Below are 144179 nucleotides of genomic sequence, written 5' to 3'. Positions count from 1 at the left end.
CTAACCTACTAGTCAGAACATCTGCTCCCTGGTGGTCAGTGCACATCATAGCGAGTGGTTGTGTGGCCTTAGCATATCATTAGCATATTATGCTTTGATTGTTTGAAGAGATGACAGGAGAACCTGACACTTAGCATATTAGGCTTTTATTATATAGGGTATCTATACGATGGGTGTGTAGATGATTTAATTTTTCAATTTGTACTAATATAATCAATCTTTATTGAGTACCTGCCAGGAGGAAAGGAAATATGTTAGTTCCCAGAGATGTTAAGATCATGGTAGAGAGTAAGAAATAGCTACACATTTACATATATTGTCAAGGTGGAAAAAGAGGAAAATACCTCATGTTTTAGCAAACGGGGTGGATGAAGGGCCTGGGGCCGCAGGAAACCTTGCTTCATTCTAACTTTTATTCGTATTTGTTGTTTCCAAGCACATGATAGCCTCTAAGTTGCTCACGGGAGTAAAACTGGACATTAAAAAAACAGCCATGGGTGTAATTGGTTTCATAAACTAACGCGTCTTCAGTTTTAAATGCTAACTTGTCCATGGGAAGTGACAATCAGCCCCATGTGAAGGAGTCTGACTCAGAGAGCCCGTTAAATGTCACTGTACAGTTTTATTTTCAAGGTAATTGTTTACCTGAGTTGCCAAAAGCAACATCTCTTTCTAAGGCAGTTTCACAAAACTCCACATTCTTAGCATGTTTATTTCTGTCACAGACATTCAGCAGTGATAAGTATTTTCAGGTTCGCTATGACTTGGTTGTTGTTAGTGGTTTTAATCTATAAAATTTCCCTGGAACTTTTTCTGCCCGGGACCCTGGCAGTCACTGTGGAGACAGGCCTGGCTGCAGGAGCACCTGTCCACTTGGGACAAAGGCCACGTGTACTTAGATGTGCATTAAGAATAGGAACTTGTCTGGAAAACAAACTGTTCAGGCTGAGAAGATAGCCACCGGGAAGACGAGAGCGTCACCAAAGCGTCATATAATTGTTTCTAAAGCATGTCCTCTGAATGCACAGGTTCTGGGATCCAGCTCAAAGGGCATGGAGGGGGATTAAAAAGCGATAAGACCATTAATACAAACCAAAAACGGGACTGCACTGTTGGGGAATGCAACAGGTGTTCTACGTATTGTTAAAATAGGTCATAAAGACAAGTGTCACATGATTTCACTCAGCTGTGGAATCTAATGAACCAGATACACTGATAATCAAAAATAGACCCAGAGACACAGAAACATGAATAGACTGTTGAACCTCAGAGGGTGTGTGGGAAGAGATCAGCCAATGAACTTGTCTGCATATATGCACAACCCATGGACATAGACTAGAGGATTGGTGCATGAAAATTCATGCACTGGAGGGGGCCTCTCAGCCCAGCCTGCCCCCTCTCATAGTCTGAAATCCCTCAGGGGCAGGAATTGACCCAGGGATCAGGGGAAGGCGACACCTCCATCACACCTCTGCTGCTGCCACCACCGCAGCATAAGCCTCAGCTGGCCCTGGTTAATTGAGCCTTGGGTGGCCCTGGGCGGCTGGGAGGCTGAGAGGACTGGGGGACTCGGGTGGCAGGTGCGCTGAGGGTGCAGGGACTGAGGAAACTGGGCATGGCCATTTGTGGCTGGAGGTGCTGCCATCTTTGAGGGTGGGGCATCATTAGCATATTCCTTATTGGCTATGGGAGCCGCCATCTTTATGACAGTGTGAGGGTCAATTAGCATATTCCCTCCTTATTAGATAGGAGAGGGCCTGGGAATTGGATGGGAGCAGGCTGGAAGGGGTACCTGGGGGGAAAGGAGGACATGTAATACGTTCAACAATAAAGATTTAAATAATAAAAATTAATTAAGATTTCTAATTGCCTTAAACTCTGGTGTGTAGCTTTGGACGTAATCCTCCTCGCAGGGACTTGGTTCTTGGTCTCTTTTAGGAAAGTTTGGGTGGGACCAGCTCTTGCTAGTCTAAAGGTCAAGAGCAGAAGAGGGGTAGTAAGAGGGACCCTGTGGACTCAGACTGTGCCTATGTGCCTCACTCATCTGGACTTAGGACTCAAGGGCTTCTTTTTCTTCAGCTCCATTGACACATGACTGATTTCTTTATTGATTGATTGATTTTAAATATATTTTTATTGATTTCAGGGAAGAAGGGAGAGGAAGAGATAGAAACATCAATGATAAGAGAGAATCATCAACTGGCTGCCTCCTGCACACACCACACTGGGGATTAAGCCCACAACCTGGGCATATGCCCTGACCGGGAATCAACCACGACCTCCTGGTTCATAGGTCAATGCTCAACCACTGAGCAACACCAGCCGAGCAGTGCACAACTGATTTATAAAGACAGACACAAAATTAGAAAATTCTTGTGACTGGTGCTTGCCATGGTTGTTGTGAGCCAGGCAATCATATATTTGTAAATTATATTATGCTTTAATAATTAAATAGAAAATTATTATAACTTTTAAATTAAATAGGTAAACTATAGAGAATAAATCAAGGCAGTGCCTGAGCTCTGAGGTGCAAAGTAGTCAAGGTGGGTAGATTCTGAGATCATTTTTGTTTGGATCTCAGAATAAATTTAAAAAAGTTACTAAAGAATGCGGAGTCTTTCAACAAAAATTGTATATTCTTACTACTTTTTAATCATTTTCTCTTTTCTCTCTGCTCCAGTACTTATTTTTATTTGTATTCACCCTCTGTCACCCCCTTTCTCACCCCTGCCCAGATCTATATGAAAAAAAAAAAAGACAATGCTTTGTGGAACTTCCCATTTTATTAAAATACAAATCAAAACTCTCATTACACTATGCAACCAACAGCATAATTCGATGAGTATTCTTTTCATAAAATCACACTTAAAACTTAATTATAAAATTCCGAGTACTAATGGGGCCATGCTAGTTTCCATAAGGACTGAGTTATGAAAGGCCACGTTTCACAGTAATAAATCGTTCTTTCTCCTCTGGCTCCTGAGGGGCAGCCTTGAGGCAACAGCACCACCTCCACCCGGATCCGTGTCTCTGCTCTCTGTGGGGATGCCCAGTGACGAGGGCGGGTTTCCCAGCAACAGAAGTGTCTCTATGTGGCTTCATATTTCAACACTGTCTTTTACAAAATATATATTTTTGTTGATTTTAGAGAGGAAAGGTGAGAGAAAAGGAGAGAGAAACATCAATGATGAGAGAGACCCATTGATCCGCTGCCTCCTGCACACCCCACACTGGGGATCAAGCCCACAACCCGGGCATGTTCCCTGAGCAGGAATTGAACCGTGACCTCCTGGTTCATAGGTTGATGCTCAACCACTGAGCCACACCAGCTGGGCCAATACTATCTTTTCTTATTCTCGTAATGAGAAGGGAGAAAGGAAGGGAGAGAGGAAGAAGAAAGGAAGAAATGAAAGGAGGGGAAGAAAGAAAAAATTCTCATTGAGAAAAGATATCTTAACAGCCGTAAAATGTTTCATTGAGATATGAATTTAAAAAGGTCTTTGGAATTCAATGCAAGAATAAATGGTAGCACCACCTTTATCCTTCCCCACCCATCCATCCTGACTTCCTGGAATCCATGGTGCCTCCCATGCATGATTTGACCAACTAATTGGGTAGAAAAAGGCACCAATTAAGTAGTCAAAAGGGAACCATTTCCACATAAGAGACCAAAGCATTCAATACAATACATTATTGCTCGCTTGCATGAAAAAAAAAAAAATAGAATAGAAATCTACCCCAGGCTTGTTCAGTCTTAATATGAAAGATACTCCCCCAAAAGGAATTTTATCTTAGATGTAAGGAACTCTACACCAGTGCAAGAGATCTGATTTTGGATCTAATTTATCCAGTGAGAACCATTGACTCTTGCCTGGCCAGCATGGGTTAGTGGCTGAGAGCCGGCCTAGACCCAAGAAGTCACAGTTCAATTCCCAGTCATGCCCAGGTTGTGGGCTCCATCCCCAGTGTGGGGCGTGCAGGAGGCAGCCGATCCATGATTCTCTCTCATCATTGATGTCTCTCTCTCTCTCTCCCTATCCCTTCCCCTGTTAAATCTATAAAAATCTACATTTTTAAAAAAGAACCCGAGACTCTTCTGCCAAGCATATCACCTCCTCTGTGTTTAAGACATGCGTGATGAAGACACATATTGGGTTAAATGACACTTGAGATTCTATTCTTTCTAACATTTTATAATTTGTGGAGTCTTTTGTATGTTTTATATGTAGGTATATGTATATGATATATTTTACTTTTAATTACAATTAAAAGTACATAACGTACTGTTCTATTTTATCCATTACATGTGCCATTCAGTAGGGTTACTATGCAAATTGCTCACATCTTGAAAAACTAACCTTGTGTGACCATCAGTCAGTAGCTCATTCCCTCCTTTCCTTAAGCCCCTCGTCACCGCCACTCTGGATCCTGTTTCTATGAATTATCTAGTTGTGACTCATTATTTACTTATTATTATTTTTAAAAAATATATTTTATTGATCTTTTACAGAGAGGAACAGAGAGGGATAGAGAGTTAGAAACATCGATGAGGGAGAAACATTGATCAGCTGCCTCTTGCACACCCCCCACTGGGGATGTGCCCGTAACCAAGGTACATGCCCTTAACCGGAATCAAACCTGGGACCTTTCAGTCTGCAGGCCAACGCTCTATCCACTGAGCCAAACCAGTTTCAGCTTGTGACTCATTTATTACTCTTAGCCTAGTGTTCTCAAGGTTCACCCTCATTGTAATAGATGACAGATTTCCTTTGGTTTCAGTGCTGAGTCATGTTCCACTTTATGTAAGTCCCTCGTGCTGTCTTTCCTTGGTTTGTATGGCGATGGGCATTGGGTCGCTGCCTTTGCCTCCTGGCTCCTGGGAGTCAGGCCGCTCTGAGCCTGGTGTGCAAACACTTCCTGTGCCGGCTCTCGGCTCCGTTGAGTGTACACCTAGAGGCGGGGTTGCTGGATCGTCAGGTAATTCCATTTGTAATTTTTTGAGAAACTCCCATACTTTTTTTCATAGAGGTTCAAACATTTCGTACATTGTTTATTTTAAATCTGCTGCATCACATGAATTACAGCATAGGGCATGATTTTATCATTTCCTCAGAGAATGATCTCCATCGCCCAATTATATAATTTTTAATAATTTTTTACAGAAACAATATGCCTGTGTCGTGGACAAACGTAGATCCACACAGTTGTAAATAATCTATTCTTAACACGCTTGAAAATGAAATGACCTTGAAGACAAGCAATAGTATTATAGGTTTGGGCAGGGTGCTCTCAGTAAGTTTGGAAATATTACTCGAATTCCACCTCTGAGTCCTGCACGCCCCTTAATCCTCAGCTCCAGGAAACCTGTGAAAGGTAATGAGTTGAGAATTATGTCTATTTTGCTTATCATTACATCCCTATGAGCTCCTGCCCAAGACTTAGGAGGTGCCTAATAAATATGTATTGAAGACTTAATAAGATTCTATATATACAAGCAGTGCTTCCCACCTTCTCTGCCATTTCAGATAAACCATGCGTATTCTAACTTAATAAAAATCCTAGAGGCCCAGTGCATGAAATTCGTGGGGGGAGGGAGGTCCTTCAGCCCAGCCTGCACCCTTTCCAGTCTGGGACCCCTTAGGGGATGTCTGACTACCAGTTTGTGCCCACACTTTTAACAGATGCCAGCTCCATTGTTGTTTCTCTCTTTTCAAGCTAAACCCATTGGAATCAGTGGGTATTCAAAGTGTGTATACATTTTGGGGGGACACCCTGTATATCTCTAGTCAGCAGTGAAAGGAACCAATGGTGGGTTTTTTTCTCCAAAAACATAACCAGGATTTCTAGCACTACTTCTTGGAAAAACACAATACATCGCTATTGATTTCAAATACTGCTTTTATTGTATTTAAAGTGGCATGATAAAAATAAATAAATAGAGTGGCATGATACAAAACTTATTTGCTTCCCTGTTATAGTGCCAGTATTATACAGAATTAATCATTGTAGTTTTATGAAATGATTTAAGACAATTTCTGCTTCTTTTCATTTAATTTTAAATTACTCTATTGAAATATGAATAAATGTCCAGTATCACAATTCAACTCTATAGAAGCATATAAAGTGGAAAACTATAGACTGGTATACTTGAAGAGTACTCTCTATATTTCCCCCCCATAGAATGTTTTCTAATGTGCATTCTATTTTATCCAAAAATCATATTGGTACACTGGTGTGCATTATTTTCATTAGCTATTTCATGGTATATTTTTACCACCTTTTTTCTCCACACGAATGCAAAGGAAAAACATTCTTTTAATCAAACATAGTTTTTTTAAATGTTAAAACATTAAGTAGTCAGTGCTTTCGAATCTGACCTTAATCTCCATCACATTCTGTGATGTGGAAAAAGTCTGCTTGTGTCTGTTGTGAAACCCGTGACGTCATTTCCTTCTGTCTCCCGGGCCTTCTCCTCCCCTCCGACTATTCCTAAGAAGATGGACGGCTCCTCAGAGATTCATCTTCAATCTCTTTCTTGGCTTCCTTCCGTGGGAGTCATCCAGGCCGAGACATTGGCACTTTTATAATATAAGCACCCACCTCTCTAAAACCTCCTCTCTCAAAACCACCTCTGCTGCCCTAGGCGTCACATCACTTTTACCAAAGTCCATTCCACCTTTTGCTGCCCGGGCGGCCATCGTCTGAGCAGAAAAAGCTGAAAAAACTGAAAATCTGTGTGACTCTTTGCTCATTTATAAGCAGTAAACTATTATCCTAAAGTAAACTAGGCTTCGTGTTCAATATTTTTGTTTTATGGGATATATAATCATACTAGTGTTTTACAGCCATTTAGTACTTTCCCACATGGACATTAATGCTAATTTTGCTTTAAAAATTGATTTATAAGTCAATGTCTATTTGTTATAATTACCTTTGATCATTGTACTGTAGTCTGTCCTTGCCCTTTATACATTTCATTTCAATAACTGAACTCTTCAGATCCTCTTACTATTTTCTTCTCTCTTAGAATAATTTGTGGGTATATCTCCATAATTTAATTCCTGAAAGAAATTCATTATTATCATTACTATTTTCCCTTTAATGAACCTACATTGCCCTATAAATAATGCTGAAACTCCAATAACTGTGCTGTTACCTTTCTCCTCTCATTAAGAGTATAGCTTGCTTTTTGAAGGGAGTACATGGACTTGATGCCAGTGACCACCATGGATAATAACAAATTCTAAGCGTTCAAACGGAATCGCCTCCAGAGTTTCTGTCATTCCACTTACCTGCCCACCAGTTGCTTCTTTTTGGCTGGAATTAAGGACAGAATGGCAATTTCTCCTGTCCTTCTCTCCAGCCGCTCAGAGATTAAACTGACAGTCAGGCCAGCCCGGTGTTTGCCAACCCCAGCTTTTAATAGAATGAGTTTTGTGGAAGGTCAGGAAATCACATCCTACATTTTTACATTAGCAACAGCCCCTTACTCTCTGGGTGTCTGCTCCGTTTGCTGTAGAATGAGGAAGTAATACTTATTTTGCTAGCCCATTTTACCTATTTCAAGGACTAAGTAAACCAAAGTGTGTTGACAAGCTTTTAAAATATTTTTTTAAATCCTCTATAAATGACCTGTGGATTTTGTTTTATGTATTCATTTTGAAAACGGTTTTGCTTGTTTGGGCCACGAATCCTTCAAGATCAGATCTCTCTTCCTTTCTTGCACCATGTGGAACGCACCTCCGAGGCAGGACAGCAAACAAGTAACTGGCTTTAGCATCTGTCATACAATTAGCACACATGAGACCAATGATAGATAGATGATGCACCCATACACAGAATTCATAGGAGCGATTCATTTGGGATCCAGTGGCCCCTGTATTTGACAGGAACAGTAGCCATCTCTAAGGATGCTCACCTTCGAACCCAGGGCCTGGGGCCTCGGCAGGTCACGAGGCAAAAGGGCAGCCAGTGTTATCCGTGTCACTGAGTAGCTGAGCTTACAAAGGGAGGATTGCCTGGGTTGGCCAGGAGGACCTGTGTAATCACAGGGGCGCTGAGAGGGAAGAAGGGGGACAAAGGGATGGTGTCTGAGTGGGGAGCTGTGAAGCTGCTGCCGGGGCTGGGCTGAGGAGCTGGAGGGAGGAAGGAGGCTGAGCCAGAGGGTGGAGGGGGCACAGGGCTGGAAGGTGTCGGGACCTGACGCTCCCAGAACCACGAGGAGATACAGCCCAGGGGACCCTTTCAGACTGTCTGTGTTCAGCCAGGCCCGGCTCTGGGCAGCTTAGGCTTCCGCAGTCATGGACAGGGACACCCCTGTGTCCATTCGTGTTGTTAGAGCCAGGCCAGCCCGGCCTGTTTCTGAATGGAAGCACTGCGGCCTGGTGCATGGATTCCGGGCCACGCGGGGGCGGCCACAGGTGTCTCTCATGGTGTGTTCTCCGGGGAGAGGTGTGTGTGTGTGTGTGTGTGTGTGTGATCTGTCTTTCCCAGGGCAGTCACTGAGGCTGTCTCCTTGCCCAGCTCCTGCTAATTGAGAGGAGGCATGTTGCTCAGTGGACATGGCTACCTGTTCAAAAGTTGAATAGTCAGAGTAGGGAAATTCAAGACTTCTGTGCATTTCCATTAGGTTAATCTTTAGAGCATATTCCTTATGATTATCACTACTAATAAAACAGGGCCTATAAGAATAAGTTATATTAAATCATACAATTTTAAATTAACATAAAAATAAATATTTACATCACACCATTGCATGCATATGCACAAGTACACACACACAACAACAATGATAAATTGAGGATAAATCTTCAGGTGAAACATGAGGCAATGAGATAATGTTTACTCTCATGTGGCCATCACTCAGGGTGAGCTAAAACATAGATTGAGGTCTCAGCCCTGCTGCTAAGTAGGTTTGAAATGAGGTGTGAAATGAGGATAATTCTTTTTCTACACATTTTCAGTTATTTTTTATGATATTTGTAAATTGCCTCAAATTTATTTGGTATGTAACAGAACATACATAAAATAGACACTTTATGTCACTCACTCAACATTAAAGAACATACATTCCATAACCAATAATAATTTTATAGTTAAATAATAAAGTTTTTTTTTGCTTTTTTTTTTTTTTTAATAATGGAATGAGTCTTAAACACACACACACACACACACACACACACACACACACACTTTAAATGTGGTTTTGTTTCAAGCGACATTGGGCTTCATAGCTCTAGAATAAAATTCATCCAAATAAAATATATTCTTACAATCACTGGCCATTAAAGTTTAAAGTTCAATTTTGGTAATCTACTTGGTAAACATAAAATAGGCTGTTAATTCAGTTGATTTTTTTCTCAGGAAAAAATAGAAATAACATTGCCCAGCTCTGACAGCCCTGGCAGATATTTCAATAGGAAACAGCCTTTCTATACAGTGGAATGAAATACTAATATTGCTTTTGTATCCCTAGAGCAATAAATATGACTCAGAGGCCTTTGGCCTAAACTCATGCTGAGATTACTTCATTGTTCAAAAGCAACGTTTTGCTTAACTACCATGATTACTGGGGGGTTGTTATTCAAATGAGAAATGCATTTTAAAAAATAGAAGGTAATTGATAGTTGGTGCATAATTTTGCGTTGTTTCATGCCACTTCCAATTTTAGTATGTGAAAATTGTTCCTCTTATCTGTGGCTCTCTGGATTTTTGAGTAGATGATATGCATAGTATTATAGTCCAGTTTTAGAAAATATCACTGCGTTTTTGTTTGTGGTGCTTTACAGTTCAGAAAGAAGTAAAAGCAAACTAGAGTTCACAAACAACACAGAACACAGGAGGCCTGGGTCTTTCACTTATGCATTGGATTCAAATAGCCAAAGTTCTGATTAAACAGTAATACATAACAATGGCACCTGCTTTCATTTGTGCATTTGCTCTAAAGACCTATGCGGAGCCAGGCACTCTGTACCATGCTAGCACAGCTCTGACATGCTCCCTCAGACGTGTAGCCTGCAGCAGGCCAGGAGAGCACTCACATTGAACGAGTGAGTGTTAAAGGGGCAAATGGCACCCAATGCAAATGCAATAAAGTGATCACCAGAGATCATCTCAGCTTCAGAAAGTGTCCCTCTAGGGGAGATACAGATGCATCTTGCAGATAAATGTGGTGCATGTTGGGATTTCTAAGTTGCACATTATATATGTATGTGTTTCTCTCTGGATATAATGGTCATTCTAAGAGGCGAAACATGCAATTATGTGCTTAGTCTGTGTGAGAATGGACATTTGCTTACATGTGAAGGCACTTAAATCACATTATAATCAGATTTGCACAGAATATGAGGTGAATGATGGCAGTGGTGGTCAAAAGAGGTAGGTTTATTTAAATAAAACTGGCTAAGGATAATTGCTAATTTTTTTAAATATATTTTATTGATTTTTTACAGAGAGGAAAGGAGAGAGAGAGCTAGAAACGTTGATGAGAGAGAAACATCAACCAGCTGCCTCTTGCACACCCCCTACCGGGGATGTGCCCGCAACCAAGGTATATGCCCTTGGCTGGAATCGAACCCGGGACCTTTCAGTCCACAGACCAATGCTCTACCACTGAGCCAAACCGGTTTCGGCAAAAAAAAAAAATGCTAATTTTTATGTTTTATAAATGTATTATTACATACTTTCTGTAAAAGTTTTGAAATTTTTCTCCTTTTGATTGAATTTCTTAGAGAAAACATATGGAAGTAAACATATCCTATCTAATAAAGGATTGATATGCAAATTGACCATCATTTCAACACACAAGATGGCTGCTCCCATGTTGACACAAGATGGCTGCCGCAAGATGACCAGCAGGGGAGGGCAGTTGGGGGTGACCCAGCCTACAGAGGAAGGCAGTTAGGGATGACCAGGCCAGCAGAGGAGGGAAGTTGGGGGCAACTGGATCTGCAGGGAAGCCCTGTTGGGGAGGGGACCCAGGCCTATAGGGGAGAGCAATTAGGGGGGACCAAGCTTAAAGGGGAGTGAAGTTAGGGGTGACTAGGTCTGCAGGGGAGGGAAGTTAGGGGCAATCAGGAAAGCAGGCAGGTGAACAGTTGGGAGCCAGCAGTCCTGGATTGTGAGAGGGATGTCCAACTGCCCATGTAGGCCCGATCCCCTAAACAGGCAATCGAACATCCCTCGAGGGGTCCAGATTGGAGAGGGTGCAGGCTGGGATGAGGGACACACACCCCACTGCATGAATTTCGTGCACTGGGCCTCTAGTAAATACATAAATCTGAGTTTAATTCTAATATTAACTTCTTAATATGGAAATAATTTCACCATAAGCCCTTTTATTATTTGAAGAAGAATTAATTATCTGATGCCATTTGCATGAGGTGTCTAAAACATATTCACAATTGCTTACACCCACAGGTCATTACTGCCTTTTTCCCCAGAGGGAAACTTACAAATAGTGCAGAATCAAACAATTATAATGTTTAATTAAATGTGGTGAATAGTATGCTAAACAGAGTCTACGGGCCTCAATTGCTGCATGACAGAATGATCTCATGTGCTTTCTCAGTGGTTTAGGAGTTTCATATCTAGAACATTTACCAGGAAAGATTAACATTTGCCCATCTAAAGATGAGGTAATGGAGGAATGATGTTTGCAAGAACCCACGAATAAGGAGCAGCATGCATTCTACAGAAAGGGCCATAGGTTCCATATGGCTTATAGGAAGGTCAGGTGAGGAGGATCAGAGAGGACACGGGGTGACAACAGCTAACCTCTCCCGAGAGCCAGTGCCAGCTCTCCTCCACCCCTTCCTTAGGGATAACCTGAGGTTCTCCCAGAACAACCTGAGAGGTGGTTCAATACATACAACATGCTCAACCATACATGAAGCCGGTCACACCACAGCACTGAAAGCAGGTTGCTGTCTTTTCTTAGCTGTGCAACTTTGGAGAGATTGTAAGTAACTGCCGAGATCTCAGGTACAGGGTTAAGGGAAGCAGAAGAAGGCAGGTGTGTGGTGGACCTTAGACCATGAAAAACCTTGTCATCAGTAGAAGGGATTGTACAGTCACATCAGAGCATGGAGGGCCCCACCCGTAGCTCACTGTGAGGCACTTTCTATCTCCCCCCGACACATACACACAACTTTTCCTGCTTCCACGTCCCCTACACTGTCTGTGCTCTCTCCTCAGCCCCTTCAGGCTCTGCCCACCTCCCGTCTGCAGACCTCACCTGTGTAAACCACAACCTTTATTTTAAAATGTGTTTTTATTGACTTCAGAGAGGAAGGGAGATGGAGAGAGAGAGAGACAATCATGGATCCGCTGCCTGCTGCAAGCCCAACACTGGGGATGGCACTCACAGCCTGGCCATGTGCCCTGACCGGGAATTGAACTTGACCTCCTGGTTCATAGGTGGATGCTCACCACTGAGCCACGCTGGACAGGCAGCACACCCCTTCTTTCACTCAGCACATGTAGAACCTTTACAGTGTCTTCCCTGACATCAGCTACACTCCCTTCGTCACGATTATAAAAATGTCCTAAATGGTACATGCTTCTGCTTTGGTGCTTTTCTCATTATTTTACATTTTTGTTTTCATATCTGCCTCCTCTATGGGACTGAGCCTCTTGAAACTGGAAATATAACTTAAATTTATTTCCTGAGCACTCAGCAAGATGGTTGGCACACACAATGATTCAATAAATACTCACGGAAGGAACCCATGAATTACTATTGGCCATATAGATTTATTTTACTTTGTGAGTCTAGTTCTAACACATCCCATTATTGTACCAATCTGTCAGGAGCTTCAAGATTTCTGAGGAGAAAAATGGGATCTTACTTCCTAACTTTTAAATGTTATTCTGCTTTAAGCACACCAGTGGGCACAGTGATGAAACTGTTCTCTGACACTAATACCGAATCCCTTTAGCATCAATGAAAGCAAATTGTGTTTCTCTTGGAAGCTGAATTCTTGAAAGTTGCTGCTGGGGATGCTTTCTGTTGTGTAATAAGCACTTTATCAATCCTTGTTTTTGAAAAGCGATGTGTCCCTTAGACTATTGAAGTGGATTTATTGTTCGTATCTGCAGTGTGTGTGTGCTGTAAAGAGTTTAACTGAGGATTGAGATGATGGAATAAAAACATCATTATTTAGGGTCGTGCTCAATATATTTACTTGGAAGGAATTCCAATATACCTTGTTGGCTGTAATTTCTATCTGCTCACAATAGTATTAAAAGGGTTATGAACCCAGTTCTACTAAGGGGCATGGGTATTCCCCCCACATCACCAATCAGGTCTCTGACACCAACTGAGTGTCCTACAATTTAACTCAGTTCTGACAGTATCTACGGGAGATGGCATCAGATTCCACTGGTTAGGGTTCTGCTGGATGGGGTGTCTCCGAGAAGAAGGGCACTCACATGCATCTCTGCTCCCTTCACTCCCCAAACCTGGAGAACCCTGAACACCCCATGATTTCCCTCTTGAAGTGCTCACACTCTTTTTCCCTCCCGTTCACTTCTTCTCAGGTTCCTGGATTGTTTTGGAAAACTTAAACCCTGTGATTCTCTCAGAAGGCTAATGCTGTTCCACAGGTTCAGCAGATAAACACGTACATCACACTTTCATGAGCAGATGAGTGACCGAGCAGGGAATGGCAGGAGGGGAAAGAACAGTCACGTTTCTCAGGTGGTGATCCTTGGTCTTGAAGAGGCATTTGTATTTGCATTTTATAAATGCACCTTCCCCACAACCCTAAGAAATAGGAGACATGGGTATTGTTATCTCTGGTTCACTTATCTAGAAAGTGGGGATTGATATCCTGTAGATGTCCATTGTGTGCTTCAATGACATGAGCATATACATTGTTTGGGAGATATCCTGCAAGAGAGGAAGTGCCTGCTACATGTTGCTATTGTTAGTGTATTTCCCATTCCAAGGCAATAGCTTAAGGCTGAGAAATGTTTATTAATTTGTCCATGTTAATGGAGGTTAAAACCAGAATTCAAATTAATGCCTCTGGCTCCATACAAAACAAATGCATTGTGTTTCTCCAAAAGGCGTGGTGTGTGTGTGTGTGTGTGTGTGTGTGTGTGTGTGTGCTTGCATGTAAGCATGGTTTTAAGGCTTTTGGAAACACCTCCTTTTACAATCAAATCCACTAATGATTTCAGTGGGCAGAACTGCCATGTGATGGGGGAGAGGAGGGTGGCTGGCCACATCCATATCTGATCAGGGCAACGCAGAGGAGACTGGGTCCTGGAGGAATTGATTTCCCTGGTCAAGGTTAATTGGAATGAAAATAACTTAGTGGGGACTGCATTTCAATAAGTAAATATCAGAATTTGACTTTTAATTAAAGCACCAGCTCAATATAAACTATGATATTATGCTTTCCCCAAAAAGGACAGGCTCTTTCACAGAGTACAGACAGTATGAATCATTGAAGTCCAGGGATACAGAGTCGGGAACAAATATAATTATCTGGCCAGCCACAGTTGCTCAGTGGTTGAGGGTCAACCTATGAACCATGAGGACAGGGTTTGATTCCTGGTCAGGGCACACGCCTGGTTGCCGGCTCGATCCCCAGTGTGGGGTGTGCAGGAGGCAGCGGGTCCATGATTCTCTCTCATCATTGACATTTCTATCTCTCCCTCTTCATTCCTTTCTGAAATCAATAAGAATATATTTTTAAAAATTACAAAAATATATAGTTATCTATGTTAGAGAGGCAGGAATGAAGCATGATTTTAATAGGATGTAATGAAGAGCAGATAAAAGGCTTATAATGCTCTTTCTTTGTGAGAATTTATTTTTGCTCATCAACTGTAACTGCATTTTCATATGAAAAAAAAGTGTGTTTATATCCTTTTAATTTTTTAAAAATGATCTCAATATACTCATACATTGTAATGTGCCCGATGGAAATGTACTCATTTAAAAGGAAATTGCTAATCCTGTCATTTCTACAGCAAATATAAAGCTCGCTGGGGAGTGAGTTTTGGCAGCAGCAGAATGGGACATTTTTCAGTTAGTTCTTTTGCCTCGTCTTTAACGTTGACTATCAGAAAACATGTCGGTCTTAGACAAGGGAAGACAGAGCGTGTGGAGGAGCTGATGAATGAGTGCCTCCAATTCCGGTGAGAAATATGTTAGTCAGCATTACTGCACGGTATGAAGTTTCTCTCCGTGCAACCTTCAAAAGTGGGCGTAAGAAAAAGGAATCCTATTGTGATATTAGTATTAGAATAATCAATTGCTGGATCCTGTTGATAGACTAGAGTTAATATCAGTACTGTAGGCAAACCCCAATCCTATATAATAAAAGCCTAATATGCAAATCACCCAAACTGTGGAAGGACCAGTGGAACCAGTCCCCATGACAAGCACTGATCACCAGGGGGCAGATTCTCAGCTCAACAAAGGAGCTGCCTCCAGCCCACAGGCCCCAGGTCAGCCAAGGTGGGTTCAAGTGAGGGGGCCCTGATTGCCCCACTGGTCACCCCAGAGGGAGGAGACTGATGGTGGCAGTGGGAAGGGGGGGCCAGTGAGCGGGCAGCGCCAGGCTGGCCACGGCAGGTGTGAGTGGGGGGCCGGTCACCCCACCAGGTGCCCCACAGATCAGCCCTGATCACAGGCCAGGCCTAAGGATCCTACCCGTGCACGAATTCTGTGCACCAGGCCTCTAGGGTGCTGATAAAAACAAAACAATGGAAAAAAACACATGTGATCTAAAAAGACTGCCTACAGAAGAGAGAACACAGGTAGGCTTTTGCAAATACTTTCCATAATGCTAGAAATCCAGAAACCTGTTCTCTTCCCTAGAATTCAGGAAAAATGAAAAGTAAAACACTGCTGACGTGCTATATTGTCCTTTGTCAGATTTTTTTAAGTAAATATCTCTAGCATAAGGAGCACAGAGAACATGTAGTTACTGTTTCTGCCTATGCCAGCAAATAAATTCTTCCATCATCATGATACAATGTTATTTATAAATCCCTTCATTTTATAATTCACTAATATTAAAAAATCCAATCTGTCTGTCTGTGATAACCTAAGAGAAATCTGATAGACTAGGAGACATAGGAGTTGATATACTAATTGCTGAGAGTTATTGAATTTGCTCTGTGTTATGGTATATTAGAGGCCCGATGCACGGAATCCCTGCAAGGAGCTTGGCCCTCGAAGCCCAGCTGCCTCTCAGCCCTGGCTGCCTCTCGGCCACGCCCACTGGCCTTCTGCCATCCAGTGTAATTAGCATATTGGCCCTGTATTAGATAGGATTGGGCTGTTTGTGAGCATTATGTGATGTTTTTGTTTGAAAAAGGGCTTCAGTCCCTGTCATTTGAGACATTCAATGATTGAGAGGTAAAGATAAACTTTCCTATAAAATGCTATACATATGTGGTTAATTAAATGTAAATCATAAAAATAAATCATACAATCGATTCACCAAAATCAGTGAGTACATTTTATAAAGTTATTTTAATCAGTATCACTAGATATTTGCTAAAACTGTGGATCATTTATCAAATTTTCTCAGCTTTATACATTGAGCAATTTCAGACAACATTTTTGTGCAGATGTCTTGACAAAGTTCTATTTTTAATTTTTGTTAAGACTGCTGATGTTGTCAAGGTGGTTCATCCTCCAAAAATGGGTGAATGTCACAGCAGTTAGCAGTCGGCAATATAAGTCAAGAACACTGAGGCTGTTTGTTTTTTAATCGCATTCAGAATATTTAATTTCCCTTTATTTGATGATAATTTTGAGTGTAAAAGAATAATGCAAAATGATGTCAATTTGAAATAGCCACCCACACACCTTATGGAATTAAAATACTGTGTGGGCTTGAAATTATGAGTATGTTCTGTAAGCATGATCTCTAAAACATCTTTTTTTCTAAAAAAAAGAAAAAAAAAAGAAATGAAATTATAAAATGACAGCTGTTTAAACCAAATGACTTGATATTTTACGTCAGGAACTTCCTATCAGTAGTCTCTGACTCTTGGTTTATAGTGGTAACCAGCACATTTGGATTTCAAGAACATAAAGTCTCAGGGTAGTAAAATATAGTAACACCAAATTTCAGAATGAGGAGAGAACAGAAAGTCCATTGCAAGCTATTTGTGTGTGTTTTTAGCATTGCATTGAGGAATTTTTCAAAGTGCATATGTTTGTTGTATATGCTCTCTCCCGATTTACACAGTGCTTCCCCAGCATATGGACCTGAGCGGAGATATAGGTTAAACATTGTCAGGATGCTCTGAGAGCGAGCGTCAGTAAATGAGCAGACTTAGCTCTGTACGAATGGGAATTAAAGCATGCTTTACGATGTCACATAACTGATTGGCACTTAACACATGACTGAAACCAGTTTTGGAGGGAGAAGGGGGACATATGTAATAATTCCAACAATAAATATTTTTTAAAGAATTAAAAAAAGAAAAGAAAATCTTGCCATTTGCAACAACATATATATGCGATCTTGAGGGCTTTATGCTAAGTGGAAAAAATTAGACTGAGAAAGACAAATACCGGGTGATCTCACTTGTACATGGAATTGAACACAACCCCCAACCAGACTCACAGGTACAGGGAACAGGTGGGTGGCTGCCCGGGGTGTCTGGCGTGGGGAGGGAGTTTTGAAATGCGTGAAGGTGGTCAAACTATAAAATAGGTCAGAGATAGAATATATACGTATTGGCTACTGTTAATATATTGTATTGCATATTTAAAAGTTCCTAAGGTCTCCTGACTGGCATGGGTCAGTGTTAACCTGTGAACCAGGAGGTCAGGGTTCAATTTCTGGTTAGGACACATGCCCGGATTATGGCCTCGATCTCCATGTGTGGAGTGTAGGAGGCAGCCCATCAATGATTCTCTCTCGTCACTGATGTTTCTCTCTCTCCCCCTCCCTTCTTCTCTGAAATCAATAAAAATATATTTTTTAAAAGTGTGAACTTTTAAACACAGTCAATAAAAAAAGAAGCTGAGAAGAAAATTACAGTTAAAATCTGGAGGGTTTTAATTAAAAAGGAACTAAAATGTTGCCTAAAGCGCACTAAAGATTTTCAGTCTAGAAAATACATTTTAATTGTCTATACATGTTTAAGTTATTTTTTAAATATAGATTAATCATGCATATTAACTTAAAATACCTTTTAATTTCAAATGTATTATATCCAGAAGTTACAATATCCATACTTAATTTTAAATTTTGCATGAGCATTCTTTTAATAGAATTGTGATATATCAGTAGAGGGATTATTGGGGGATTTGCTGATGATGTAGGCACTTTGGAATGTGAGTTTCTTTTGTGACTAAAATTCTCCCGAGGCCTAGCTAGAAAAAGCATGTGTCTGGAGCTATTGGTGAGCTACCTGTGAACTCAACCAGGAGTTCAACCAGCAGGCAGGCCAGCCAACCGCCCATGTCCCCTCCCCCACCCATGCACGAATTCATGCACTAATACACGCACGTGCACACACACACACACACACACTGAGTGGCCAGATTATTATGTGTTCAGAGATCATCATAATCTGGCCTCTCAGTGTATACTAATGGTTACATCTAGAATGATTCAGAGACACTAGTGTATATACATATACAAAAACTGTGCACCAAACAAAATGTGGTTTGATCTCACCTCAAAAATACGTTTTTCAGCCTTCCAATAAACTGCATGTATTACAGAGCAATTCACCATGAAGTCCTGACAGAGCCGCCCTGGCTAGCCATTGTAATAGAGAACAGCAATTGTTATTCATAATGACGACTCTAAAGAGATTGCCCTAGCAAATTTTATTAGAATACTCTGTTTTCTAAGTCAGTGAAGTATGTAACATGGTTAAAATTAATGAGTTTTTAAATTTTTAAAAATATTGAAACCTCACTAAACTAGAACACGTAAGTCCCTAATGATGGCAGGTAAATTACTTCTTGGTAGGTTATATGTCCTGAATTGTGTAACAGCAATTAGATTATATATAAAACTAGAGGCCCAGTGCACGAAATTTGTGCACAGGGGGTGAGGGGGGGTTGGTGTCCCTCAGCCCAGCCTGCACCCTCTCCAATCTGGGACTCCTCGAGGGATGTCCAACTGCCTGACCTGGGATCGGGCCTAAACGGGCAGTCGGACATCCCTCTCACAATCCAGGACTGCTGGCTCCCAACTGTTTGCCTACCTGCCTTCCTGATTGCCCCTAACCGCTTCTGCCTGCCAGCCTGATTGCCCCCTAACCACTCCCACGTCAGTCTAATCGGTGCCTAACTGCTCCCCTGCCAGCCTGGTTGCCCCCAACTTCCCTCTTCTGCTGGCCTGGTCACTTTTCCCATCTCCCTAGCTTTTTCCTTCTTTATTCATTTTTTTTTCTTCTCCATTATCTCTGACATTAAGGCATGTTACAAACTACATAGACCCTTACCTATACTCATGCCTGCTTGTTCTTTTACCAATAGATACACATATTCGTATTTTTTACACAAAACCAGATCCAATTTGTATTCTTCTTTGGTTTGTCCACTGCATTTCTTACACAATAAAACAACTAGTCAATCCTACCCAATAAATGAGTATAGGTACACTTCGTTATTTTATTGGATGCAAAGTCTGTGGAATATGTAGCAACTTATGTAACCATTTCTTTATTGATGATAATTTTCTTGAGGTAAAAAATGTTTCTTTTTTTATTTCTGTTTCTTTAACTGTGAAGTTACACAGTGCAGCATTAAGTATTCTCATGAATATCCTTTTAATCTATTTAGAGAATCCCAGGCTAGCTCAACAGTTATATGCAGTTTTTATGTTAATGGATGTTGCCAGATTGCTTTCCAAAAGAACTATAAAACAGAGGAATGTAATAATAGTTCATCTCTTCTCTTGACTTATAATAATATATCTTCACTTTATTTCTTTTGGTAAATGAGGTAGATAGTATCCAATTACATTAATTTCTTTGGCAACATATCAGAAATGTAGCTTTGGCTCTTAAATCAGCAGTGTTCTGGCAACTCTCCCAATGCTACTTATTAGAATTGAAAAGTAAGGAGATAAAAAAGATACAAACCCAGTACCGAATAAACAGATTGTATTGGTCAGTAGGTAACCTTCCATTTTTTCAAAACTTGTTAAAGAACTGCATAGCACAAACTGTTTAATTCTCTTCTTAGGGCTGACCCCAAGCAACAGTGTGAGATGTCTCACTGGCCCTTCTTACATTTACATTAAATTCCACATTTCTGCATTTTCACCATCGATTCAAGGCACACATCCTGGAGAGAAAATAAACTGGGTTTCTGTTTGGCCAGGCCTGACCGCTGTCCATTTGGGGACGTTGCCAGAGCCTCAGAGTCATTCAGGCCTGAAGGCACATGGATGGTGTCCGCTTATTCCCGTTCCTTCAGAGGCGAAATGACCGGAGGGAGGGGGTGTGTCATCGTTTTCCCAGGTTTCCAGGCTGCTTCTGCTGGACGCATCTTACCGTGGCTTCTCGCACATTGTGGATTGTGGCGGTGTCTGCCCACATCTAGGCCTGTATCTTCCTGTTTTTATGTCTCTATAATTAAGATGTTGTGTAATCGGTGGCTTCTTACAGTTCACTGGCAGTGTGGGTTTTTAATAGTGGAGATAAAAAAAGGGTCAACCTTATAACTGATGAGATATTAGTTATTTATAAAGTACAGTCTTTGTTTGGAACTTCCTTCCCCATCCCACCCCTCCTCCATTTAAACTCAGCAGAAATGTCCTGGCCTGTTTTGCTCAGTGGATAGAGCATCAGCCTGTGGAATGAAGGGTCCAGGAGTCAATTCCGATCAAGGGCACGGACCTCAGTGGCAGGCTCCTCCCAGCCCGGCCATGGTGGGGGCTCCTGCAGGAGGCAGCCATTTGATATGTTTCTCTCACATCGATGTTTCTGTCTCACTCTCTTTCTAAAGATCAATGAAAAATATCCTCAGTGAGGATTAAAAAATAATAATAAAAGTAAACTCAGCAGAATTGAAATACAGAAGTAGAAATATGGAGGGTAGATCTGCTCGTAGGTATTAGTTAATAATTACCTTAAAAAGTGACCATCTCTTTTCAAATCACACAGTAACAAACCCAGAAGCTGACGAGGCTAATCATGCTTATTCAGCGTGTATCCCATGACTGGCATGGACTGCTGTTCCTCGTATCTGAATCTCTTCTCCAGACTCTCCACACTGGTTAGGTTCATTTGTGATGTTTACTTAAACATACCAACATCAAACGAGTTATAGAAACCCATATGCTTACAGCTCTGGTGTAAACACAAAACAAACAGAAATAGAAAACAAATGGAGATACAGCAGACAAAACATCAAATGTGCGATCTTCATTTACACAACAGGTGAAAGTGCTTGGCAGAAACCAGGCCCCCTCTCAGCCAAGGTGTGTGTGAGCACCTCATCTCACCAAACGGAGAAGGGGTTCCCGGGGGAAAGGAGGGGTTCACGGAGTAAGTTTGTTGGGAGAAGCTGGTCCTGGAAAAGATGTTGGGGCCGTGGTGGGCAAACCGTGGCTCTCGAGCCACATGCTGCTCTTTGGCCCCTTGAGTGTGGCTCTCCCACAAAACACCACGGCCTGGGCGGGTCTATGTTGAAAAGGCGTTAGAAGAAGTTTAAGTTTAAACAATGTGGCTCTCCAAAGAAATGTCCATCTTTGTCCTGTTGGTATTTGGCTCTGTGGACTCATGAGTTTGCCGACCACTGTGCTGCGGTGTCCATGTAGCATCAGGTGCTGCTCAGCACTCAAGGGCACGGAAGCCCGTGATGAGTCTGCGTGGGGAGGCCCCGTGGCCGTTCGCCCAGCTCAGGGAGCAGGTGTCTGACCTCCAGCGCAAGGAAGAGAGAGGGAGGAGCCTGCTTTGTAATCTGGGGGTGGGGGTGGGGGAGTGCATACAGCCTTGCTAGCTCCTGATTGGTCTTTTCAAATTATTCTGCCTTAGCAACTTCCTTGGGATTGGTTTACATGCCTCCCTGCCTTGTGATTGGTTGTTAGCAAGCTGCTTGTGTTAGCAAAATCCATACAGTTTAAAGTTCATGCCTCTGGCGGGTGCCCTGCCTTCCCGCTCAGTTGGGGTGCTTGAATAACTCTACCTCGTTGGGTCCCATGTTTTAGTTCCTCTCCCCCTGGGGTCCCCGTGCCTGACACCCTAGCTTCCCCGGTTCCTCAGGATCATCAGCATGCACGTGGCAAAGGTAGACTGCTCTACCAGAACTGACTTTTTTCAGAGAACGGACAGACATTTCCCTGACGCTTATTTTTATGGCATTTGTGCCATAAGGCATGTGATGCATAAATTCGCCAGCACTTTCCATGTGGGTGACACTGTTCCATGGGACACGTCATGGGACTGGGGTCCTGGTTCATGAGCCATAACGTGAGCTTTTCCATGTAGATAAATATCTGGACATTTTTCCAGAAGTATCTTTAGAGAAAAATATTGCAAAAAAACCCACTACCACCCCTCCCCCCAACACCTTAGAGGATTAGGAGGTCCACACACAAGAAAGATTGTCTCTCTCATAATACCTGTCTCTCTTTCTCTTCCTTCAAAGAGTAACATCAGCACAGCTGGTGCGGCTCAGTGGTTGAGCTGGGATTTAGGAACCAGGAGGTCAAGGTTTGAGTCCCATCAGGACACAGGCCCAGGTTGCAGGCTCCATCCCTGGCAGGGGGCGTGCAGGAGGCTGCAGATCCATGCTTCTCTCATCTCTGATGTTTTTGGTGTTTTTTTTTTTTTTTTTTTTTTTTTTCTCTCTCTCTCTCTCTCTCCCTCTCCCTTCCTCTCTGAAATCAATACAAATATGTTTTTTAAAAGGAGACAAATCGAATCGGCAGATCGGTTTGAGGACCATATTAAGGTTTGCAGAGTCGCTGCTGTGCGCAGTCTTGTATAAGGGACCCTGTGGATGGCACATCTTGGAATCTTGGCTCCCACGTGGAAGAGATAAATTCTATCCAAGTGCAGTTTGCTCTGAGCGGCACGCATGGGAAGGTGCAGACTCTGCTTTTAGCCTTTAAGTCCTTCAGGAGAAAGCCTCCAGCAAACCCTGAGGCCCCCTCCCAGGTGGATCTCTCTGGCGCCAGCCCTGTGTTCGCACCTGGGGGCGCACCCGCTCCCGGAGGACGGAGACCTGCAGACCAGCGGGTGAGGGGGCAGCGCCCAGGGCCGGGGCTGTGGTCTCAGCCCCGGAACAGCAGGCGAGGACCAGACCCCGTTCCCTTCCCCTCCGGGGGGCGGCCCCGAGCTCCGTTCCCCTCCGGGGGGCGGCCCCGAGCTCCGTTCCCCTCCGGGGGGCGGCCCCGAGCTCCGTTCCCCTCCGGGGGGCGGCCCCGAGCTCCGTTCCCCTCCGGGGGGCGGCCCCGAGCTCCGTTCCCCTCCGGAAGGCGGCCCCGAGCTCCGTTCCCCTCCGGGAGGCGGCTGAGCTCCCGCCGGGCCCGCAGGTCGCCGGGCGCCGCCGAGCCCTCTCCGTCCGCGGCGGGAGGAGAGCGGGGCCCGCACCGCAGCCCCGCGGCCCCTCCGCTCCCTCCGCTCCGGCGGCCCAGGGGCACCGGTTCTGGGGAAGGTGGGTGCGGGCGCCCCTGGGTCGCGGAGCCCACAAACCAGGGCCGCGTCCTCACCTCCACCCGCCGGCATCGCCAAGACCCCTTCCCAGTCCCCATCCGCGGAGCCTGGTGCCTGCGCCGCGGACCGGGTGGCGGGAGGGGGGGGGGCGTTTTCTCTCCGCGAGATTCCGGACAGGACCCAGCCTCCCACTGAAAAAATACAGAAAGGCATTAAAACAGACACACAAACCAGCCCTAACGCCAGGAAGGCCGCGGGGGGAGCCGCCGGAGAGGGGGGGCCCGGCGCCGGATTGTTCATCTATTTCCCCCATCGCCGCCCCGACTGCGGCCCGACCTCCCTCTGCGTGTCCCCGCCCCACGGGGGACCCCCTCCCGTCTGTGCAAGTCCCTGCCCCACCGGGGGTCCCCCTCCCGTCTGTGCAAGTCCCTGCCCCACCGGGGGTCCCCCTCTGGGCGGCCCGGCCCCTCCCCGGAGGCCGGGGGGACCCTCTGCGCCCCGCGCTCCTCCCGCGTCTGCCCGGCGCGGGGAGTGGAGACCTGGGGGGGAGGGGGAGGATGCCGGGGGGCGGGGGGCGAGAGGTCGGGGGGGGGGGGGCGGGGCGGGGAGGCCGGGGAGGCCGGGGAGGCGGGGGGGGGGCGCGGGGAGGCCAGGGAGGGGGGCGGGAAGGCCGGGGGGGGGGGAGGAGCCCGGGGGGGCGGGAAGCCCGGGGGGACGGGGAGGCCGGGCGGGGGGGGGGGGGGGGACGGGGAGGCGGGGGGGGGGGGGGCGGGGAGGCCGGGGCGGGGAGGCAGGGGAGATGGGGGCGTGACGGACGCCTCCGCCTCCGCTCCGGCCCGGCTCCTGCCATTGGCTCCTGGTCCGGGCTCCGCGCCCATAACCGCCTCCCGCCCGCCGCTCCCGGGAAGCCGCGGCGGAGCGCGGGGCGGCCGGGCGCGCAGGGCCCCGGAGCAGGAGCCGGTCCCGAGGAGGCGCGGGGCGCGGGCAGGCGGTGCCCCTCCCGGCGCCTCCCGGTCCTGCTGACTGAGGCTCCGGCTGCAGCTGCGGCTCCGGTTTGGCCGAGGCTCAGGCTCCGGCTCCGGCTGTGGCTGCGGCTCCGGCCCCGGCCCCGGCCGGCTCAGTGCGCCCGGCGGCGGCCGCCCATGGAGTGCTACTACATCGTCATCAGCTCCACGCGGCTCAGCAACGGGCACTTTCGCAACATCAAGGGGGTCTTCCGGGGCCCGCTGAGCAGGACGGGGGGCCGGACTCTGGTGAGGCTTTGGTGTTCTCCCCCCTTTCTCTCTCTCTCTCTCTCTCTCTCTCTCTCTCTCTCTCTCTCTCTCTCTCTCCCCCCCCTTTCTCCCTCCCTCCTTTCTCTCCCTCCCGCCCTCCGGCCCAAAGGGCAGGTGCCCGGTGGGTCCCGGGAGGCTGTGAAGGCGATCCCACCGGCTCCTAACTCGTGGTGTGTGTCCGCGCGCGGTGGGGACTGGGGTGGGATTAGGGAGAATTGGGGTGGAATTGGGGAGAATTGGGGTGGAATTGGGATGGAATTGGGGGAAATTAGGGGTGGAATTGTGTGCGATTGCAGGCGCCAGAAGCGGGCAGCCGGGACCGGGCTGGGCTGACCCCAGCTGGCTGCGCTCCGGACCGCATAGCGCTGAGCTGAGATGACCCGTGTCTCCTGATCGGAAGCAAACTGCGTCCGCATGACTCCTTTTAAGGAAGAAAAATAAAAAAAAATAAAAAATCAAACCCCGCAGCGTGTTTGCGCTTGGGAAGCTTAGGGGACTGAGCCTGCGGGGTCCCTGATGGAGGCCGGCGGGCGCCGGTGGCCTGGATGGAGCGGGCGGAGTGCCGGATGGGCTGTGGATGGAGCTGGCCAGGGTGCTGAACGGTCTCAGGATTTCGGATGCGGGCGGCAGGGAGCAAACTTCTCCGGAGAGTAGTTTTGCTCACCCCGCAGCGACTTTCAGCTATTGGCTCCCAGGAAGGGGCTGGAGACCAGGTGAGAGGGCTGGAGGGGGTGGAGATTGGGGGTGGGGGGGGCGGAGACCAGGTGAAGGAGCTGGAGACCAGGTGAGGAGGCCTGAGACCAGGGGAGGGGGCTGGAGACCAGGGGAGGGGGCTGGAGGGGGTGGAGATTGGGGGGGGGGGGGCGGAGACCAGGTGAGGAGGCTGGAGACCAGGGGAGGAGGCCTGAGACCAGGGGAGGGGGCTGGAGACCAGGGGAGGAGGCCGGGAACCAGGTGAGTGCTGGCAGGTGCTGCCCTCAGAGCTCCTAGGAAGCCAGCTGGATGGATAGGACCCTGCAGGCTCAGGAGGTCCTCTCTGGACCATGGAGCCCCATCCTTCCCCTCCTGGCAGGGAGGTCACTCCTGATTGGTGGTGGAGATGCTGAGCATTGGGATGGTGCAGTGTGATGATCCAGGTTACTCTTTCTTCCCAAACCCTCTTAGCAACACAGCCTTAGGCAGAACGACTCCCAGGTGTTGGATCTCCTCGGAAGTATGCACTTCATTCATTCCACAACAAATAGAAATAAAAATAAAGTAGCCGGAAGGCTCCTTAGGCAGTGGAGCCAGAAGGTGGGCAGATGCAAATGTGAGATACCTGAGTCTAGGACCATGACATTAGCAAGCAGCACCCCCCCCCCTGTTGTTTTTGTTTGTTTGTTTGTTTTGTTTTGTTTAACAAAGTGATTACCTAGCCTCAGTTAGGAGAGCAGTAGTTTATGGACAAATTCCGTTAGTTTTTTTTCAGCAAACGGCGGCTCACGAGTCCCTTGAGTGTGGCCCTTAGGCCAGCTTAGGAGTACCCTTATTAAGTTAATAACAATGTACCTACTAATATAGTTTAAATTTAAAATATTCGGCTCTCCAGAGAAATTTCAGTCGTTGTACCGTTGATATTTGGCTCTGTGGACTAAGGAGTTTGCCGACCACTGGGTTAGTCCAAATGCAAGTACAGTGTTGTTCATCTACTTTTCTTTGTGTGTCTGAGAAAAATGATTCTGCACATTAGATGTGCTGTGATGTGTTTTCAAAAAAAAAAAGTTCTCATTGGAAGTTTTAAGAGAATTTTGACGCAGCTTTTTCTTTTCTTTTTCCCATGAGTCTCTGGGGCCACTTCTCTCAGCTCATTTAAGAATCAAAGAGGCAGGGCAGTTTGTTGTTTTTTATTACGGTTCTGGATCAGGTTGTTGGTGGTGGTTTTTGAACAAAAGAAAGTAAAATACCTTCTGTGGCTTTCCTTAGAGCAAAGACTAGGGAATCGCTATGGTTACTCTAGTTCGATTTAGCCACGTAAGTAAATTGTTTTTGGAAGGGAAACCTTCATTTTAAAGAAAGTATGTTCTGGCTTCTAAAACTCAAGTTTCACTTATGGGAAAAGGCAAACCTATTGAACAAGATCTCATTTTGTTGGTGCTTAAACCTCAAGTAGACAAATTTTTACTTGGAAACACCTCAGCTTGTTCATAGTATGATAATCTTGATGTGTGAATCAACCTTGGGTTTCTAACAAGGATTGGCCTTGCTTTTGCTGATTTGTTTGTGAGTTTGAAATCTGTTAGTTCTGTATCACTCATGTTAGCCGGGAAGTGGTTAAATGCTAGACTTTCCAGTGTAACTTTGAACTTTTGTGACATAAATAAGTCAAGATATAAACACATGTCACAAGCAACAAACAAACAAAAGGTTTAGAAATAGCTGCTACCATATTTCTTCTCGTTACAGTGAAAGGACTTAAAGGGACTTTATAGCCAGTCCCTCCAGGTTATGTCCGTAAACTGCTCCAGTCTCTATGTCCTGTGTGAGAGTTACGTGGACAGAAGTGATATAGGTTTTAATGTATGGTCCAACTATATTTGACATTTTAGGTTTATGCCTATTTTAAAGTATAACAGAAGAGGTGCTAATATAGTCACAGGTGCATGTGTGTTAAAGAGCATTTGTACTTTACACACCTTCATTGCCAACATTTACAGTTGCCTAAGGTGTGTTACTTACAGCTCATAGCATGACTTTCTGTAAGGGAAAACTTACTATAAGCTCTAACCAGAAAATGGAACCTAACTTCTCAGAATTAATGACCTTGTAAGAAACACAAATACTAACTCAAAAATGTGTATGTGCTACGTTTTGAACATTTTCAAGTAAGAATTTATGATTATCATGTTTTTAATCCCAGTTTCAAAGAATAATATTTATGGGATCATTTTCACTTTTTTTTGTCTATTTGATGTTGATATATTTTTAATTTTCCCTTTAAAAATGATCATATTCTTACATTTCAAAATGTGCACTAACTTACAAGGATTTTTAACAATATCTCCAGTGGTCCTGTGTGTGTGTGTGTGTGTGTGTGTGTATGTGTGTGTGTGTGTGTGTGCATGTGTGCAGGAAAAGTACAAATTACATCCCAAAACCATTTAGAGAAAATATATTTTGATTTTTGCAAAGAATTTGCAGTTATTTTCAATCACTGGATAACTAATGGATATTCTGAACATTTAAAAAATTCACAATTAAATAAGATGACTTTACAATCTTCAAACAAAATAATTGAATTGGGGTAAGTTAGCCCGTAACTGTTAATGCAGTGATATTTTCTGCGTTAGAAGTTAACTTAGAGAACAAAATTGCTTATAGAATAAAACTTGGGTTTCAGTGTCATTGGTGAATTGTTTGTGGTCTGAAATCCAGAATGGAATCCTGCCACTCATATTGAGCACGTCACCCAAACGTACAGTTTGTTCCATAGGTCACAGTTTGCCATGCACACATCAGATTTGGAAAGGTTTGTACGTATTAAGTCTGTTGTCAATCTTGAACCTATTCCTGAGCTTTTAAATCTGTTTCTGTTGACAATTTTAACTGAAAACATACAAATTCTATTTGGCACTGTCTTCAAAGCAAGCAGAAAGGTCCCGATACCGGTCATGAATTGTGGTATAAATAGCATCCAATCTGTGATACAGTTTTAACTCCATGGAATAAGAAATAAGCAACTATTTTGTTAGTGTTCCAGAATATCATGAATGAATTACATGGTTTAACTGCTCACCTGCCTGCCTTCTTGATTGCCCCTAACCGCTTTTACCTGCCAGCCTGATCACCCCTTAACCACTCCCCTGACAGCCTGATTGATGCCTAACTGTTCCCCTGCCAGGCCAATTGCCCTAATTGCCTTCCCCTGCTGGCCTGGTTGCTATTAATACAACTGCCTTCACCTACAGGCCTGTAACCCCCAATAGTCCTCCCAGTCTGATCACCCATAACTGCCCTCCCCTGCCAGCCTTATTGCCTCTAAGTGTTCTCCCCTGCTGGTCTGGTTCCCCCCCTACCACTGCCCTCCCCTGTAGGCCTGATGGCCCCCAGCTGTCCTCCCCTGCAGGCTTGATCACCCCCAACTGCCCTTCCCTGCAGGCTTGATCACCCCCAACTGCCCTTCCTTGCAGGCCTGGTCCCTCCTAACTGCCCTCCTCTGCTGGCCATCTTGTGGCAGCCATCTTGTGTGTTGGAGTGATGGTCAATTTGCATATTACTCTTTTATTAGATAGAATAGTCCTCAAGTGTATATTTCTATGACACATGCTTTGTATAGTGCACAGTGTGCCCGCCACCCAAAGTCAGACCACCTTCCATCACCCTTTAGCCACCTCCTACCCCCTTCCCTCGGACACAAACCACTATCCCAGGCCCCGCAGGCTGTGTGTGTGTGGCATCACACATGAAGTGGTGTGTGCTGCTCACATTCATTTTCTACGTGTTGGAAAGGACGCACATACTTTGACATATCCACAGGTGTTCTTGTCACTCAGAATATTTCCATATGCATTTATTTTGAAAAGTCTGAAAAAACCCTGGGGCTTCCCTGTGGGAATACGGGAACTCCCGAAAGGAGGTGGGTCTTTGGAACAGGCTGCATGGCCTTTGGTTTTGGTTATCGTTAGCGAACTCGGCGTTGTGGTTCATGCAATTCCCTCACGCTTCTGTGTCTCCTCGGGGATGTAATTTGGAAGGTTTCTCTACTCACTGACTCTCTGGTAAGTGGTACATTGCAGACTGTATGTTAAATTTACCAACTGCTGAATCAGTGCGGATGAGGAAGTGTCATTGTTAGGTTAATATCTCAAGGGGTGAGGATGGGTCAGTGGTCGGCAAAGTCATTAGTCCACAGAGCCAAATACCAACAGGTCAACGATGGGCATTTCTTTGGAGAGCCAAATTTTTTAAACTTAAACTTCTTCTAATGCCACTTCTTCAAAATAGACTCGTCCAGGCCGTGGTATTTTGTGGAAAAGCCACACTCAAGGGACCAAAGAGCTGCATGTGGCTCGAGAGACGCAGTTTGCTGCTCATGGGGCTAAAGAGTCACACACCTGCTGTCTCCATTAGCTGGGCAGGCAATGGAAGGGGGACAGCCTCAGCGTCGTCAGCGTGTATGTGGTTGTCACTTTCATTCCCTTGTCTGATCTTTTTTTTTTTTTTAATTTGGATCTTTATTGATGAAAGTGTTACAGATGGCCCTTGTATCCCAATTAACCCCCCTCTTTCCACTCTTCCCTGCCCTAGGCCTTCACCCCACTATTGTCTGTGTCCCTGGGTGATGCATACAAGTTCTTTAGTCTCTTCCCATTCCCCCTTCCACCCCACCAGAGATTCCACGTTTTGTTCCATGCTTCCCTGTCTCTGGATCTATTTTGTTCATCGGTTTACTTTGTTCATTAGATTCCACACAGAAGGGAGATCACGGGACACTTGTCTTTCTCTGCCTGGCTTATTTCACTCAGCACAATGCTCTCCAGGCCCCTCCATGCTGACTCAAAGGGTCAGGGTTCCTTCTTTGTTCACAGCTGCATCGTATTCCGCGGTGTGGATGTCCCACAGCTTTTTATCCCCTCGTGTGCTGAGGGGCACTGCGCCGTTTCCACATCTTAGCAATGGTGAATTGTGCCGCTGTGCACATAATCTTTCTGATTGTCCGACCGTGATGGTGTGAGGGCTTACCAACAAGCATTTAAACCCTGGCAGAGCACAGCCCAGGAGAGGTGAATAGCAGGACTGTAAGGAGAACCAGGACCAAGTATTGACAAATCCCCCGAAGTAGAAATTCCCAGGACCCAAGCTTTAATCAATTCGGTAACTCAAATGGGTTATAATCAGATTCACGTTTCCCTTTCTCAGTCAGCCAGCTGTAGTATGGATGATGTGCAGGTGGGTTTCCGACAATTAGGAGTTGTTTATGTAACTAGGTGGGTCGACAGCCGCTTCCTGGCGCTTCCTGCGGACAGAGTGAGCGTGGCCAGGCTGTGTGGCAGGAGGCAGGTGAACTTGGGCCTGAATTAGGCCTCTGCTGTGCTGTTGGTATTTGGCTCTGTTGACTAATGAGTTCTCAAACCACTGGTCTATATCATTAAGGAAAAAAAAGGTTGACTATGATGACAATATTTGTTGAAACAATAATAGCTAAACACAAAATAAAGCATGTTAAATTTTTGAAATCTATGATTGCCACAAGTGATAGGACAGAAAAGTAGCTGTCCAATATCTGAGGCTCAACTTCCCAGTTTTATTGAAACTTGGTGAAAATTTTTCCATAGACATTGGGATTAGATTTCTTAGGGAAACGTGCAGATTGAATAAAATAATGTAAACTGCTCTATTTGTGTTACTGATTACTGTGACATTATGGATGCAACAAGAAAGATGCAGTTTTTATGGGTCAATGCTTAGAGGAATTGATAATATGATACATGCTGCATGATTAGTATGGTATTAGTATGATAAAAACTCAAAAGGCTTTTTTGCAGCTATAATGATGTTACTAAAACTTCAGATGTAGCATATTACTTAATGCTGTCCCTGAGAGAGACCTTTAAGACCCTTTACAGAAACACATATCATACCTCAGTAAAGAGTTAGTGGAATAAATAAGTTATCAAAACCATATTATGTTTTTATAGTGCATGGCGAATGTCAATGGTAAGATGCTGAGTGACATCTTGTGGGGAAGTTACATTAAAATAATTTTATTAAATAAAATTATAACATTTTGCTAGGGACCAAAATGTAAGTGAATGTTCTGATTTTAAATAAAAGGCATTACCTAGAGGCACTTATAGAACAGCGTCAAGAAATCAATATTTATTTGGACAGTCAGCCCGGCGGTGATTATTCCATACGTCTGGCTGTTTCCAGTCTGACAAACACGTCAGGCTTTCCTCGCGTTGATTGATAAGAGCCGTTGAAATGGTGCCGGCCAATTGATCCCTTTTAAATCGTCAGTAGAGTTTTTGGCCCCCATTTTATTCAGTTGTTGATTAAAAATAATGTAACAATGGGAGCACAACAATGTTAATGTGCTTCAGAATGATTAAATGGGTACTTTTTATATTATGCATATTTAACCGCAATAAAAAAAATAGTCCTACAAGCATGTTCTATACATTTACAGTGTTGCTGTAAACACAGCTCCTCTGTCCTGTGAAAGTTTCTCATCTCACTTTGGTGCACATGTGACCTTAACTACCTTATTCCACTTTTTCCATGAACATGTACAAGCATGTCTGCCTGGGAGGGGGGAGTGTGTCTGGGGGGAGGGGACGGTCGTGCATCTGTGTGGAGCGCGCGGTGTGTCTGATCTTTCCTCAGAGGCCCTCGGTGAACAGGGAAGGCTGCGTGTATGTGCCATGTGGACTCCTGACTGTCTGGAGAAGACACTCTGTCATGTTGGAGAGTTCTGAGTTACTCATCACGTAGGTGGCAGGTTGTAACTAAGACAACGTGGCTCCTCTGTTCTAGTGACTCGGTCACTGCAGATTCCTTCCTTTAGGGGCCCCCCATGGGACCTCACTTTGCTGTCCCTCGTGGCTTGGCATTGACTTCTGCGCAGTGCTGTCCTTTATCGCCAGGGAGCAGAGCGGTGGGTTAATTACTGATAAGTAAGGCCCATAATTAAGTTATGAAGCGTGAACAGACTGCTGCTTGGGGAGGGCAGTGGGGGGTGGCGAGTCACTGTTTCCCTGGCACCAAGTGACACGTGTGAGACGGTCAGGCACCGAGTGACACGTGTGAGACGGTCAGCAGTTCAATCCGGTCAGAGCGCATGCTCAGGCAGTGGTTCCATTCCAGTCGGGACTCATTGCATATGGGAGGCAGCTGATCTATGTCTTCCTTCCTCCCTCACTCCTCCCTCCCTGTACCTACCCCCTGGAGTTTGGATCCCTTTCCCTCTTTAAAATCGGTAAAAATATATTTTAAAAACTTAAAAAGACAACTTATTTTACTTGAAAATTCAGAAAATGAAAGATTAACAGACCATGAGGATATCGTAACATCGGATACTTGGAGGGCAGAGTGATTTTTCAGTGTTTTGCTTATAACCTCCTGGTCTGGGCTGCTGTGACTACGTTGTGTCATGCAGTGCATCCTGAGTCGGCTGTCGCCACACTGTGGATAGAGTCAGAGTGTTCACTTAACCTCTACGTCCTGTTCTAAGTTCTATCCAGAACCACTGAGAGAATTTTAAAATCACTCCCTGATCGAAGTGAAAACCCACCATTGCATCCTACACTCGATGAGCTTGGAAAACAGTTTTACCTTCGCTGTACAAGGAAGACGCACATTTTATCGTAACTATTTCTGCATCGAATTACCCAGAAGTCATATCCCTCCGGTGTGCACACAGTCTCAGTCAGTCAGAGCGACTACCCTCAGCCCCAGCCTCTCTGTCCAGTTCTCGAGAGGCCGTATTTTAAACAAGTTCACAGTGTGACATAGGCAGCTGGCGTGCCTTCAGATGCTTCGGTAGAATGTCATTATAACACCCAAAATGGCCCTTTGGGTAACGGAACTGTTGGATGTGTAAACAAGAAGATGAATAGCAGCAGGAAAAAAATGACATCCAAAGACATGCGTACATGTGTTAGATCACATCTGCAAAGAAGACCGAAAACTCATTCGCAATCAGTGTCTTCTTTGTGGGTAAAACAATAGGATCTCAATAACATCTCTACCTGTAATGTATCCTAAAGTCTAATTTAGCCCCAATGACATACTGTGGAGAAGAACACACGTTTTTTTGTTTGTTTGTTTGTTTTAATATATTTTATTGATTTTTTACAGAGAGAAAGGGAGAGGGATAGAGAGTTAGAAACATTGATGAGAAAGAAACATCTACCAGCTGCCTCCTGCACACCCCCACCAGGGATGTGCCTGCAACCAAGGTACATGCCCTTGACCGGAATCGAGCTTGGGACCTTTCAGTCCACAGACCGACGCTATAGCCACTGAGCCACACCAGTTTCAGAAGAACACAAGTTTTAAGATGGTGCTGAATACTAGCAACTGAGCCTGGTGTAAGGCCAGTGGCAGAGGAGGCTAAATAAGGAATTCATTAGTTATGCTCTGTTTACCATTTATTTGTCACCGCCAATGATTAAGATGATCTGTCTTGACTAGTCTCATTAGTACAAGAAAGGGAATCATAATGGCAGAGAAATCAATCAGTATATCAAAATTTCACATTTGTACTTTTTTCAAGAAGAATAAATGTGTCCTGTATTGTTATCTAGAATGAAATGAATTTATATTTTATTTTAATTACATGTCTTTCTAATTTGCTTTCGAGAAGCTGTTTTATTATGCACAAATATTTTATTACTTAAGCTTTACATGTTTTACAGAAAACTTTCAAGTTGGTGTCCCGTTCTTCCCTAGCCTAATTGTATTACTTCCAGAGATTTCCCCTTGATGTCAGTTGCATCTACAATGTGCCCACATAAACCAGTGTAATAATTATATGAGCTAGGCATTCTGTTGGATATTATTAAACATGTAAGCAAATATGTAAGTTTTATTTGTATGAAGAAGGGGAAATATGCTCTTGAAATCATTTGTCTTAAGTTTTGTTACTTCAAAATGTCCCCTGATTACTAAGATCCTTTAAACTGCGTAAGTAACTAAGAGGGATGAAAAAATGAGCTTCCACTGAAACCGGTTTGGCTCAATGGATAGAGTGTCGGCTTGGGGACTGAAGGATCCCGGGTTCGATTCCGGTCACGGGCATGTACCTTGGTTGTGGGTATATCCCCAGTAGGGGGTGTGCAAGAGGCAGCTGATTGATGACTCTCTGTCATCGATGTTTCTAACTATCTCCCTTCCTCTCTGTACAAAATCAATAAAATATATTTTGATTTTTAAAAAGAAAAATGAGCTTCCATTTTCTACACCATTGAAATGGAAACCTGTTGATGTTAATCATAGTGGCTATAAAATAATACCAGATTAGCCAGAGGTCCGATGTTAGATACAATACGTTCAGAGAATGCATTTCTAATCTGTTTATTGGTAGCAAAGGCATGTTAGTATGTAGACGCTGCCTATTGGACTGAATGCCACGTTCCTACACTGAATGTGCATGTTGTTTTAGGCACGGGAGGAAGTCGTCTGAGGAAGGGGGTATTGTGTAATCACCCTTTCCAGTTTACTGAGTATTTGTGATGCCCCTGGGTGCTGTGGGTATGAGAGCCCGGTGCTTTGAGTGTTGACTCATGAGCCAAGAGGTCGCTGGTTCGATTCCTGGTTAGGATTGGGGGCTCCATCCCCAGAGGCCGCTGGTTGATGTTTCTATCTCTTCCTCTCCCTCTCTTTAAAAAACAAAACAAAAAACAAAAACAAAAACAATAGAAACATATTTCAAAAAATAAATGATCTCTTAAGGGAACGGTGAATAAAAATTAATCACAGAGCCGAAACTGGTTTGGCTCAGTGGATAGAGCATCAGCCTGCTGACTGAAGGGTCCCAGGTTCGATTCCAGTCAAGGGCATGTACCTTGGTTTCGGGCACATCCCCAATAGGGGGTGTGTAGGAGGCAGCTGATCGATGTTTCTCTCTCATCAATGTTTCTAACTATCCCTCCCCCTCTCTGTAAAAAAATCAATAAAATATATATTTTTAAAAAATTAGTCACAGAATGGGAATAAGCCATGCCTTTGACTTGAAGTGAGTGTATTACAATACTGTGTTTTCAAGCCATCTCTGGCCAAAATAATGCCTGGAAGGCAGTGTGGGAGGTCAGGACCCCATTTCGTCCTGTTTGAGTCACTCCTCTGTTGGCGAGCAGTTCTTTCTGTCTCTGACAGTAACTGCCAGGCTCTGCCCTGCAGCTGGCCCGTGAGCTCATGTTGAGAGTAAGACATAGGGGGGTGGGGGGGTGCTGGCTGGTCTGTCCGTCCCTCAGGGAGGCTCTGCTTTCCGGGATGTACAGTCCTTCACAGCGACAGGAACCAGAGGCAACCTGGTTCAGAGTATGAGTGCTCAGGTCCATAGGCCGTGACCATCCGAGGTCATCAGCCATGAGGTCATGGTCCAAGGACTCCCCCGTCTCCATGGGAACCGGGGAGATACCTGTCTCCCCTCGCACACACATTCCGAGAGCCTGTTGGTGCTCTTTCCTCCTCACTTCCTCAGAGAACATCGCACAGAAATGCAAGAAGGTCTAACACAATGCTCAGCGTGCGTCGTGGTGACACGTTTAAACAACAAAGTTACCCATCACGTCTCCATTTATCAAAGAGCTGCTTTAGATGCTCTCCTACACAAAAGAAATATTAAAGTGAAATTGGAAATACAGAAAGCCCCCAGGTTCAGCCTACTCATTTATCATTTGTAATGGAGGCTGTGCAGCTGATGACCCATTCATCATCTTGAAAATCTGGTTTTGGCGAATCAGGCTGCCGAATCCTGAGGATCGGGGATTCGAGGTGGGGTCTGAGATGAGAAGAAAGTGCTTCAGAGTCGTGCAGTGGGAAAGGACGTTTTTGTAAATTACCACGAGCTCATGAAGTACTTATAAAAGCACTAGATATCCAATACATAAATGAAATAGCTATTTAAAATAAAATTTAAAACTACTGATGATTAAAATTGATGAAAGAGAAGTATTCGATGGTATTTCTGACAGATTAGACAAAGAATATGTGATACAGTGTTAAGGAAATCTGTTTTTAATCTATTAAAACTTTCCTAATAACTGTCTGTTGAATTAAAGCATATTCAGATTTGGTGTAACTTTAGTTAACTCTTAAACACATAGTGCTACGTTATACGTTAATATGTTGTTTATAGATTTTATGAAATATTAGCAGACATTCTACATGTGCCCTGACCGGGAATCGAACCCGTGTGTGTGTGTGTGTGTGTGTGTGTGTGTGTGCGCTCGCGCGCACCTCAGTGGGCACTGTTCAAAGCAGTTTTTCTGTTTCACCTGTCCTTTGTCTATTTTTTTCAGTACCCTTTTCTGTTTTCAATTTATCTAATGCTTCCAGTTATGAAGGCATTTTAATAATCAAAGTCTGTATTTCCCACCTCTTTCCAAATTAAATCCTTAAATTATTTAGGCTATTGGGCCAGAAGGAAACAGGGTACATAAAAAATGGGGTTTATCTCCGAGGGTATTACTTTTCTAGAAGTTACTGTCCCTCAGGTCAGAGTCCCTGCCTTCCAATGTATGCTGTTGCTTTCGGAATGCAATGGCATTTTAACAGAACATGAGACGTTTGGAAGCTGTTTTGTGCGGCTGTAGCCCTGTCCTATCCATAGCTTCTGAACTAATATCAGTGTCCTCACCTGCAGGTTATTTCGGTGTGTCCTGTTTCATTTTAATTGCAGTGGATGGCTTTTACCACGAAAATCTACATTTGGAATGAGGAGCATTTTTCACTTAGGAGACCGATTTTAATCTACTGTAGGTGGTTCTCCTGGAACTCGTGGTAATTATGTGGTAAATGAGGAGAAGAAAAGATGGGAGTTATTGCATAAACTGTTTTCTCAGCTTCGCAAGACGTTTCAGGAGAAGGGTTCGAGGAGGGACTGAACGGAAAGATGTGGAATGCTTGCAGTGACCACAGGTGCTCCTGAGGGGGGGGGGGGCGGCGCTCAGGAGGACATTTTTAAAAAATATATATATTTTATTGATTTTTTACAGAGAGGAAGGGAGGGGGATAGAGAGCTAGAAACATCGATGAGAGAGAGAAACATCGATCTGCTGCCTCCTGCACACCTCCCATTGGGGATGTGCCCGCAACCAAGGTACGTGCCCTTGACCGGAATCGAACCTGGGACTCTTCAGTCCACAGGCCCATGCTCTATCCACTGAGCCAAACCGGTTTCGGCAAGGAGGACATTTTTAATAAAGTCTGAATACTGAGATTCAAAACATTTCCATACTGGCTGAATAAAGATGGTTTATTTTGGTAGCTAGTTAGCATTCTATTACCGAATATTTAAGAAAAGGAATAATACAGTATCATCTCTTGAAATGAGCTTGGTCAAGCTTGTACCGTGCAGGATGGTAACAGACTTACATTGTGTGCGTGCCCACCCAGCAGTCACATCTCATAACACTCTGCAGGCACCCTCCATTCCTCTGTTTTTGGAAGATAACGGATTTATTTACTGGATGTCAGCATTGCTGTGCTCACCAATAATAGGCCTTTTCGTCTGAACTATTTAATAGGATCGTTAAAAAGCTGTGACCATATTTCTTGGGGACATAGCGAGCTTGCAGCCGAACCCTAAAAGCAGGAATCCTGCCCATTTTCTGACCTGGTGCTCGCCCAGAGCTTAGAACCTTACTCCTCCCGCTCCTGTGTGAATTTGGTGCTGGACCCTGGGAGCCAGGGACAGGTGCCTGCTCGCCCCCACCTCCAGCGATGCATGGTGCCCGGCCCTGAGGCTAGTGCGGTGGGAGAGAGCCTGGGAGGACCACCCTTGTCTGAGCAGGAGGAGAAATGACCATGAGGGGCCGTCAGCAGCATGGAGACGCCTCCTGTGCTGTCCGTGCTCATCAGTAAGCAGGGCACATGCTTGTTAAAACTCAGACACGCACTTAGAATGAGTGCATTTCATTACATGTACATGATGCCTCACATGTTCATCTTTAGAAAGAAAGCGCGTGGCTTCATTGTGGTGTAGGAAATACACGTGCACATGGGGATGGCCGCATGTGATCATTTCTGAAAGAGATTCCCAACTGAAGGGACTGTCAGCACCATGGGAGCTTCCAGCGTGGGGCTCGTCCTACGTGTGTCACACTTTCTAGATTGTGGCTGCAGCCCATAGTCTGAGAATATCCTCCCTCATCATCGAGATGAGCTCTGTATGGGAGGGTTTCTGTGTCTGCTGATTGCCTAGCGCCATGGTCGGCAAACTCATTAGTCAGCAGAGCCAAATACCAACAGGACGATGATTGAAATTTCTTTTGAGAGCCAAATTTTTTAAACTTAGACTTCTAACGCCATTTCTTCAACATAGACTTGCCCAGGCCGTGTATTTTGTGGAAGAGCCACACTCAAGGGGCCAAAGCACCACATGTGGCTCCGGAGCCGCAGTTTGCCAACCACGGGGCTAGGACCAGACATCAAATATTCTGCATGAATGTATAATAAGTAGGTCTTTTACGCCAGCAGACCTGCCAGGCATTGGCAAAATACATCAGTCACCGTTCTCTCCGAGTGCCCTTAGAATCTGAGGTGCCATCTCTCTTAACTGTTAACGTCTGCCTGTCTTCTGAACACTCCCGCACACGCAAATGCACACACCCCGCCCCCTCTCATATATCTCTTGCTTACACCCCCTTCCGATGCCAAAGGGCCTCAGACAACCTACAAATTTAAGTGTTATGGGGCATGCTGGTTTCTTCTTGATACTGAGATTCGTTATATAATTCCATTCTTGGTGTTACTTTTCTCACTCCTGTGTTCTATAATATTAAATTGTTTTCATGGGCTTTCTAACTTCATTACTTACTAAGAGAGACAGTATTTCCTTTTACTTGTCTTAGTGTTTTTGTTTCATTTTGCCTTAAATATATTTTTATTGATTTCAGAGAGAAAGGGAGAGGAGAGAGACAAACTTCAATGATGAAAGAGAATCATTGAGCAGCTGCCTCCTGCACGCCCCCCACTGGGGATGGAGCCCACAACCCATGCATGTGCCCTGACAGGGAATTAAACCGTGACCTCCTGGTTCCTAGGTCGATGTTTAACTACCGGGCCATACCAGCTGGGCTCAATTTCTTTTTTAACCTTATAATATTTGAAAATTTCCGGAAGAGTGTTTAGAAAGCCACTTGTAGAAAATCTATCTAATAGGCTTTATTAATTTTCCAAACTTTTTGGGGGAAGAAATTTGAACTACATGAGTAATGGAGTGAACATTCACATAACTTAGATTCTCCAGTCTGTAACCTTTGCTTTGTTTCTCCTTACGTTTGTATGTGTGTCTGTATGTGCAGAGACAGAATCTTTGGAGAAATACTTGAGACATCATATTTCACCTCTGTATTCTCAGCAGTGCTCTCACAGAAGACAGGCAGGCACCCAGATAACTATAAAGCAACATGCTCAAGATATGTCACCACGTGTGTCAGTGCCTGTAGACGCCCCACACATATCACCACATGTGTCAGTGCCTATAGACATGCATATGTTTGCAATGGTTCAAAACTGTGCTTTGAATGAGCACATGCCCAGGTGCAGGCCCAATCCCCAGAGCGCGGTGTGCAGGAGGCAGCCAATCAGTATTAAATTTTTCTCATCATTAATGTTTCTATCTATCTCTCTTTCTCTCTGAAATACCTGTCATCTATCTATTTATCTATCATCTATCTGTATCTATATCTATCTATCTATCTGTCTGTCTGTCTGTCTGTCTGTCTATCATCTATATCTATCATCGTCTACCTAAAAGAAAGCACATACAGATGGAAAGTTGACCTGGAGATACTGAGTAACATGTCTGTGTTCCTGTGCCATGACAGGTTCCTATACTCAGCAGCTTAAAGCAGTCAGCTGGCGCTCGTGGGTGGGACACCAGCCGGCTCGGCTGCATTCTCTGCTCAGGTCCCCGCACAGGGCACCGCCAGGCTCCACGCTCCTGGGCTCTCCTGCAGGACCAGTGGGTGCCCTGTCCTCGGTCCCACAGGCTGCTGGCTGCATTCCGCCTGCACCTCACCTTGCAGGACTCAGGCCCTGTCCTTGTGACCCTCAGCCAGGGGCCCGCTGCTCCTGCCGACCCTAAGCCAGGGGCCCGCTGCTCCTGCGCTGCCTGTGTTTCCCCATGGGGCAGTCTCTGTCTCCATTCAGAAAAAGGCACATCCTGTTCTTTCTTATCCTTTGGGGGTTAGTGACTCCCTGTCTGCCACCTTTCTCTCTCTCTCTCTCTCTCTCTCTCTCTCTCTCTCTCTCTCTCTCTCTCTCTCTCTCTCTCCCCCTCCCTCCCTCCTCCCTCTCTCCCTCTCTCCCTGGCTTTCTTTTCTGCTTCCTGTTGCACCAATAGGGGCTCATGTGCTTACCCATCAGGCAATCCAGGATGGTCTTGGTGTTCTAAGATCCACTGGTTAGTATATGTAGTTACACCTGCAAAGTCTGTTTTGCCATAACACCTAAAACGTAAGCCTGGGCGTACCACCTGAGTTGGAGATGACTGAGGCCAGAATTCTCCCTCCCACAGTCACTTTCCAAAGGAGGTTTGTACGTGACACAGAATGTTCAGTTTCTCGTTTCCTTTACCGATAATAAACAGGCGTAGAGCAATTTCAGTGAATAGAGGAGTATAATCAATGTATGTGTACATTTTATTTATTGCAAATCTTAATATTTATATCACTAATTGATATTTTCCAGAAGTCTTTTAAATTAATATAAAACATGTTTCTTACAGAAATTAGGCCAACAGATTCATTCCAAGGCATACACAAAAATACTGAGGAGCACGCAAAATCCAAAATTACAATATTGTCATCTACCACACCAGATTCAAATACCTGTCCCCTCCTTTTTTACCAATCAAATTCAATGAAAAGTACAAATGTCAAAATGAACACTTCTTCAATACCTAAGATGAAAAATTATAACCATACACTACTAATTTTAGTTTTGTTGCAAAACAATGAAAAACTGTGGTAAAATGATTGTGTGGTGTAATGTTGTATTGCAGCAGTTGTATGAATGTGTTTTCATGATCAGCTGAAATTCAACATTTTCAAATTGTATGGTGTTGTGTCCCGCAGATTAGCATAAAACTTAATTTGTGCTAATTGGCCTGAGGCAAAGGAGAGAAATTAACTCGACACATCGATTTTGCATTTAGAGTGGTCTTGCAATGTGGTGTGCTGGGGTAGTGTATTACTGATTCTCTTTACGTCTGTATCAGAATTTACTTCTCTGGGTATTTTGTCTGGAAGAAAGGCCTTGTTTTCAAAGGGCCTTGCTTGGAAAGTCGAATTGCAAGAAGCAGGCCATCCAGAAAGTGGTTCTAGGAGATGCATGGAACTTAGACTTTGTCAGCTGTGTTTATGTTTTGGTTTTGATCCTAAGGATGATGCATTTAACTTTCAAAAGTTTATTACACTGAAGGTCTAGGAAGGCAGCTAACCCAAAGTAAAATCTTTTGTGAAATGTGCTTACCTTAAAATGCATAGTTTGAGGGAGGGAATCTAAGAGTCTGGCTATAATTTGAATTATAGCACTGTGTATTATATTTTCTTTTAAATTTTTTCCCATTGATTTTAGAGAGAGGAAGGAAGAGGGATAGAGAGACAGAAACATTGATGAGAGAGAAACATTGACTGTCTGCCTCCTGCATGCCCCCCTACTGGGGTTCGAGCTCACAACCGGGGCCTGTTCCCTGAACGGGGATTGAACCATGACCTCCTAGTTCATGGGTTGATGCTCTAACACGGAGACACACCAGCAGGGTTGTATACTATATTTCCAAGAAATGCGCCTCTTGAGTGTATCTCATTAATTTATTTTATATTATTCACCAACTAGAGGCCCAGTGCATGAAAACTCATGCAAGAGTAGGCCTTCCTTCCCCAGACTGTCAGCACCAGCTTCCCTCTGGCACCTGAGGCCCAGGCTTCCCTCCTCCAGCCGCCTGCAAGCACCCGGGACCCGGGCTGGCTTCCTTCAGCCCCAGCTTCATCAGGAAGGACATGGGAAAACATTGGTCTAATTAGCATATCACCCTTTTATTATTATAGATTAGTATCCTCAGTTGTTGAAGTGAAAGGTCACCTCAAGATTGAGATCTATAGTACTGAGGTTAACATTATTATTTTTTTAACATTATTTCTTTAACTCAGTGAACATTCAGCATTTGTGAACTCCAGTGACTAATTAATTATTTTTTAGGTCTCTAGTCAATTAGCCAGTGTAAGATTTCATGTTAGGGAAAGCTTGTCCCCCCACATCATGTGATAGAATGATTTATCTCATCCCCACATGATATGTTAGAGTGACTTATCTCATGACCTAAGTCATGTGACAGAATGAGTTATCTCATCCCTACATCATATGGTAAAGTGACTTATCTCATGACCCACAGCATGTGATAGAATGACTTATTTCACCCCCCCACATCATGTGATAGAATGACTTATCTCATCCTCCACATCATGTGATAGAATGATTTATCTCACCACCCATGTCATCTGATAGAATGACTTGTCTCATCTGAGATTGTGTCTGATGGTCTTGGGTGCAGGCACTGTCCTGGTACACAGGGAGCAGGAAGCTGTGGAGGAGCATTCCCTGCCTGGAGGGTTGCCTCGGGCAGAGCACCCGTGGACATTCCTGCAGGAAGTAGAGGAAGAGAAGCCACTTAGGGCTGAGATAAAAATGTAGTAAACTCAACAGTTCACTTGAGCTGGATCGCTTCTTCATTTGGTTTTAAAATGGAAGGGAAGCCAGTTAGCAGATCCACATAAATTTCAGCATTTTCATAAGTGCTACTACTAGTATGGTGATACATAAGTTAAGTCACATATCAGAGAATTCTTGTGAGGAATAGATGAAATATTTTTAATGTGAAAATTCTTTGCTGAAACCGGATTCAGCTGTGATGAGGCCTGTAGGAATGGATATTGTTGGGGAAAACAGCTGGTTTTCTCGGCCTGGACGGTGTGGCCAGACTCTGCTCCCCGATGGATCGATTCCTTTTGTGCATGGAACTCATTAGCTGCAGCCTGTGAGTCGCCTTCATGAGCTGACAATCCATTAAGGATTACTGGGGGTGTCTCTTCCTTCATTATTGCTTCTGTACGGCTTTATGCTTTGCTACCTGCACAATAGATTGCCAAAGAAAAACGAGTACAGGGAAACTTTATTTCCCACCACCGGGAGGGAAATAAATGGCTTTATTGGGTAAAACGGAATCTCTGCCACTACCTCCAAGGACGGGCTGCAAAGAAAATAGCTTAAAAGGACTGTATTGAACCACCTCAGAGAAATCGGTAGTAGAATGGTTGAACTCTCCTCTAAAATCAATGGTTTTACTTTGACATATTACTTAAAACAACATAAACGTCTTACCTGCTGATGACAGGTTGTAGTTTTATTCAGATCTGAGATGTTATGTGTAAATGCTAATGAGACAAGTTTAGTATTAACTGCCACTATCTTAAACATGTTTGTTATAAGTGTGAAGACTTAATATATTTGTATTATTGTTTATGGATATTCCCTTCATTTCTTTATATTGTATTGTTGCATCTCAGATCAATGGTTTAAAGATAAAAATGTAGTAAACATTACATTGTCGAATTTTAAGATTTTCAGTCCCTTATTATTTTTTGTTTTATTACTGATTTTAGAAAGAGGAAGAGAGAGAGAGAGAAATATCAATGAGAGAGAATCATGGGTGGGCTGCCTCCTGCACACCCTCCCACTGGGAATCAAACCTGCAACCTGGGCATGTGCCTTGATTGGGAATCGAACAATGACCTCCTCGTTCATAGGTTGATGCTCAACCCACTGCACCCCACCAGCAGGGCCTCAATAAATAATAATTCTATTAGGTAAATTATCCTATGGTTTTTCTTTAATATGGCAAAGACGAGTTCACTTCCTCTGTCATGTTGTCGTTGCTCACACCGTGTGTGTCATCTCTGCCTTCGCCGATATCTCACTGGCCGATATCTCACCTCGTAGCTGTCCTGTGCTCCAGATAACATCCTGTTCTCGTCAGCTGGGTGCATGTGGGATGATTTTCCTCGGTAACCTTTCGTCGGCTGCCAGGAGGTCTTAGCATGATTGTCTCCTCCTCGCAGGGTTAGCTGTTCCATACAGCGTGAGTCTGGCCAGAGGTAGCCGAACCCGGGCAGATGGCGCTCAAGGTTTTCTCTGATAAGGAAGCAGCTTCCTCTGCAGATGGGCTGTGCTTTGTGAGCTTGTACAGGATGCTGGTTAGTCCCTTAAAGGTAGAAAAATCACTGATGTGTGAGAATGAGGAGCCTGCATTTCTATGCGAATTCTGCATTTTCTGAAAGCGTGGGTACATCCCATGGATAGGGAACTGGGTTTGTGTGAAGGAATAGGTTATGGCTACAAACTGTGCCATTGGTCACTTGTGAGAAAATGGGAATGGTAAAACTAAACCTATTCTGTGGCAGGATGAGTGAGACTGCGTCCTGTTTTACTGGGACCTTTGCTCATGGCCTGTAAAGTCCGCAGCCCATGTATCGATACGTGGGAAGTCCGTTATTTCTTTCTTTAGGGACTGTTGTGTATTTGCATGACAAGGTAAATGGCTAGTGCATAAGTTGCTGGAAGTTGTTGAGGGTCAGTACCTTGCTGTGTCTAATTTATTCGGCATTTGTTATCTTTGAAGACTTGTGGAGATTCAGGTCAGGAGAGCAGGTATGGCAATAGTGAATGTTGAAAGTTGTCAATATGTTGTAATCTTTTAGGAAAGGAAAATAAATATTGTGATTCAAAGTTGTTGTTTTTTAAAGGAATTATTACAAGGACTGAAGCCCACTACTTTGTGGGTAAGGTATAATTGTAAAATTCAGTACAGGAGAGATTGTCGGGGACTTAGTGAACTGGGATGTACTTAATGGTTAAGGGTTTCTGCTATTACCCGATACAAAACAGTTCTGAAAATAGAGAGTAGTGGTGGTTTTATAACATTGTGAATGTAATTAATACCCCGGAACAGTACATGTAAAAACAGCTAACATGGTATATTTTAATGTCATCCATACTTTACCACAATAACAAATATACCAAATATACCACAATAACAGATATACCAAATGTGAAGACACCTTTATAAATATACATCCAATAAGCATAAATCTAATAAATGTAAAATATCCTATATAATAAACGGGTAATATGCAAATCGACCGGACAGCGGAACGACCGGTCGCTATGATGTGCACTGACCACCAGGGGGCAGACACTCAACACAGGAGCTGCCCCCAGCCCGCAGGCCCCAATCAGGTTCCTTCCCCCGGCCGGCCAACACCGATCACCCAATGGTGAATGGGGAGCTGGGGGTGGGTGGCAGGGTTGGGGCTGACTACCAGCAGCTGGGAAGAAAGCCCTGAACCAGGCCAGGCCTAAGGACTCTATCCGTGCATGAATTCCGTGTGCCATGCCTCTAGTTTTAATGTAATAGGACGAATCATGTGCTTACCCTTCTCTGTCCAGGATGCTGTGCAGGGCTTGTAGGTAAAGATCATGTGCTGATGGGATAGAACTGTGTCTGTCTGTCTATCTTGCTATTTCTCAGTCTCCCCCACAGTAAATTCAAAACGTGTTTTGATATCTGGTATATGTTTTTTTTTTTAAAAATGATTTTTAAGAAACTAAATTCCTGCCAAGCAGACTTTCTCCTAACTCACCAGCAAAACTCAGGCTGGAAGCTAGGATTACTTTGCTTTCTCATTTATTTCAGTATTTCAATTTTTTGACATAATGCCATGCTTTGAATTTTCTTAAATACATAATGCTTCAAAACTGTTTTTAATGCTTCCTTGCCTAGGGGTATAAAACTGTTTTTGTTCTCTGGGAAAAACTCATTTTAATGGATAACGCATCATGAAAAGTTAAATAATGATCCTTCTTGTGCTAAAAGGAACATTTTAAAAAGTTAACGGTAAAATGCACGTAGTGTAGTGGTATCTTTTATCCTGTTTTCAGAAATCTCACCTTGCAGGGCACTACATACCTACCTGTTCTAAGGAAAAAGGAGAAATGGCGTGTAGACCAAAGTGTACAGCTGATGCCGTTAACACGGTCCTCATTTTTATGACCCAGATCCAGACCTTTATCCCACCCAGTACCAGCACATGCGTGGCGTCGGCTGGTTCTGTCGCTAAGGATTACGGCATCACCTGAGCCGGTGTCCCCGGGGCACCGGGGAACGGCCCCCACGGGAGGGCCTTCCTGTCCGCTGTGACCACCGCTGCTTCATCCATGATATCCTGGGAGGTCCGGGCAGCTCTCACTTCAGATCCTCACGCCCTGACCCAGACTCCAGTGTGACGCCCCAGTCATGGCATCCAGGTGCCTGTGTTCACAGGACATTCCGCTGAGGGTTTGCCCGGTGACATGAACACAGACTCGGAATTGGCGGTGGCACTCACGTGTCAGTCCTGCCCTGAAGGCTGTCCCTGGACATGCCTCCAGCCTCTGAGCCGCTCCTCTCATGGAGAGCAGGTCCGGTTCTAAGTTAAAGGTGGTGTGTGACAGTGCGTATTAATGTGACTTCCTCGAAAAGGCCATCGAACTATATGCCTACCACAGGTGTTATGTTCAACTCAAGGTGTCTTTGTTAGAAAAACGGGACACAAATATATTTTAGGAGGCAAAGCTGACAAGTAGCAGTTGTTCAATACGTCGTCTCATACCCATTGACTGGTGTGTGTGTGTCTGTGTATGTGAGTGCGTGGTGTGTGTACATGTGAGTGTGTGTGGTGTGTATGTGTATATGTCTGTGTGTATGAGTGTTGTGTGTGTATGTGTATATGTGTTTGTGTATGTGAGAAAGGTATGTGTATCTGTGTGTGTATATATTAGTGTGCATGCATGTATATGTGTGTACATGTGTGTATGTGTGTGTGCGTGTGTGAATCCAGGGCCCAGCACTTAATGGCAGCGAGACCTCCTACACCCTGACCCAGCCGGCATCTGTAGGGGACCCTAACTCGCCCTGCTGGGTGAGGTGCCCCCTTAGGACCCGCACCCGTGCCGAATGCATTCCGGTCCCACCTGGTCCCAGGAGAGTGAGTTCACAGACATGGATTCACTGCCAGCTGCCCTGCGGTTGGTGTGGCCGCCTCGTGAGCACAGGCATGACGTATGGAGAGAACTCAGAGCATCAGGTGGAGCAGCGTGGCTCCTGCCGGGTGCTGGGTGCCACCTGGGTTACACACACACACACACACACAGGCACACACGCTCTGCGGCAGCCTCGGGGCTTGTGAGTGAGACCACAGATGCTTTCCATGGCTGCTAGTCGAGGTGAGCTTTACAACCTCTAAGAAAGCGGAGGATGCTGGGACATAGATCTGCCTTTTTATTGATTTTCCCATGTGTGTTTAATTATTCAGCGAAGGACCCATTTAACAAGCCATCTATTTTTAACCAATTAGGCTCTCATTAAAGATTTACCAACGCCATCCAAATAATAGAATGTGCTGTGGCTCTTGGCCAGCGAGTACCCATCCTGAGGCTGTGTCCTATTGTGGACATAAAAACCCCAAGTGAGTGTGCTGGGGATAAATAATGGAGTATACACATACCTGTCTCCTTATATTTACCTAAAGGGGTGAACTGTTTACTCACTGAGGGATTGTAAAAATGTGTGCCTTTCTGACGTTCATGTTAATATTCATAAATGAAAATGTTCCAATGGGAGCAGAAGTCTTTGGATGTGATATAACATGTCTTTTAAAAAGCATGATCATAAAAGATTAATAGAGAAAGTACAATAATAATTCACTGTGGAATCAGAACATGTATATTATTTCTGCTTCTCTGGCAGATGTGTTTACTATTGTAAAATGTAGGCTTCTTATTTCCTCACAGTATTATATTTCTTTTGTTGCCAGTGGAAAATCCAGGTTTAAAATAATTTATTAGAATAAGGTATCCTCAACTATTTTTTTAAAAGGTCATAGAATTTATGAGTTGGAGGGTCTTTGGAAACCATATATTATTTATACTTATACATACATATTAGATATAAATAAGTGAGTGCCCATAATAGCTTTTCCAAAGTAATCTAATGTTAATGATATGACAGCTACCTTTCACATCTTTTGTCTCTTAGTCCAGGGGTATTCCTATTTATACCGTGTTTATAACCCCATGCTCATAATTTATCCGTGGGTTATGTTGCACTCACATGCTGTTTTCTCTGAAACCTGGTTTCACAATAATTATTCATACAATCAGGATTTGCTACAATAGACTCCTGTTACTTATATTCCCAGGAGGAAAACTCAACTCGAATTGCTTCATATTGACTTCCAGTGGGTTTGTGCCTTAGCTCTGACATATGTTTAATTTTAAATATACTTTAAAAAAAAACACAATAGTTTCCATCTATGCCTTTTTCCTTCTTTTTAAAATGATTTTATTGATTTCAGAAAGGAAGGGAGAGGGAGAAAGACAGAGATGGAAACATCCATGATGAGAGAGGAACATTGACCGGCTGCCTCCTGCATGCCCCATGCTGGGGGGTCGAGCCCACAACCTGAGCATGTGTCCTGACCAGGAGTCAAACCAAAACCTCCTGGTTCATAAATCGATGCTCACCCACTGAGCCACAGTGGCCGGGCTTATTACTAGACGTGACAGAAATTGCAAAGCTATGGTAGAGCCTGAGGTTTGTTGACTGAGCAGCTCAGGCCTGTCACGTATGACCCCAGTGTGTCTGTCGTGGTTGGCACCATGGTCTGCTGGTGGTAAGATGTTTGGAGAAGTTCAGTGTGTCACATTCAGACCCAATAATGCCCACAGATAAATTGAAAGATAGATGTTCTTATGACTTCCTAAGAAAAGATGAGAATGTCTTTGTAGAAGCCATTCAGCGGGCTGGGGGTCAGATCTGGTAGATTGGAGTGGGCTCGCGTTCAGTTCTCACCCCTGCCAGGAGCCAGGAGGGTGAGCGGAACCCAGGTACCCACCATTGGGCCTGGACAGAGGTTCACTCTCCATGAAACACATGACCATGGGCATGTGGGTGACCCCTGGACACAGCTGGGAAGAGGAGTGGGCGATCATTGAGCAAACAGCTGTGTCCGCTCCTCAGTGCTCACCACAGGGTTGTGTTTGTCATCAGCAATCTGCATGGCACCGAGGTCAGACAAAGCAGCAGCATCGGCGTTGGCATGCAGTCTTCAAACACCGTTCTGGGCGGCCCTGCCACATGCCTGGGCCTCTCCCCTTCGCTGGAACGGCTGGCATAGAACAGAGCAGGCCCTGCTGTGCTCTCCGGAGTGCTGGCTGGGAGGCAGGAGTTCGGATCACGATGCTAATGCCACCTTCCTCAGAGAGGAAGTGATGGCTGAATCAGGCACCAGAGGCCCGATGGGAACTAGTCCAGAGGAGACCAAAGCTATGCCGATTCCCTGGTCCCAAGTCAACCGGAACGTGTCCTGGAAGCCATGTGACTGCGGCCTGATCACCCTGCAGAGCCACCCCCTGAGCAGACCGAGCAGAGCGATGGAGACAGGAAATGGAGAATGAGAAGCAGAGGCCATGACTCTTCCAGGGACCCCTGTTTACATCTGAGTGGACAGCTGTACAGGCAGACTTTTAAAAAATATATATCTTACTGATTATTCACAGGGAGGAAGGGAGAAGGATAGAGAGTTAGAAACATCGATGAGAGAGAAGCATCCATCAGCCGCCTCCCGCACAACTCCCACTGGGGATGCGCCCACAACCAAAGTACATGCCCTTGACCGGAATCGAACCTGGGGCCCTTCAGTCCGCAGGCTGACGCTCTATCCACTGAGCCACACTGGTCAAGGCACATACTTTTTAAAAAGGAACTTTTTGGAGTAATGTGGCTCTTCCCCTTCTCAGCCACTTCTCAGCTTGTTGGTACCTAACGCTCTGTGGATGCTGGTGACTCTCCGGGGTCTCGGGCGAAGGTCACACCGTGCGCTGCCAAGGCCCCTCTTCCTCCTGCGGTTCCCACGTGCCCACGTGCCTGCCAGGTGACACGGCGGCGTGGAGTGACAGCTTACTTGTCCTTCTCTGTTCACAGAGAATTTGCCGCAGAAGCCATTTTCATGGGAGAAGTCTGTTCGCTGTGGGAGTCTGAGTGTCACATGTATATTTTCCTAGAACATAACCGCCCTGGATAAGACGTCAGTGTTTTGTTTGCTGTGGGAAGCTGGCTGGTGGGAGTGGGAGGTGAGCATGTTAATGTCTGATTTCAGCAAACAAACAGCCACGGACGATGCGTTCCTGAACACCGTTACATAAAATATTTACATTAGGGCACACACGCAGCACAGAGGAAAGTCGCCGGAATTAAATCTCGTTGCGTGAGATGTATTGACAGAAGGATCGTGTGCAAGTAGAGCCGTGTTATGTCGGATGCGTGGCTCAATCTGGAGAGATCACGGAACGCCCAGGAGGTAAGGGAGGAACATCGGCACATTAAAGAATACCTCTTCTTTGTGAAGAGAAGCTCACTCTACAGCAGTGTGTGAGGAAATCATACGTCTAAGTGGCAAAGGGCTGTATACAATGCATTTGGAAAAAGGGCCTTTTCTGATGCCTGTCAGACACTGAGCAACGTGCCCACGTAGTTCCTTCACTGCGGCTGGCATTGGAGGAAGCTCTCACATGGAGGGGAGGCATTTACTTGCCGGAAGGATCATCTTGAGGTGGAGATTTTTTTAAGAAACGGCAAATGCAGGGGAAGCTCTGAAAACCCAGTGGGTGTTTCCCTTCTGCAGGAGAAATCTGCATTTACTATGAAGAAAACCTCCATTTGCGAGGGCGGCTCCTCTTCTGGACGGGAAGAGGGCTTAAATGTCTAGAAACGCTCATCAGCGGAGAAGAATTGGGCTTAACCCAGTGGCTTAGTGTCAGCCTATGAACCAGGAGATTTTGGTTCAATTCCTGGTCAGGGCACCGGTCCTGGTTGTGGGCTGGATTCCTAGTAGGGGGTGTGAAGGAGGCAGCTGATCCATGATTCTCTCTAATGGTGGATATTTCTTTCCCTCTCTTCCTTTCCTTTCCTCTCTAAAATCATAACAAACATTTTTAAAACTAAAGTAAATCAGCATACCTCCCATAACTGGTTCTCATTCCCCCACAGAATCTCTACCCTCCCCTGGAGGTGGTATTTAAGGTGATGGGAGTGTGCTGGAGGTATACCTGTGGATAAATTTCTGTGTGTGTGTTTTCCTGTTAATCTGCCTTTTATTACGCCTGGGTTAAGAAAAATTATATTTCCGCCATAACCGGTTTGGCTCAGTGGATAGAGAATCGGCCTGCGGACTGAAGGGTCCCAGGTTCAATTCCGGTCAAGGGCAGGTACCTTGGTTATGGGCGCATCCCTAGAAATTACATTTCCTCTCCTACAGATCAAATAGTTATTTTGTAGCTCAATATTATCCAAAAATGATTAAAAATGAAACTTTTCTATAAAGAAATTAAAACAGGTATACTTTGATTAAAAATGCTTTTTTATTTTCCATAGATTATAAAAGTTTATGGCATAAAAAAAAAACTTCATTTTACTCGGATGATAAAAGTTAATTTAGCCGAAACCAGTTTGGCTCTGTGGATAGAGCGTTGGCCTGTGGACTGAAGGGCCCCAGGTTCAATTCAGGTCAAGGGCATGTACCATGGTTGTGGGTATATCCCCAGTAGGAGGTGTGCAGGAGACAGTTGATGGATGTTTCTGTCTCATCGATGTTTCTAACTCTATCCCTCTCCCTTCCTCTCTGTAAAAAATCAATAATATATATTTTTTAAAAAGTTAATTTAGGCATGATATATTGACAAACACTGATACTAACTTTTGTGTAGGAAGATGAGTTTCATTAGTTTATTGACACACCAGTAATACACCTCCCAACATTAAGCTTAGTATTTTCATGTGAAATTCTGAAATTCCTGACAAGCTATAATGAGGATTCATCTATAAGTAAGCTGTTTACACCTTCCCATAACTGGCCCTCCGTTCGCTTTGCTCTGTTAAATGGACACTTGGATCGCTATGGAAACCGCCTCCATCCGTGTAAGGGGCAGCACTCTGCAGTGCATCGCAAAATGCAAGATTAGCAATAATGCGGAGTGTGACCCAGCCCAGGGTTGGCTTGTAAAGGTCTAGAAATCGCCAATGGTCAAAACAGAATTACTTGCTTTGCTTTTTCCCCCCCAACGATTTTTAGTGACAGATTGGAGGGATGGAAGGGTAGATAGATAGAGTCTCGTATTCAGCAAAGACTTACCATAGGCACGCTTTTGAAAATGAACATAAGCCATTGCTTAGTATCGATGCCAATATTTCTGGTCGGGGCTGAGTTCCTTGTGCACAAAATTGAAAAATGAATTCGTGGACAAAAACGCTTAGTGGACATGATGTTTACTGAGAGAGAGGGGGACTCCCTGCAGCAGGGAGAGCAGGCAGGGGGCGTCGTCATGTTGCTGGCTGTGTCTCAGGTGTTAACACCCTTGCCACCCCTTGGCTCATCCTGGGCCCCAGGAGAGGGTCTGGTCCCAGGGGGCCCCAAGGCAGGAGCATCCAGAGCTCCCACCCCATGTAGCAGCCGGTGTCCCCAGCATCTGAGCTCGTTACAGTCCATTAGTCCACACGTGGAGTCCCGTGGCCGGAAGACACGTGGGTGCAGGGAGGGGAGGCGGCCCAGGAAGGCCACGAGCCCAGTGGCCAAGAGGAGAGGAGACAGTGCACTGCTTTGTCTAGGGGTAGATATGTGCTTTGCTGGCTCCTGATTGGTTCTTTCAAAGAATTCTACCTAAGCAACATCCTTGGGATTGCTTATCTGCAAGCTGCCTGTCTTAGCAACATCCATCCATTTTCAAGCTCAGGGCTCCCTCCTCGCCCTTCTTCCCCGCCCTGCTCCACTTGGTGGTGGTTCCCCCGTTCTAATCCCCGTCCCATCCCTGTGGTCCCTCCCTGACTGCCTAGCTTCCTTCTGTGTCCTCAGTATTAGAAACTCACAGCATCCTTTGTAATGCTGGTCATGTGAGGATCAACATAGCTTTTGGCCATTGTGTGATGTCCCTCAGGATTTTATGTTTATGCTTCTGGTTTTAGCTCTACTTTTCCTCTTTCCCAAAATCACTGAAAGGCATGGACAGTAAATTTACGCTAAGCTGTGGACCAGGAAGGACTGTTAGGATATTTCCCTGAGCTGCTGGTAGTGAGAGAAATACGTCAATAAAACTGCATAAATTCTTAAAAGATGGAACCAGAAATGACTTAGGTGTACACGCACTAACATGTATAAGTGAGGTCTACGGGACATGTACACGGAACGTGCCATGTGCATTAATTTGAGTTTTACATGGAGAGCAAATCGTAGTGGCTGCAACTTAAAAGAGTGTGTATGAGTCCGAAATCATGGTACTTCCCCCAGAAAGCAGAGGAGGGCATAGGATATGCGGGGGTTAGATACTCACGGAAACCAGGCGACTCATCCAAGGATTCCCAGTGCATGCTGCACAGAGGCCAGAGGGAAAAACAAAAACAGGAAGATGGAGTTAAGAAAACTTACTGGGAAACAGCACAAGTCCATATATATGTGTATATCCTAGAGGCCTGATGCATGACATTCATGCAAGAATAGGCCTTCCTTACCCTGGCTTCACTCCTAGCTTCTTGTGGGAGCACCACTCCAGTAGCTCCCTCCAATGCCCCCTTCCCCTCATACAGGCTTAACACCACACTGTGCCTGCATATGCAAAGTAACCTCCATCCCTGTTGGGTTAGTTTGCATACTCACTCTGATTGGCTGTGGGCATAGCAGAGTGATGGTTAATTTGCATATTTCTCTTTTATTAGGTAAGATACACCACACACACACGCACACACACACACGCACACACACACACGTACACTGATGCTGAAATTGGTCAGTATGTGATTCAATAAGCTCTTCCTAAATACAAACCCCGTACAGATCCTACAAATATGAATAGGGAATAATTCCACTCATAGTGGGGCCTTGGGAAAAATGTATTAAAAGAACAATGGCGTTTGTATAAAATGTGTTCATATAACATAATGGCAGACATAGAGTGGAATTCATAATTTAGATCCCGTGGCATTACTAACATTGAGGAATTATATGGAACTAGAAAATTGTTTCCTTGGTAATTTCCAATCTTATCTGTAACTGAAATAGTACAGAAAAACATAACATTTTCTTTGCATTTTCTTAAAAGGAACTTTTTCTTTTTTAGAACATATGTTAGCATTTCAGCCAGGGTCTTGGTAAAAACGCCCTGGCATTTCTGCTTTGTCTGAATAGAACTTGACTGCCACCTCGCACATCTCAAGCATCATAAAATAGTGCATTAACCTTTCCAAAGGAGTGCGGCATGACACAGAAGATGTATTTTCCAGGGGAATGTAACATTCATTAAGTAAATAATAGAAGCAGTATGAAAGAATTGTCTCAGTGCTAAAATTTAATCAAAGCCATTAAAGTCAAAGGTGTTAATATATTGCTAGACATACTAGTCATTAAATATCATTGGACTTTCCCTTCAGGAATGAAATAGACTCCTACTTTAGGTATTCATCTGAATTTTTATTATGTCTCATAATTTTTGGACTAATCCATGGTGCTGAATTTATTCTAAGTGCTTGTGCATAAGATACTGTTTTATATTCTTCTTCTGTAGTGTGTATAGTTGATAAATTATTTCTAATCACTATTTGATACTACTTTATAGATGGACTATAATAATATACCCTCGGAAATATTTTAAACATAAATAGAAATGATTTCATATACCATAACATTAATCATTATCAGGGGGGGAAAAACCTTCATGCAATGCTTTATGACTTCATAATGGATATTTGAAAACCACATGCTGTCTATATAATTACACTGAAGATTTTTACTTATAGCCAAATATGATGAGAAGAGTTATCAGTTTATGGTCATCTACAATGTGTCATAGCTCACACTAGATGCTTTATATTCACAATCTCATTTGGTCTTGTTATTATCGGCATTTGCAAATGAAACTCAGAAAATAACCTGCCTGAGAGCATGAAGGTAGTAAATGGAAAACACATCTGTGGACTGAGAACATTTAAAAAATAATGTGGGTTGGTCATCAGCTGTGGATAACTCATGCTGTGACATGAAGAATGAATAGTACACTGTGGTCAGCCTCCCCCTGCCACATGTGTGCTGGCTGAGGAACACATTTGAATGGAATGCTAAAAAGAAATGCTGAGTAGTTGCTGCCTTTATTAAAGAGATGAAATTAGGAAGTATTTAAATACACTCTTCTCATGGACAGGAAGCACATGACACATGAAGTCACCAGAATGAAAGTCAGCGAACGTTTCTAATTCCGAGTGTGAGCCGGCATCTGTGATAGGCTGTGAACACTGTGGGGGGGCATACGGCCCGAAGGCTGACCCCCTCGGCCCTGCAGCCTGTGGGTGGGTCTGTGACAGTGACGGGGACAGAGGTCACTAAGGGGTGCGATGGTCGGTGCAGGACAGCGTCTGTGCCTGTGAGATGAGCTCCCAGGTGCTGGCAGGGTGTCCCCTCGGCGTCCAGCATGGAGGCACTGAGCTCCTGCTTAGCTCACTGAGGAACACTAGGAAAGAACCCCAATGTGTTCATCTCCTTGTGAACCCCTTTGTCCCTCTGGTAGGGCATTATTTTATGGAATGACTAGAGGCCCAGTACATGAAATCCGTGCAAGGGGCTCAGCCCTCACGGCCCTGGCTTTGTCCAGAAGGTCGTTCGGGTGTCCGGTCTAATTAGCATATTACGCTTTTATTATTATAGACAGGACCTCAGCGTCGCGGGGAATACAGATGGATGAGTTTATGTCAACCAGGAAGTTGTCTGTAAAAACAGGACATTCAACATGGAATGAATCCATGGTTGCAAATTACCACGTGGGTTCCATTTTCCTCTGTGTGTCTGAAGGACCCATGATTTCTAGGACCCCACCTTCGGCAGGTACCCCAAAGAACTCTCACATAACATGTGAAGTTCAAAAACGGATGTACTTGGAAAGTCATTTTTTTTTGTGAAAAAATGTAGCAAACACAATGTCTAGAGCAGGGTAGTAGAAGTTAAAAAGAAGTGGAAGCAGCACTTTAAAAAAATTACTGTGGGCAAGAGAGCTGACTTTGTTTTAATTTTATGTGTGTCTTGTAGACATAACATAAAGAGACCTGGAGAGAGAACATGAAACGATTATTAATTAAAATTCAGTTAACTTGTGTTATCAAAGCATTCCATTTATTTATCTTTAATTTGGATAAATTTTAAATGTTTACACTAATTAACATTTGCCAATAAATATGTCTAAAGTTCTACCCATTATTATTCAATTTGATTGATGTATAGACAATAAGTATTTTGATCCAGTAAACTTATTATTGTGCAAAGGTCAAAGCTTGATATTTTATTTTAGCTAACACAATTGACATGAAATATAGATGCATGAACAGAAAATGAAGGTGTTTATATCACTTAAATGAGATGAATATCATCCTTGATTATATATGCTGTTAAACAGTATAATCCATTGTACACTCAGAGAGAATTCTCTCACCAAAAATGAATCACCGTTTCCTCTGTGCGATAGTTACATGCTGATTTGAAAGGCCTGGACACTGCGCACATTCGCTATTAACTGCCTTATTGTGTGACTCCCACGTGGCCTGTTGTGTGAGTGTTCCTTCTACCCGAACTGCCCAAAAGGAAATACCGCAGCGGACCCCTTCGTCGAGGTCCGGAACGTCAGTCTTCTTGCTCACCTGCTTACCGGAGGGCACGTGTCCGCCTGCGTGTCCCCGGTCCGTTAGTCCCGCTGCCCGGATGCTCACCTCTGAGCGGAGGGAGCCTCGGTCACGGCTTCTCTGGCACCAGGGCCGCTGCCTCTGTAGTGTCCTCACTCAGGGAGCTGAATGGGAGGTGGAGGCAGTTCTCCTCTGAGACGTGCCATTTGCTTTTCTTCTGTATCGAAGCCAACATCGTTTAGCCTCAGTTTCTCCCGGCTCCTCTCGCCCTGCGCTGTGTCGGTGCTGTGATCAGGGACCGCAGCAGGCGGCAGGTAGGTGCCTGGGTGCGGTCACTTCTTTCCGATCAGGCCCGGCGTCCGTGCTGAGAGCCGGGGTGGCTGGCCATGCCCAGTGGCTCCCTGAGGTCCGCAGCGAGGGCCGGGGGAGGGGTGCCGAGTGCCAGCCCTGCAGCTTCCTGTGCTGACAGCGCGCCTCCTGCTTCGGCACACAGTCTCCTGGCCCATCTGCTGCGGAGGGCAGGGCTCTGCATGCAGAGTAGCTCCGGGCCAGAGAGTTTGCTTCCCGCACACACCAGTTCTGTGCCCTGACAGAGGGCCTGCAGGGAGGCACCTGCTCTTTGGTTGGTTATGGCAAGGGAAGCATTTCCCTATCAGAGACTTCCTGTTTTTGTTTGTAAATGTAAAAATTCTGTAATACCGTATTTTCCAACATTTAAGACGACTTTTGAAACGAAAAAAAAGCCTGCTCAGACTGGCCAGAGTGAGAGGCGGTCTATTAAAAAAAGAACTGGTGTTGCCTCGGAAGTGGGGGGTAGTCTTATACAGCGAATATAGGCCTAAACCTATGTTCTAACTGTAAAATTAGGGTGTGGTCTTATACGCCGGAAAATACGGTACTTCATGGGTTACATTCTACTTCAATCTTTGTGTTTCTCTGGCATTGATGTTTCTCTCTGTCTTTCCCTCTCTCTCAACTCTCCCTAAAAATCAGTGGGGAAATATCCTCGGGTGAGGATTAACAACAACAGCAGAAAGGAATGTTTATTATGTGCAGCATTAGGTGACATCACTAAGTTGCTGTGAGCGATAACAGGACAATAAATACTCATCTGTTAGAACCTAGAAAACACAGGAACTGAACACAAAGAACAGAAACAGACTTCGGTGCAGGGGACACTTCGCCTTTGCCATGGGCGGGCGTCGGGGGAGACGGTGGGGAGGGTGAGAGGGTTAAGAAGTACAGATGGTCCCGGGATGTGAGCACAGTTCAGGGAACATCGCCAGTAACATCCTGACAAGGACACGTGGTGCCCGATGGATCTGAGATGTTACAGGAAGACCTGTTAGTGAGTTATATGATGTTGGATCGCTGGGCTAAAGCCTGACACATCTAATATCATATGCCGACTACAGCTGAAAAATAAAAAGCTATTTTAAACAAAACAAAACAAAAAAAATAGCCCAAACCAGTTTGGCTCAGTAGATAGAGCGTTGGTCTGCGGACTGAAAGGTCCCAGCTTCGATTCTGGTCAAGGGCATGTACCTTGGTTTCGGGCACATCCCCAGAGGGGGGTTTGCAGGAAGCAGCTGGTCGATGTTTTTCTCTCATCGGCGTTTCTAACTCTCTATTTCTCTCCTTTCCTCTCTGTGGAAAATCAATAAAATATATTTTTAAAAAATAAAACAAAAATAATAAAAAGAAACAGCGCTGTTGGCATAAATGCAAAGTCCTAATTTGCATATCCTTTCGAGAGAAGTAACCTTTCTTTTTGATCGCGTGTATAGCTGTACCACAGGTATGTTTGTGGGCTCGTGGTAATCACTGGGATAATAAGCCTAAGGAGAAAAGCTGTTCTCTTTGTGAGTCTGCATTGTGCCACCTGTGCCATTTCAATTACCATAATTTTGAACACATTTCACGGCTTAGACCCTAAAGTCACACCCTCGCTTCCTCGGGCTCCGCTCCCGGCTCTGTATTCTCGCCGCAGTGCCTGACAACCGCCTTGGCGCCGTGGGCATGGGAAAGGGGTGCCGGAGGCTGAACAAAAGCCGCGGCCACGCTGCTGATGCCCGTCGGCGGCAAAGAGAACACAGCGTCCTGTGTGCTGCTCGGCACTTCGGTAAAATAGCACCATGCACAGTACAGCTACCGACTTCCTCAGCTTTATTTTGTGATGGGTTTGTTGTTGTTTTTTCTCCACATTGAGTTTAATTGCCTCTGACCCTGTTTGGTAACTAACTGATCGATAGGGTTATAACATTTATTGATCAGAATAGACGCAGTGGCCCAGAGTGTAGTCAGAGCTCTCAGCTTCCGAGGGGGCCGAATCTCAGGCTGAGCAGTAAACACCCCAATTCCTCCTCGATGACCTAGGGCCATGGTTGGCAAATTGCGGCTCGAAAGCCACATGTGGCTCTTTGGCCCCTTGAGTGTGGCTCTTCCACAAAATACCACGACCTGGGCGAGTCTATTTTGAAGAAGTGGCTTTAGAGGAAGTTTAAGTTTAAAACATTTGGCTCTCAAAAGAAATTTCAATCGTTGTCCTGTTGGTATTTGGCTCTGTTGATTGAGGAGTTTGCCGACCACTGCAGTAGGACATTTGTTATAATTTGAAGAGTGGAACAGGAAACAACAAAAATAAATCAGTCTATTCTGAAATTATATTGAATTTTTATAAGAAAAATGTTCTCCAGAAGTTGCCCTACTTACTCTTTTATTCTTGCCACGCCATGCATTTCAGACTGAGTATTTGTAAAAGTGGAAAGAGAACAAAATATAAACACACACAAAAAGGCTTAGGTAAGCAGAATGAATTTGCTGATCTCTCCACAGCGTGAATAAACAACCTGTCTCCTCCTGTTTGGGATTTACATGCTTTTCTTGAAGGAAATTATAGAACTTCAAAACATTTTAAAGATTCTCTTTACCGTGTAGTTTTGTTTTGGTTTTCTTTTACTTGATTGACTATATTTTAAATATTACAAATCCTAAAATATAATACTATGTAGCATTATTCAGGAAAAGTTATAATTGGGAATTTTAAAGGAAAGCATTTTAATGAGTCCTTTTAAACACTACTGTGCAGAAATTTGAAATCAATTTTTGCATATTGGTACATATTTCAGAGGATTAAATGTCATGAATGTAAATATTAAGCTTCAGTTAAATATGTCAGTTTAATTTGCCTTAGTGTTGTGACATAGGACTGAAAAATAACATATTTGGAAGAGCAAATAAGATAATGTGAAAGTATTCTGATGATACAACAGATTGATCACTAATAGCATCCTATCTAATAAAAGAGTAATATGCAGATTGACCATCACTCCAACACAGAAGATGGCTGCCTCCATGCGGTCAAAGATGGCTGCCACAAGATGGCCAGCAGGGGAGGGCAATGGGAGGGACCTAGGCCTGAAGGGTAGAGCAGTTGGGAGGGACCAGGCTTGCAGGGGAGGGCAGTTAGAGGTGACCAGGCCTGGAGGGAAGGGCAGTTAGGGGCAAACAGGCTGGCAGGGGGGCAGTTAGGCATCAATCAGGCTGGCAGGGGAGTGGTTAGGGGGTGATCAGGCTGGCAGGCAGAAGCAGTTAGGGGCAATCAGGAAGGCAGGCCGGCGAGCAGTCAGGAGCCAGCAGTCCAGGTTTGGAGAGAGTGCAGGCTGCACTGAGGGAAATATCCCTGTGCATGAATTTTGTGCACTGGGCCTCTAGTTTATATATAATTGATACACAAAATGCTAACTAATAGTACTTATTCACAAGTCACTATTTTAAGTGTTTTATATGAGATAACTGCTTAATCTCTCCAATAACCCTATAAAGTAGGTACTATACCTCAGTTTTACAGGTTAGGAGACAAGGGCTAAAGGAGATTAACTGATTCTCTAAGGCTTCCTGTAAATAAAATGCTGGGATTCCAAGCAGACTCTGCTTTTGTGTCCATAAACTTGACCACAGAGTTGCAACTAATTATTTTAACCTAACCTAATGGTTTATGAAGAACACCTTTAAGTAATGCTGTCATTCACTTAAAGTGATTGTGAAAATTAAAAACGGTTTGATACTCATTCACGTGTCTCTTACATTTTGACATTAAACAGTGACATGATATGATATAGTACTAAAATAGAATATATCTACATTTTATGGACCACAAACTAAGTGTTTATATTTGCAACTTTCAAAATAGAATTTATGTAAAATAAATTACAAATTTCACAAAGTTACAAACGTGCATTTATTATTTAGCATCTAAGCTTTCATATTGATGCTTGTTTGTGCTGCATCTATACAAAAAGTACAGTACATATAACATATAAGATATAAATTATACACACTGAGTGGTCAGATTATTATTATCTCTGAACACATAATAATCTGCCCACTCAGTGCATATCCTATATAATAAAAGGCTGATATGAAAACTGTCCCCTCCACCATGAGTTTGACCAGCAGGCAGGCTTGCCAACCGCCCATGTCCCCTCCCCCTGGCCAGGCTGGCAGGACCCCACCCATGCATGAATTCATGCACTGGACTTCCAATATATATATTAATATATATATATATGATGTATACATACACACACACACATACATACATACACACACACACACACACACACACACACAGTGGCTATCAGAGCCGTTAGAGAAGTGAAGGATGTTTTGCGTTCTGAGGCCTTGTGGGAGACATGTTCTGGAGACGTTAAATTAGCTCCCTGCTTTGGCATGCTTCACTGAAGGTGTGTGTGAAGGTCAGGAGACAAAGCTGGCCTGTGGTTTCTCCAAACGTGAAGGGGGCACCAAGCCGTGATGCACGGAGCACGCTCAGTTGGGATATTTTTTTCAGTCTGTCTCGTTAGCATTTTGCAAATGTCGTAAGGCTTTATGATAAAAAGTTGCTGCTTCCCCCAATTCTGTGGTCTCTCTCTTTGAATGCCAGGGAACGTTTGTAAATCAAATTGTGCTCAGCCAGAGAGCACTTAGCCCAGCAGCGGGAGGCTGTGGTGAAGGGTGGAGGTGAGGTGCCTGCGTGGGTTAGCTTGGTGGGCAGAGAGCGGATATAACAGCAGGGCACGTGTCCCAGCAACACTGGGAGCACAGTTTGCTCCTAAGTAGATTCAGGTACATATTTTTATTTTTTAAACTTGTTTTTATTGATGTCAGAGAGGAAGGGAGAGATATAGAAACATCAATGATGAGAGACAATCATTGATCAGCCACCCTCTGCACGCCCCGCACTGAGAACGGAGCCTGCCACCTGGGCCTGTGCCCTGACCTCCTGGTTCGTAGGTGGACGCTCAGCCCCTGAGCTATGTGGCCGGGCTTCAGGTACATGTTTTTAAATGTAAATGAAGAATCCATCTCCAGTCCTTTGAATCCTTATGTGCTCATCACTGTGCCAGAGGCTTGGAAGACAAGAAGGAAATGATAAAACAAAACAAAACAAAACAAAAACAAGCTCTCGATGCTTTGCACGTCGCCAGAAATGTGCAAAAATGTTGGGAATTCTGTTTCTCGGCGTCACGGCGGAAGGCAGTTACGGAGAGAATGTACAATTTGAAATTTCTCTGGAGAGCCACATTTTTTAAACTTAAACTTCTTCTAATGCCACTTCTTCCGAATAGACTCGCCCAGGCCATGGTATTTTGTGGAAGAGCCACACTCAAGGGGCCAAAGAGCCGCATGTGGCTCTCGAGCCGCAGTTTGCCAACTACGGTTCTTGGCTGGTCCCATTACCTTCTGCCATCCGGTCCTCCCATCCCTTACCCTCTGCATCATGTCTCCTTCCTGCCTCATGCCTCTCCGGTTCTGTTTCGTTCATCAGTTTAGTTTGTTCATTAAATCCCACATGTGAGTGAGAGCTTATGGTGTTTGTCTTTCTCTGGCTGGCATGTTTCACTTATCGCAATAGTCTCCGGGCGCTGGAACAATAAACACTGCATGCAGTTAGTATGAGAAGTGGGATGTAGGATGCACCAAGAAGTCAGAGTACAGGGTCTCAATCCAGAGAAAAAAGGCCGATGGGAGTAACACTCCTGGCAATCACAGCAACAATGCTTGCTGGTGTGTAGTTGGCAAGTCACTTCCCATAACTGAAGATCTTTATGAAGCAAAACGTGGCAAAATGAAGAACTGTGTGTTACTCTCACGGGAAACACGTCTTCTCTTAATGTCACCCTGTGACTTCCCGCTCGCTCACTCCTGCCAGTCCCTCTCACATCCATCTCCGCAGCCAAAGCGACCACGTGTTAGGACCCATCATCCCCTGTCCTAACACGGCCACGTTCTAACGGTCACTTCCCTTTCTCTTCCTGGGTCTCCTGCCCGGAGAGTGTCACTCGCCGGCTCATGCCTGCCCCTCGGAGAGAGGGCCTTGTTCAGGGCTCTGCGTCTGCACCCTGGAAACACATCATCGGCGCCCAATTATTTTTAAAGGGCTCACATCGCTGAACCCGAGGTGTAAAGCTCAATTAAATGCAGGCGACTTTTGTTAAAAATCAAAACAACTTTTGAGTAAATGCACACATAACAGCCATGTGATTTTCCTTTTCATCTGTTAGGTCTGGGCACTGAGTGTATCCCCCTAACACGGTCATTACCCCTCCTTCGTCAAGGTTCCGTGAGTGTGCGTTGAGGGCTCATGCCCCACGGCCACGGGCCCGTGGAGGTGGGTGATTCGGATTAAAGACTCCTCGAACTCACCAAAGGCCAGGTTAGCGTTTGCCTTTTGTGACTCATTTTCCCGTTAGGAACCTACAGCTTGCATTGTCCCGAGCCATGAACCGTCAGACATGCTCTTCAGGGACATTAGGTCCTGCCTTTTGGGTTCACACTGGACGTCAGTGCCTGGCCAGCGCCTGAGCCGCACACACACCTGCTGGACAGCGTGTGTGGCACCTGGTGAGCACGGGCCACGTGGGCTGGGCATGGGAGCCACGTGGGCTGGCCGTGGGAACCATGTGGGCCAGCCGTGGGAGCCACGTGGGCGCAGTCACGGCTCCTCACTCCCATGAGGAGGCCCACAGCGCAGCTCACTGAGCCACAGCCCCAGCGCCCTCAGCCCTGTCACTTCTATAAACAGCCCTGTGCACGCTCACAGCACAGGCTGATGCTGCTGTTCCTCATACCACATCTTCCTCTTGACATTTGTCAATGCAAATATGACAGTTGAATCAATGCCATCGTTTAAAAAAAAAAAACGATGTGTGTGTAATTATGCTGTTTCCAATTGCTGAGTTGTAGAATTCACATAATTTATTATGGTCACTTTTCATCGGACTGCCCCAAGGATGTTTCAAAGCTGAGGACACATTGGTAAAGTTTTTATTTAGGAAAAATAAAACTAGCAAAAAAGATATGATCTTTCCCTGGCTGGTGTGGCTAAGTGGATAGAGTCAGCTGGTGGACTGAAGGTTTCTGGGTTCGATTACAGTTAAGGGCACATGCCCGTGTTGAGGGCTCAATCTCCAGCGTGGGGGCCGTAGGAGGCAGCCAATCAATGATTCTCTCTCATCATTGAAATTTCTATTTCTCTCCCTCTCCCTTCCTCTCTGAAATCAATACAAATATATATATATATTTTTAAAAATATGGTCTTGCCTTAAGAAAATACCTTAAATTGCATGTTGAAAGTTAGTGGTTTTCAGTCATTTCAGAATTGTCTTAACATATATGTAACCATATAGTTTTGTGAATACCATTGCTTTCTGGAAATGTTTGCAGAGAATTCCAAAACGCTTGGGAGTTAGCTGACATGTTCTCTCAGCTCAGGAGCATGGGCAGACTCTGCTGGTGGAACAGGGTGCAGGGTCAGCGAACACATGAGGCTGGCGTCGGAGCTGGCACTGGAGGATGGCCAGTACTCTTAACGGGACCGCCCCCCATGAGGACGAGACAAAGCGTTCCCACCACGGGTCTCGCTGCAGGTCTTTGTGAGCGTGCCTGGTTCACACAGTTATACACCCATCGCATTCCCTACTGGGCTTCACTTAGAAAAATCAATAGACCACGTTGTTTACCTACAGCTGCAAAGCAAAACCCTTCCTCTAGAAATGAAATGCCAGCACGTTTGTAACGTAAAGAACAGTGAGCCATGCTTTCATGGATATTTATATATATATATATATATATATATATATATATATATATACCTCTATATGTCATATATATATATATATATATATATATATATATAGTCACTGAAAGAGGATTTAATGTTTATACTTGCTTATTAGTTTGTTAAGCTTGCTTTACTTGAAACCAACATTGATAACTAAACCAAATAATCTATTGGTTAATCATTGTTGTTATACTTAAATATCAAGTCATCTTTTGGTGATAAGATGGCCCATCAGAGGTATTGGATCTTTGTAGGTAATAGATGTAACATCCTGTGGCCTTTATATAGGATCATTCCATCGCTTAGATCACATGTGTCAAACACAAGGCCCGCGGGCCAAATCCGTCCCGCCAGGCCTTGCAATGTGGCCCGCACCGCGCTGTCATCACTGCATTCCGCTGCGTTTCCATCACAATGACAGTTTATGACTGTTCAGTAAACCATTCGGCCCACGATTTAGGCTGGATTTTAGATTTTGGCCCCTTCTCTGATTGAGTTCGACACCCCTAGCTTAGATGATCCTTCTGAGGTTCCAGAACCAAACATAAACAACCATACAGATAGCTAAAAGGTTTCTGAGATTATTTTTTATTAGGAAACCTATACTAGTAAATATTGATGAACAGGCTAATCGAAGCTCCCATTTTAAAGTGATTCCTTAAAGTTGTATGTGAGTGCTTGAGAAATATTGAGTTTATCCAGCAAAATGCATTGCACGCGCACACACACACACACACTCACACACACACACACAATCAAAGACCCAGACCAGGTAGTATTCTATGCTAGAGGCCCAGTGCATGCATTCATGCACTGGTGGGGTCCCTCAGCCTGGCCTGCACCCTCTCACAATCCGGGACCCGTCGGGGGATGTCGGAGTGGCGGTTTCAGCCCAATCCCTGGCAGCCGACATCCCCCGAGGGATGTAGTAATGCACGAAGTGGCAGGCAGCCGGGAGGAGCCCAAACCCGTGAGCAGGCACACCACTCCTGCTCACCCCGACCCCGCTGCCCCTGCCACCACTGCCGCGTGGAAGCACTCCACTGAGGCGGGAGAGGCTTGTGCTGCCACAGCGGTGCTGCCCGCGGTGAGCCCAGCATCTGATGCTGGTTGGTCAGCTGAGTGGCGCTCCCGCTGTGGGAGTGCACTGACCACCAGGGGGCAATTCCTGTGTTGAGTGTCTGCCTACTGGTGGTCAGTGCATGCCATCGCAACCGGTCAACTGGTCGTTTGGTCGTAAGGTTGTTCAGTCACTTAGGCTTTTATAGATAGCTAATAAAAGCCTAATATGCTAAGTATTCGACCGTTCAGTCAGTATGACGTGCACTGATCATCAGGGGCAGATGCTCCAACCAGTAGGTTAGCTCAGTGGTTGGCAAACTGTGGCTCTTGAACCACTGGGTTAGCTTGCTGCTAGGGTCCAGCCAATCAGGACTGGGCTGGTCGGGCCAGACATGCCCTAGAGCTCTCCCACAGTCCCTCCCCGGTCCCAATCGTGCACTGGTGGAGTCCCTAGGCTATGTCTGCACCCACTCACAATCAGGGCCCATGGGGGGATGGCAGAGAGCCAGCGTAAGCCTGATCCCCACAGGCCAGGCGTCTTCAAACTACAGCCCACGGGCCACATGCGGCCCGCAGAGGAGTCTGATCTGGCTCGCCAGGTTTTTTGGGCAGTGAGCGCAGCCGAGGTGTTACAGTAGGAATTAGTAGTTCATATAGTCCGGCCCTCCAGCTCTCTGAGGGACCGTGATCTGGCCCCCACTTTAAAAAGTTTGAGGACGCCTGCCACAGGCCAAGTCGAGAGACCTCACTGGTGCACGAATCCATGCACTGGGCCTCTAGTGGCAAATAAAAGTGAGAAAAATATAAAATTATTACATGATGCTACTCCTTTTATTTCTCTTCATGATTATCTTTATTGGCTAGCAAAATGAAAAGAAATTCTATTTCTCACTTCTGCCTGTAGCTCAATTTACTGTTACTTTTTTCAATTGAGCATATGAATGGGGCCACAACAGCTCATCACAGAGCCCGCCTACAACTGGCCTTAGACGTTGTTTCCAATAAAAGATTCCCCCCCCCCCCCCCCCCCCCCGACTCTCCTCCTCCTCTCTGTTCCTGTTCTCTGACTCTCAGAACGTATTGTTTGCGTTGATCACCGTGTCCCCATCCCAGCAAGCTTCCCGCCGGTCCCTCCAGCTCATGCTCGGATATATATGGCTGCCTTTTCCCCGAAGTGTGACTTCGAATTTGTGTTCAAAATGTATTTTAAATATATAAGGTGGCTTCTATTTTAATACAAAATAGGCGCTTCTTTATTCAATCTTAAGTACCTTTCAAAATAGAACAATCAGGGAAATGAAAGATAATGTGTTTCTAGGGAATATTTTGGAAAAAGCAGTAGAAGTCTTACAATGCACAGAGTAACCATTATAAAATGAAGTGCACATTTTGTTATCTTTATATCCCTCCCTTTAGGACAAAAGAGGAGATAAAACGTTGTCTAAAAGCCCGTCAATGCAATGACCTGTTTCTCTGCCTTCCCATCTTCTGTTTTTCCTCTTCTGTTCACTCTCCCTGTGATTTTGGGGTTGCTCTCTGCCTGGGAACCCTCTTCCAGGGTCAGCTCCTCCAGCTTTTCCTGTAAGTCCGTAAGCTCAAGCCTAAACGTTAGCGTCTCTCTCCCTCGGACAAGGACCCACTCCCACCACCTGGTGGTGGCAGCACATCTTGGCTCTGGGCCAGTGATTTCTCCAGGGACAGCACCACCACGGCCCCTCTGTGTGCGCTCGGAGTTGCCCACGAGCTGCAGGGTGGCTCCTGCGTTTCTGAAACAGCAGCTTCCTCCTCGGCGCTGCTGGATGCCCGGATCCCTCATTCTCAGCCCGGCCACATGGCTGGGAGGGTGAGCATTGACCTATAACCAGGAGATCAGGGTTTGATTCCCAGGAGGGCACAGGCCCGGGTTGTGGGCTCCATCCCCAGTGTGGGGTGTGCAGGAGGCAGCCGATCCCTGATTCTCTCTCATCATTGATATTTCTCTCTCCTCTCTCTTCCTCTCTGCAATCTCTATATAAAAGGAGTCGTTTTAAAACAATCACCTTTTGTGGGTAGAATAAGGTTTCGCCTGTTTTGCAATGTTGCCAGAACTGGAGCATCATTTTTCCAGTTCTCTTTTAAAGTGTTGCTTTCTACTGAGGTTTTTTATCATAAAATCCTAAGTCTCTAATTTTGGCTATTAGAGACTTAGGATTACAAAGGTTCCCAAAGACATACAAATGAGCGTTAAACATCACCTTGCTTCCTGCCTCACGTTGGCTCCATGCACTTGGGTAAGACAAGCTGCATTGTTTTCTAAGCATTGGGAGCAATCTTATTCCGAATGCCTAAAGTGACAGTTCTAGAATGTTACGTCTCAAGCTTACTTCTAGCAACAAGACATTTTTGCTGCATAAAATGTTAAGTAGGTGGATAGATACAGATAAATGATAGATAGATGGATAGATAGATATAGATGATTGATAGATATTATAGGTAGTTGATAGGTATAGATAGATGATAGATAGATGAATATGATAGTTAATAGATATGATAGATAGATGGAGGACAAATAGGTATAGATAGATATGATAGATGATAGATATGATAGATGATACAAGACAGATATGATAGATGATAGATATAGATAGATATGATAGATGACAGATAGATATGATAGATAGATAGATAGATAGATATGATAGGTAGATAGAAAAATAGGTGATTGTATGGGTGGATACATAGATACAGAGATATATAGATAGATGGTAGATTGGTGAATCTGGCATTTCTAGGAATGCATGTTCTGTTCTCTGTCATACATTCCTTACACAGATGGGAGTAATCCATTAAAGGCCTGCTTGTGACCACTGACACGCTCCTCCCCTTTTCAACCTCTAAGGCCATAGGGTTACTCTCAGCCATGGAAATGGCTGCCGAAGACTCTGCTCCCCAACGTGGAAGCAGGTGTTTGATGCTAAGTTTGGACTCACACAAGCTCTAGAGTGAGCCCATCTCTCCTGCCCCATATTTACCATTTATGCGAAGGGAATGCCTTTTGTGTAAGTTCTGCCTTCCTGGGGAAGGGTTGTCAGTACATGTTTCCTCTGAAATTACTGAAATGTATTTCTAGTTTCTTCGCACTCCACAGGACAGAAGTGGCTGCTTAATTGTGATCCATATCAGGGCAGTTTGCCATTCACAACAGCCACATGGGAAGTTCTGAGAGGTGGGCCTGGCACCCCACCTGTGGGAGGTGAGCCAGACCCGGATGGTGAGTCAGCAAGTCTACACACCGGGCCCCTGGAGAGTGGGCTCCTGGCCTGCCCTCCCCCTCCTTTTCCTCCTCCTCGCATGTGAGGGCGCCCCTGGCTAGACGTTGGTTCTCCTTAAAAATTGCTGTTGCTGAAACTGGTTTGGTTCAGTGGATAGAGCATCAGCCTGCTGACTGAAGGGTCACAGGTTCAAGTCTGGTCAAGGGCATGTGCCTTGGTTGTGGGCACATCCCCAAGTGGCAGGTGTGCAGGAGGCGGCTGATCAATGTTTCTCTCTCATTGATGTTTCTAACTCTCTCTCCCTCTTTGTAAAAAGTCAATACAAAATATATATACATATTTTTTAAATTGCTGTTGTTCATAGAAGCCCATGCATGGTTGGGTTTTTGCTGTAACCAACACCATGGACTGCGTGGCTTCACCCACAGAGTTTACTTTTCACAGCCAAGTCCACGGGCAGGGCCAGCAGGGCCCGGGTCACATGGGGGCCCTCTTCCTGGCCCCACCTCACTGCCCTCGGGGTGACAGGGTCTAGGGTCACCTCCTGTTTTCACAAAGACATTAGACCCGTCATGAGGGCCCATGGTCACGGTCTGATGTCACCACAGTCAGCCCTGAAGGCCGTGTCTCCCGCCACCAGCACACTGGGGGTCAGAGCTGCGGCTGTGAGCTTGGGGGGAGGGGCATCACCATTCAGACCACAGCACCCCCACACACCAGCAAGTGGCCCCAGCTTCCTTGTCTTCACTTTGCCCGTGTACGTGTCTAAGTTCACCAGGAAAGCCATTCCCAAACAAGTACGATGTCACAGAGTGCTTTGTGTACCAATCTGCATGATTTAATAGCAATTTATTTTAAAAATCAAAAGAGCTTTTCAAGTCTGAATGCTCATTATTTTAAGTGCGTCTAAGTGCCGATCATGTAACCAAGCACTATTCAAACAGCCGCCGTGTGTGGAAAGTGTCACGTGCCCCTGTTAAGAATTGCTTTTCATCTGTTAAAAACCACATTTATCATTCCCATCGTTGGATCCCGTGATGTTATTGTGAAGGAAAGAAATAGATTAATATTTTATGAAATATCAAGTGAAGAAAGCCTCCTCTTTTTAAGTTCTCTGTGAACCTTTCAATGGTCAGACCTCATGGAAGCTATTAATCATAAATATGTAAATTTAATGTAAACCTGTCTGAACTTGACTAAAAAAAAAAGGTTGTAAAAGACATATGAGACATATGTAAGCTGCAGAGATAGGTGTAGACATGCATGTGTAAGTGCAAAGAAGGCGGAATTGAAGAATAAATACTTCGTCTGTGAGGACCTGATGAGGTTAGAGATAGTGTCTTGGATTCAAAATGAATGAATATCAGTAAAACAGTGAGGTAGTAAATTAAGAAAAGAGGAGTCCAGCCAACGTGGCTCCGTGGTTGAGCGTCGACCTATGAACCGGGAGTCAGGGTTCGAATCCTGACCGGGTTGGGGTTCTATCAGTGATTCTCTCTCATCATTGATGTGTTCATCTCTCTCTTCCTCTCCCCTCCTCTCTCTCTCTCAAATCAAGAAAAACATATTAACAAAAAAAAAGGAAAAGAGGAGAAAAAACATTTTGTGATCCTCCAAAAATGTCTAACTCTAAAGATATTAAAAGAAACTATCTCCTTTAAAAGTTGATAGGAGTCAGTACTTTAGCTTTAACCATATTGTCAGCCATGTGAGGTGTATACTTGACAAGTTAAAGTTGTGTGTGTGTAGATCCTGGTTCTTTGAAAGGGTAACGCCTGACCATTTAATGTGCAGGATCATTAAGGATCGCCCCTCCATGGCCTTCTGGAGTCACATGTGTGTGGTGGGAACACAGGAGATGGTCTCTCCTAGCCGTGTCAGAGTGCACGGCAGCATGTTAACCACGGTTACCATGGTGAACTGTGTGTCCCCTGACCTTACTCACCTTGCCATGGACGGGTGGCCCTGGACCAACATCACCATTTCCTGACCACCCCGCCTGACGCCAGCTGACGCTCTGGGCAGCACGTCAGCACTGTCTGGGAAGAAGGTGCTGGGAGTGGGGACCTGGTATGGCTCCTGGTCCCGGAACAAAGCTTTCAGCGTCTCACGGTGGAGCTGATGCTCGCTCTTTACCGGTCATATCCGGCCTTGATTACGTTGAGGTGCGTTCCTTCTAGACCTAATTTGTTTAGAGTTTTCATAAGAATGTTGTATTTTGTCAAATGCTCTTTATGCCACTATGAGTGAGCACGTTTGTTTTTTAAAAATATATGTTACTGATTTATTTATTTTTTTACAGAGAGGAAGGGAGAGGGAGAGAGAGTTAGAAACATGGATGAAAGAGAAACATGGATCAGCTGCCTCCTGCACACCTCCTACTGAGGATGTGCCCGCAACCAAGGTACAATAGATGCCCTTCAACGGAATCGAACCTGGGACCTTTCAGTCCGCAGGCCGACACTCTACCACTGAGCCACACCGGTTTCAGCACAAAGACATATATTTTAAAAATGCAGTAATTCTCAGCGTGAACAGTGTGTATAATAAGACATGTGTGCTGAATTGAGAGTTCTTTGTCTTTACAACCAGGAATTTAAAAAGCACCTGCTTACCTGCACAGTCTGAGGGAAGGCTTGGAAATGCTAAATACAAAATGCAGAACAGCCAACGTGATAGGAAAATCCCACAGGCTTTTTTAATCTGTGGCTACAATGGACGGATGAGGAGGATTGTCGGTGTGTGCGGCCTGTGGGCCACGGGGGTGACACGCTCGCTGGCGCAGAGCCGTGTGGTCCGTGATTGAGTGTGCAATGGAGCGGCGTGGCCAGGAAAAGCACCGATTCAGTTGCTCCGCTCCGGCTGCTCTGCTCGCCTTGCAGATCTGTGCCGGGATCAATACCGCGTAATGAGCAATAGCAGAAAATAGACACGCATCCGGTCTTAGGGCAGATTTAGAATGCAGCGTGAATGTGGAGTTATTAGTGTACTCTGTTTTTAATCACATTTCATTGTATATTTTTACTTAAAATGGAATTCTGTAATTATATGCATATATGAATACATTGGTAGTTATATAAAAACTGCATTTCCTTTAACGTGCAGAATTGTCAATTAAAATGTGACATACCTAAATTGCATGGGAAGAGTTTAAATCAATATTAATGTTCTCTGATTGTATGAGGCTATCGATAGTTCAGTGTAGGTTTCTTTACCTTTACTAGTAATTTACTTAGGTATCATAGAGTCAATAAATTGAAAAACTATATAAGATATATACATATACAGTCTTTTATTTTTTGCCATGTTTATAATATAGATTATATTTTTATGTTCTACTATGCTTTATAATCATTTAAATACATATTTTCCCTTCTCATGAAAAGCTAAAACTGTTGTTTTTTTGAAATATACATTTTATTTTTTTTATCAGAAGTGATTCTAAATAATAAAAATTTGAAGAGAAATTACATTCAGAAATAAATGTGAAGCCCATATATTTAAAGCAAGATATCATCTTGAAATATATATTCAGTTTTAGGATAATATAGGTATGGAATCATGGGGTATGTTTTAGAGCTAAAGCACATGTTGTATGTGTTTTTAAGTTATTTAAGTAGATTATATTTCTAAAAACTCTTAATTTGGCAATAAGCACACTTTTATGGTGAAGAGGGATTAAACACTTAACACTTGGAGCATTAGGTCATGATCGGGTGGGAGGGTGAAGCCACTTTGTTAGTAAAGAACTTGCTTTAGCCCTGGCTGGCAGTGCAGTCAGCTGGAGCGTTGGCCCGGTACCTTTGAGGTGGTGGGTTCCGTCCCAGGTCAGGGCACATACCAGTGAAAGCACAGGTGCATGGAGCAGGAAGCCATGTGTGCCCTGGCCTGCATGGCTCCGTGGTTGAGCACCAGAACATCGCGGGTTTGATTTTCACTTCCCTCCCCCTCCCCCTCTCCCTCCCCTCTCCCTCTCTTTGACTCTATTTATATATACAGTTTAAACTATCCAGTGCTTTGATACGTTCACGTCTTTTGCTCTAGAAGCAGCAGGAGTACTATATAAACCCTTCAAATGCCCGAAACCTTTGCAAAATGTGAGTATAAAGCGTTGCTGATCATGAGGCTGTGTCCCTGCTCTGATTGAGGCTGTTTAGTGGCTGTGGTGCCGTCCCTCCCATTCTCCAGAAGAGGCAGGCAGTGCTGCGATCCTCTGCCCTCCTTAAGGCATAACAATACATAAAGGTAAAAGCGGAATGCTGATATTTACTTGGTGGAACGAGGCACCTTTACATCCAGCAGCCCCCTCCCCATGCCAGTGATGTATACGTCAGCCCCGTACAGATATCCAGTCAGGAAAGCGTTTTCCAGGTGAGGGAACAGCACTCAGACGGCTGTGAGTGTTCCCGATACGCCTGGAAACTCACCTGAACGACGAAATATAAATTCTCCTCAACGGTGGCCTCCACACGTAGGTGTGCGTTAGGGGCAAAGAGGCAGAAATATAGTCCTTGTGCAGACCAGAGCGCTGCCACAGAGGGCGTTTCTTCGTCTCCCGAGGACACTGCGAGGGAAAACGTGTATTCCAGGCATTTTTGGAGGCTGCTCTCAGGTGAGAAGGACGAGCGAGGGTTTTGTGTTAAACGTTGAGCGGAGACGAGCCAGGTTTCCCTCGGAAGACACCGGCCCGTTACTCACCTGCCCGTCGGGGTGCCCTTACCCACAGACCTCATTCAGTTGAAAGGTCTGTGTTGGAGATAGGAACTCCTGGCTGTGGATGCTGAGACTGTTGTGAAATTATTATTTTTTTTCATTTCTTTTTACTGTGCTATACTTAAAAAAATTTTAGTATAAAAAAAATCACCTAATAATTTAATTCCTCTTTCTCTGAGTGGAGCTGATTATTGGCTAGGCCAGCGGTCGGCAAATTCATTAGTCAACAGCCAAATATCAACAGTACAATGACTGAAATTTCTTTGGAGAGCCAAATTTTTTAAACTTAAACTTCTTCTAACACCACTTCTTCAAAATAGACTCACTCAAGCGGAGGTATTTTGTGGAAGAGCCATACTCAAGGGGCCAAAGAGCCTCATGTGGCTTGCAAGTCCCAGTTTGCCAACCATGGGGCTATGCTATCAGAATTTTTCACCTAAGGAGAAATTGGCATTTTTATCTTCTTTCAAAGCCGTTTTTGGGGGTAAGGGGAAGAGCTCAACCAAAGGACTTGTGTGCATGCATATGGGCCTAGCCAGTGGCTATGGACAACAGGAGGCGGCTGGGGGCATATGTAGGGAGGAGTTTGGGATGGGAATGGGGGGATAAGGACAATTATTTGATACTATAATCAATAAAATAAATAAATAAATAAATAAATAAATAAATAAATAAATAAATAAATAAATAAAATATTTGAAACTTTGGGTGTTGGAGGGATGTAAACATCTCACTAAAATAGCATTTTGGTGACATTCGTGTTCCTGGAGAACTTGAGAGAAATTCAGTGTCTTGGGCCCCGGCCCAGACCTCCTGCCTCAGACTCTGCTCAGGGCAGCTGATTGGAATGCAAATGATTGGAAGGAAACAGCTGACTTCAGCAGCCTCCAGGCGGCTTAATAGGCTCAGATCTGAGAGGAAGAACCTCCTGTGTGTGAGGTTGGCTCCTTAAACACGAAACAACAGGGCCACCAGGGCAGCGGACATCCGTGAGGGGGTGGGAAGAACAGGACCTGGGACCTCGCCAGTGTGGCTCAGGGGATAGCGCATCAGCCTGCGGACTGAGATGTCCCTGTTCGATTCCGGTCAAGGGCACATGCCAATAGGGGGCGTGCAGGAGGCAGCCAGTCAATGATTCTCTCTCATCATTGATGTTTCTATCTCTTTCTCCCTCTTCTTTCTCTAAAATCAATAAAATAAATTTTTTTAAAAAAAAGAAGAAGAGGAAGAGGAAGAAGAAGAGAAAGAAGAAGAGGAAGAAGGAAAAAAAGGAGGAGGAGGGAAAGAGGAAGAAGAGGAAGGATAGGACCTGGGAAACTTCCCATCAGACTTGGTTCACCCAGCATGCTGTGCACAAACCCGGAGCCCAGATTTCCTATTGTAGAAGTCTGTCCTTCTTTCCACCATTTTAGAAAACCTATTTTTATTGATTTCAGAGAGGAAGGGAGAGGGAGAAAGAGAGAGAGAAACATCAGTGAGGAGAGGGAATCATTGATCGGCAACCTGGGCCTGTGCCCTGATCAGGAATGGAACTGTGACCTCCTGGTTCATAGGTCTTTGCTCAACCACTGAGCCACATCGGCCGGGCCTCTCTGAACTTTTCACAGAAGCTTCTCTTGTCGAAAGAGAAACCTCGTCCCTCAATTGCACCACATGAGGAAAATAAGCAATTTCCAGGACACAAAGCCATTCAAGGACTCATTATCCTCCGAAGAGCCTTCATGCCGCTTCTCTCACCCCATGACCTATGAGCCCAGCAGAGGGTGCGAGCTCTTAGGCAGGTGTGCTGGTTACCCCTCTCCTGATCCACATTATCATCCTGCAGCCACCCCTCAGCCCAGGGCGTTATGGAGGGCCTGTCTCCATGTGGTCCCTTGGCCAGCAGGTGGCTGTGGTATCCAGCATCTCCCTTCCGGGGAATCACTGGCCCAGCCAGGCTTGTGCTTAACCAGCGCAGCCATGTGTGGCTCCTAAGCATGCAGCCCTCGTTAAGTCACCAAAGATCACTAGGAAAACTACCATTAGAACGTCGTTTACAGAAACGTCCAATTCTTTACAGAAGTTGTTGTTATACCATGTTGCTTAAATGCTTTTTGTTAATGTACGTTTCTGTCAGCATGGACCTGTGCCCTCTCTGTGTCTGAGCGCCGCCCCATCTTTACGTGTCAAAGGCTCAGGTCGCTGCCGGAAGCGGGTCCACCTCGGGGTGCAGCAGGCACTGGGGGAGCCCCTCCCGTCCTCTCTGCCCTCAGCTCAGTGTCCTTCTCTGCAGCCTCTGGGTTGCCTTCTGTCGGCACTACTGACAATGCATCTTCCTGCCCAGCCGGCGTGGCTCGGGCTGAGCGTTGACCTATGAACCTGGAGGTCAGGGTTCGGTTCCCCCTCAGGCCACATGCCCGGGTTGCGTGCTGGATCCTCAGTAGGAGGCAGCAGATCAATGATTCTCTCTCATCATTGATGCTTCTCTCTCCCTCCCTCTCCCTCTTCCTTCCTCTCTGCTATAATAAAAAACATTTTTAAAAAAATAGCAACTTCCTGAAATATACAGGCTGACAACAGTCATACATTTAAATTAAAAGACAGGTTTGAATGTTTTGCAGATCAAAACATTCTGGTCCCCAACTTTCTATCCCCGCCCCGTCACCAGGAGGCTGACCATGTTCAGTGAAGACAGTGGTGTTGGGGCTGAGAGGGCCGAGGGCAGAGCTCACTGGAGGTCTTAGCACGTGAGTGCTCCCTCCTCTTTCGGGCTGTCTGCACAGCCCCAGTCCTGGGCCTGCATTTTTCAAGTTAAAATGTTCCTCTTTGCAAAATACCTCTTTCCTTTGGGGAACTTGGAACCTATGATTATTTCCCCATGGGCCTCCCTGCTGGGCTCAGCACAGTCAGATGCACAGCCCAGCAGCCCACTGGAACTGAAGACAAAGTAGAGTTAGCCAGAGTGCCTGCTGGCCCCGGGGGAGAGGGGAGGGAGCCTGCTGGCCCCGGGGGAGGGGAGGGGGCGGGCTCCTGCCTGCTGGCCCCAGGGAGAGGGGAGAGGGGAGGGAGCGCCCCCCCCTGCCCCCTCCCCCTGCACAGAGCTGCTCCCGTGGGGAAGTGGGGGGTTGCACTTCCATCCTTGCCAGGGCCAGGCTTGCCTCTGGAGAAAGTGTTTTCTAAAAAGGCACGGAGGTAAAAGTTTGAAGGACTGTTATTTCACTTTATTTTCTTCTCAGCAAGACAGTTTCATTGTGTAGCCAGGAAATAAAGTCAGGCATGTATGGCTTTGGGAAGCAGTAGAACTCCTCTGAAGTTAGCCAGGAACCCGCCTTCTCCTCTCATACATGTAAAGTACCTTCTGAGGGGCTCATCTGTCACCCTGTCCACAGGGCCGTCCTGCTCAGGGAGGGATCTACTAGTCAATGTGCAAAGCTGCTCAGGTGCGCTCTCCCCCCGAGCGCAGTGACATGGAACATACGTGTTTCTCAGCTAATCCGAAGCTCCTGGGGCTGGGGAAGCTGCCGGCCGGGTTGATTTGTCACGCCAGCAAGGTGCTGCCTTCTCCGTTTGGGCTTCGTGGAGGCGCCAGCTGTGTTGATGAGATTAATTGCCCCTGTTCCTCGCATGACTTGAACTGCCTGGTGTCCTTGGAGCTGATTGCTGATGGACTGGTTGCAAGTCGGCCACCGGAGAGCTGAGGTTGACACGGGACGTGCTCATCCTCCTCGCCTTTGCTCGTAGAAAGTTCTTTCCCAGGGGGCGCTCTGCCAGTGTTGGCCTCGCTTTACGTCCAGTTCCTTCCGGCGGCATTGGTTCTTTCTCCGTCAGCACCACCTTATACGTCAGCCACGTTTTGGGGATCCACACTCTGATCCAGAGGACCTGTGGGATCCGCTTCTTCCTCCCTCCTTCCCTTCCTCCCTCTTCCTCTCCCTCCTAAGAAATCGGAGTTGGGGGCTGCAGGTGAGCTGGGAACTCTGAAAAACGGAGGATGGCCCTCGGAGAGGGAGCTGGTGGCGTGGCCTCTCGCTGCCCTTAGTGACCTTCCTCCCGGACCCTTCCATCCCCATCGCTGAGGGGAAACTGGCCTCTCTGCTGACACACTTCAGGGAGGCGAGCGTTTCTGAAGGATGTGCTTTGCCTGAGAACAGAGGTTTGCTTTATTCAAAGATCACAGGCTTTCGTACAAAATAGAAGGAAACAATGATTGCTTCTCTGGAGGGATGTCAACATTAGGAAGGAAAATAAACTACTCCCCGAAAAGCAACAACCAAATGCTTAAAGAGAGGAAATAGTTTGACTTAAAGTATAATTAATGGGGGAATCAACTGGTTTGCAAAGAAATTGCTCTTCAAGAGACTATTGTTTGGATAAGTAGTTCAGCTTTGAACCCAAACATGTTGCTGTTATTACTTACGTTGATGGGAATTTTATCTCTACTTTGCACATGTGAGCCATGAAATCATGGTGCTAATTTCTGTTTCATTTAAATTGGCTAATCCACAAAATAATACTTTAAAGATTTTATAAAATTCGGTAAGCAGTGTACATGTATATGAGTTATTTTCATATTTTTTAAGCTAACATTTTTAACATATTGGGGAAGTCATCAAAAAATAGTCACCACAAATCTGCCAAGAAATGGTAAATTAATTCTTGAAATTGATATAATTATGTAACAATTTGATTTTATATTTTATCACCTCTTGCTATTCAGTTGATGAAACTAATAAAATATAACAATGATTATTGTTTTTAAAGTGAGAAAGTGGGCAGTGTATTTATAGATTATGGCAGATGTACTTATCTGGTACCAAAAGATGTACAGACAGATTATGTTAAATTATGATATACAATAGGATGTGGACCCAAACACTTAGTACAATAATGTAAGGCAAGAATTTGCCATTCCGCTGAATTACAGTTAGTATACCGCTTTTAAATTTTGTAGAAGTAATTTACTTATTTTTAATATATTTTTATTGATTTCAGGGAGAAAAGAGGAGGCAGAGAGAGAGAGAGAAACATCAATGTGATGAGAGAGAATCATCGATTGGCTGCCTTCTGCACGCCCCCTACTGGGGATCGAGCCCCCAACCTGGGCATGTGCCCTGACCAGGAATCAAACCCTAACCTCCTGGTTCATAGGTCGACACTCCCTCAGCCACTGAGCCCCGCTGGCCAGGCTTGTAGAAGTAATTTAAACATTCACACCGTGTGACCATCCCAGTCTCTGTATTCGGTGAAAAGGACAATTGCCATGGCCACCAGGAGGAGTGAGCCATTGAACCTCCACGTTCCAGGGCCACCGCGTGTCCAGAGCAGCCTGTCAGGCCCGGGGATGTGGTGTTGGGGCTTTTAAAGGAGTTGAGTCGGAGAGGATCTGTAAATAGAAGGTCAGTACCGTCTGTGTAAGGATTGACATTTAGGTCTTCGTATCAGCACTTCAGTGAAAGGCTTGGACCGGGTTTCCACATGTAAACTGTACTCATGTTGGCGTTTGAGGAGGCATGATGCAGCAAGCACATGTAGATTTAAGAAACCCTAGAGCCACAGTCAGACATGTGCTGTCTTGAGCTTGTGAATGAACGCAGATGATAACTGGGTGCGTTTTCCATCATCCGGGGCTTGGTGGTAGAGCCCTCTTTATTGTGATGAGCGCATTCTGCGAAGACAGCTTGATCCTCTCCAGTTTGGGTAAAGAACTGGCAGAAAAGGATCTGACTTCCGGAAGACTAGAGAATATTTGAATGTTCAACCTAGGATTGACCTGAGTCAGGGTGAACATATTAGTGGAATGAAATCTAGCAGTGATGGATATGTTACTCTATAGGTAAATTTAGGGAATCAAATAAACAAACACAAATAAAGAATCTTGAATGTTGATGTAATCCATATGGACTTGATAAAAAACACATTTTTGGATTTGTTCAGAATTCAGCGAGATGTTTTCTGTTACCTGACTGTTGAATCAACACATCTCTCTAATTGTCACTTATTTCTAAGCTCTCATATGGCAGCTTGTTTGAGCAGGGCTTCCATTTCTCTCTCTGGTTTACTTTTCTTCTTGGTGTTTCTTCTGTTCTTCCCATCACTATTTTGGCTGATTCTGTTAACCGTTCACTTCTTTTTCTTTATATATATATATATATTTTTTTAATTCATTTTCCACAGAGAGAAAAGGAGAGGGATAGAGTTAGAAACATCGATCAGCTGCCTCCTACACACCCTCTCCTGGGGGATGTGCCCTAAACCAAGGTACATGCCCTTAACCAGAATCGAACCTGGGACCCTTTAGTCCACAGGCCCGGCACTCCATCCACTGAGCCAAACCGGTCAGGACCTTTTCACTGTTTTTAACTCACAATTCCTTCTCATCTCATCGGTTGGAGCTGGCTGTCTTGTTCCGGCTGCCTGGAGGTTATGATTCTCTCTCTCCTCAGCTAGCTCAGGGAGAGCTGACCGTCCTCCTGGGAACTTGTTTTCCAGGGTTACGCAGAGAAGGAGAACGCCATCGCCAACGCGCTGGGGGACCTGAAGGCCAACTTCTACTGCGAGCTCTGCGACAAGCAGTACCACAAGCACCAGGAGTTCGACAACCACATCAACTCCTACGACCACGCGCACAAGCAGGTGAGGGGCGGAGGGGCCGCTGCTGGGCTCTCCGCTGACAATCTGAATCGTGTGGCCTCTGTGGACGGGACGTTTTCTTCCTATCTATCTATCTATCTATCTATCATCTATCATCTATCTATCTATCATCTATCTAATATGTCTTATTGATTTTTTACAGAGAGGAAGGGAAAGGGATAGAAAGTCAGGAACACCGATGAGAGAGAAACATCGATCAGCTGCCTCCTGCACACCTCCCACTGGGGATGTGCCTGCAACCAAGGTACATGCCCTTGGCTGAAATCGAACCCGGAACCCCCCAGTCTGCAGGCTGTCTCTATCCACTGAGCCAAACCGGTTAGGGCAGGACATTTTCTATTTATTTTCCTTTGTTATAGGATGTTTAGAGACAGTCTGGGGTGATAATTTAATGACATAGTAAGACTTCTAAAAAAGCGCCATATGTGCAGTCTGAAACAGACAGTTAATACAGAGACACCATTCAGTTGCCTTTGAGTGATTGGCAGTATTTTCAAAACTTATATTTGGCAGGTAGGGATCTGTTAAATATATTGAAATGTATAAATGTTTAAATATTTTAATCGGCTAATGATATTTATCAAATATAAGTTAATTTACTTCTAGTTCTTTATATAAAGCATTTACTACAAATCATGAAAAAAGAATGAGATGCTAAAAATAACCAGGGTGATTGGTTAAATAAGTACTTAACATGTGCCCAATTTATTTTATTTACATATTTATTTTTATTTTTTATTTTTTAAATTTCTTTATTGATCACGGTGTTATATGTGTCTTATTTCCCATGACCCTCTTTTCCCCCCTCCTACCCTCACCCCCTTGTTGTCTGTGCCCACTAGTTAGGCTCATATGCACGCATGCAAGTCCTTTGGGTGATCTCTCCCCCCTCACCCCACCCTCCCCTATCTTCCTTCTGAGGTTTAGATCCAGAGACAGAGAAACATCGATCAGACCAGTAATTAAGTTTATTTTAATGTTGTTTTATTTCCCTATTGTAAATTGTAAATCCAAGGCGGATTTTTTTCAACGCTCTGCTAGCATGAGTTCAAGGGCATGACGAGGTCAGCAGTTAAATTACTGATGCAGATTGCATTCTCCCATCCCCTTTGCCTTTATCAGTGCCCCTATGTGGGCCAGTGCCCTGGTGAGCTAGCATCTAGCAGCTCAATGATCACCTGCTAAGGATCTGTTCCTTTATGGCCATCATTCACCAGTGTCTCCCTGCCCCCCCCACCCCCTCCCCCACCCCCGGGAATGTCAGTTCAGTGTTGTTGAGCATAAGTAAGAAGAGGGGAGAAATGATCACCTCAGTGCTTATGGACCTGCTGTATGTATTTCCTGTGGTTCCTTCCATTCGCTCATCTCCACCGCTGGCCAGGCAGGCCGTGCTGGGAAGGTTAGCTCCTCCGTGGGCATTGCTGGCTGAGAGTGAAGGGCGGCCTGGCCTTGCTCCTCTGGCGGCAGCTCCGTGGCACACTAGCGGAGCGGAAAGTTTGGTGGAAGCACCACTCTTTGTCTTCCTTAAAAAGGCATGCACATGCCTACGTCACTGCGTGGTTTGAACATTAAGATGCATCAGGAAACAGTGCCGATCTCATTCTGCATCCCCTGGCGTTTGCTTTACGAAATGATTCTGGAATGCCATTCCCCATGAGCTGATACATCTGAGAAAATTGCTCCTCCTCCCAAAAACCTAAGACATATGATTACACGCATGTTTCACCGTGTAAACTGGGCACTTGGAAGTGTGTGTGCCTTGATGTGCGTGTTTGGAGAACACTTACTAGCTACTGCTGCCCTCCACTCCAGTCAGCCGTGGGTGCTACAAGATCACAGGACCTTTCCGTTCAGTGTTTAGTGAGGTTGGCGGACTGTAGACTGTCCAGAGAGGAGCTGTGGCATAAGGCAGGATCTAGGCTACGATTCTGAAGCCCAGAGGCTCACTGTAAATTAAATAAAATTTATACATTGATTTTAGAGAGGAAGGGAGGGAGAGAAACATCAATGTTGAGAAAGAATTCACTCCTGCACGCCCCGCACTGGGAATCGAGCCTACAACCCAGGCAGGTTCCCTGACCGGAATAGAACTGTGACCTTCTGGTTCATAGGTCAATGCTCACCACTTAGCAATACAGGCTGGGCCAGAGGTCACTTTTGATAACACCCAGGGGCCTTGGGCCCTAGAGGGAGACACATCATGTAAATCACCTGTGGTGAGGAGCAGAGGCACCGTTTACTAATTTAACAGGAGGCGACGCTGTGGAAGCTGGAAACACTTCATACTGCACACTTAGCACTTTCGTTTGGAAGCTGTATAAGCGTGCATTCGTATGTGTGTGAGTGCATTTGAGCGCCTGGGCTGCCCCATCATGAGCATCTGCCACAGCATCTGCCACAGCTCCTGCTGTGGCAGGAGCGGGGTGTGTGTGTGTGTGTGTGAGTGAGTGTGTGTCAGTATTCTGCTGGTTTTAGGTGCACAGCTTTGGTGTGAGTGTGTGTGTGTGTGTGTGTGTTTCAGTGTTGTTTCTGCTGGTTTTAGGTGCACAGCTTCGGGATAACAAGCATGTAGTTACACAGTGTTCCCCTTGATGTTCCCCGTGCCCAGCTGGCCGGTCCGCAGTCACAGCGATAGGAGAGACTGTGCACCCCGTGCTGCCCCTCACATTCCTGAGCTCTTCAGTACCTGCCATCGGCACTTCTCCCTCCTTCAACCCCGTCACCACCCAGCCCACACCTCCCTGGAGCGGCCATCCACTCTCCTCTCCATTTCTCTCAGCTCCGCCTTCCCAGGGGCCGGGTCTGCATCAAGAACAGGGTTTGGACAGGTGACTTGCGTTGGCCTCCCTGGATCTCAGGTTCAGGAACTCTGCATCAGCAAGTGTCATCGCAGCGAGGGCCTGTGTGCTCGCCCAGGAAGAATCAACTTGTGTTTGATTTTCAGTTCCGCGTGTTCTAAGTGCAGCTCTCAGATAAAAAGATTGGACAGAATTGCTCGGCCGATGTGGCTCAGTGGTCGAGCATTGACCTTGAATCAGGGCACAGGCCTGGGTTGCAGGCTCGATCTCCAGGGTGGGGTGTGCAGGAGGCAGCCGTTCAATGACTCGTTTTCATCGTGGATGATTCGCTCTCTCTCTTCTTCTCCCTTCCTCCTTCCTCTCTGAGACCAATAAAAATACATTTGTTTTTTAAAAAAAATTGTAAGCTCAGAGTCTGGTGTGGCCCACAGCAGACGTGTAAGTCTCCAGTTAGGCTAGAGGCCAGGAAATGGGGTGGAGATAGCGAGGGTCATGAGGTGGCTCCTCATTGCCTTCTGATGACATACGCATTCACCACGGAAGTACATCTCTTCTGATGCCAGAATGATCCTTAAAGAAACATACCAGTAATGAAAAATGGAAAAATACTATCTAGTGGAAAATAAAAGTATAATTGTTCTGATTTACTTGACAGAAAGAAATATCACTGACATTTTGTGTATTTTAGCATTTTTTCTACACATACAGATACATTTGATGATACATCGATGGATGTATTCATGGCATTTATTGCCATAGATGGTGATATAGCTGATGATGTAGAATTATTAGATGCTATTTTTTAAATTACTATCATAATACAACAATATTTCTTATATTTTACAACTGTTAGCATTATCTGTCACAGCCACATCAGTATTTCCTTATGACACTGAATCATAATTCTTTTTTCTTTAAAATATATTTTATTGATTTTTTACAGAGAGGAAGGGAGATAGACAGAAACATCGATGAGAGAGAAACATCAATCAGCTACCTCCAGCACACCCCCTACTGGGGATGTGCCTGCAACCAAGGTACATGCCCTTGACCAGAATCGAACCCAGGATCCTTCAGTCCACAGGCCGACGCTCTACCACTGAGCAACACTCATCAGGGCTGAATCATAATTCTTAATTGTTCTTCATTTCCTGGCCACTCAGATGGTTTTTGTATTTTTTTAAAATACTAGTGTCCATGTTCTTATCCTGGAGCTTGCATGGCTTCCCCTGTACTCCCAGAGATAGTACTGTGAGCAAATGTGTGAGGTCTTCCATCCCATGAGAAAGTCCATCACCGCCCTCCGGTGCCCATTCGATCCGAGGAGCATCGAGGCCCTCACAGCGCATTAGGGGCTCTGACTCGGCACTCGGGAACACGAGCTGAGTGGCTGAGAAGTCCGTTCTAGACGATACAGATGGCAGATACGTTCCTGTCCGAACCGGCCTGATATTGCTGTCCGCAAAGAGAAGCTCGCGTTAATGGGATTTGAAGAAGGGGAGGCCTCGGGGAGAGACGGTGTTCGGGTCGGATATGCATTAACAGATTAGATTCCTTTAGAGCTGCCAGCAGAGAAGTCCGAAGGCTGCACGTCCGCGGCAGTAATGGGGAAAGAACCGTAGAAAGAGCCCTCCACTGGTTCACTCAGCATAATAGCATTGATTAAATAATGGCTGGGAGGAAATTACACAGTCAGTGTGATCCATCCCCTCGCACACCTCAGCCTCCTCCGAAGGAATGCATTTGCTGACATTCTAAAGCACTCGCCGAACGCTGTCTTCCAAGAAGGCTAAATTGATTCGGGAAATAGAGTTGGTGATTGAGTTGTAATTCTTTGAGGATATTACTTCTCTGCAAGATAGAAAGCATACTTAGATTTTTTTTTTCAAAGCCATTGAAAATAGTTCTTGATAGAAGCAACTCTTGGGAATTGGAGGGAAATTTTAAGCCTGTGAAAACAGTAATAGTGGGTAATATATTAACTTACTAAGAAGCATATAACTAGAAACAGAGGTATTGGAACCATTGAAAAGAATAATGAATTTACTTGGAGTAGGAAAAACACTTAACCAGGCCATTCTGATTGCTCCCAGCATGTTTTATTCAGCACCGACTAAATCCACCCTAAAAGATGGCAATAGGAACACTGTTCTAAAAATGTGAAACTAGTAGGAACTTAGGTTTCATCAGAGACTTCGAAGGGGGAGAAAGTGGTCTAAGACTAAGAAGTGAATCATCTGGTTTCACATCTCCTAAGTGGGTCTGTAAGTTAAGATTATAGTCAGTGCCAGGAAGGGGAAAATTCAAGTACGGCTGACTTCAGAGTTCTGCTCTGACCGGTAGGTTAGCTTGCTGCTGGGGTCTGGATGATCGGGATTGGGTGTGATGGGCCAGACATGCCCTGGAGCCCTTCCTCAGTCCCTCCCAGCCTCAGTCGTGCACCAGTAGGGTCCCTTGGCCTGGTCTGCACCCTCTCATAATATGGAACCCCTCAGGGATGCCAGAGAGCCAGATTCAGCCCGATCCCCACAGGCCAGGCCAAGGGACCCCACTGGTGCACAAATCTGTGCACCGTACCTCTAGTATACTCATACTTCTGGGAAGAGTTTTAAATGGTGTAAAGTTATAAATATCATTGTGGAAAACCCAAAAAAGTGCACTTGTGTGTAGGAACTCTGTTTGTAGGAACCACCTACCTTTTTGGTATAAATAGATGTACAAAACATAGGCATGAGAATGTTTGTGAAATTCTGGTTTGCAGTTGTAAAGCAATGTACTTTACCTAAAAGTTTAAGCACAAACAAATGAGTTATTGAAATGAGTCAGTGCCCCTCTCCCTGTCCCTCTCTCCCTCTTCTTACATGGATTAGACCTTTGCCAGGTAAACTACAGGCAGGGTCATCGTCTTTCCCAACAATCCAACACCGTGGACTTCCTGAGACCGTGTGTGAGATGGATGACCTCTGCTCCCTCTGGCCTTTGGTGCTCTAACGCAGTGGTTCTCAACCTTCCTCATGCCGCGACCTTTAATACAGCTCCTCATGGTGTGGTGACCCCAACCGTAAAATTATTTTTGTTGCTACTTCATAATTGTAACTTTGCTACTATTAATGAATTGTAATGTAAATATCTGTGTTTTCCGATGGTCTTAGGCTCTACAGCAGCAGTTCTCAACCTGTGGGTCGCGTAAGACCTTCGGAAAACACAGATATTTACATTACAATTCATTAACCAAAGCAAAGTTACAGTTATGAAGTAGCAACGAAAACAGTTTTATGGTTGAGGGGTCACCACACCATGAGGAGCTGTATTAAAGGGTCGCGGCATGAGGAAGGCTGAGAACCACTGCTCTGAGTCTAGATGATCAGTAGACAGAAGTCAGTGGGAAAGTGGAGTGGGCCTTCTGAGATGGCATCATGACCAGAGGATATTGATCCTTTAGGTTTTTCCTTTCTCTACATGCATATCCATTGGATGATATGCCAGTGTGCATTATAATGTGATTTGTGATACAGTAGCTAGACCACATCCTCCTCCTAACTCCTTTCAACGTTCTAATTTTCTAATTCTTGCTGCCTGCCGTTCTGACTTGACATTTATCACTGCGGATTTCTTCTGAGGGATTCTCAGTAAATGGTTGTGGAAGCTTTAGAAATAGCACTGACATTTCCAGGAAGCCTCACAGCCATTATCTTTATATTTATTTGTGTCTTACTTAAGTTTTCTTTCTGTTTGGCACTCTCTAAAGAACTTACTCAGTTTCTACTATTTACTTTCCAAAATTACTCTCCCAGATATAAAATATGGTGTAGGACTTCATTTTTTGCTGCAGAAAATAATACAAGAAAGGATACAAAGATGGATAAATGCTAGCCTAAAACTAACGAATGTGTTTGAACAGGCCTAAAAGCTCAGTTGCTGGTTATTCCCTAAATACGAGGCAAGCTGCTTCACTTTATCAGAAAGGCTGTCGCTGAGGTGAGGGAATTGTGTGTACAGAGAGGAAGACTGAGAGCAACAGAAATATTTTAAAATAATTATACACATCTTATAGAAACCCCATCAACTAAATCTTAAAGTTTACTTGAAGCCTAAGCTATGATACTATGCAGGTGGAATTAAGCAAATACAACTCAGGATTCCCAGGAGTCTAATATTATTTCATTCGTATTACTTTAATTTTTGAGGGAGGAAAATTCCTAATTTAAAGGATCTAAAAGGATTCACATATAAATCAACAAATACTTATTAAGCCGTCATTTTATACACCAAGCAATGTCCTAAGCCTTGGCACACATCAGTGTATATGTGTAAGGCATTTATTAAAACTTTGTTCCATCACTTCCGAATGTGATAAGTATATGTTTTATTTTCTTAGAGCCTTTCTCTACAGCTCACAGTTGGATAACGATGTGTGCTTCATGAGGAGATACGGTATCTTAATCGTTTTTAGTAACAATACATGTGACTGGGAAAGACTAGTGCAATATTTGGGACATGGATCACGTTGGTGTCTCTTAAATATGGCCACATGCTGTTTATCGATTCGGTTCCAGTGGGCACACCTTTTTCTAGCCTTAAACCCCCAAAACGAGCCCGTTAATACAAATGAGAAATACACCTAGTGTCGAAAGAGTTTACACAAAACACTACTCATTGTATTCTCATGTCTAGAAGTATTTAGGAAATATACCTAATATTGGAGAGGAGGGATTGTTTTAATGCCCTTAGCAAAGGCCATTTGTCTTATGGACTAATGTAAGGCATTTACTCTTCTTAGGACATACGAAGACTACCAGATGCCTATGTTACGTGTAACTGAGGTATAGGAGCTGATTTCGTGTGGAAATTAGGGGTTGGCAGGATTCCCACCATGTGCCTGAGTCAGGCAGAGAGACCTTGGCAGAAAAAGGTCAAGGAGCAGCAATGCAAGTGAAACATCCAGTTTCTGTAAAAACCGCTGTTTGACATGTTAGCTCTGCTATTTGACTTCTGTAACTGCTCGCTTGTTTAAATAATAAGGAAAATAAGACTACTCCCACTTCAGAGAGGCCATTAAACCTTCCCCAGGCAAAGTTATCAGTGCTGGCACCAGGCCAGGCCTCTGGTTGAGGTCTCAAGGCCCCAGCACATACGGGCTCTTTAATAACTGCAAAGGGGACTGAAACACCCCATATTTGGGAGACAAAGAAGGTAAAAACATATAAATAGGGAAAGTTCCTCCATGTTGGGGCCCAGAATTTGAGAGATATTTTCCTTTGGACCCACTGGTAATAATAATAATAATTATAGCTTCATCTCTCTAAGCGTTGTTTGATTCTTCACCAGTTTTCTGTAACACAACTTTTCAATTCCTCTCTCTGCGGCTCAGGTAGGTCTTTCCATATGAGGTAATCATACGCTTTGGCATTTTCTCAAGCCAGAAGGGTGAGGAAATAGGCTTGAGGTGGGTTGTCTGAAAGGTTCTGTTTTCCTTAAGCGAGGTTAAACGGCACCTTAGCCATTGCTGCCAACCCACACTGTCCCTCTGCCCCTGCTTCTCCCACAGAGGCTCAAGGAGCTGAAGCACAGGGAGTTTGCGCGGAACGTGGCCTCGAAAGGCAGGAAGGATGAGCGGAAGCAGGCGAAGGCCCTGCAGCGCCTGCACAGGCTGGCCGAGCTGAGGAAGGAGGCCGCGCGGTGAGTGTGCGGGAGGGGGGCCTCTTCTCTAACGGAATGACAAAGAAAGGGGAGGAAACAGAGACGTGAAGGAGACATGTACTGATTCTGTATCAGAGTAAGACTCACGTCTCCGTGGTTCCCTCGCGGCTCAATGACCTAAGAAAGGCTTTTTTTTAATTTTTTATTTCATTTATTTTTTTGCCCAGCCGGTGTGGTGCAGTGGTTGAGCGTTGACCTAGGAGCCAGGAGGTCTCAGTTCCATTCCTGGTCAGGGCACATTCCAGGCTGCAGGTTCGATCCCCAGTGGGGGCCGTGCAGGAGGCAGCTGATCAATGACTATCTCTCATCATGGATGTTTCTCTCTCTTTCCTCCTCTCCCTTCCTCTCTAAAAATCAATAAAAATATATGATGGGGGGTTTTTCTTTCATTCCCTTCCTAATCTCCATACAGTATTACGTTAAATATTTGTGAGTGGAAAGTAATTTTATTTTAGAAAAGAGATGACATGGGCACACAGTCCTAGTCCAGAGCACTGGCTGAGAGGAGGGGGCCGCCCCGCCTTTGCAGTAAACAGCTGTACAGCTGCCTCCTGCCCGCCCCCCGCAGCTCCCACACAGTGACCCTGCAGCAGCTGCACCGGCTGCCACCTGACCCCGGGGCGGCCCTTCCCCCGGAGACTCAGGGCGTGGGGAAATGTCACAGAGACGTCGTCTCCCAGGGGAATGTGCCGGAGGTCTTCCCGCAGGCGCCCCATCTCATGCCGTCACGTCTGCTCCTCTTTGCAGAGCTCCGGGAAGCGGTCCCATGTTCAAGTCCACGACGGTGACCGTGGGAGACGCTCGCCATGGCGTCTCGAAGGGGGTGGCTGTGGATTCAGTGCTTCGCCTGGAGGATGCCAGGTGTCCTGTGATGCCCGATGAGGAGCCTGCGCCCGAGGGCATGGCCAGGGCTGCAGACCCCGAAAGGGCACCTCCTTACGACGGGACCCCTCAGCGGGGGGAGCAGGCCCCGGGCGCCCACGGGCCCAGGACCGGCTTCTCCTTCGCGTTCCCCAAGAAGGTGTCCGTGCGGCTGGAGTGCTCGGCCCCGGCCTTCTCCGAGGGCAGCGGGGACGCCGCCCTGGCCCGGGGGCTGGGCAGGAGGAGCCGGTTCGTCCCCGGGCCCGGTCACCCTCGGCCGCCTTCCCCCGCAGAGGAGCTCCGGATCCCCCAGGAGAAGGCTCCCTCGCTGTGTCCGCCCGAGGGGCCGTGCACCTGCAGGGACACGGCTCCAGGGCAGGAGACAGAAGGAGCCACTGGAGGAGAAGACACAGTTTCACTGCCTTCCTCCAGCCAGCCTCAGCTCCCGGTGTCTCCGGAGGCAGATCCGTCTCCCCCCAAAGAGGCTGCTGGGAGGGAAGACACGTCGGAGAGCGGTGCCTGCTCCGAGGCGCCGGGATGTTGGGGTGCAGCTCCCGGCGGGGCCAGCCCAGCGGAACGGGCGGAGGACGAGGATGCCCCCGCCATCGACGCTGAGACGGAAGCCCGTGGCCCGGAGAGGCCGGCCCTGTCCCTCTCCGAAGAGGGCGCTGTGACTGCACGTCGAACCCTGGCTTTCCCCAGAAGGCCCTGCGAGCCCTTCGTCCCCGTGCTCAACAAGGCCGGCTCCGCCGTGCTGCAGTGGCCGTCGGAAATGCTGGTCTACACGGCGGCTCGGCCGCCCGTGTCCTACAGCTGCAACCCTCTCTGCTTTGACTTCAAGTCCACGAAAGTCAACCACCACCTGCAGAGAAGCAAGCCGCCCCTCCATGGCCTTTGTTCCCAGCAGAAGGGGGGTGACACCTGCAGGAGGCAGGAGTGGGGGGTCCAGGGCAGCCCCACGGATGATGACGGAGGGGGAAGCAGACACAGATCCGCCCCCGTCCCCCCTCTTCCGGCTGCAGAGTCTCTCTCCGGTAGTTGTGATTCTGGAGAAAGTGAGAGCATAGATCAGAGGCATAAACATCGTTCCTGTAGGAGCAGAAAAGCAAAACGGTACCATGTTATCCAAAAGCAAATAAAACGGAACATTCACGAGGAAGGCCACAGAACCAGGTTGAAAGATGTGCGGGAGCACCGGTCCCATAAGAGCCGGAGGAAGAAGAGACGGAGGAAGGTCTGTCGCCACCAGCGAGGGAAGAATGCCCAGGAGCCAGCAGCCCCCCGCAGGATGGAGACGGAGAAGGGCTGCACTGGCACAACGAGGAAAGGCCCGGAACCGGTCTCCGAGCAGCGGGATTCGGCTGGAGAGCCACCGCTGGACGCGCATCCACCGCCTGACCAGGAGCCCGCCTCGGCGTGTCTGCTCTTGTGTGAAAACGGAGAAGCAGAAACGTGTAAACCGAGGAACGCCGAAGACAATCACGGTGACAACGTCAGTTCTCACCACCCCTGTGCGGAGAGCTCCTCCGTTTCAGGTGGACAGGCCGGTCCCTCAGTGGCGCCCTCTGGGCCCCGTCGTGTGACGCCCTCCACCACGTCCTGCGGCTGCAGGGCCGCGGCGCCCCGCTGCGGTCAGGGTCACGGGCGCGTCTTTCTTCCAGAGGGCCCGGGCGGCGTGCCCCGGAGCCAGGCCGTCAAGCGGGGCTGCCATTCTCTCGTCGGCGAGTCCGAGAGATGCCATCGCAAACGAAGACCCCGCTCCTCCTCGGGTGACAGTCTGACCCCGCAGTGTGCTCTCCCGGGAGGACCGGGGGCCCCACCCCGAGCGCCGGGGCCCTTCCCGCCCAGGAGGAGACGGAGGAGGAAAAGAGGCCGGTTCCGCCCCCGACACGGAGCCCTGGAGCTCGGGGAGCGGGCAGGCCGCCCCGGGAGAGCAGCTGTCTCCACGGGCCCCCCGGGCGGGTCCATAAACACAGACAGCAGAGAGGAACTAGGCCCACAAGACGGGGCAAACGTGGACAGGAACTCAGAGCAATCAGACCCGGTAAAGCCCACACCCACACCGACTCCCCACCCCAGCAGCCCCCTGCCTCCTGGCAGTGACAAGGGAGCTGAGCCTGGGGCCACCGTGGCCGCCTCTAGCTCAGGGCCCGGGGTTCCCAATGAGCCCCGCTGTGTCCACGCAGAGGAAGTGATGGCCGGCAGCCGGCGGAGGGGCCAGGACAGAAGCCAGACTGTGCTTATCAGGGAAAAGCAGGTGCCTCCCAAGGTGCCCCCTAGGGACCAGACCTTCCAGCAGCCCCCACCCACGTCACTCCTGGGCCACCAGGAGCCGGCCGAGGCCCTCCCCCTGGGGAAGGCAGCCACGGCCGAGGCCTCCCCCGAGTGGCTGCGTCTCCCTGGAGGGATCCTCCACGCTCACCCCCCGCTGCCCTTCAAAGAGGCACAGGCCAGCGGCCACACCGTGGTCACCGCGGAGCAGATCCTGGCCCCGCTGTCTCTGCCCGAGCAGGCCTTGCTGATCCCCATGGACGCCCCAGACAAATGCAAAGCTCTGCCCTGCGAGGTCTACCAGCACCTCCTCCCGCCGGGCCTGCTGGCCCACAAGGTCAAGCTCGCCTTCCCCGCTGCCACCCTGGCCCCGCCCGGCCTGCCCCTGCAGCCTCTGCCCCTGCAGCAGCCCCTACGCTCTACCTCTGTTACCACCATCCACCACACCGTCCTGCACCACCAGACGGGGGCCCTCAAAGTGCTCCAGCCGCACCAGCAGTTCCTGTCCCAGGCCCCCCCTCTCGCCGGGACATCCTTACCTCAGACTCCCCTCTCCAGGGGACCCCTGGGCGCCAGACTCTGTGCTGGGAGCCCGCCCACGTTAGTCCCGCCTCCTCCGATGCCCATCATTTCAGCCTCGGTCCTTCATCCCAGCCCCTTGGCCTTCTCCTCGCTGCCCCACGCCCTCTTCCCCTCCCTGCTGGCCCCCCACCCTGCAGTCATCCCGCTGCAGCCCCTCTTCTAGTCACGCCCTCAGAGGGGGAGAGAGCAATGAAAATGGTGGCTGTGTGCACGGGTGCTCACCCATGGAGGGGTGATTGCCCCTTGAGAGTGGGGAGGAGGCAGCCACACCGTGCTTTTCCGATAGGATCGCCCTTACTGTAAGTCTAGGGATGCACGTGGAATCCTAATTTCCGATGTAGAACATTAGTATCAAGGCACTGAACCATTTCAAAATCAACACAACATATGCTGTATACTAAGTCGATGTCTTAAGAGTGTGTATAATGTACATAACATATTTATAGGACTGTAATGTATGTTGTAAAATACGCTCTCTCTCTTTTTTTAAATCTTTGTGGATTTGCACCCCCTTAATGTTTAGACAGAGCTGCTGGCACTATGTTTTGTACACCACGTTCCTTGAAACTGTACATGCAGTGAAAAAATATATCTTGCAATAAAATTTTTGTTAAAATATTTAAGTAAAACAAACGTTTGTTTCTAGTTGGTTTTACCGTGTAGGGAACATACAGTGACAGTTGGTTTCAGACGTAGACAGTATCTTCTATCCGTAGACATCTCTGACTATCGGAGTTCCGCAAAGTATCTCTGGATTTATCAGTTCTTCAACTTCGACACCTTCTTTGTAGCAGATCCACCTGCTTTTCTGTTTGTGCTAACGCTGTTATACTCAATTTTCTAAATTTCCCAAACAACTGGCTCTCCAGACAACAAACCATGGAAATTCATGTGAAGACAATGTTGTGTCTGGAGATAGAGTTAACCTATGCAAAGTACATAGTATTCTTCCAGGAACTGTCAAACTAGTAGACAATAAGTTCTTAGAACATTTTTGTATGTTAAAATTCTCAAATTTACTATATTTATTTTCCACCGTTGCAGGGAATATACCAATGTAAGGGTTTTAGGATGGCTTAAGGAATAGCGTTAATTCAGAAGTCACTCTCCATTCTGTAACATCTGGGGAGGAATGACCTCCACACGGTCTGTATCGAGCTAGACCCTTCATTGGGGATCTGAGTGCAGGAAGGAGCATCAATAAAGAGTGTTTCCTTCTGCAAGGCTTGCTGGTGGTCATGTGTGTCCTCTCTCAAATCTCTGGAACAGTCTCAAAGTCTTCCCACTGCCCTTCCAGATTCGCTGTGTTTCTGGTGACCCCTGCACTGGGTCACTGAGGGCTCTGTGTACCCCCAGGATGGCCATTACTTAATAGGGACCACCACCCTCTTGCCCAGACTTTCTCCACGTGCACCTGCCCCATCCTGGGCCCTCAAGGAGACCAAGTCGCCTGCCTGGTAGCGTGGATCTGCCTCCCCGTGTGTGTAGTCTCTCAGTTACCTCTCTCAAGGTTGCTCTTTCTTGCCGTTTCATTATTATTCTACCAAATAGGTTGAGTTTGCATTCCCATTGACCCCCTCCATGCCCACCGTCCTGTAGGCCACATCTCCCATCCTTACATCTCCTTCCCCCGTGCTGGCTGCCCGCTGAGACCCTGTCAGGAGGGCAGGTGGCCATGGAGATGCTGGCCACAAACCCTTTACCTCCTCTCACAGAGGACCTTGGACCAGTGGTCAGCAAACTGTAGCTCGTGAGCCACGTGTGGCTCTTTGGCCCCTGGAGTGTGGCTCTTCCACAAAATACGACGGCCTGGGCGAGTCTGTGTTGAAGAAGTGGCGTTAGAAGAGGTTTAAGTTTAAAAAATGTGGCTCCCCAAAGAAATGTCAGTTGTTGTACTGCTGATATTTGGCTCTGTGGACTAAGGAGTTGGCCCACCACTGCCTTAGACCAAGGCTGAGGCTCACTGCTGCCGTCCGCTAAGGCTCACAGTCTTGCTTAGAGATGGGGTGACAGCTCCTCCGTGTCTTGGGGCGTCGAGGAGCACGGATCTCGCCCCACCTTCTCGCCTGTGGTGTGCCCCCCGCCCAGCCTGGCTGCCTGCTAGGAGACGGGGCGTAAGTCTCCTGCACACCCAGCCGTCATTGCCACCGGCCGAATGCCAGGCCGGGCCCGGTTACCAATGCAGAGCATCTTACAGATGAGCTTCTGCCTGCCTCCGCCCTTGGGGACACGAGCTGTGCGGTCTACGTGAGCCTGGAAGAGCCTGGTAGAAAATGGGGAGTTTTTCAATCATTTAAATCTTTTAATAACAACCACAATCTTTTTATTCATGACATCTTTGTAGTAATATTTTGGTTATACCGTGTTTCCCCGAAAATAAGACATCCTCCGAAAATAAGACCTACTTACAGGTTTCCTTCTGAGTGAAATATAAGGCATCCCCCCCGAAAATAAGCGCCCCTTCCCCCCCCCGCCCCCAGGCTCTGTCTCAGAAACTTTGTGAAACCTAAACTGCAAGAAGTTGTGACTTGGGTGAAGAATTCATGGGAGAAAATCACTGACAGTAGCATTGCAAATGCACTGTGAGCAGGCTACCTTGACAAGAAGTACTCATTTAAAGACAGTGCTATTGCTAACCATGAGAGATTTGGTCCACTGATTCTGAAAGAAATGGAGTCACAAGAAATTCACCAGGAAATTCAGGAATTGGATTGTTATGATGATGTTCCAGAAGATAACATGAGTGTCATTGAATAAATAAGTAAATTCTTGATACTGTAGGATTCACAGTTTGTGTTGACAACTACCGTACTACCGTACCGTATACAGGTAATAAATTGCCTTTATTTTTATTTAACAATAAATGTGTACCATATTCTTCTTCATGGAAAAATAAGACATCCCCTGAAAATAAGACCTAGCACATCTTTGGGAGCAAAAATTAATATAAGACACTGTCTTATTTTCGGGGAAACAGGGTATTGTGTATATGGATTGTGCTAATATTTTTATTTAGAATTCTGATGTTAACTGCTGCATTTTAATATTTTATTAAGTTGAGTGCCTCCTAACATTTTTATGGAATCTATTTTCTAGATATTCATTGTCTTCACTCTACTTAGAATATTATTTTATACTAGTAGCTCGCTGCCAATGGCCTCAGCTGGCCGCCCCACTCACCACCTTTCATAGCTCTCCACCCCGCCCCCCCCGCCCCCCCGAGCTCTCCACAGCCCTCCAGCTCATGGGTCCTTATGCATCACAGGTTGATGACCATTTGCACATGACCTCTTTATTATATAGGATATTTTAGATTTTTTTTTAAAAAAATAGATCTCATTTCAGTTGAATTATTCATTCATGTTTAGTGTTGTTTTCTTCCATATCACATTTGTATTGATTATGTCTATTTTAATTCCTTAATTTTATTTTACTCTTTTGTATATTTATGAATAATATAGGCAGGAAGAGTAAGACCTTTGGGGTGTGCTCACCTGCTAAAGAAAGGAGTTTTTACAACAGAACTTCTCCAAGTTGGTTCTTCAGTTCCTGTCACCAAGAACGGTGCCCAGAGCTAATTCCCATCAAGCCCCTCGAGAGCCAGGACTCAGTGGGTGAGAAGCAGGTTCTGCTGCTCACAGATTGGGCAGCCCAGGTCTCTGCCTCACTGGCCTCACTCCCACCGTGCACAGGCTCCTGGGTCACCCCACCATCTCTTCCAGTGGGAGATAAGGCTCAGGTACCCTCAGAGCCACCGTCCACAAGACACTGTGCTCTGAAATGGCCTGTGGTCACCTTTTGTGCTGCCCGATGGATCCAGGCTTTTCTTATTGCCCAGCTAGTGATCACCCCCTAACTGCCCTCCTCTGTATGCCTGATCGCCACCCCTAACTGACCTCCCCTGAATGCTTAATTGCCCCCCCAACTGCCCTCCCCTATCTTCCTGATCGCCCCCCTAACTGCCCTCTTAACTGTCCTCCCCTGCCTGCCTGATTGCCCCCCAACTGCCCTCTCAGGCTTGCCTGATTGCCCCCCCAACTGCCCCTCTAACTGCCCTCCCCTGTCTGCCTGATCGCCCCTCTAACTGCCCCTCCAACTGCCCTTCCCTGCCTGCCTGATCATCCCCCTAACTAACCCCCTAACTGCCCTCCCCTGTCTGCCTGATCACCCCCTAACTGCCCCCCTAACTTCTCTCCCCTGCTTGCCTGATTGCCCCCCTAACTTCCCCCGCAACTGCCCTCCCCTGCCTGCCTGGTCACTCCTTTAACTGCCCTCTCCTGCCAGCCTGTTGGCCCCCTAGTGGATTCTGTGTCTGACCCTCTGAATCATGTTCATTAAAGTTCACCTCTGCGCTTAAGGTCATTGGTCAGTCCCAAGTGTGTATTGACTTATGTTACACATGACCCCCTTTTTAACAAATTCCCATCCGGTCTCGGGTTTTAACCTGCCCAGTAAACTCCAGAGTGCGTTTTAAAAATCTGACATTTCAGCTGCCTTCATTTTTTTATCCCATATTACAAGTCCCACACACTGCTCAAAATAAAGTTTCAAATGAATGCTTTGTTTCAGCTAGTCTGCTTACTGCTTTAAACTTATTTCTTTTAACCGAAATGATTGTATAAGTGGCTGTTACTTTAATTCATGTATATTGGCAGGGAATTCGTCTTCCTATTAAAATGATAAGCCTAAAACTGTCATGGGTTATGTTGAACGGTGTCCGTCTCCACAGCAGTTGGACTGAAACAAAAGTGAGAGCCACGCTGTGTCCTGCTGACGTGAGAAGCCTGCTTTCCCTCCTTAATGCTCTGTCTGGCCTGACCCCTGAGCAGCCGCACCTGACCCCTGAGCAGCCGCACCTGACCCCTGAGCAGCCGCACCGTCCTCGGCGTGAGGCAGGAGGGAGCATGTTAAATCCCTTAGACGTGAGCGATTTCCATTGCCCTTGACACATCCCAGAACTGCAGGAGTGCGGGCCTGCCCACTCAGCGAACGTAGAGGCTGCTTTATTATCCTTTCCAGTCGCTGAACAAAGCTGGACTGCTAAGATTGAGACTCAGAATGCCTCTTTAGGATTCATAAGATGCACCTCATTCTCTCAGGTAGACAGTCTCTGCCCAGACCTGCCAGCCTGGGAGACTGCAGAAAGGCGTCTGTGTGCCCAGCGTGTGGAATGCCGCAGCTGTAACCCTCACTGGTCACACCCTCTGCACAGCGCTGGCCTGGGCGTTCGGACTGGAAGACCAGTTTACTAGCTGTAAGGGTGTGTTTTAAAACAGCCATGAATACAGAGTGGCCTGCAAATCTATACTAATAAAAGGTAATATGCTTATTAGACCAGACATCCTTCTGGACAGAGCCATAGTGGCAGGGGCCAAAGCAGAGGTGGTTGAGGCGATCAGGCCAGCAGGGGAGAGCAGTTAGGGAGCAACCAGGCTGTCAGGAGAGGGCAGTTAGGGGGCAATCAGGCTAGCAGGGAAGGGCTGATAGGGGACGATCAGGGCAGCAAGGGAGGGCAGTTAGGGGATGATCAGGCTGGCAGGGGAGGGGAATTAGGGGAGCGATCAGGCCGGCAAGGGAGGGCAGTTAGGGGCGATCAGATAGGCAGGGAAGGGCAGTTAGGGGGTGATCAGGTTGGCAGGGGAGAAGTTAGGGGCATCAGGCCTGCAAGCAGAGGCAGTTAGAAGTGATCAGGCAGGCAGGCAGGGGAGCAGTTAGGAGCCAGCAGTCCAGGGTTGCAAGAGGGATGTCTGATTGGGTCTAAACTGGCAGTCAGACATCCCCTGAGGGATCACAGATTGGAGAGTGAGCAGACTGGGCTGAGGGACCCTCTCCAGGCATGAATTTCATGCACTGGGACTCTAGTGGACTATAAAGGGGATTATAGATGGACGATAAACATAAAGCTCTCTCTACATGAAAAAAAATGATACTTTATCATCCCATCCACAGATTTAAATTGAACCCACCTATAAACTGGGAGCTTGGGGGTTAGGGAAGGAAAGTGGATTATTATTCTTTTTAATCTCTCGAGGGGTTCCTTGGGACCATGGACGCTGCTCCTTGGGCTGAGAGCTTTCTCCTCCTCCAGGATCCCTGAGCTGCAGACGCATGGGCCTTGTCCCTTTGACTGTGTGTGTCTCACTTTCTGTAGACTCAACCCAGAGGCTAAAGGGACTCTGCTCTGGGCATCCTGTCCCACAATGCCTTGCAAGAGGAGCACCTGTACCTTTATGAATAGGAGGGTCGGGCATTGAGAGGATAGAAGAAGTGCAGAGGGACAGTGTGCATGTCAGCATCAGGCCCTGAACACAGATGACTGCCCTTGGCCATGACTCAGCCATTCCCAGGGAGCCCATGCGCTGGCTCCTGCCCTCAGATGGGCCACCTCCCCCACAGTCCCTGCATATCCCCATCCTAGTTTGAGATACTGCCATTCCCGTCTCAGCACACACGACATGTTCTCCAACGGGGCTGGGCAGTGAAGATCGGCACCGGGCAGGGCACTGGCAGAACAGACCACTCTTCCTGGTCACCGCTCTGGTTCCCAGGAGCTCCGGGCTTCAGGCATTGGCATTCCAAGGCTATGAGATGTGCTTGGTCTTTCCAGAGACATACACTCTCACACACCACTCCCTGGAACTGCTGCAGGGTCCCTGCCTGGAATTCCTAGATGCTGTTCGCTTCATAGGACACCTCCATAGACCAGAGGTGAACAGAGCAGAGTCTATTTATGAATGAGATAAACTCCAAAATCCGTGGACTTTATAAAGCAGATTATCCCCTACAGTGTGTCAAAGGCCTGAATAGAACAACGTCTGACCCAACCGACTGAGAGGGATTTTTGCCTGGAGTTGGGCTGCACCTCGGCCCTGGCTCTCAGGACAGTCAGTGTCCCCTGAAGTTTTTGGTCTCTCACCTCCAGAGTTGTAGGAATCAATGTTTTAAAAGCTCTCTCTTTAAATTATTTTGACTTTAATCCTCTCTTCTGTTTCATTCTTTTTAAATATATATATATTTAAATAAAATAAAAAATAAAATATATATATTTAAATAAAATAAAAAATTATATATATATATATATATATATATATATATATATATATATATATGTTGATTTTTAGAGAGAAGAAGAAAGAAGGAGAGAAAAACATGGATGTCACAGTGTAACATCAATTGGCTGCCTCCTGCAGGCCCCGACCAGGGATGGAGCCAGCAACCTGGGCACGTGCCCTGACTGGGAACCCAACCTCTAGTTAGCCTTCCTGTGCAGGGGGGACATCCAACCACGAGAGCCACACCACACCTGACCTCAGAGTTGCCCTCAAGACCTGAAGAAATGACTCATTGCCGTTGCTTCACATCTGATCCACCTGCTCTCGGCATGATCCTGAAACTCTAACCCACAGTGCCCTTTGATTTTTGGCTCATAAAATCTGTAACCTTCATGCAATCACCTCCTGGACCATTACTGCCCCATTCTCCTGATGGTCCCCTATATCATGAAATAACATTTCTCCACCGTAACCATCAGTGTTTAGTGTTGGGCTCTGCTGGTACCTGATAGATACACTTTTCTCTGTGCTTTAACAAAGTGTTCTCCAAATCACTGCTTCACTCGCATCCCACAATGTGGACATTCTGTTTTTATTGATCGGTGAAAATGCTTCACAATTTTCCTTGTGACTATTTGCCCAGGAGTTAATTCGTGGGATATTATCTAGTTTCTAAATGATGCCAGTATAATAACCTGGTTATTGTGTAAAGGAAAGGAGGGCAGGGAAGGCTAGATACAGGCATGCCATTTGTACAGCTGTCTGAAGCCACATTTAGCACTGTTAGATGAGCGGAGGGTCTGGACAAAGGCAGTACAGACACATGCCGAGTAAAGTCTGAGTGTTGCTGGAAGGAACTTATCCTCAGTCACGCCTGGAAACAGGTAATTGGCCAGAATAGATGTGGCCATGGCAAGCCTACAAAACCTGAATACACCAGCCTCCAAATAAAGGGGTTCCCATTCTGCTCTGGCCCCAGGTGCTGGGCTCCTAGGACTCCAAGTCCAGGGGGCAGGGGTCATGGCTCTGTGCCCACCTGGCCACACCACGTGGGCGCCCACAGTTGATTAGTGGACTGAACCGAGACTGGATGCTGAGTTAGCTCGGCTGCTCTATGGCACGAACACTCTGGACAGGCCCTGCCTTTGGCTCTCCCGGAACCCCGGCTGTACCTCTCCCAGGACTGTTTCAAGGGGGACAGAACTTTGGAACCCAGAAATGCAAAGTCATCAAATAAATCCTCCTTCCACATCTCATTCTCATCCCGGGGGTCTCAGAAATTCATCCTCTAATGATATCGCAAGAACCTCACTCCCAGGTGCACAGCAGACATTTGCTTCTCTGGTGAGACAAACATTGGGGATTTCCCAGATACCTTTCTATTACTGATTTCTTTTCATTGTGGCCAAAGACCTTGTATGATTTTCATTCTCTTAAACGTGTTCAGGTTTGCTTTACGCTTCTGGAGAAGGTTCTGTTTGCACTTGAAGAGCATGTGTATTCATTGCCGCTAGAGTATTTTATCCTCGTCGGCTAAGACAAGTTTGTTGATAGTGTCATTTAGGTCGTCTATAGCCTCACTCATATTAGTTTCTTTCTCTCAGTGCATGGGGGACAAATGCTGAAATCACTACGTATAAGTGTGCTTCTAGGTTTTATTATCATTCTCACCTGGTGAGGCCCACGGACCAGGCCATGGCAAGCTCTGAGGAGCTAACACTCCAGGAGCACAGGGAGCAGGTGGGCAAGAGCCCTCACAGCGGCTTCTGTAGGAAGGAACGGAGGAGGCAGGGAAACCGGGGTAGGATCTGCCAGTTTGGATGACTCCCGTGGGCGCCTGAGGACAAGGGCTGCCCTGGTTGCCCAGTCCCTGGCCTGAGGGTTGTTAGTGGCTCTGAGTGTCAGAGCCCAGTGACAGCGGCTGTGGAGGCTGTGGGCTTTGCATGTGAAAACTGTGCTCAGACACAAGTCATTCACCATCTCTGGGAATTGAAGGTATCGCCAGAGCTAGCAAGGCCCCAGATGTCAACACAGGAAATAAAAGGCATGGTTAATATAGAGTGTGCATTTGCCTAATGCTGCTGTACTCACTTCATTACTGTCTTCATCGGGAAGCTCTGGTCTTAAGTGCCTACGTTGGCAGTTGTGAGAGTTGTGCCAGGTACTAGGCCCCAGGGGTCAGATCAGACATGGGTTCGGCGACCTCCGTACTTGAATTCTGGCTGGGAAATAATTCAGAGCCAAGACTCAAACTGTAAGAGAATATTTATTTAGGAAACCACAGGGGTGGGAGAAGTAATTCATAGAACCAACAGGCATGGGCAACAAATTATAGCGGCAAAAGGAGGGCCCTTGGAGCTTAGAAGTGTGGGAAGTAAAGGGGACCTGCCTGGGGGGAAGGGGGATAAGCGGGGGAAGGTGAGGGTCTGCTATAGGGAGGGAAAGAATGCTAGGTCCTCTGGCCTAAAGACTTTAAGAGAGGTCTCAGGGGAGGGTCTCGATAGAATGTTCAGCAGATTTCCAAGTGTGTCCTTTAAGAAATGGGGTCTCCACTGATTGATTGGTCGGCACCAGGGCCAGGGGTCATTATCCAATGCAGCTGGTGCTGAGGTCAGCCATGGGGTCGCTGGTCTGGTTTTGCTGCGTTTCTGGCCCTGGAGCTGAAATACACTGAGATCTAGATGGTATCTCCAGGGTGGAAAGGTCAGGGGGTCCACTTACTGCCACAGCTCCTAGGACAATGGAATCTAAGGAGAAAATAAACAAATGAGATTACGTTGAAATAAAAAGCTTCTGCACAGCAAAAGAAACTATAAACAAAACTATAAGAAAGCCCACTGCATAAGAAAACATGTTTGCCAATGTGACATCAGATGAAGGTTTAAACTCCAAAATGTATAGGGAACTCATACCACTTAACAAAAGGAAGATAAACAAGCCAATCAAAAAAATGGATAAAGAACCTAAATAGACGCTTTTGAAAGAGGACATACAGAAGGCCAAGACACATATGAAAACATGCTCAAAGTCACTAATCATCCAAGAGATGAAAATCAAAACAACAATGTGGTACCATCTCACACCTGGCAGAATGGCTATCATTAACAAATCAATGAACGACAAGTGCTGGCGAGGATGCGGAGAAAAAGGATCCCTCGTGCACTGCTGGTGGGAATGCAGACTGGTGCAGCCATTGTGGAGAACAGTATGGAATTTCCTCAAAAAGTTAAAGGTGGAACTACCATTTGACCCAGTAATCTCACTTCTAGAAATATATCCCAAGAAACCATAAAAACCAGTCAGGAAGAATATATACACCCCTATGTTCATAGTGGCACAATTTACCATAGCTAAGATTTGGAAGCAGCCTAAGTGCCCATCAGCAGATGAGTGGATTAAAAACTATGGTGAAGGGATTTTCAAAATGGTGGCCTAATAGGCAGAAGTGCTGTGCACCTCCTTCTGGGGCCAGGCTGTAAATGCAACTAAACTGGAGAACATCCACCCAGAATTCACAAATTAGAAATAGCTAGAGAGACAATTTTCAATAAGGAAAAACAGAGGACACCAAGAGAACACCACTTGCCACCATAACCTGTATGGAACTACACTGGGCCCTGGCTGTGAGTGTCAGTACCTCCTGGCCGCCATAACCTGTGTGAAACTACACTGGGCCCTGGCTGTGAGTGTCAGTACCTCCTGGCAGCCATAACCTGTATGGAACCACACTGGGCCCTGGCTGTGAGTGTCAGTACCTCCTGGCTGCCATAACCTGTATGGAACCACACTGGGCCCTGGCTGTGAGTGTCAGTACCTCCTGGCAGCTCCCAGACATCTGCAGTGAGAGTCCTCCCACACAAGGCATCCTCACCTTCCTGCAGGGACCCAGTGTCCCAGGATCCTTTCCAGGACCCGCCCTGAGTGCAAGCAGGGGAATCCTTAGGGTCTTCCCCCGCCCCCGCCACTAGGCTCCAGAATTGGGCTGCCAGTCTGAACCGAAACCAACTGGTGCCTGTTCTACCACAAGCTTTGGGACATGCTGCCAGCGCAACCTAGGTTAACCCAGTGCATGCTCAACTCTAGGCCACAGGAGAGCTCAGACTGTGCAATTCAGGGTAACCTGCACCTGATCCACCCTGGCTCCCCACTGTGGGCCACAGGAGAGCACTGTCAGGGTGACCCAGAGCAATCTGGTGTGCCCAGCCAGGGGCCACAGGACTGCGCTTCAAGTGTGCTGCCAAAGGGACTTAGGGTGGCACCCTGACATGAGTACTGGGGCCACACAGCAAATTGCATGTCAGAGGTCTCTGGGTCTTCACAGGGAGCCACACCAGAGGAACTATGCACATGCTCTTGCCACCTTGAGCATCTGAAGCTGACAGCTGAGGGACCAGATCCATGGGAGAAGGCAATACAACTCAGAACAGAGACAATAAAGACATGAGACTCAAGGAAGACCCAGCCACTGGGCAAATGATTTACAGACCATTGGCCTGATAGGATATTCAACCTCTCAAACCCAAAGCAGGGTGCCCAGGGCCAGAAAGAGACAGTAAAAACGAGGGGGGGAGAAGGACGGGGGGGAGAGAAACACACACACCCTAAGAAACAGCAAAAACAAAAACAAACAAACAAACAAACAAACAAATCAATAAAACAAGAAAGCCCACTGCATTGGGAGAATATATTTACCAATGTTATCTCTGATAAGGGTTTAATCTCCGAAACTTATAGGAATTAACAAAAGGAAGATAAACAATCCAATCAAAAAATGGGCAAAGGACTAGAATAGATATTTTTCAAAAGTGGACCTACAGAATGTTGAGAGACACATGAACACATGCTCAAAGTCAGTAATCATCTGAGAGATGCAAATCAAAATGACAATGCAGTACCATCTCACCGTGGTACATCTACACAATGGAATACTACAATCTGTAAGAATAAAGGAACTCTTACCATTTGCAACAGCATGGATGGACCTGGAGAGCATTATGCTAAGCGAAATAAGCCAGTCAGAGAAAGATAAATATCACATGATCTCACTTATTTATGGAATATAATGAACAATATAAATTGATTAACAAAAATAGATCCAGAGATAGAGAAGCATTGATCAGACCAGTCAAACCTAAGAAGGAAGGCAGGAGTGTGTGTGTGTGTGGGGAGGGGGGGCGTCTCTGGGGGTGAGGCCTCTCTGTCCCTTTTTCTGTGGATGACCTCAACAATCCCGCCTTGTGTTCCCGCTGGTTTTTGTCAGGGAGACCATTTCTCAGGCACTGTCCTGGCGGGACTTTGTTCTCATCTTCCAGGAGCAGAGACCTTGTTATCTCTGTGGGCTCCCTGGGTCCTGGGCCATCAGGACTGGCTCCTCTGCCCTGGGATGCTAGTGCTTCCAGGAGGCACCCCCTTTCCTCTAGGGGGCTGGGCCTTGTCCCTGTTCCTGCCTTCACTAGGGCAGCCCTCACTGGTGGCCAGCCTGTCTCTAATTTTACATGAGCACACAGTGGGGTTCAAAGGGCAGGGGCTGTGAAGGGAGCAAACTCCTTTTGTCCCATGCCCGTGCCTCTCTGCTGTCAGTTTAGCCAACACGCAGCAGCCTTCGGGTCCTTGTTAGTCTCCCCTCTGCTCCCACATTAACCTGCGTTCCCTTCTCCTCCGCCTCCCTCAGCTGAGGAAGTGCAGGCTTTTCACAGGAAGGAGCATCCCCTCCTTGGATTTCAGATGACATGCCTTCCTGCAAACCTGGCTCTCTTAGGGTTCCAGGACCATTTGCCACTAGTTTCTGGTTCATCTCTCATCATTGGGACAAGGAGGATGCTCTTTCCAGGAGCTACACTTTGGGCAGAAGTGAGAGCAGGCTGTCATATTTCCTCCAACCAGCTCACTCATTCATCAGATCACTCAGAGGGTCAGCAGCTGCATTCCAACACCCCACTTGCAGGACTGACAGGTGAGCTACGGATTACCCTCAAGGGTCACACCTTCAGGAAAGAATGTTATGTCCACCGTTCCTACCCCCATCCCGAGTCCCAGAACCACAGTGAGAGTCTGGAAATTGTGCTCCCATCATGTGACTTGCTGACTCAAAAAGTCCCTATGAATTCCCACAAACATCTGGCCTACATTTATTTTTGTGATTTTTTTTTCCAGCTACCACCAAATTAGCTTTCTGCTTCCACAATCAGAATATCTTTTTCCATCTTCTTTCCCTCCTAAAGACAGAGCTTTCAAGCTTCTTACCAACTACCCAGGTCTCTCAGTGTGGATGGCAGACCATACAAATTAGTGCATAATATACACAGGGGGTGGGCTCATGGCTGTTCCTAAGGAAAACAACGCAATCATTAATAAACAGTTCTACAAGAATGAACTGCATTCTGCATGCTCACAATGGTGAACCTCCTTTTCTTCCTCCAGCTCCTGGCTTCATGGGGAAAGGAAGGCAGCAGTGATCCTCGTGGTCCCACAGAACTTGAATGTGTCCCAGAAAGTTATGGTCTCCTTTATATTTTTACTAGAGGCCTGGTGCATGAAATTTGTGCACTGGGGGGTGTCCCTCAGCCCAGTCTGCACCCTCTTCAATCTGGGACATCACTATCACAATCCAGGACTGCTGGCTCCCAACTGCTCGCCTGCCTGCCTGCCCACCCCCTAACCACTCCCTTGCCAGCCTGATCGACACCTAACTGCTCCCCTGCCAGCCAGATCACCCCCAACTGCCCTTTCCTGCTGGCCTGGTCACCCCAACTGCCCTTCCCTGCAGGTCTGGTTGTCCCCAACTGCCCTCCCCTGCTGGCCTAATCACCCACAACTACCGTCCTCTGCCAGCCATCTTGTGGCAGCCATCTTTGACCATATGGAGGTGGCCATCTTGTGCAAGGGAATGCATATTATCTCTTTATTATATGGGATTACAAACTAGGATACTTGCAATAACTCATGTGCAAGTCAAAATACGGTTAACAAGTTTACTTGAATAAACATACAAAATGCACTTAAAAATTCTGAGGGGAAATAGGTATTTTCTGACAGGTAGGTGTCAGGCAAATATAGTGTGTAGCCTTAAAGCTGCTAAAATAAGGGGACATGACTTTATGGCAAGATTAATGCTTTTCCCTGCAGCTACATCAATTACTCTGGGCTTGCTCGAGCGATCATGGTCACAGATGTTGTTATTTCAATGCATAGTCAGGTTATACTGCAGGAAGAATCGCTCATCTGGGCAATTTTAAGCTCAGATCTATTTGGTGGTGCTTGTCTCTCTGTTATTTAAGTGTTTGGGTAATCTAATTACTCCCATTCTAGTTATCAGTGTGAATAGGGGAATCACCGAGATGGCACCAATTTCTCTGTTTCCAGAAGGATAACCTCTCCAAGAAGAAGGTTTGAGCTCTTGTAAGATGGCCCTAATTCTTTACCAGTTTGATCCGTGACACTCTTTCTAAGGAAATATGCCTCCGTCCTGAAAATAACAATATCCAGGAATAAATAGAACACTTAAATACTCCGACTCCCTAGCCAGCAACTTCTCATTGAATGTTAAATACAACACATACATATGTATGACCATGTAGAACCATTTCTACAGGACGGATGCTGGGGGATTTGTGAATGAGCCAGCTCCTAATGTGATGTCTGACGCCACCTGGGACTGTACTGCGAGGCCAATCAGTCTCTCTCTCTTTTTAACTTACAACTTTGTTACCTATAAAGATGTTGAAATGGATTGGGTATTAAGACAATTCATGAATTTAGAATATTCATTTGGATCCCCACTGCAGAAAGTGAGGGCAGACTGACAAGGCATGAGGGAGTATAAACTCTGCAATTAGGAACATCCGCTGCTCTGTCTGCTGAGGGACCCACGACACATGCTCGGCGAAGGCCCGATGGCTCTAGTGATGTGATATGACAGGCAGGCGTTACAGTGTTCCCGACATGTTCACCTTCTGAGCAGGTTGTACCTTTGTGTCAGGCCCGTGAGTAAATTCCTGTGCCAGTCCTAGAGAATTCTTCCCTTGTTTTGCTCAAACATGTCTAAATCCTTACGTTTCAGAATCGGGTTCCCTGGCTTATAGCTAAATGCCAATCCTGGTTGTTGCTAGCAGATGCTCAGATGATATTTAGTCTTAGGGACGCATTACAAGCCCTTTGATTCCCAGGACAGGAGGGAGTGGGTAGGGGTGGCAGGCAAGGTGAGCAACATGGGGATGAATGTGAGACCCTGCCATCCTGTCGCAATGAGCAATGTATCATTTATCACAATAAGCCACTCTGTTTAATGCCTCAGATGTGCACACTGAGGAAGCAAAGGCTGGAAGTCTCTAAATCTTTTTAAAATACCTAAATCACACATTATCACATATGTTGTCTTTGGTTCAAGGTTTGATGTGTTCGTTTTGATTTTGATTTTATCTAAACCCATTTATATATTTCTAGCAATTATAAGTAACCAGAGGCCCTGTGCATTCATTCATGGGCTAGTGGAGTCCCTTCGTGTAGCCTGCAGGGATCCAGCCAAAACCAGCATCCAACACTGCCTGCTGCTCCTGCCAGCTGTGCCTGCTCAGCCCGGCCCTCTTGCACCTACCGCCACCGCTCAGTAGGCTTGCTGCCGTCTCCCGGCTGCAGTGGCCAGCAGTGAGTCCTGTGTCTGGTGCCAATCGGTTAACTGAGCTATGCTCTTGCTGTGGGAGCACACTGACCACTAGGGGGAAGCTCCTGCATTTAGCATCTGCCCCCTGGTGGTCAGTGTGCATCACAGTGACCAGTCGGCCTGTCGTTCAGTCATTTGGTCACTTAGGCTTTTATATATATATATAGGTAGGCCGCATCCAATAGTGACTCCCAGGCGTCAGCACTTACCCCTCTTTGCGCAAAGGCTTCCTCTTGCCAAGGGAGAATGCACCACCTGCGTGAAGGACAAGCCAGACATTGCGAGACACAGGAACGATCCCCACCAGCCAACCAATGAGGGGAAGACCTGGTGCAACGCTCAGCAGCTCCATCAGGTGAACGATTCTGGATGTAAGCTTTATGCTGCCTCCACTCTCTAATAATAAAAGGGGAATATACAAATCGACTAAATAGCTGAAGAGCAGAATGACTATCCAGACGACCTTCAGGATGACCTTCGGACGAAGCCGGGGCTGCAAGGGCCAACCCTTGCAGGAATTTTGTGCATCGGGCCTCTAGCAGAGTATAACTGTCTTGATGACTTACTCTTTTTTTAAATTCTATTTTATTTATTTAAGAGAGGAAAGGAGAAGGAGAGAGATAGAAACATCAATGATTAGAGTAGGGGTGTCGAACTCAATCAGAGAAGGGGCCAAAATCTAAAATCCAGCCTAAATCGCGGGCCGAATGGTTTACTGAACAGTCATAAACTGTCATTGTGATGGAAACACAGCGGAGTGCAGTGATGACAGCGTGGTGCGGGCCACATTGCAAGGCCTGGCGGGACGGATTTGGCCTGCAGGCCTTGTGTTTGACACATGTGGATTAGAGAATCATGGATGGGCTGCTTCCTGCACACCCCCTACTGGGATCAAGCCAGTAACCCGGGCATGTGTGCTGAATTAAACTGTGACCTCCTGGTTCTTAGGTTGATGCTCAACCACTAAGCCACACCTGTAGGCATGATGGTTTACTCTTTAATGGATTTTCCCCTTCCCATCTAAATTGTACCTAATAACTCAAGTCTATATATTATTACTTATCAGTAAATTATGAGTTGTTTAATGGATTGTTTCAGAGTAGGAAATAAACCTTACTTCTTGGAACAATGAAGTTTATGCATTTTTCAATATTCTTCTCGATGACGTACTTAGGAAGGGAAAAAAGTACATATTATAGTTAGACAAAAGATACCAAAATCCAGCATGTACTTGTATATTTTTTAAAGCAACTACACAGCCTTTGGCACTCTGTGCAATTATTCGCACTGCTACGTATTTTATTAGAGTAACATCTGCTTCGTGGGAACCATAACCCACTTTTGAAAGTAATCCAATCGGACAGTGTGGCTGAGACTCTGCAGGTCACGTGGGGGGTGGCTTCGTCTCCGTTCCCTGGAGCTCTGGAAGCTCTCCTGTGGGTGGGAGCAAACGAAGACATTAAGGAAGACATTGATGGGCAGGTGGACTGTGTCCAGAAGCAACTGAGATGCGAAGCGAGAGCTGCTCATGACAGTGCAGCTAACGTGTCCATATCCAGAAACGGGGTAATTTAGCAGGAGACAGCTTTGCAGAGCAGTTTTGAATTTTAATTAAAAGATAATTCTATCAGCTTATATGTTTTTCTCTAGGCGACTGAAATGGGTTTCCACCATAGGAAGGTTGTAAATAAATAAACAACAGATTAACGTGTTAGTGCTGACTCACAAACAGACGGCCACCCCAAGAACAGGGGGGTGAGAGGCATCCCAGCGTTTTACACACGCCTCTAAAACGAAACAGGTGCTTGTTTCAGAGACTGAAACATCTTGGATAGCTGATAAGGCAGCTGATGTTTAGAGAACAACGTGAGTGCTCTAAGCAGCGTACAATCCCTGATAAATGCAAGTAGTCGTTTTTTCAAGTAGATTTATACTTTGTCAGCTTCTGTCACTGTCATCATCTCCTCCCATACCTCAGAACTCTACGTTACTGTTTGAAAATGGAGGCTCAGAGACTGCTAGAACTCTGAAGAAGCCTAAGCCATCTGTGTCCGTGGCCTGTGGCTCTATTCATATAAACTGACTGAGCTTCTCTCTGCCCCTCCTTCCCATTGAGGGTCCCGGTCTGCTCCACGCTTCCCTGTCTCGGGATCTATTTTGTTCATCAGTTAATTTTGTTCATTAGATTCCACATAGGAGTGCCATCATGGGATATTTGTCTTTCTCTGCCTGGATTATTTCACTCAGAATGATGCTCTCCAGGCCCCTCCATGTGAGGTGAAGGCCTGGGGAGGGGGCAGGCGTGGGGAGGAGAGGGGTCATTGGGGAAAGAGGAGGAGAAATCTATAATACTTTCAGCAATAAAGGTACATTTATAGGGAGTGCTAAATCATGTTTGTTGTTACTAAGTTTGCTGATTAAATGCCTGGGAGGAAGAAGAAGCCAATGCCAAAAGACGGTAACGAATCTGATTAACGGTGATTAACGAGCAGGTGCAATTAGAAGCCCCCAGGATGCAATCAGTGTGCGTGGTGAGCACCCGGACTGATGCCAGCGGGAAGTGTGATCAGCATGTGCTCTATCCTCCTCTGTGTTCCTCCAGGCTGGCTGGACCCATCATGAGAAGATAAGATGATGCCAGGATGTAGGTGATACCACCATCACATAAACATTATTTTGAGCAGAAGACATTTGGAAATCAACATGCAGAAAGAGGCCTTTTAAAACATGATCTGCCTGAAATCAGAGCCTTAAACCACACACACACACACACACACACACACACACACACACACATATGGCCATACACCTCCCTTCAAGGGCCTATGCTTTGGTCTAGCTAAATTAGGCAAAAGGAGGGGCCCTGGAGGAGTACTCTCCTAAGGAAGGCTTGGACCATCCTCCTCCAGCTCCAGACACTCCCTCCCCTTCCCTGAAGGCCCTACTGCTCCCTGGGCATCCCCTCCAGGCCCTGCCCACGAAGGTGGGCTGTAAACTCAACTCTGGTCACGTCCGTGACCCTCAGAGAATACACATGACCCTTCTCCTTTCAATCTGCCTTTTACTGGTTTATTTTGAGGCTGCCATCATTCACCTTAAGGGGGAGAAGAGAAGAAGCGTTTCCATCCTGACAAGGATAACGACAGAGACACATTCACCCCACACAGGACCCCGGATTCAGGGCCCTTATTTCTTTCTCACTCTGAGGTCTCTTTCCCAGTGTAATATGTTTGAAGGCGGAGGCTTTTAAAAACTTCTTCCTTAACACTTTTCTTGCTTCCTAAAAAATGCCATAGTGCCTGGCCGGCTGGCTCTGAGGATTGAACACCGACCCATGAACCAGGAGGCTGCAGGCTCGGTGCCAGGTCAGGGCACATGTCCGGGTTGTGGCTCCATCCCAGTGTGAGCATGCAGGAGGCAGTCGGTGGACGTTCCTCTTACATAGATGTTTCTCTTGCTCTAAAATCAATAAAAACATATTTTTTTAAATGTCATAGCAGTAATATCAAGAATTCTAAATGGTGGACTTCAGTCATTGTGTGACCTCTGCTAAAAGTCACATGTGTCCTCCTCGAGGGCAGAGTCACCAGCCTGTCAGCCTCATGGGCCACCAGTGGTCCACGGACCCCAGGTTGGCGACCACTGCCCTGGGGCACACCCTCATCTCCACATGGATGGGAACGACTTGCGAGCATTTCGCAGCTCCTGGAATTTGCATGTGGATTGTGTGTGTGTTGGGGGGGGGGGGTGTGCGCACACACAGGTGACATCACTCCTGGGAACAGAGCTGGAGAAGCGATTTTAAAACGTTAACCAATATTCCCAAAAAGACTTGAACTTTAAAATATTATTCTCCGTTATGTCAACAACATGCATGTATCCTCTGTTAATATATTTAAATAGTAACACAAGTAGCATAAGAAATAGACCTTCACATTTGGCTTAATCTATCTTTCAGATCCTTTGCCTAATTATTTGTTTTAAACCCACGGCTAGCTAGTCTATACTTGCAATTCATCCGCACTGAAGTGCCACATCCTGGTACTACAACCCAGGATGTGGTAGCCCAGTGGTCGGCAAACTGCAGCTCATGAGCCACATGCAGCTCCTGAGTGTGGCTCTCCCACAAAATACCTGGGCAAGTCTATGTTGAAGAAGTGGCATTTGAAGATGTTTAAGTTTAAACAATGTGGCTCTCCAAAGGAATGTCAGTTGTTGTCCTGTTGGTATTTGGCTCTGCTGACTCATGAGTTTGCCGACCACTGTGGTAGCCTATTATCTAACTGACACGTGACTCCAATCCCCTTTGCTCACAGGTGCCCCGTTTCTTCTGGTGACGGAAGGTGACACGGATGACCGGGATGGGTATGGCTGCTGTACTTACTGCTTAACGTGGTACTCCATTACCTTTGCATTTTCTGTGCAGCCAGGTATGAAATTAGCGTTCAGGCTACTTTGGGAGGAAAGTTTTTTTGTTTTCAATTCACATGACCTGAGTGAGGTTGTTTATGTAAGACACTTTCTGTTCTTACTGTGGGGACTTATTCATATATGCTTTGCTTTAAAAAATGCTTTTGCTGCACCTCGGAGGTTTGTTTGTTGTGTTTCCATTTGCCCCACAACCCTTTTTGTATTTTCCTTTTGGTTTATTCCCTCTCTGGCTGTTTAGGAGCATGTTGTATAATCTCCACATTTCAGTGAATTTTCCAGTTTTCCTCTTGCAATTGATTTCTAATTTCAGTGTAGCCAGAAGGACGTTTGGTTTGAGTCTAATCTTCTTAGATCTGCTAAACTTGTTTCGTGGCTGAACACCTCTCTACAGGGATCTTTCAGGTGCCCATGAGGAGGATGCTGTTCTGTGGCTGTGAAGAAATGTTCTGGGCATGTCTGTCAGCTCTCTGGTCTAAGGTGCAGTTTAAGTCAAATATTTCCACATTGATTTTCTGTCTTGAAAATCGTTGTCGAACACGAGGTAATGAAATCTCCACTATTTCTGTATTGGTGTCTTTTTCTCCTTTTTATACTGTTAATATTTACTTTATACGGTCACACACACCGTGCTGGGGCGGTGAACTGACCATTTATCATTCTGTAATCACACTCTTTGTCTCTTGTTTCAGTTTTGGGTTAAAGTCTGTTGACTGCTATCAGTATGCTCCTGCCTTTGTTGTGTTGAAATGTGTGGGGAAAATCTTTTTCATCTCCTCCTGTTCAGAGTAAGTGAGCCCTGAAGCTGGAGGGAGTGTCTTTACATAGAATTGGGTCTTACTTCTTCTTCTTTTTTTAAAATCTATGCAGCAGCCCAACCGCATGGCTCAGGGGTTGAGCATTAACCTATAAACCAGAAGGTCAGGATTCGATTCTCAATCAGGCACATGCCCAGGTTGTAGGCTCAGTCCCCAGGAGAGGGCATGCAGGAGGCAGCCAATCAATGATTCTTTCTCATCACTGATGTTTCTGTCTCTCTCTTCCTCTCCCTTTCTCTCTGAAATAAATAAAAATTTATTCAAAAAATCTCCACTTCAAAATATGTGGTTCTTGTAAAAAGACACCATAATTTTTGCTTCATTTGCTTTCGAATTTTTTTTTAATTCGGTGAGACATTTCAATTTAGGAACCTACCCAGGTTCTACTTTTTAAATTTTTTTATTTTGATTTGTCATGCTCCTGGCATTTGACACCTGAATGCAACTTTAATAATTTTATGCATATTCATAACCTGTTTCCTGCCAAACAAATCATCTCCCAATTCACATATTTTTTCCCCACCTGTGAGGCATCATTTTGTTCAAAATCTACAAATGTCATTAAATTTTAAAAATATAGCTTCAGTATATATTTTAAAATCTGCTTCAAAACTTTACTCCTGATGCTGTGTAAATTGCTGAAATATAAATTCACTTTGTTTAATATGCTATCACCTGAACAGAATGTGCTCAGTGGTGGGCTGGAGAGGTCACAGGTGAGATGTGTGTACAGTGTGTCCAAGAGGAGAGGTCAGGCCAAGACTGGGGGCCATTCTGGCTCCTGAATACCTGCCTCAGAAGCAACACATCTATTGAATCAGGAACAGAGGCAAGAGAGACAAATCCTTCATAATAACCAGCCCAAAATCTCTGCAATGGATCTCACATGTTCACTGACATACTATTTTAAAAAACATTTTGGTCAACCAAAGAACTTGTGTGCATGCATATGAGTCTAACCAGTGGCCATGGACAACAGGGGGGTGGGGGCATGCTGGGGAGGGGTTTGGGATGGGAATGGGTGGATGAGGACAAATATGTGATACCTTAATCAATAAAGAAATTAAAACAACATTTTGGTAGAAAGACCTCTTTGTAAATGGGATTTGTTCATATAAGGAAAATGATTGTGTTGAAAACAACTTGCCAAAACCAGTTAGACTCAGTGGATAGAGTGTCGGTCTGCAGACTGAAAAGTCCGAAGTTTGATTCTGGTCAAGGCCATGTACATTGGTTGCGGGCACATCCCCAGTGGGGGGGCATGCAGGAGGCAGCTGATAGATGTTTCTCTCTCATTGATGTTTCTAGCTCTCAATTCCTTTTCCTTTCTCTCTTTAAAAAATCAATAAAATATATTTTTTTTAAAAAGACATCAACAAATGTCCCTGAGCCTGTCATGCTGATGTTAAAATTAGTGTAATCATCAACCTTTATAAAAAATTCCTTTTCTTGGCATTCTACTCTGTAATTTCCAATGATTTACACATTTGACTGACAGTAACTATTTAGAGCCATTTATTTATGAGTCATATGAAATATAATGTTAGAAATTAGTAAAATTCTAATGGTAGAAATATTATCTTTCCCAGTGTATTTTTAATTAAGTATGTTTAATATTTTATATCCATAAAGCTTGCATGCAATTATTATTACTTTGGGTCATGCTCTGAAGTACACACCAGTGAAGCTTAACTTTTCATGTTACCGAGTCACAGTTTTAACTACACTGTTATAACTGGTCACTGATAAGCAAGAATATACATAACATAACTACATCCATGGTGGCAAGGTGGGAGCGTGAAAAAGAACAATAGACAATTTTCTAAGAATTTCTAAATTTTTATAATTAGTGTTCAACTTGGGCAACTTTAGAGAAAGAGTTATGAAATATTAAGTCTCCCAGAACATTGGACTTAATTCGGCAAAGCCTGACTCTACACACAGCTATCTGCTAAATGATTCTGGCTGTCACCTCACGTTCTCTTCAAGCAACCTGATTGGTGACCAACTCACTCCTTCCTGGTGCAGTGTAGCCCTCAGAGTGATCCATTCTGATTCTAAGAAGCTGTTTGTTTTTGGAACAAGCTATTCATGTGTTCCTTCTCTATTTTTTTCTTTTGTTCCCCAGCACTAACATTCTCCCTCCCTCCGTTCCTCACTCCTTCCTTCCCTCCCTCCACCACTCTCTCCCTCGCTCTCTTCATTCCTTCCTTTCCCCCTCCCTCGTTTTCTTCTTTACACCTTCCTTTCTTTACTGCTATTGTATATTCTCTTGTCTTTCTTCCCCAAATAATTATACATATTTTGTCATCACAGATTTCAGGTGGCTCTTTCAGAATGACTCCCAGTCATACCCTAGGCCAATGGTCGGCAAACTCATTAGCCCACAGAGCCAAATATCAACAGGACAACGATTGAAGTTTCTTTTGAGAGCCATATTTTTTAAACTTAAACTTCATCTAACGCCACTTCTTCAAAATAGACTCATCCAGGCCGTGGTATTTTGTGAAAGAGCCACACTCAAGGGCCAAAGAGCCACATGTGGTTCATGAGCTGCAGTTTGCCGACCACTGCCCTAGTCTGTTCATGTTCCCACGTCTCAGATCACTGTTTCATATGTGCTGCAGATTTCCCCACACCTCCGCTCTCATGTGGGTTCATTTCACTCTGAAAACAAGGTGATTAGAAAGGAACATTGAGTAGCTTCCTGGATCAGGTCTACCAATGCACTAAATCCAGCTTTTTCTCCTATTATTGTGGATGAACTCTGTGCTCAAAACTAATGCCAACCTTTCTCTTAGTTACTAGACAGAGAAACCATTCATTGTCACTTTCTTAAGGACTTGAACAAAATTCGTATGAGCTCTTTCTTGAATCATCAACTTTCCCTCTCCATCAGAGCTTTCGTATCATCTGTGGCAAACTCCCAGAGTTCAAATGAAAATCCCCTGGACTCCACCAGCTTCTGTAACTCTGCCTTTATTTCTTGATTCTATTTATGCAAAAATCTCTTCAAATTGCTTCCATAGTCATACTCATAATTTATTTTCTATGTTCACCTGCACCCGCTCCAAAGCACATCAACAATCAGGAAGCTGCTGGATGTGCTCCTGACATCCTTAAAAGTCTCTGTATTTATAACCCTGACTGTCAGTTCACACACTCCCATCAGTACATCTTACAGCAGCATTTGACACAACTGATCAATCTCTCTCTCTCTCTCTCTCTCTCTCTCTCTCTCTCTCTCTCTCTCTCTCTCCCTCTCCTCTCTTTTTCTGAAACCTTTTCCTTCCTTTTTTTTGCATCCAGAACAAAGTGATTTTTAATTTGTCTTCTTAGTGAAATGCTTCTTGACCTTCATTGCTGATTCTCTTTGTCTCTCGGTCCTTTAAGCTCGCAATACCCTGGGATCTGTCATTAGGCCTCTTTTCTTATCTCGCCCCACTGTATCCACAATCTTGTCTAACGTCTTGCTCTAAATGACATTCATGCTCTAACAGCCTCTACATGTACCTCCCCAGGCAAGAACAATTCAGCTGCCTACTTGATTTCTCACTTGAATATCGAATAGGTGAATAGGCGTCTTGAACTTCAGAACAATAGCCAGCACCTGCTTTTCTTCTCTAAAACTGGCTCTGCTTATGGCCTCGTGTAACTCTAATTCTAAGATTTCCTTCATTTGCTGGTTTTCTATCAGATTGGTCACCTTGCTATTCTCCAGACAAGCCTGCATGTCACTGCCTTCTGGCTGGGATACACTTTCTGTAGGTTGGCACTGTCTCACTGTCTCACATTTCAAGGACTCCATTCAAAAGCCAACTTCTCAGTGAGAGCCTCCTTTTTTAAAAATATATTTTATTGATTTTGTACAGAGAGGAAGGAAGAAGGATAGGGAGCTAGAAACATCAATGAGAGAGAAACCAGCTGCCTCCTGCACACCCCCTACAGGGGATGTGCCCACAACCAATGTACATGCCCTTGATCATAATCGAACCTGGGACCCTTCAGTCCGCAGACCAACGCTCTATCCACTGAGCCAAACCGTTTTCGGCAAGAGAGCCTCCTTTTAAAACAAACAAACAAACAAACATTTTATTTTATTTTTTTATTTCAGAAAGGAAGGGAGAGGGCGAGAGATCGAGACATCAATGATGATAGAATCATTGATTAGCTGCATGCTCCTACTGGGGATTGAACCTGCAAACCAGGCATTGCCCTGACTGGGAACTGAACCATGACCTCCTAGTTCATAGGTCGATGTTCAACCACTGAGCCACGCCGGCCAAGTGAGACCCTCCTTCTTCACATTCCTACATTTTTTTCTGATTTTTTTCTGAATAGCATGTATCAATTTTTTTTAAATGTTGTTCATGGAGAAGAACATATAAACATGAGAAGGCATACATGTGTTTCTCTATGCTGCGATAGTGTGTTCTTGGCTAGAATGTGGCTCACAGTGAGTCTGCTGAGGGTCCCCCCCTGGGCTGTCTGTCTCAGAACCGTCCATGTTGAACCCGTGTGCCCTGCATTGCTTTTACTCCTGCACCGATACCCGGGTGAGCACACCGAGCACACGTGTCCTTGCCCATGTGCAGGGGAGGCGCGTACAGGTGCTCCAGGCAGAAGGCCAAGGTGTTACCGTTCACGCTGCAAAGGCGTCTGGTAATGGGCCAGGGGATGGGAAGGGCGAGTGAAGTCTTGTGTTAGAAGAATGGGTTTCATTCTCGTTCTCATCTTCTACTTTCTGGCAGAGCAAATTAGGAAAAGATACACGGGATCACTTTGGTGTTTGTCACAAACCTGTAGGATACCTGCAATAAGAGGGCTCTTACCACCACCATTGTTTTTCAGAGTGCTGTCTGACTATGGTAGCCGTTATATGCAAAACATATCAGCAGATGGAGGAACTGCAAGAGAGTTGCTAGCATGGGGTCCGGAGAGCATGTGAAAAGGGCTCACGAGGTCTTCTAGGTCAAAAGTTCATGTAGCAGGGTCAAGGGGCAGGGTCTCTGAGGTACGCATGTCTGTGAGATGACCTCCACCAGAGAAGCCTGCATGTGACTCTTCTCATCTGACCTTCCCCAGGCTGGCTGTGTCTTTCCTGTTGTGGAAGAGAGGGCCCTGACTGTCGACTTTGGCATAGGAAACAGATGAACCCTTCCCAGGTCCTGTGCTGCTGTCAGCAGTTCACACAGGACTTCCTGTACCGCCCAGGTCCCTGCCTCCTGAACACAAAGCCTGGGGCCCAAGGAAGAGAATAAAAATGGATGATCTTAACGAGATGGTGACTAATTTGTACTCTCAACTGATTCATTAATGACGGGACTGAACTAAAATTAACTGGAGGAAGCTATAATATATGTCATTCACCATAGAGGGACTGGGGATTCAGAGTCAGAAATGAGAATCAGTTCTGAAAATAAAGGACAGCCCATTTCTAAGTCTGAAATTGGTGAATGGACACATTACAGTTCTTTGAGGCAACTGTAGGGAAAGTGCTGAATGAGAAGCAAGAAGTAAGGTGTGTGTGTGAGGTAGGTTGGGTTTAGAGTTTGGATCCAGTCACTATTTAATAAAGTTTTAATGGAACATAGGCCCACCATTTGTTTATATATTGTTTTTGGCTAATTTTGCCAGACAGCATCAGGGTTAAAAGATAGTTGCAAAAGACACTCCATGGTTCACATAGCATAAACTATTATTTGGCTCTTTACAAAAAAAATGTTTACTAGTGTGCATATAATAAACAGGTTTGTGACACCAGATTTGGAACCTGAATTATGCGCTCACAGGCTTTTGATAGTTCACAGCTCCTGCGAGTTTGCTTATCCAAACAACATTGAATTGGTCTAGCGATTTTGGATAAATTCAAAATTATGTTCCCAGAATTCACATTCACACAGGACGACACTGATTATCCACTGGCAGCAATCAATCCTTTTGTGTTTTTGACACAACTTTGAATACAAGAATTTGAGAGTCATAATTGGAGAAATTAAAAACTCAGTAGCAAACAAAATAAGTCAACATGAGTTACAGTAAAATTAGGTGCTAAAGTATAAAAATATTTCTCGCTGCCTATCTTACCATTTAAGTTAATGTGCTATTATGTGCCTGATTGCCCTTCAACGTTTTTATGTCACTCTTTGAATTAAACTATTAAGTTGCCTAATGTCACTTGTTGAGAAAGTTTGCCTTTGCTGATTAGGTGACATTTCCAAATGCCTGTGAACAATGAGAAAAATAACCAAAACTTAGTGGCCCTGTGTCCTCCCCACCGGGCTTGAGCGTTCTCCTGGGAATTGCTATAACTCTAGGGGCGGCAGCTGTCCCTGCCTAAATGCAGTGATTTGAAGTAAAGGGATGGATCTGCCCAGAAACATGTCCCAACCTTGGGTTTCCAAGTTTGGTTCTTTCTAATATTGTTTCATTGTAAGAGAAGGTTAGCTAGACCAGAAAATAGCCTGGCATAAAGAGACGGGACTTGACTGTTTTAACAGAAGTGAGAGTGGGAAAAGCAATAACAAAACACGTCTCTGGCTTGAAATAATATGAGAAAGCATAAGAGATCTATCACGTGGGCAGGGAGGTGAGGGGGGAGACAGAGACATCGCAGAGCTCCAATGTGGCCTGCTGTGCTGTGATATGCACACACTCTATGGAGAGAGATGCCTAGGCTATGCCCGGGGTTGCAAATGTGAGATTCCTTTAAGACTCCATGGAACATGATGCAGCTATAAAAAAAGACAGATTTCTCATCCTTTGAGTCAGCCTGGAGGGACCTGGAGAGCATTATGCTGAGTGAAATAAGCCAGACAAAGACAGACAAGTATCACATGATCGCACTGATATGTGGAATCTAATGAACAACATAAACAGATGAATAAAATAGACCCATAGTCATAGAAACATGGAACAGAGTATGGAATCTCAGAGGGAAGGTGGGGTGGGTGGGAAGAGATCAACCAAAGAACTTATATGCATGTATGCAAACCCCATGGAGACAGACAACAGTGAAGGCCTGAGGGGGGGGAGAGGAAGAGGTGAAGAGAGAGGGGAAAAAGTGGATATCTGTAAAACTTTTTATAATAAAAATAAATTGAAAAAATGTATAAGACTTCAACTCTGACTAATCTTTGACTTTATTTCTTTTAAATGGAGTGTACCAGAATATTTCACAACTAGAGACCCGATGCACAAATTCGTGCACAGGTGGGGTTGCTTGGCCTGGCTGGCCAATGAGGGCCTCGGGAGCATGGTCACCCTGATCAGGGCCATCTGGGCCAGATGGCTGAGGGAAGGAGCCAAGAGAGGTTGGCTGTGGGAGCACACTGACCACCAGGGGCAGCTCCTGGTCAGTGTGTATCATAGCAACCAGTCTACTGGTCACTCGGTTGTTTGGTTACTTAGGCTTTTATATAAATAGATAGAAACCCAGAGCACCAAAAACCCCAGATCTGAAACTTCAAAGCCCCATAATCAAGAAATAATTAATGCTTTTATTTGAGATTCTCTATTTTTTAAAAGGTTTACTCTGTCATTGTCATATTAACATATATGTGATGATTTAAGAGATGATTTCACTCATATGTGGACTTTAATGAACAAACTCAACTACCAAGCAAAATAGAGACAGACTCATAGATAGCAGGTAGACAATTCTAGTGGGGAGGGGTGTGTTGGAAGAGGTGGAGGGATTGAGATAAAAAGGGAAAAAATGGAAAGAACTCGTGGCCATGGACAGCAATGTGGTGATTGCGGGAGAGGGGGTGGGTGGTGGTGGAGGAGGGCATGGTAGGGGTACATGGTGATGGGTATGGAATGAAAAAAATCCCTTCACTCCATCCTGGTTCATAACCCAGTTATTATTATTGTTTTTTGGTCTCTTTTGAAAAGGTTAAGCCACCGATATAATTTTCACACTTGACATATAAGTGGCTTGATATACATACTGTTCTTCAATTGTTATCTATTAAAATATGGTTGAAACATATTTGGTTGTGTAAGTGCATAAGTATTTTCTTTAAAAGGGCCCTTTATTGAGGCATGCCCGAGCCTCCTCTCTCAGCAGCCTTCAATCAGGGCACATGCCCAGGTTGCGGGCTCAATCCCCAGTCTGGGGCATGCAGGAGGCAGCCGATCAATGACTCTCTCTCATTATTGAGGTTTCTATCTCCATCCCTCTTTCTTCCTCTCTGAAATCAATAAAAACATATTTTTAAAAAGAAAATAAGCTAAATTCTGTTGATGTTTACTTTCTCTGTTGATGTTTCAATTGATGAAAATATACTTATTATATTTTAGAATGTGTTTCAAATAATTAAAAATATGTACTTATTTTATTTTAAATATTTTTTTGTAGATTTTAGAGAGGAAGAAAGAGGGAGAGAGAGACAGAAATATCAATGATGAGAGAAAATCATAGATTGGCTCCTTTCTGCACGCCCCACATTGAGGATCAAGCCTGCAACCTAGGCAAGTGCCCTGATAAGAAATTAAACCCTGACTTCCTGGTTCATAGGTCTGATGCTCAACCACTGAGCCATGACAGCCAGGCAAAAAATATATACTTATTTTAGAGTGAGCCATGATCAGGATTAATTATATATACCAAAGCAATCTAATTTTATTTTCATGAAATACAGATAAAATCAGAGCATAACTATCGAGGCTATGATAAAATGTTAATCTTTAAGGCAATATTTCTATTCATTTTATTGGCAAAGTGGAGCTTGGCCTAATGTTATAAAGCTATGGGTTAGAACTCTACTTCCTGTTTGAATTATTACCCCTGGAAGATGCAACGTTGCTTTTCTGATTGGAGCAGGAAGTCCAGCTCTGAATTTCCCATTAAAACGCTTCTTTTCTATAGTCACTCTTGATGAGAAAAAAGAAATTGTATGATCATACAATCGGATAAACAGTGGGTTAGGGATGACACATCTTAGGCAGAGACTGACAGACAGTTGATCTTTTATGTCTGAAGATCCTGTCCAGTTGGCACGTTGGATGGCTCACGGCCTCCGGGCTGCGGTCAGAGCCATCTGTCCGAGAGGCAAACCGCCTCCTCATAGATGAGCTGGGCCGCCTCACCAGGCGAGAAGGCCCAGAAATCATAACCACGGACAGACGATCAGATGATGTTCCACCACCTGCTGCCGCATCTGCAGGAGGCCCACGCTCACTGCTGTTGCTGGTCGCCACTAACAGCGCCATGCCCTCCACCTGCAGTGGCCCTGAGGATGGCACAGAGGGGATGTTTTCCACTACCTACGACGCTGGGATCATTCAATACCAACCTTGGACTGAAAGGAATAGGCAAGGATGATTACATGTAGATGAACAAGTCCAGGAGATGAGAAAAGTAAGGTTATACACATAAAACACCATTGCAGCGATGGCGGTGCTCATCATATATATATATGGTCACTAACAGAGTCACACGCAGTAGTGGGGGGTGTGAAGAAGACAGTCCAGAAAGCTGAGCGAGATTGTGAGGAAACAAGAACCCAGAGAACACCTGAGGATGTTTTCCTTGCCATGCCAGCAGTCTTCAGTTGTGCGGCGGTGCAAGTTTCCCTGGACAAAGCCAGAGAAGTTCGGAGCTGCACTGTCATTACCCACCGTTTGGCCACCATCCAGAGCTCGAATATCATGGCTGTCATGTCACAGGGACAGCGATTGAGAAGGGGACCCATAAAGAACTGGTGGCTCAGAAAGGAGCCTACTACAAACTAGTTCCTTTGATGCCTGGCAGCAATTTGCAAAGGACATGAAAAACTCAATCCTTTTCATTGGATCTCCCCATATTTGACTCAGCATAACCACTATTGTCTGTCTCATTCTTGTTCTTATATGTTTATTTCTAGTCTGCAGATCCAGAATGAAGAGTCTTAAAAGGACTCAGGCCCTACAGACATCATACACTTTTCAAGATTTATTAAGAAAACAAAAAGGGGGTCATGCAGGAGGCCATCCATTGTGAATACTATGATGAGAGTGCATCAGGGAACTCAGACAGCTGATGATCTTTGAGCTTCAGCGGGGCTAAAGCTATGCAACAATTATTCCATATTGAGATAGCCTCACAGTACATCTTTACTGGCCTTTACTGCCCTCTGAGATGCTCTATCTGCTACCTGTTTGCCATGCTTTACTGAGGACAAGATGTGTATCTAAAACTGAATCAGAGGTGGACCTGCCAGTTTCGGTGTGCTCATCCCGAGACACCCCTGGATCCCAATGCCTTCTAAATTCATATTTCTTATATAGCATTTTCATTTGTGGGCGGTCCCTTCTTCAGATCCTGAACCCCAGTAAAAGGATGCGACATGCAGTGGTCTCTACTCCACAGGGGAGCTCACACGGATAGACAGAGGCCCACTCTGTGACAAAGGTGGACATGGAAGGCAGGACATGGCGGGTTAAGCAAAAATGGGAGACTGCAGACGTAATGGGTTCTAGAAATACTTCAGTAATCAGAGGGGCTTCACTCCATGATTAATCAGTTCGTACATCCGAAGTTTATAATATAATGAAGAGCTTTGCAGAGTGTTTTGTTCCTGATTGTACTTTTTGAATATTAACTTAATTAGCCCAATGTTGATATATATTAAGTATGCTTCTCAGGAGGAGCGAGTTTTATATTACAGTTTTAAACGTGGGATGATTGTTTTATGAAAGTTAATGCTCCTAAGATTTTCCCACTCAGTGCACAGTTTTCCTTATAAGATAAGGGGTTACAGCCCCTGTTCTTATAGGAACTGCCAGTCAAAAAGCTTTACATGGGAAGCATTTCCTGCTGAGTACGTGTCCATAGTCCTCCCCCTGCAACGCGCACAGAGAGCGGGTCCCGCCGGGTTGAACCCGATCCCGGCACTGCCCTGGGAGCGGGGAAAGAGCGGCTCCGACCTGCGGGCTCAGCATGGCCCGAGGAGAGCAACCTCAGCACAGAGGCCAGCACGTGCCGCGATGTTACCACATGTTCACTGACCTCAGAGAGGAAGGCAGAGGGCGAGAGAGAGAAACATCAGTGATGAGAGAGATTCATGGATGGGCTGCCTCCTGCACGCCCCCCACTGGGGACCAAGCCTGTGCCCCGGGCCTGTGTCTGGCCGGGATGCAACCTGACCTCCTGGTCCATAGGTGGATGCTCACCCCTGAGCCACGCCGGCCGGGCCACAAGTCCACATTTTAAAGCGGGTGATTCAGGACACGGCACCACAGGCGACGCAGGAAGGGGCCGGACCAGAAGGGCTGGGTCACGCCATACCGGCCCTCCTCGCTGCTCTCGGACCCAGAGCCCACAGGTGGGCACAGAGCTGGCTGGGCTGGTGGAAAAACACCAAACAGAAGGGAATTGAGGTGGCCAACGCCAAACACGTGAGGGAAGTCGTCTTAGCCAGCCAGGCACCAGGAGCACATAGGCTGCCCGCAGGCTGGCGTGAGGGCCCAGCTGAGGCCCCTGCATCGTCAGAGAAAAGCTGTGCCAGCCACAGAGCCGCCAGCTGAGCGGTCTGCCTGGTCCCGGGGACACGCAGTGCCATCTGTTAGTCAGGAAGAGCCGAACATGGGGGGAGCCGGCCATGGTCCTCACCAGCAGACAGGTGTAGACGAGGAACCCTGAAGGCTGGCCGACCTTGAAGCTATGAAAGGTCAGAGCCAGCTACCCCCTGTCTGATGGAGACAATGGTAACTGAGGCAGCTTCCCCACCACACAACCATGTAAATCCTCACTGATAAGATAGTCTGCCCGGTACTGGAATTGTCTGTCTAAGGGCAATGGGCATATCCCAAACCTGAATAACAAGGATGGCAAGGCCAGAGCAAAGCGGAGTCCTCTCTTGGGCTTCCCTGGCCCCCAATTCCCAAATGTATTCTCTCTTGTCCAGTCTTTCATTTGTGTGCGGCCTCCTCCAGAGCCCGAACCCTGAACCTGAACCCTGAACCACATGGACCGTGGGGGACACTCCGTGTACAGAAAGCGTGAGCACCCGGGTTTCTGCAGGTGCTTCCCGGGGACAAACGGTGTCACAGGAAGGGCCTCAAACCAGGTTTTCCTGCCTCTCGAGGCGTCAGTTTGCATGTGACCTTGGAGGCTATGAAACTCCCCTTGCTGTGTATTGGGGTTTAGCTAGGTCATTCCTTTTTTCTTCTCCATTTCAATAATGTCCCTGGCCTCAGTCTCCTTCATTGTGTGGCTGCCTATGAGGCAATTTGACGTGTGTGTGTGGGGGGGGGGGGGGGGGGAGAGGCTCTGAGTTGCTGATATTGAGGGTGTGCATTGTGTCGCTGCCCATGTCTGAATCTGCTGTGTTATCTCCCGATCCCCCATATTCGAAAACCACAAAGGCAACTATAAATTTTTCCCAATATTTATTCAAAAATAAACATAATCTATTATTTTCTTAATAATAAAACATATATTATTAAACAAGGAATTTAGCCATTCGAACCCACAGGAAACATTCATTGACTTATCCTCGTAAGCATCCTCAGTAATGTCTTGGAAAGATACAGTCATTCAGCACGAGTCAAATATCAGATGTGAAATATCTGAAAATAAGCAAATCCATGAAGAAGTAGGTAAATGGCCATCAAAGGAACAACAATAGCTCTGCTGTGGATTTCTGCACAACATTTTAAAGTTTGTAATTTGGGCAGCAACCCCAATTCGTTGATTTCATTGAGAATCTTCAGCCATTGCTGAGAGAGTAGATGAGTCAATTCTAGGCCTGAATTAACTTCTTTAAATGGATTGCAGATGGCACAAAAAGTCACTGAGTGGGAAGAAAATGATATTAGTCCCACGATGATGTCTTCCTCTCCCACAGACTCGCCTAATACCCTAAAAGGGAAGCTACGACTGAGGAATATTTACTCAGGATTATTTTAACGTGATGAGAAATGGCATTGCTCTTGTGCCGTCTCTTTTAGAATAGGAGGACTCACTCCAACGGAAGTGCAGCACTTGCCTACACAGGAAGTCTATTCCAGTAAAACTGAGTGAAAAACGAGTTAAAGTATTTTTTTTAAAAAAAGGAAAGTCACTTTGAAAAGATCAGTTTGTGGGAGTACAACTGGGTAAGACATGGCATTTAGGAGTCTCGTAGAGAGCCTTCAATCAGGCTGTTCCATTCCTGGTGAGTGGTCTGTGTGAGTCATTCTATCTCAGCGGGACTGTGACTCGATGGCCTTAAATGCTCACTTCCTCCGCACCCTGGCCGTATGGAGGGGAAGGTGCCCGGCCGAACACATGGGCCATGGTGTCCATGACGGGAAAGTGCCCCTTGGCAGCTCAGCCCCCTCTCCAACGGATGCCAGGGGCCCCGGTGACAGCGGGAAGGTAAAAACACCCAGAGAACCTCACAGGAATCACTGCTGAGGCCATGAACTACCGACGCACACAAGAGTAAGTTGGGTAACTTAGAGAATATTGATTAAGCAAAACCTTCCTAATTCATTCTTTTTAGTCTTTATGACTTATTTTTTTCCTCATGAGTTTAAGATATCTCTAAATTTCTTGAAATTCTTCTCTTAATCTAATTTAGCTTTAGTTGACACAACATTTTTATGCAGTCAAATCTCACATTATTTTATATCTCTTATCTAGTAGACATTGCTGAGTTTCTTTTCTTTTCTTTTAATATATTGTTATTGATTTCAGAGAGGAAGGGAAAGGGGGAGTGACAGAAACATCAATGATGAGAGAATCTTTAATCGGTTGCCTCCTGCACGTCCCACACTGGGGATAGAGCTGAAACCTGGGCATGTGCCTTGACTGGGAATTGAACCATGACCTCCTGGTTCAGAGGTCAATGCTCAACCACTGGGCCACACTGGCCATGCAACCTATCTTTTCTTATTAGACTGTGATCTAACTAAAGGCAAATATATATATAACAAAGCATGACAGGATAGAAACAAAACAGATGCAGAATAAGTAAACATTACATTGATTGGCTGCTTATTGTATGTCAGACTCAGTTCAAAGTGTGTGTGGAGGCCAAGTTTATGTTCCAGAGTTGTACTTTCTGCAAAAGGAAGCAAGTACGTTACAAAAATGAATAAATCAGTAGAAGTAAAATTGGATCAATGGTCATCATAGTTGCATGGCTCACACTGAGCCTTCACCAGAGCAGGTATTTCTGAATGTGGGATGACGCCATTGTAAGAATCCAGTTATGAAAACTGAAAAGGAGCCGGGAGAAGCCAAATATGGTGGGCACGCCATCTGTGCCGCTTTACCAGGAAGCTGAGATTCAGATGCAAGCCCAGTCAAGTGGGTGAAATAGGACGGGTGTTTGCCTGTCAGTCACAGCTGAGAGCAGGTCCTGGCCAGAGGAGGCGCGGCCATGGGAAGCGGGAAGGATGGAGGTAGTTAATCTCCTGAGCAAAGCAGTCCACTCTCTCAAGCTCTCTTGGGACTCTTGCTGCAGGGGGTGTGCTCACGGCCCCTGCACCTGCCCACAAGGCTCGCAGCTGTGGCCCACAGCATGGACGGGCGACGGCAGCTGGCCTGATGCTACCCTGGACCAGCTTCCCAGGGAGTGGGCACCGTGGACCCTGCTCCACTCCCTGCTCCACTGAGTCCCCAGCTGCACTTCCCCCAGGACTGCACGAAGGGGGATGGACTTCACTAACCAAGGGATGCAGCTCCACACCAATGGAACTCTCCACCACGCCACATCCCCCGTGGGGGGCTCCGGAAACTCATTCCAGAGGCACCCCGGGAATCCCTCTCTCACCAGTGGAGGAGAAAGGCCATCCATGCACTTCTCTGATAACAATCAGATCTAATTCACAATCTTTATTCTTCATTGGTCTTCCTTTTGGTATTAAGTCATTGCTCAACTCTAGATGTCCAGAAGTTTCTCCTATTTCTATTTTTAGAAGTCTTACGTAAGTACAGATTTCCAAAAAATGGTCTGGTCATTCCTTTTTAAACTAAAAGTAGATTTACAGCGTGACTTAGCCATGGCACTCTTGGCCATACATCCCGGGGAAAGAAATATCAGTGTCCACACAATAATTGTCCATGAATGCTTACAGCAGCTTTTTTTTGTGATAAGCAAACACTAGAAGCTCCCCAGATATTCTTCAAGGGTAAATGGTTACAAACGGTGCTGAGTCCTTCCCATGTCATACTACCCAGCAACAGAGAGGAAGGGACCTTAGGTGCCCCGGACAGCTCCAATGGGCCTGACAGCCATTGTGCGGGAAGTCTGAAAGGATGCTGATCATAGACACTGCGTTTTATTGAAGCGGCTGAATATTCACATGTAAACGTGCTGCTACTGCAAAGCCATGATTTAGAAGGCGGCAGAGTTTGATAAGGCCCATTTGGCTAGATAACGAAGAGAAAATGCGTTCCCTCGCTTCACTTAGATGATAAAAATAAGACTTTCTGTCCAAGTTTTATCTAAATGCAAGATATTGTCAGACTATGATAATAAGACAATCATTGTTAAGTAGTTTTTAAATCAATATTACTTTTATTACATTTTCTATTTATACTTGGAGACATTATAATCATAGTTTGCTTTAGTGAGCGATTTGGGCTGGTCATAAAATTATTCCAGGTTTTTTTTTCTTATAAATACATCTTCTGAGGAAATAAAAGAATGCATGTGAATAGAAAATATTCAAATAATTTTTGCAGTGATGCATTTTTTTGGTTAGACCTACCATGTGTGTGGCCCACACTTATCTATATTTACCAAAGTATAGTGAGAAGATAGAAACCATTCTCAATAGCCTGTAATTAGACAATAGAACAGGTATAAGCCATTTAAACAAATGCAGCTGCCACTTAAATTTAGATGCAAAATGAAATTGAATTCTCCCGTCATACACACTCACGCTTTGATGACTCCACACTTGCAATTCCCCACAAAAACTTTATATATTGGTGCCATTTTAGTAAGAGAAATACTTTCTCCTTATTTTCTTCTATCTAATAAAGGAAATTAAGGCACAAAGGTCTGAATATCAGGCACAAAATGAATCCTTAGGAAGTAATTACATTTTACTATATAAATTAATAAGATGGGAAGTTGGGCTGTCTGGTCTTCCATAAAGCTAAAATGTCTGTGAATTGTGTGAGCTGAATGCCATCCCTGAGTTGGTTCGTTTCACACGTGGAAAATAGCTCGCAAGGGGAGGATCCAGAGGCCAAAAAGGCACCTCGGAACCAAGGGCCAATGTGCAAAGTGCCTCCGAATTGTGTGGCCGTCACTCCGCCCTATGCAATTATTTCTGCTATTTCTGCACCCCGTCCTATGCAATTTCTTTTTAAGCAGCTGGTCTGTTCCTGTCTCCTGGAGGAGGAGATTAATGTGCACCCAGGCACCACGTGGACGCCCATCTGCGTGGGTCAGTTATGAATCACTGATCAGGGCTTAAATTGAGTTGAAATTTAGCCAAATAGCCAGCAACAATGACCTTCAAACCTGTCGCGGCTGATTGATGGCAGCTCCAGGGAATTTAATTTACTTTGGAGCTTATAGCTGGCATTCATTTCTGATTTCTAAAATGCATTTATTTCTCATATTGATCTTTCCTTTTCTGATATTTAAGTTTGGGACCTATATCTTGCAGGTTCCCATAACAGACTCATCTAATAACATCCTCTGAAAATAATAACGGGAGGAAATCAATAATGCAATCAAAAACTTTATATATTGGTGCCATTTTAGAAAGAGAAATACTTTCTCCTTTTTTTTTCTTTTATCCGAAAAAGGAAATTAATCTATGTCACTCTTCCTCTAACGGCAGCTGACACACTTCAATTAAGAGCGAGGTCCTTTCTATGATCTAGCATAGATGAAAGCAAATAAAGTCCATTTACTTGGGAACTGGGCTAGATGGCCTTTCAAAAATGAATTGAAGTTGGCAATATATGTGCATTATGGAAGCAGGCTCAGAGCTCACGTTTTCATAGCCTTCATTTGAAAACTGCGTCTCCGAAATGTGCGGAGGCATAACAAAGCTAATTGCCTTTTAATGTTTCTGTAAAGACCCATTTCACTTTCTTATAAAATTGATTAAATGATTTCCATATCCCTAGATTTTCCATGTGTGCAACCCAGGTTCGTTTTAGATGGTGAGGGTTCGGGTTATCTGCGTCAGAGGGGAGATGTCTAACGCAGTCTTACAGGGAGAGGTCGTCCACAGCATCAAAAGTCTCCGCCTTCTTTCTGGGTCTTTCTTTCTCTAGAGGTAAGAAATCCAGAAGGTTGCATAAGGCAGGAGGTGGTAATCCGGGGGAAGGGCTAAGAGTTCCTCCACACGTTGAAGCAAGGGCATGTGGCCTGGGCAGCTCCTAGGGTGGAGCCCATAGACCACCCGCTTCGAGGTGGTCAGGCAGCAATAAGGTGGGAGAGGTCATTTCCGTTTCTGAGAGGAGGCGGCATGGAGGAGTGGAGGGTCCTTGTGTGAGGACAGTGGGTTCCCTCCCACCACCAAAAGCAAGCCATTCCCCAGTGTCAGTGGTGTCCCCCGAGGCTGCCTGGGAATGCCATCAGGCTCCTCAGGTCGGGCATGGTCCCCAGGCGGCCCCCTGCAGAGCCTGCCTAGGCCTGGTCTCTTTGGGTTTGATCGTTTGCTAGAGCAGCTCTCAGCACTCAGGAGCCAACGTGCTGACAAGGTGACCAGTTCACTCCAAAGGAGAGCAAAGCCACAAGTCAAATACCAGATGAAGAGATCCAGGAGGGGGGTCCCCCACCACCCAATGAGACATACATGGAGGAGGGGCTCCCCAAAACTAGAAGAAGATCTGTGGGGGAAGGGGTCCCCTACAACCCGATGAGACATACATGGAGGGGGGTCCTGAACACCTGGACAAAGGGACCCCGTGGGGGGAGGCCTGAGCTTCTGTCCCTGTGGGTCAGGGCACAGCACCTGGAACCATCCTCGTCCCCCACCTGGAACGCTCTGGATCCCGCCTTTTCTGGGCTTTGTCTTGATTGATTAGATCACTGGCCATGAGGGACCAATTCAACCTGCAGCTGCTCTCTGCTCCTGGGAAGTCAGGATTGGGAGTGACAATTCCAACCCTCCTTTTCTGGTTGGAAAAATCCCCCAACCAAATCCCCCAACTTGGGGAAAGGACAGGGGGCAGGGGAGGGGGGCCGGGGAGTGGTTAATAATTAACATAACAAAAGGCACCTTACAGATCCCATCACTCAGGAAACTCCAAGGGTTTGGGGAGCTCTGTGCCAAAACTGGAAATAACACTGAATATATACTAGTATTTCTTATTCTAAATCAGAACATCACAGTCCTAACTAATGTGTATCAATAAGATCGGAACAATCTGTGATTGATTAGATGTAAATAATAAAGAAAAAAATCCTTTACTTTTTAAGCCTTTACAGGAACAGCCTTTCCGACTTCACAGAAAGGAGAACATCTTCCACATTTAGGGCCAAGAATACTCTGGATGAAGGTGTGAAGGTGGAGGGAGTGGCACTGGGTGAGTGAGCAGCATGGTTTATACTCATCCTCTCCCCTGAAAGCAGTGATAAGACTGAATAAAGTTGTCAAAACAACCACTGCAAGACCAAACAAAGGCCTGGCCAGTGTGGCTCATTGGTTGAGTACCAACCTAGGAACCAGGAGGTCATGTTCGATTCCCAGTCAGGGCACAGGCCCCTATTGCATGCAGGAGGCAGCCGATCCATGATTCTCTCTCATCATGGATGTTTCTCTCTCTCCCTTTCCCTTTCTCTCTGAAATCAATAAAAATATATTTTTTAAAAGAGACAAAAAGTTAAGATTCATTATTAATTTGAGGAAACCTGCTAAATCCTGGTGAGATTGGGAGTCCAAGGCATTTCAGCCCTAACACTGCTTTCACTCTGGAACGCTCGGGCAGGTCCGAAGCCCAAATGGCTCTGCTCTCTGAAGGGCTGATTTTCTCTGATGAGTGGACAGAGCCAGGCCTGGGCCCCGTCACAAACACTCGCCACCTTGGGAGCCACTGGTTAGAGAAGACGGATGGTGGAGGTCTGAGGTCAGACTCCTGGTGGGGGCAGCAGCTCAAAGGCAGAGCAGCCAGAGGCTCACCAGGCAGACACAGCATGAGAGCACAGCGGGGAGGGAGGATGCTAGCTCCCATGCTCTTGTGGTCTAGAAGCCGAGTCTGGCTCATGGGAAATCCCAAGGAGGTCCAGAATGGCTCACACCCGACAGGGAGTTTGCAGGGGAAAGGAGGGTAGTTTCATGAGAGTCACTGATTAGGCATTTTAAAAAATATGTTTCTACTGATTTTAGGGAGGAAGGGAGAGGGAGAGAAACATCCATAATGGGAGGGAATCATGGATCAGCTGCCTCCTACATGCCCCACAGTGGAGATGGAGCTCACAACCAAGGCATGTGCCCTGACTGGGAATCAAAACCTGACCTCCTGGTTCATAGGTCGATGCTCAACCACTGAGCCATACCAGCCAGGCAGGCATTTTATTTTAAAATAGAGGCCCGATGCAAGAAGATTCCTGTAAGAATGGGCCTTCCTTCTCCTGACTGCCTGCATCACTTTCGCTCCGGCTGGAGCCGCCTTTCTGTCTTCCCAAGCTGCCCAGAGGCCCGGAGCAGCTGGGGCAATGTGGAACGGCCCTGTCCCTGGCCACCTGCATATGCAAATTAACCCACCATCTTTGTTGGGTTAACTTGCATTCTCATTTCTGATTGGATGGTGGGTGTCGTGAAGTTACAGTCAATTTGTATCTTACTCTTTTACTAGTGTAGATACTCAAATGTAGTGAAATATTTCTTTTGCTAATCTTACTTTTTTTTTTCAAGTTTAACATTATATTTTTCTATTTCTTGGGGGAAAAAATTGGTGAGGCTTTAGGAAAATATTTGAGTAAAAGGAGTTATATATTCTTGTGACAATCCTAGGAAAACATATTTTGTATACTATAAGGTATTTAAACTACCAAAATGTATGAGCCGGCACTAAAATTTGCCTGCACTGTTAAAATTAGCAAATTTCAGCTCCCACCCTTTGTTAGCCCACTGCTCTTTCTAGAATAGGGGTGTCGAACTCAATCAGAGAAGGGGCCAAATCTAAAATCCAGCCTAAATCGCGGGCCGAATGGTTTACTGAACAGTCATAAACTGTCATTGTGATGGAAACGCAGCGGAGTGCAGTGATGACAGCGCGGTGCGGGCCACATTGCAAGGCCTGGTGGGACGGATTTGGCCCGTGGGCCTTGTGTTTGACACATGTGTTCTAGAAGAAAGGTGTCATCCAGGCTGCTTGCTTTTTCTTAAAGCCGCTGGGATGGAGATCCTTTAATGAGGCTTGGAAGTCAGAGAAGCCAGGCCAACCTTGGTCATTTGTAATCTCTCTAGCACATGATTTGTCGTACGTGGGCGGATTCATGTTTTGCTAGTCATGATTAATTTGGTTAGAATCAAGCAATGATACTGAAAAATTGCTTTATTATAGGTTTTTGGTTTAGCTGTTTGCATGCTCTTGTCTATGCTGTTCTGTAAACCACTCAGCTTAAAACTAGACATATTTGGGCTTTCAATGTCTCCAACTGAAAATATAATAATTACTTTTAAAAAATTTATTTTTATTTTTATTGTTGACCCTATGACTGATGTCCCCGGTTTCTCCCCCTTTGTCCACCTCCACCCAGCACCCTTCACCCCCATCCCCTGCCATTCCTACACGGCTCTCTGTGCCTATGGGCTGTGCATCTGTTTTTCCATCCGGTCCTTCACCTTCTTCCATCCAGTTCTCCCCTCACACACCCCCCTCTGACAGCTGTCAGACTGTTCTGTCTATCCATCCCTGTGTTTCTGTTTAGCTTGTCAGTTTATTTTGTTCACACATATGAGTTAGATCATATGATATGTCTTTTTCTGACTGGCTTGTTTCACTTAGCATAACACTCTCCAGGTCCATCAGGGGATAATTACCTTATTTATCCTTTTCTTGTAGGTAGGAAATATGAATAGAGATATATAGGCTTTCTTAATATACATTATGCATACATACTTATTAATATGTTCATGTGGAGTGATATAACTTTACATGTATGTACTATGTTACACTGCTCCTGCCAGCAGAGTACACATGTTCTCAGGGCTTTGTTATCAGAAGGTTGGGGATGGACCTCTTTGGTGAGACCTGCCATTACCCAGCTATCTCCAGGTGCATGTGTCTGTCTAGATTAGGAAACCCATGTGCCTACATAGGAAAGCCACATTCTCTGGTCAATCTTTATCAGTAAGAACATTGATATTTTGGCTCCACCATCTGGACTCAGGAAGGAAAAAATGGACTATTAGTCATTAGTCCCATCCGATCACAGCATCTAATTTATTGGCCACAAACACTGAAAAATAGTGGATAGAATCTACACTAATAAAATAGAAAGATGCAAATTGACTGTACTTCTGCAACGCCCACCAGCCAATCAGGAGTGAGTATACAAATTAACCCAACAAAGATGGCAGGTTAATTTGCATAAGCAGGTGCAGAGCAATGATTGAAGGGTCTGGCCTGAGCAAAGACTGACGACTGAAGAAGCTTGGTTCCTCCACTGTGGCCAGAGCATGACAAATAAATATCTATGATAAAAGGCAGATTTTGAAAAGGCTAAGAAAAAGGAGAAGAAACAAAGGAAAGGGATATGTATCGAGGAGGGGAGAGAATATTTCTTTGACATAGTCAACAGGATGGCATGAAGTGTGCAGGAAACGTTTATGATTAAAACATGTCTAAATGAGTCAGGTGCCATGGGCATGCACAAGACAAAGCATAGGCCCCATTCTTACATTCCTCCTCAGAGTTTGTGCCATAACAGCTCTTCAAGAGCCCTATGTTTCCTTTGATCTCAGTCCTTAATACAAAGGAACACTTCCTGAATTATCCTCTCTTTAATCATGCGAAGCTTAGCTGTCACTTTGTCCCAAATTCCTTGAAGGGGAACCTGCATATTGTTAGCGTTCCTCCTGTGTTAATCTGTGCCAAACCACAGTCAGCACTTCAAAGCGCTACCACAACACATTATAAATGTCTTTTCACTGGGCCCTTCCACTCAGACGCTTCTCCAGGACGAGCCCCCTGTGCTGCCCAGCTTCCTTTTCTAGTTCTGTCCTCTTTGGTCTGTTACCAAAAGCCTTTCCGCCACTCTAGTCTCCCTTTGTCATTTGCATGTAATGATACAAGAACCTTCCTTCAGAAGTTAGATCCGAGCATTAAACGAGTTAGTGCGCATACATGACTTTGAACATCACAAGTAATTTATACAACATGATATCAGCAACACCAAGTAGCTGGCATTCAATACACTTAATATGTATTTGTGCAATGAGTTACTATACCATAGACAAACAGTTGGGGAAAGTGCCTGTCAAATATTGAAAATTATTATGTTCCTATGGTAGAAATTCAAGTGATATTCTATTTTATTTTATATTTTGTTTAGTTTGCTTTTTCATTTTCTAAGTTTGATACATTTTACATGTATTATTTCACAAGGAAAATTATGCCTATTTAAATATTTTAAATAAATTAATTCATTTGGAATAAACTTGAGATATAATTTTGAGTGACAGATCATTTCTTTTATCTCCTAAGTTTGACATGTTTCACCTTATAAGTCACTGGCTGTTTTGAGTCGATGCTGCCACTTGGAAAACAGCCAGCTTTCCAGCAAAGGCCGCGCGGTGACCAGTGTCCTCCGGAAACTGGAGGAGACGCTCAAGCGTGGGGTTCCATGAAGCCCGGTCCCCGGAGAATTAGACGTTAAATATGATGAACAACCAGAAGCCAATCAGATAATTTAGATTAAAAAATCTCTAGAAAGACACAAATTACTGAAACTGACTAAGAAGACACAATATATGAATACACCTATGAGAAAGACGAGTCCAGGCCAGATGGCACACTGGCAGAGTTTACCAAACACGTTTAAAAACAAAAACAAAAAAGCCAATTTTTAGAAACTCTTCCACAGCAGAAGAGAAAATAGTTCCTAACACATTCTAGGGGGCAGCATTGCCCTGGTGCCAAGACATTTTCATTAGACAATACTGTAGACCAGTGGTCTGCAAACCGTGGCTCACGGGCCACATGCGGCTCTTTGGCCCCCTGAGTGTGGCTCTTCCACAAAATACCAAGGCCTGAGCGAGTCTATTTTGAAGAAGTGATGTTAGAAGAAGTTTAAGTTTAAAAAATGTGACTCTCCAAAGGAATGACCATTGTTGTACTATTGATATTTGGCTCTGTTGGCTAATGAGTTTGCTGACTACTGCTTTAGTCATTTCAAAGATTATGAGTCTCCAACGCCCAGCTAGTCTATTTATTTAGATTTCTGTGCAGTTTCCTCATGTTAGCTTTCATTTAGGGAAGATGATTGATCACGTGTCAATATGCATTTTATGCTGAGTACACACATTTGTAAACCGCTGCGACCTGGCCAGAGGTAGCTTTAGGAGAAGACCTAGGTAGTCAATAAATGATTGCTTAAATAGAAGACCATATGCATGCATATATACTTAATACTTAATACAGATTTTCAACACATCATATAAAATGTCCATCTACACTGCCTCAGCACGTCTGTGAGCGGAAGGTAATCAGACAGACTCCTAATTAAATGTAAGTTGTTTTTTCAATTGGACATAAAACACCTTTGAAAGAAAGGGAAGAACGTAAAATGCCCTCGATAATCATGCAAAATAGGAAAAAACTCCAGTGTAAACAATACAATTAGAACAGTGCATCCTCATTCTGCCTGCCAGTGGCTTAGCGAGGAGAAAACAATTCCGATTCACACATTGCATGTCTATATCTTTGTTATGCCCCCCTTTCATTATTGGTGACGAAAAACCACAACTGTTACACTTTTGTTAAAATAAGTTAAAACAAAGTTTTGACAATACAAGTCAGCTCAAAGCATCCATGAAAACAGTTTTTGGAAAAATAGCCAGCAGCCATGTAACCCGTGAGACGGGCCTGTTATAACACGTGCAGTGAGATGGTGGTGTTTCAGGATTTAATTAACTCTCAGGGATTAAGTAACGTAAACAATTGATTTAAATCTACTTCATGGTGAAAATAAAAGGATTAGGAGAAAACACTGTTCACCCACTGATTTCCAATGCACCATAACTAAGAAGATTTAAAGTGATAATGACAGTAAGAGCAAGGTTTGCTGATGATTACTAGTCAAAATTTAGTTTGTAACTAAAGTTAGATTGCTACTCTCAATAGGGACTTGATGTTTTCTGAGTTTTAAAAACCTTCATTTTTTCTTAAAACTGTGCTTATATAACACTACTTAAAATTATATTGCATGTCCAAATTCAATCTAAACATTATTCTACATATAAATTAACGTTTTCTAATAGCTAATAAAAAGCACAAACATAACTTTCAGTGTCTAAATTGAAAGATGATTGGGATGCAAATGGGGGGATAAGGACAATTATGTGAGACCATAATCAATAAAATAAAATAAATTAAAAAAAAAGATGATTGTTAATATGAGTACTACTGAAATAAAAAGTATAAATCCAGCGAGGAAAGAAAATTTGGCATTTTTATATCTCAGACAAGAATTAATTTAAAGTGAGGTATAACTTTGCGCTAAAGTTAGTGAGAGTTCTTACTATTAAGTCAAATGATATATGACATATTTTAAAACTTACGTTAGTTTATCTTTTTAACTAGTTTGAATGTATCCACCAAATAATTACACTGTTCAAATATATTTTCATGTTGACTTCACTGTGTGCTAGAATCTAAATGGACAAATTTTCTACCATAATAAGTATGAGCATTTACGTTGCTATCATTCCTAAAACGAGAATGTGCCACAGGTACTGTAGAAAGCATTGTTTTCTGGTACACTATGATACATAGCAGAATAGTATGGTGTGATTCTTTGATCGTCATATTTGTAAGGACAGTCTGGCTTTAAAGACGAGTGATGAATAGCAAGAACCTACAACCAAGATTACTCTACCCAGCAAAGTTATCATTCAGAATTGAAGGACAGATAAAAAGCTTCACAGATCAGAAAAAGCTAAAGGAGTACATCACCACCAAGCCAATATATTAAGTGCTAAAAGGTGTTCTTTAAAAAGAGGAAAAAGAAGAAAAAAGTAAAGATAAAAATTATGAACAACAAATACATATCTATCAACAAGTGAATCTAAAAATCAAGTGAATTAAAAATCTGAGGAACAGAATAAACTGGTGAATATAATAGAATCAGGGGCATACAATGGGAGGGGATTGATAATTCTCAGGGGGAAAGGGGTGTCTGTGTGTGGGGTATGGGAAGAGACTGGACAAAAATCATATATCTATGGATGAGGACAGCGGGGTGGGGGTGGGGGTGAGAAGGTAAGAGCAGAGGGTGGAGTGGGGACCAGGTGAGGGGAGTTATGGGGCGGGGGGAGAGAAGCAATTGTAATAATATGAACAATAAAGATTTATTTTAAAAAATAAAAAAGGTGAGTTACCGTACTGTGGTAGACCGTCTGGGTGGCAGCCCTCTCCAAGGGACTTACCACCATCGCTGGTGAACTGGGAGCAGCTTCATTCACTGTCTACTCACAGCTCTTTTCTTTGAACATATCAGTTCCATGATCATTCTGGCAGACTGAGCGGATCTCTGACTACCCCAAAGAGCAAAAGAGAACATTCTTGGTGACACTATTAGAATGTGCCCATCTGATGTTGTCTAAGTAAAAGCTGATTTATTTTCTCCCTGTTCATGGAACTGTATTGAGAAATGTGTTTGATACTTCTGAAAACATGCCTGATAAGTTTTATCTAGGGAGCAAGTAAGATCACTTTATTAGGGAAATAGCGAGAAATAGAGGAGAAGGAGAGGAGGGAGGGAAATGGGAAAGAAGGAGAGAAGGGGAGGCCACAGAGAGCAGTGTGAGTTGTGAAGAGGGTCATCTGACGGGACCTGTGGTTTGGTGTGGGCCATAGAGGCCCCCGAGCCTGCGCTATGGATGCTGGGAGATGTGCCCTCACCCCTCACCTGACCTGGCACCACCTGGCGCTCTGAGTATCAGCACAGCAGAGCCAGAGGCAAGGGACCCTTAGTCCTCCCACTTGCATTAGCTGCGAAGCCACAGGGCAGACCTGAGGTACAAGGGCAGGAGGGCAGACCTGGGTGCAGGAGGGTAGGCCTGGGTGCAGGGGCAGGAGAGCAGGCCTGGGTGCAGGGGCAGGAAGGCAGGCCTGGGTGCAGGAGGACAGGCCCGGGTGCAGGGGCAGGAAGGCAGGCCTGGGTGCAGGAGGGCAGGCCTGGGTGCAGGGGCAGGAGGGCAGGCCTGGGTGCAGGAGGGTAGGCCTGGGTGCAGGAGGGCAGGCCCGGGTGCAGGGGCAGGAAGACAGGCCTGGGTGCAGGAGGGCATACCTGGGTGCGGGGGCAGGTGGCCGGGCACCGCCACAAAAACAAAGTGGGTCTCGGAGCCCCGGCTGCATTTGCATCATGAACCAGTTCTACTGCATCAAACCATGGCCTCCGTCCCCATGAGGTGATGACTGCTAACCACCACGGCAACAGCTGACATGTTGTCCGAAGTGTTAGTTCAACTTTAGAGGCCCATCGGTTGAATGTAGACATAATTCTAGTTTTCTGCAATAAGGAAGAAGAAAGTACACAGGTAGCACACCAAGTATTGTACTTTTATACTCTCTGAACGTAAGCTGAGGCGCAGCATTAATAGGAAGAGGTATCAAGCAATTGAAACACCTGAACTTTCTTTCTCTGCTCTGAATAAATAGTGATTGTTTGTATAATAAATGATGTTAAGAATAATTCTTTTTTGTTTGTTTGTTTGTTTTAATATATTTTATTGATTGTTTTACAGAGAGAAAGGGAGAGGGAACAATAGCTAAAAACATCAATGAGAGAGAAACACCAACCAGCTGCCTCCTGCATACCTCCTACTGGGGATGTGCCCATAACCAAGGTACATGCCCTTGACCAGATTCAAATCTGGGACCTTTCAGTCTGCAGGCCGAAGCTCTATTCACCTGGCCAAACCGGCTAGGGCAAGAATAATTCTTTAAAGCAACTGATTGTCTTCAGAAGTTAAATAAATAACACATAAAAAATACAAAATGTCTGATCTATATATTCAAGTAGAGGACTGAACTGAGGATTCATAAGGTACTTTTGTTTATTCTGTGAAATTATTAGTCTTTTGTCATAAATAATTGGTAAATTCAAAGAAAATGTTTCTTATATGTCCAACATAAATAAAATATACAAGTTTATCTTATAAAGAAGAAAAGTTAATATTTGTGATATTTTGTAGCTGGAGTTTCTTATAAGAATGTGTTTTTTAATAAGCAGTTTTAAATTAAATTTATCCAAAGAAAATTAAGTAAACTGAAAAAAATAAAAATTTGAGATTTGTTTTCTTTAGGATATATTAATACTTAATAAATTTTAAGTATAAAAATGATTAGAAATTGAGGTTGTTTTCATCACTATACATATATATATATTATATATTATATGTGTGTGTGAAAACAATAATATACAAAGAAAATGAAAATTTCAACAAAAGACAGCAATTCAATTAAAAATGGACACAAAGAACATATGTGCATAAGCCACAGCACAGACAACAGTGTGGCAGTGGCCAGAGGGAAGTGGGGTGCAGGGTTGGGTGGAAGTGAGCAAAGGAGGTGGGGGATGGGCACATTCTAATAGTGTCACCAACAAAAATAAAAAATAAGTTAAAAATAAAAATAAAATAAAATGGGCAAAAGATCTGCACAGATCACTAACCAAAGAAGGCATAGAAACAGTCAACATGCATAGGAAAACTGGCCCACCATTATTTGTCATTAGAGAATTGCAAATGAAAGCAATAGTAAAATACCAGTAGAAAGGTAATTGATGTATATGACTTAGGATGAGAAACAAGTCAAAACACATCTCCCTCCTTGTTTTTACCCTTTTTATGTGGTTTTACTACAAAGTGCTCAATGCAAAGGCCAAGCCTATGCGTCACTCACCAGACTCTTCCAAGCTGACATTTAGTTAAGCTGCTTCATTGAGTACCATATGGGATACAATTTAAAGAAAAAAGCATTTTATTACTCATTCAGGATTGCTTTAAATTCTTTTCATTGCAATATATATATATATATTGCAATGAAAAGAATTATATATATATTTCAGAGAGGAAGGAAGAGGGAAATAGATAGAAACACATGCCTGCCTCCTGCATGCCCCACACAGGGGATTGCCCCCACAACCCAGGCATGTATCCCAACTGTGAATCCAACCATGACCTCCTGGTTCATAGGTTGATGCTCAACCACTAAGCCATGCTGGCCAGCTCATTGTAATACTACTTAATTATGTAGAAATACAAAATTATAATTAGTTTACTTAGTATTGACACAAAATAAATTTTTTTTAAATACCACAAATTGAATATAACTGAGAGAAGTATTCTCCTATAATTACACCTGTGTACAGTACATAGGTCACATGTCTACAGATATGTATCTTTTTAATGCTATGTATCTACTAGAAGCCCGGTACACGGATATTCGTGCTAGAAGGGGCTTTCCTTTCCCTGGCCTCCTTCCCACTCTGGCCCAGCCCCTTTCCACTCAGGCCCTGGGGCAGCCTCTTTGTGCTCCAGACCCACCTTCCCATGCTGCCAGAGGCCCTGAGAGACTGGGGGTGGGGCAGAATGATGACCTGCGTCATCACCATGGCAACAATGCAAAACTGTCACTTGGTGCCTGTGTATGCAAAATAACCGCCATCTTTGTTGGGTGAATTTGCATATCACTCCTGATTGGCTGGTGGCGTAGCGGAGGTATAGTCAACTTACATGTTTGTCTATTAGGTAATATACTGCTTGATACTGTGTGATAATTTTCTCACTACTTTTCCCTACTTAAAGCAACGCAAAACCTAAATGTTTGTTAATCAATGTGTGGCTCCTTAGAGCTTCACTCTTTTAGAATATATCATTAATATTAAAAATCATCTCTGTTTTTTTTTCCATTCATATTACCCTCTATACTAATAAGACCAATAAAATTATAAAGAAAACCAACAAACCATCAACAGAAATAGCTTTTTGGCACTTGATTTAAATTGCTTATACAAAGGATTCAGAATATGCTCATGTGAATTTTTAAGTGATTATTTAAAATGAAACTACGTACTTTACATATATGCCCGTATTGTGTGTACATATGTATTGTATTATATATGTTACATGTGAATTTTTTTCATATATAATCTGAGAAATTTGCAAGACTTTCCTCATCTCTCCTCAAAGTTTGTGGAGGGTTCTAGAATAGGTAACCAGAAAAACCTTCCTACCGACCTATCCTGTGTGACTGATTAAGTGTAACATTAAGTGTAACAATTCTTCAAATGGCACATCAAGAATCAGGCTATTCTCTGCTTCGTTTCCAGGTAGCTTACATGGGGCGGGGGGGGGGGGGGGGGTGTGAACATTTAAACATGGGGGACTAGACACAGATTTTCAATCCAACTGGGCGTCAGGGAAGTGACAGGACTGTCTGCGGGGCCCACACTGGACGCCCCGTGTTACTTGTTAAGCTTGGGGCTAAGCCGTCACTGATGGAAACGTTATCATCAGTAGAGGTCATTAGTGTGTGTGCTGAGGGAGAAAGACTGAAGTGCAGCAATGCCTGGCTTAATGGGCGGGTGGTGAGAGTGCCCGGAGTGAATGCATTTGGATTGGAGGTTCAGTTTGTCCACCGATGACTCTCGGAAAGAAACGGAAAGAGTTCACAGGGTGAAAACCACTGTTTCAGACAGAGGAAAAGCCAGGTGCAAGGTCT

At 45.4% G+C, this 144179-nt stretch overlaps 1 protein-coding gene across 1 annotated transcript; it reads left to right on the top strand.

Moving 5' to 3' along the window:
• Positions 1-24639: 24639 nt before the first annotated feature.
• On the top strand, positions 24640-94598 carry ZNF804A (zinc finger protein 804A). Its single transcript, XM_036428834.2, has 4 exons — positions 24640-24857; positions 81007-81150; positions 89515-89645; positions 90414-94598. The coding sequence occupies exons 1-4, from the start codon at positions 24747-24749 to the stop codon at positions 93541-93543; spliced, it is 3516 nt and encodes a 1171-aa protein (XP_036284727.1). The 5' UTR covers positions 24640-24746; the 3' UTR covers positions 93544-94598.
• Positions 94599-144179: the final 49581 nt, after the last annotated feature.

Source organism: Pipistrellus kuhlii, unplaced genomic scaffold (genome assembly GCF_014108245.1).
Source record: "Pipistrellus kuhlii isolate mPipKuh1 unplaced genomic scaffold, mPipKuh1.p scaffold_m20_p_92, whole genome shotgun sequence".
Lineage (NCBI taxonomy): Eukaryota > Metazoa > Chordata > Mammalia > Chiroptera > Vespertilionidae > Pipistrellus > Pipistrellus kuhlii.
Note: the sequence above shows the minus strand (reverse complement) of the source record. Positions and strands in the feature narration are given on the sequence as shown.

Excerpts from the sequence above, each read along its gene's own strand:
- ZNF804A (XM_036428834.2), top strand. The coding sequence starts at position 24,747 with ATGGAGTGCTACTACATCGTCATCAGCTCCACGCGGCTCAGCAACGGG. Across the intron at positions 24,858-81,006 it reads GGACGGGGGGCCGGACTCTG|GGTTACGCAGAGAAGGAGAA; the intron begins GTGAGGCTTTGG and ends CTTGTTTTCCAG. Across the intron at positions 81,151-89,514 it reads ACGACCACGCGCACAAGCAG|AGGCTCAAGGAGCTGAAGCA; the intron begins GTGAGGGGCGGA and ends CTTCTCCCACAG.